Here is a 144179-nt window from a genome sequence, read left to right as displayed (position 1 = left end):
GGGATTGAACCACCGCCACATCAGTGAAAGTGCCACGTCCCAACAACTGGACTGCCAGGGAACAGAATTGGATGTCAGGGAAATTCTGTTCCCTGAGGAAGAGAAGTTTTAACTTTTTAACTTAATTTTTAATAGAATTAATTTTCCTTAATTTTAAGTAATTTACATTCTAATAGGCCTTTGGCTAGTGGCTACTGTAATTGACAGTGCAGCTCTAGGGCCTTGGGGATAACGGATTTAGCTAGAGAGCGATGGAGGGAAAGCAGGGATAGTTTCGGTCCTCATCAGGCCCTGTGGGATGGGGCTGGGTTGGATGTCCTCCAAAGTCCACAGAACACTTCTCTTGTCTCTTTATTCCTCATGCTTACCTGTCCCCTCTTTTTCTATGTTTCTCACCACACACTGATATCCCCACTCCTTGATGGTCTCCGGTGAGTTGTTGGATGTTGGAAGCCATCCTGGAGCCATTGCACCATGACAAAGTCATGAAGCAACGGAAGGCGAAACTGCAAGGCAGCGCCGTGCCAGGAAGGTGGACTACAGCTCTGTTGTTATGTTTTATGATAATAAATTTAAATATAGGGGCAATTTTGGGGGGATGTTGCTCCACGTGAAAGAAAAATTCCTCTAGGACTCCCCCTCCTGAAACTACCACAGAATGGGAAGTACCCACTAAAGACCCGGGGAAATGGGTAAAGAATTAAGAGCCTGGAACTAAAGGGATATTTTTATGAAAAACACCCTCTAGTATGGAGTTATGGCCATGGGCTGGAGTTCCTGATGACATAGGAAATTTATGGTTCTATTATAAAGGAAGATTAATTATAGAAAAGCAAATGCCTAGAGCAGAATTAGTTGCTAGGATAGGGAGAAAGCACTGTCTCAGTTGAAGGAAACAACGAGAAAGGGCATGCAGGGTACATTGTAAATATTTTCGTGGAACCATTGTAAAAGGTTGCCCATGCAAGAAGAGAAATAGGAACAAGTAGCTTCAACTTTTACAATTAAAATAATCATATAACTGCTTGGCTTGGTTACTAAGAAATAACCTGTGATTAATGGGAACTTGGGAAATATTTTAATAGGACATCTAGAAACTAGGGCATATTTAAAAAAAAAAATCTTTAGAGAACATTTTGAGGTTTGATTGTGCTAAGATTGTTTGGTCACATACCTGGTAATGTAATCAACTACAATATATAAACCTGTGATTGTAAACAATAAAGAAGAGAGAGAAACATGCAATGCTGATACTTTAAGAAGTGTAATAGATTTATTTCCTTCGCCGACACTATCTATCCCTCGGGTATCCCTTGACTCGCTGGAGCTGGACTCCGGCAGTTGGATGTCGCCCTATGAAGGCGCCTGGGAGACAGAGCATCGCACTTGTCCCTGTCTGCTGTCTCTGGCGGGCGTCAAAGACCACACGCCCTAGAGAGAGCTTCACACTTGTCCCTGTCTGCTGTCTCTGGCGGGTGTCAAAGACCACACGCCCTAGAGAGAGCTTCGCAGTTGTCCCTGTCTGCTGTCTCTGGCGGGCATCAAAGACCACACGCCCTAGAGAGAGCTTCGCACTTGTCCCTGTCTGCTGTCTCTGGCGGGAATCAAAGACCACATGCCCTAGCCGGGTGCCTGCTGGTTTTGGGAGGTGTAGACATCTGGCCATAGTTCTGGCAGGCTGGGGGAACGGTATCGGGTGGTACACCCAGGCTTGGCTGCCTGTTCGCTGCGAGGAGGTTAGCAGGTCATTGTAGGGCCCCTGAGCCTTGGCAGAGCAGGAGTTGTGACTGGCTGGGACAGAAGTCCATGGTATGTGCTGCCCTGCATCCTCCTTTCGAGGAACTGTCTCAGATATAAATGAATTTTGGGTCTGACGTGGGCCCCAAACTTGGACAGAGTCAGTTCCTAGAGGGTTCTTGTGGAGGCCTGAGTTGTTATGGAGGCCTCGTCTCTTGGATAAGCCAGAGTCTTGAGTAAGGGCTGGACTCTTATGGGGGCCAGGATCTGGATTAATTCCTGAGTCTTTGTGGAAGTTAGGGTCATGGGTATGTTCTGAGCTCCTGTAAATTCCAGCATCTTGGGTAAGGCCAGGATTCGTATGGAGGTCAGAATCTTGAGTAAGGCCTTGGCTCCTGCAGACTCCAGAATCTTGGGTCAGGCCTGGATTCTTGTAGTCTCCGGAGTCTCGGGTAAGGCTTGAGCCCTTATGGAGGCGAGCGATTTGCACAAGACCTGGGCTCTTATGGAGATCAGACTCCTGGCAAAGGACTGAGCTCTTGTTGACTGCAGAGTCTTGGGCATGGCATGGACTCTTCTGTGGCCAAGAATCTTGGGTAATGACTGGATTCTTCTGAAGGTCAGAGTCTTGGGAAAGGCTTGGATTCTTGCAGAGGTAAGGGTCTGCGGTAAGGCCTCGAAGTTCGTGGAGGCCTGGATCTTGAGCAAGGCCTGGGTTCTTGGGGAGGCCTGTGTCTCCGGTAAGGCCTGGGGTCCTTTGGAGGACAGAGCATTGGTTGAGACCTAGACTCTCATGAAGTTCTGGGGGTTGGGGCTGGTTTGGGGTTTGGGAAGTGGTGGATAACTGGGGAGGGATGGGGCCCTGGGGAGAGAGGACAGACTGAGGAGACTTGGAGGTTGGGGGAAAGGTGAGGGTTTGTATTAAGGTGGAGGGCTTCTGGTGGTTGCTGTGTTGATGAAGGACAAAGGATCTGGGAAAACAAGAGGCAGAGAAAGAGTGCATGGTGGAGGCATGGTGCATGGTGAGCTCTGGGCACTGGTCGGAGAATGGAAGCAAGGTTGAGAAGGTGCAGCATCCTTGGAGTACACCTGGAATTTGGGGTAGACTGGAGTCTGGGGATCCGTGTTTCTCTTCTCAGACTGGCAAGGATGGGAGCTACGGTGAGCGAAGGTCTTGGACTGTACAAATTTGTCTTTGGCATCATTTGGGATCTTCCATTCCATATTCCCCAACTCCACGTAACCCAGTATGGACCCTGTGGAGGGCTTGGCACTGTCCCCACTACATTGCTTCAGTGTTTGCTCAGCTGTACCAGAGCTCACCAGACCATGCCCCTCTTGGGGCCTGGAGAGGGTACCCAAGTCATTTCTGGAGTACCCAGAGTTCTGAGGGGGACACACATGGAATAAGTTCTGCTTCATGCTGCGGGCATAGTAGACCACATAGCCAGAGGAGAGGCCTTGGTCGAAGGTAGACAAGGTAGAGAGAATAGAATCTAGGATGGGGGTACGGGTGGTGGAAGGGACTGGAGTGGTCGTCAGGGCCATGACCAGTGCTGGGACAGAGGTTGTGGCAGAGATCGGGACAGGGGCTGGTGTAGGGGCTAGGGCAGGAGTAGTAGCAGGGGCAGAAGTTGGGGGAGGGACCAGAGTGTTGGCATGGGTATAGGTCAGATGAGCATGGGTCAGGGTGCAGAGAGAAGTGTGGCCCAGGAATTGGGCTGAGGCATGTGAGGGGGCCCGGGCTTGGGCCTGGGCTGGGGTATGGGCTGAGGTATGCTCCGGGCCATGGACCTGGGCAGGGCTGTGCTCAGGGTTGAGGGCTGGTGAGGGGGTCTGGGCCTGGGGGGTAGTGTGCTCAGGGAGGTGGAATGTGGAGCAAGTCTGGGCCTGAGGTGGGGCGTGCACAGAGGGGTGCTTGTAGGAGAAGGTCTGGGCCTTGGCAGGAGAATGTGCAGGGAGCTGAACTGGGGGGCAGGTCTGGGCCCGGGCTGGGGCCTGGGCTGAGTCATAGTCTGGGGTCTTAGTCTTGCTCTCTTGGGGCAGGCAGAGTGGAACCACGTCCACCTTGCTTCTCCTGCGGAGCTTGGAAGATGTCTCTCACCTGGAGTTAAAGGTGGCTTGGGACTTTAAGGCTGTGAACGGAGGGTGCTCCCCAGCTCGCACTACCCCTTCTTCCACAGTCCCTGTAGATCCTCCGTGGAAGCCCAAGCCCGTCCACACTGAGGCGACATCCAGCAGCTCTTAGAAGCCATCTCATCATCTGTTTCTGGTATCCAGGGTTCAAGTTGGTTTGGGTGCATGTGCAGGAAGCTTGGGCGATGCTGGAAGTGGGGAGAAACTCTTGAGCACATATTCTTGGGATCCACGGAGCAGCGCATGCACATGCGATGGCTGCCTACACAGCTGGCTTGCTTATCTGTGGGGAAAGGCGAGATGGGACAGGGCCTGGGTTCCTGTGGGGCTGAGAATCAAGACAGGGATTGAAGAAAGGGGACAGGCCCACATCCCCTGAGCCCACACTGGCGCCCACTTACCTTTGGGGAAAATACGGTTGAAACCTGCCCGCAAGAATCTCTTCAGATGCATCCGGAGCTGAGGGAAGCAAGGGAGGGGGGAATTCGGGATCAGGGTGAGCCCTGAAATCCAACCCTTGTCTGGCCACACCGCAGCAGCCCTCCCATGTCAGCCCCTTCAAGATCCCAGGTCTCCCCCAACCCCACTGCCAAGATCCTGCCCTCACCCGAGTCACCACTTTGATCCCCACGTTGAGCAAGATGAAGCTGACCAAGATCAGAAGAATTGAGTCTCTTAAGTCCTGCCATTTCCTGGGGGTGGTGCCAGAGCACGGCTGGGGTAGTTAATGGGTTCGCTCATCCATGGCCGGGGGTCCCAGGACTGCCTGAGTCCCTTGGCCTCCATATATATACTGGGAGCCAGAGTGAGTCATAATGGGGCAAGGGGTGGTGTCACAGTGAGGCAGGGGGATGAAAAGCAGGGACCAGCGTGGCATTCCCTGGTTACCAGGGTCAGGTAAGCTGAGCCTGGTCAGTCAAACAGGGCCCGGAGGCTGGCATTCCTCCCCTCGAGCGGTGAAACATTCGCTCACCACCCGCTGACTCACTTGTTCAAATGACACATTCCGACTCTTGGCCCCTTCTGAGACTATTAAGACCTTGGCCTCAGAGCCCTGCGGAAGGACTGGTTGGAGTCCAGATCCTCAGCCTTCTTCATGCCCTTCACTGGGCGTGGAGCTGCACAGGCCCAGATGTGGAACCTCCCAGTTTGGAAGCAGCTTCTTGTATGAACCTCTTTGTCAACAGGGACAACTGAGACAAAGAGGTGCCCAGAGACCAGTGGTTTGGAGTCTGCAGCTGCAGGTCTACTTAGTGCATGGTATCGGAAGAGGAGGGGCCTGCTGGCAGGACTGTGGCCACTAAACCAAGGGGACCCTCAGGCCCAGAAGGGGACACTGGCTTCTTATTGCAGGAAGCCAAGGGCAGGGAACAAGGCTGGCAGGAGTGGTGCTTCCAAGCCACAGACCACCAATGTTTCCTGGACTCTGGTGCTCTTTATCCCTCTCTCCATGGCCAGCCGCCCCCCGACCCCGCCCCCATTTGCTGCTGGCCAGTTCATTTTCCCAGTCTGGCTTCAATGCAGGGAGGGCCTCGAGGCCGAGGTGGAAGGTAGCAGCGAGTTGGCCCACGCTTGGCTTCCTGCACTTGCTGCTTCAGCTCCAGGCTGTCATACACCTGGTAGTTGGCATTTCCCCCCGGGTTCCCGTGGAGTGGCATGAAGGTGGGCTGGGGTGGAGGGTGCTCAGTAGCCTGGACGTCTGGCAGAGTCTGGAAGGGGCGGAGGAGCAGCGCTGAGCTGGGATCTGAGGCCCACTGGTAGAGGCCTCGGCCAGCACCGTGAGGGAGGCGGAGGCGGCCAGAGGGTGCCGCACAGGCAGCATCTCTGCCCATTCAGCTATCGGCGCCACACCTCGTGGGGATCCCGGGAGTAGTGCAAGTGTCCCGTGGAGGGGCGCAGGCTGTGGTTGGTCTGGCTGTGAGTACAGCTGTGGAGGCTCCGTCCTTGGGCTGGGGGGGGATTTGGGCTGCCAGGCTTCGGGCCGGCAGCTCCGAGGCACCAGAGCGGATGGAGGCTCAGAGGCATCCAGACCACGCTGCCGCTGATCCCAGGAGTCATACGGGAGATGGCCCCTTGAGGGGTAAGTGCTGTGCACCACAGGGACCCACGAGCGGTTAGGGCGCAGCCGTCGGGGAAGTGGTGGAGAAGAGGTCCACTCGTCAATGTCCATGTTGCCCCAGATGCGGGATGGTGAGCAGGGGGCCCCGAAGGACTGCAGACTTAGCTCGGACTTGGTCTCCACACGCTTGGGCATGCGGTGCAGCTCGGGCGACACGTAGACAGGGTGGTGGTAGGCTGGCCAGGATCCCACCTTGGTGACCCCAGAGGCCCATGTTGGAGGGCAGGCCCATCTGCTGGTAGAGCCCTCCCCAGCACCCCCAAGGGAACTTGGGTTGTGGGAAGGAAAGGTCGTCCTCCTCCTCCAGGTAAGAGTCCAGGTCCTCCCAATAAAAGGAGGGTATCAGCCGCAGCTGTGACATCCCGTGGCTGCGATGCAGCCTACAGAAGCCTGAGCGGCTGTAGGGGAACTGTCTGCGGATCTTCGGCCTCCGCTGGTGGCTACAGGGGCGGCGGCTGCAGCTGCAGCTACAGTTGCGGAGATGATGGTAGGAGGACGAAGAGTAGCAAGTGGGCCGGGCCATTCTCACTTCCACAGGGTCCAGGGTGCAGTGCATGTGGATGTCTTGGGCCTTGGCTGGAGGATGTTTGGGGGAACTTTCACAAGCCTGCGAGATTTCATCTGGGGCAGGTGAGAGTCCATGAGCACAGGGCAACTGTCAGAAGAGTTCAGGGTTGGGAACCTGGGGACCTGGGTTTCTAGGGCCCAGGGAATGGCAGGGTCGGGTTGCCCCCTACCTGTCTTCTGTACTTACTTTTCTGATTAATCCAATACATGGACTTTTCTAAGGCTTTCTGGAGCCCATGCCATATCTGGCGTGGGGTGGGGTGCGGTGGGTGAAAATGAAGGCCAGGCTCTCTACCTTCACCCCCATTCCAAGCCAAGAACATTGCTGCAGACGGTGGTGCAGGCTGCAGCTGGTTCCCACCCTCAGCCCTCTTCACCCCTACTGGTGATCCCCAACCATCATTGACCATAGTTGCCAAGCTGATCCCAATGCTGACAAGAATGACAAGGCCCAGCAGCAGGAGTAGGAAGTCCTCCTCATTCTGGGTACTTTCTTGGTATTCATGGCAGCACCCCAGGTTGTCATAACAGAGCCGGTTTTCCATGGTGAGTGGGGGGTCCTAGGGCCACCTTGACCACGGAACGCCCCCGGCCCACCGGCCCTGACCCACACTGCACTCATGCCAGGACCTGGGGACACCCACCAACAGGTGAGGGAGCATGGTCATAATGAGGCATGTTGCAGGGAGTCAAAATGCAGAGGGGTCCTATCTTTCATACACTTAGCTGGCCCTTTATGTGGCAGTCTCTGCCCTCGGCTCCCACTACATGGAGCCTTGTCCCCAGAGTTCTGTCTGTCCTTCTGTCTCCATGGGGCCTTGCTTAACTTGATTTGCAAGCAGGGTTGCTACAGATGAGAGACAGTCTTCATAGTGACTGGATCATGCATATAGGATTTCCTCCATTTCATTGTTCAAGACATTAGGACCGCTTACGTAGCCTGTTGGGCTTCTTAGAACTAGCCTGCAGTTCTTAAAAAGTTTCAAGAGAAGCCAGAAATCCAAATTGCTCTGTGAAATAGCCACATTTTAAAAGTAGCAAACCAATTCAAATTTTAAACTCTGCTGGCCAACAACATGGGCCACACAAAACACACCAGTTTGTAACCTCTGATGTATACTGTATAATGCTTTTGTTCTCATCTTCTCATATGATCCTCAGACTAGGCAGCAGATACTATTATTTGCTTCATTTTACAGATGGAGAAACTGAGGCACAGAATAGTTTAGTAGCTTGTCCAAAGTCTGAGCACCAAAGCTGGAACTTGAGGTTTTTACAGTGTGCTTTTTTACCCTCATTATAAATGCATCCGTTTACAAATAACCTTTTCTAATCCTAAAGATAATACATATTACGAAATACAATAACCTACAGAAAGGTCAAAACAAAGAAAAAATGACCACTAGTCCCAACATGCAGTCATAAGCACTATTACTTAGTGTATTTCCTTATAGAAAAAAAAATTTCCCTATTCATTCAATCAGAGGTAACGGCTGTATAGGTTAGGATCTGTGCTCGGTGCTGGGGATATTACAGTGGACAGCCATAGTTCCTGCCCTCAGAAGGCTTACAATCTAGTTCTTGTTCTTTGTTCCATTCATTGCCAACCTAGATGTGAATATCCAATGGGGCTTCTTCAAGAAGCCAAAGAGTAAATAAGCGGATAGTTCATTTCACGTGGGCCCAAGGCCCCCAGCTGCCCAGTCCCACTTGGGCTTCCTCCCTAGAAACGAAATGAGGAGAGGATTGGACTCCTAGTGAAGGAGTTAAGATGCAGAAAGGGATAGGACTTGAGAGTACTATCAAACTCTCAATTCAAGTGGCCGAGGACCTCGGTCTCGGCCCTCTCGTCCTCAAGGAAAGGGGTCCGGAGGGGGCAAGTGGTACGTGGCGTCCAGAAAGATAACGAGGGTCCACAGGAAGAGGCATTCCGCCACCATGGCCACAAACTGCCAGTCCTGCTTCAGCTGGGCGTAGGACGATTAAACTGTTCCTGAGCTCCAGACCCCCAGAGAAGGCGGCCTCAAGGCCCTGTACTGCACCCAGGTTCTCCTACCATGGCTTTGAACCAAGGGCAGGCCCACAGAATAGCAGAGTGTGAAACTGCGGGCGACGGATGTGAGTAAAGAACAGGTCGGCTGCTTCCCACTACCTATCTACCTTACGTTTGGTTGTATATATATGTCCATGCCTCTCTCTCACTTTGTCACAGCTTACCCTTCCACCTCTCCATATCCTCAAGTCCATTCTCAAGTAGGTCTGTGTCTTTATTCCTGTTTTACACGTGGGTTCTTCATAAGCTTTTTTTTTTAAATTCCATATATATGTGATAGCATACGGTATTTGTCTTTCTCTTTCTGACTTATTTCACTCTGTATGTAAGCTTTTTACATTCATCATCTCATTTACTCTTACAATATCCTCCATTAGGTGATAACCTGTATTAATAATGTTATTTGCAGATAAAGAAATTGCACCTTAGAGATATTAAATACCTTCAAATGTTTCTGGCTACAAAAACTTAAAATTGCAACAACAACAGCAAAAAAAAAAATCTAAGAGACTAAGTTAGGACTCAAACACAGGTGTCCAAGGCTTATAATCACTACAGTATTCTGTATGATAAGCAAGCAATTGGGGAAGAACTGGATCAAACACTTTCTGTATGAACTGAGGCAAGTCACTCTACATCTAAACACTGGGGACAATAGTATCTGCTGTCATTTTTCTCACAAATGCCACAAAGAACAAATTTAAGACTGCTGCTTTGAAAGCATCTGGTGAATGAAAGAATACGTAATGTTTTAGATAACCATTATTTTCATCCAATTAACTTTTCAAGTAACTTTATTTGCTCACTGAAATTGAAGTACTTCAAGGACAATCAAAAAGGTCTTACCTAAAACCACAATCAGCAGTTTCTGGAATGCATCTGTCATAGCCTTCTGAATAGCAAGCTTCTGGGTTACCTTCCTTTCCATAAGGAATGATAATGACCCTAAATCCAACCAAAACAGATGAATTTTAAGTGTCTGTCTGAATAACTGATTTCTAGGTTATGTGTTTAAAACTAAAAATGCATCTGTGATTCTTAGATCATTATCTTAGTGATTAAGGGCAGGCACAACACTGGGGTACGGGTGAATGTCTCTGTTGTAGGTATACCCTGGCATGGCACATTTTTACTGCTCAGATCTATTCTGGAAGTTCCTAAAATACTCGATCGGAAATGCAAACCAAGAACATGGCACAAATCTCATACTACTCACAGATTTCAAATGGACAAGCTGAGGCTGCACTGCTACAGACCCTGCTCTCCTGTGCGTAAAGGGCTTGATTCATACACTGAGATAGATTTGGTGATAGTGCAGATGATCTGGCCGCTCCTCAACCATCACCCACTCAGGTGGATGGTGGAGCCTCCTCCACTCCATTCGCTAACAGCCCTGCCTCTGAGTTAAAACCCTAAGCCCAAGTGCCATGGATTCTAGGAAGAAACTCACTACCAATCAGAATCCCCTTTCTAGGGATCTACATTTACTTTTTCTGCTCAGGCCCTTCTATAGGAGGCAAAGGACTGAATATATACACAAGAGTTTATTTCAATCTTTAGACAATGATTTTGTTGGGATAACTGAAGGCCAGAAGACATCTGTATTTAAAGGAATATTTTAGCACATAACAATTAACAACAAAAAAAAAAACTAACTAATTTTCCATCCTCCTAAGCTTCTTGGCAGGCAGTCAGTTCTAAAATTCTAAAGTTTAAGGTGCTGTCAGGTATTGCCTAAGATAAAAACCTATATTGTCAGGCAGAAAAAATCTGCCCAGGGCTTTAGTGGCTTAGAAAAGTTGATGATGTATCTGAAAAGGTGAGTTTCAGAAAGAAAGGAAAAAAGAGAAATCCCACTCCCTCACCTCCCCACACACAAACATACTGGAAAACAGACCTTCCTCCAACTTATGCAAAGGTTCCTCAGCCATGACAACTCCGGGACTCCTGCACTCATGGGAGGGCAACACCACCTCGAAAGCACAGAAGATCTTCAGGCTTTGCTTCTGAAGTGGTGTCACAATATCTTCATTTTCCCTTTCTTCAAGGTTAGAAAGATCCTGAAGCTGTTAGGATTATGAATTAAACGCTAGACTTCAAAATATCCTGTTGTTAGAAATAAAAACGAAACTTCAGCAATCCCAGGTAAAAGTTTAGGTATGCAATAGCTTCAAAATCAAGTGAGACTTGCAAATGAATGACTAGATATGGACAACTATTTTTTATTATATACCATACAAATACTGGAGAAAATTATGGACACCACCATCCAAGTCATTGAGATTATCACTAATTCTAGGTGGCAGGCCAATGCTCACATACTTCCATGTGGAAGGCTCTCACATCTCCTCCTCATAGCCCTGTTCTATTCTTCTCTCTAAAGTCTAGGAGTTCAATGTTGAAAGGAGTCTGGTGAGTCAAAGAAAATCTACAGTTTACCTTGATGATCCTTTTTGACCACCCATTGAAACCAAAGTAGTGATTTGCCAATTCTTGGCATCTGGAGCTGTTTAGGGCCAGCGTATTATGTTGAACCGCCTTATGTCTGGCGCCAAGACGAACCTAAAGACATAAAAGTCCTAAAAATATCACAATCCTACATAGAGACTTATTTTGGATATACCTGAGATTTACCAATAACAATTTCATAGAGTGGTTGTGAAGATTAAGTAGGACATTTTAAGCAATGAGCTCACAGTCAGCCCTAAATAAATGTTATTTTTTTTAAGTCAGTACTTTTCTGCATCATTTCCAGGGCCCCTGATTAACCGGAAGGTTCCCTGACCTCTGGTGGTGAAAGTGATGATGAAAACAACCAAGGAAGCCCAGCAGAAGCCTATTATGGGGCTGGGAGTAAGCAAAGGAAGTGAACTGTTTTACTCCTCTCATCCTGTAGCTCCTGCTTGAGAATATGACCTGAAGAGGAGGTAAGATGGACCTGCCACTGAATCAGGACCTTAATCTGTAGCACCCCCTCCCCAAGTTACTAACCCCTGTTAGAAGAGGGAATACCTATACCTCTATAAATGTAAATAAAGCAACCAAAAGAATTAGGGGTTCATCTGCATTAACAAGCTTCTTTGAGAGTGCAAATATTTCCAGTCTTAACTCTCTAAATAACTTACATATTACTGTGGATTTTTTACATCACTAGTTCTTTCTTAAATATCTATTTCCACTTTGAACAGGGTGTAGTATATAAATATAGTCATAAAAATTCAAATAATACAAATAAAGTCAAAGCATTGTTAATTCTTTATTGATTGGTTTGTGCATCTTCCTCTGTCACTAGTTTATGAGCTCCTTAAGTGCTTGAAGGAACCATATATTATTCTTTCCTTGTTACCAGAAGCAAGCATAGATCTTGGCATATAATAGAGGAGTGATGGTCTGTTGACTGAGTGAATGAATGAGTACATAAGAAAATGAAATTACTTTCTCCAACTGAAGCTGCCTGCTGGGAAGGAGAAATGAAGACTAATTTTTAAATGTTGAGTGTCGCATGAGAGGCTAGGCCCTGTACGGTGAGTCATAATGGAGCTGTCCTGGACAATTAGGAAGCTTCAGAAGGGCTCTGAGCCCCTGGTAGTAGAGACAGTTGACATCTGGGATAACCTTGCCACAGTTCTTGCTGGCAAACATCTCCCTTCGTGCTACTGAGAAAAACTCAGATACATTAGGCCTTTCCTTCATTTTATTTTAAGATGTTATTCACTTTTCTGTATTTATAAAAATACAGGGGAAAAAAGATAAGAATTATGTATACATGCCATGAATAAAGGAACACATAATTGGAACTTCCCTGCTGGTGCAGTGGTTAAGACACTGTGCTCCCAATGCAGGGAGCCCGGGTTCGATCCCTGGTGAGGGAACTAGGTCTCACATGCATGTATCAAGTAAGAGTTCACACGCCACACTTAAGGAACCTGCAAGCCGCAACTAAAGGAGCCTGCCTGCTGCAACTGGGGAGCCCTTGAGCCGCAACTAAGGAGCCAACCGGCTGCAACTAAGACCCGGTGCAACCAAATAAATAAATAATTAAAATTTAAAAAGAACACATAATTAAAGTAGATAACAATATTGGGGGTGTGGGTAGTAAACTAAGGCTCTGTATTAACAAAAGAAATCTAGGGCTTTCCTGGTGGCACGGTGTTTGAGATTCCGCCTGCCGATGCAGGGGACACGGGTTAGTGTCCCGGTTCAGGAAGATCACACATGCCGCAGAGTGGCTGGGCCCATGAGCCATGGCTGCTGTGTCTGCGCGTTCGGAGTGTGTGCTGCGCAACGGGAGAGGCCACAACAGTGAGAGGCCCACATACCTCAAAAAAAAAAAAAAAGAAAATCAGAAGGTGCAAAACTGTTTACTATCCCAGACTCCTATCTTCCGTCTTACAATACTGTAACTGACACTTCAGAGAATCAAAGTCCGCACCATGTAGAATTTTTCCGACCAGTACAAAACACTGGCTCAAGGGCAAGTTCGAACTGGCTATTAATTCAGTTCAGCAAACATTTCCTGAGGCCAGGCCCTGTGTTAGCAGCACTAAACTCAAAGAGGAAGCGTGCCATCGCTACTTTCAAGAAACTTAGATTCTAGCAAGACAGGCAAAGCACAAATGAAAAATAACAAGAAATACCTTTCATCTGCCGAAAGGCATGAGCTGCCCTCAAAAGAAGAACACAAGTTCACTGTGCAGAGATGATAGGGAGAGCACAGGGGAGTTTATCAGAGAGAATGCATAAGTCACCAAGAAAGGAAAAAGCACATGATACACTCCAGGTGTGTCAGAGAAGGAGGGAAAGGAGCTAAGAATGCCCTCCAATGCCACAAGAAGTGAGGGCTTTATTCCATAGCAATGGAGCATGATGGGAGGTGTTTAAATAAAGAAGGAACCTATCGGGCAGTGCAGTGGTTGGGAATCCGCGCTTCCTCCATGGCGGAAAGGGGTGGGGGGAGGGTTTGATCCCTGGTCGGGGAACTAAGATCCCACAGGCGGCATGGTGTGGTCAAAAAAAAAAAAAGAAGGAACCTATCATGTAGAAGTCCTGTGAACAACTGGTGATAAGCAGGCATTGCCATTAATAACACACCACTAAGCAGTCCAAGTAATAGAGATTGAGAATTCAAGCGCAGCCTCTCCTGAGCTATACCACTCATAATGCAGGGAGCAGCAATCCTGGGCAAAGAAGACCTAAGATCCTCTGACCTGACAGTCACAACATTGCTCCGGCGGACCATGCTTGCAGACCTCCCACCACCATGTCTGTTGGTTCCGAGACTGCTCTTCTTGCGTGTTCCCAACCTCGCTCACTCTCCCCACTTTCTACCTCACCAAACGGCCCCAAGGTACAGGTCTCCTCCATCCTTCCAAAGCTCAATTTATGCCACTTCGCTTTTAAGAAAGACCCACGTTAGCGCCTGTTTTCCCTACCAAAAGAAATCCAAAGAGGTATCTGTTTTCACAAAAAAAGGGGGGAAAATGAGAACAGTGCCCGGCACATGTTGTGCAGCAGCCCATACAGAGGCAATTCACACTGTGCGCTGCAAAAGCGGGTGCAAGGGGCACCACCCAGCTCCTTCCTGGGAACCACACTCAGCACCTCAGCATCAAGCCACCATAGCTTTGAACTGTCACTGAGCTTCTGTACTTTAGCTCAATTTATTTTGTGCATCCGTTAGCAAGATGTGTCCTATGGTCACTGCTTCTTCGCTTTATGCCACTTCGGCTTATGAAAGGTTTCATGGGAACGCTCTGCTTTCAGTCATTGGGGGAAACCCATACTTTTTGTCCTCCCGCCTCCCTCCAGCCTACACATCCACTCTTGGCCTGGCCTTTCCAGCTTTGAAAAGACAACCTGGCTCCGCCCTCTACCGCCTATATACTGCAGTGAAAGATGAGGGGAGAAGCTGACAGGCAGACAAAAGGCAGCATCAGTGAGTGAGGCCTGACGACAGACAACGGAAGAGTTCCAGGCCCCTTCAACTTTTGAGATGTTTGGTATAATAAAAAATGTAGAAACACCTAAGGGATGGGATGAGAAAGAGCTCAAAATGGACTTCAGTATTTGTTAGCATTTGTTAAATATGGGTGGTACATACACGGGGTACACTGTAATATTCTCCACTTTTCTCAGTATGAAATTTTTAATTAAAAATATACCAAAACACGGTTTTAAAAATTAGAGGATATTTAAAATGTTTATACATTTGACAAGTTAATACAACACAAAAAATGAAATCTAATTGTGTAATTCACAAGGAAATCCAACAAATATTTAGAGTATTGTATCCTCAGGCATTACATGGCCTCCCTTTAAACTTCCTCAGCTCTCCCTCAGTGGGCTATAATTCCCCGTTTACTTTAAGGGAACTTCAATATTTAAGTTATGATTGGTGTTTATGTCCCTTATACAAACATGCATTAATTTGGGGAAATCAATTATCAAACAAACATCAAAAGTAATCATTTCTACATTACTAATGTGACTTTGCCCATTAGAGATCAGAATGGCATTACAAGATCATCAGTCACTTATTCTATAGGCCAGAGTTGACGCTATTGACATTTTGGGCTGAACAATTCTTTGTTGCGGAAGGCTGTCCTGTGCCTCATAAATGTTTCAGCAGCATCCCGGCCTCTGACCACTAGGTGCCAGGAGCACGTCTCCTGACTTACAACAACTAAAGATGTCTGTCTCCAGACATCAGCAAATGTCCCCTGGGGGGCAAAATCTTTCCAGGTTGACACCTACTGATATAAACAAGCATATAGTGTTTGCTTGCCAAATAACAGCAACAGAAGATGGATAAATCCATGGATTCCAAAGGTCCTAGAATTAGCAAATCTTCTCTATAAAACTCATAGCCCACATCTAGAAAATATTACAAAAAGAAGCAAAATGAAAAGAAAAACTAACAACAGATGAGCTAAAATCTTTACTAGGCACAGAACACAGCACAGTGATCCAAAGCAAAGACGTGGAGCCAGAGGACTTACATTCAGAACTCACCAGCTGTCACTCACCAACTGTGTCGCTCACCAGCTGTGTGACCTGGAGCAAATGACTTAGCCTCAAGTATCTCAACTTGCTCACCTCTAAAATGGCAAGGAGACAACTAATACCTACCTCCTATGGTTATTTATTTTCACTTAAGAATTAAGCGAAATAATGCGTGTAAAGTGCTTAAAAGAATGCCTGGCATACAGTGAGTGCTCAGTAAGTGTTAGCTAGTGTTATTTCACTAAAATTCCATATTTTCAATTTATACAAAGTGGAAATCACTTTACAGATTTCAACATACAACACTGTATTTATAGAAAATAAAATATCATGCTATGTAACTACTTTATCTACTTGACAGAGGAATTATTTTCACCCATTTTCAACATCTCGGTAAACTAATAATGGTTATGATTATGCAATCATAATAATGATTATGCTCTCCAATAGCCACTGGAGAAACAAGTGTACCTGTACATCGCTGACAAAGACAAGCTAACCCCTAAAACTGGCTCTGAGGGGAGATCACAAAGCCTACCATCAACATTAATCACCAAACATATTAGCCAGGGATATCTCAATAAAAGTAACACAGAAGTAGAGATTAGGGACAGAATTACTAACTCCCGGAGCTATGGGGGGAAGTGACTTAATTTCAAGAGTTAATGTCTCTGATATGTAGGCTCAGGTGCCCACCTCAGCACTGGATATGAAGATGCCTACCACAATTAATCAGGTCCCAACAGTTCATTTCTAACTGCGGTCTCCCTGAACCTCACTGTGGCTACTTCTGTAGCGTAGCTCTCCATACAAGGCAGGTCTCTGGTAACTCTGTTCTCTGGTTCTTCAGGAAACAGCATGACCTGGCTACACATACTCCTGAAGAAGTTCAAGCGTCTTCTTGAAAAACATAAAATAGAAACTGCCAGCCGAAGTCAAAGTGAGACAATGTCTCAAGCCACGCTAAAATGAGCTAAAAAAACCACAGAGATCTAGAAACTACCTCTATACAACGCCAGCACCAGACACACCTCACCATGTAGCCAACACTCTTGGCCAGGATACACGGATACACCCGTGTCTACAGCATGCAACCCTGCCACGTAGCGGACAGACACTGACCAAGCTGGGTCTTTTACAGCCTCTGCCATGGGGACAGAAAGGCCCAGAGAAGGGCGCTGAGTCGCTTAAACCCACCAGTGTGGGAAGAAGCACCACGTCCACCCATTGAGAAGGCCACCCCTATTTGCCTTGACTCTTTCTCTTCCTGTTAAAAATTATCCAACTTTCACCAAAAGAATACACAATACTAACTTTCTGCAAACTCCTGCCCCTGTGGGGAACGGCATTCCTGGAGGATGTAACTTCACAGACAAAAAAGCTGGAATCAGTAACCAAGGTTCTAATTCAAATCCGGTCTAATTCAAATCCATTAACCCCTGTGATCCGTTGCTGATCTACAAAAAGAGCCTAACAGCACATTAGTCGTTTGACCAGCCAGCGTCCATCCCTTTTTCTGGTAATAAAAGCCCACAAATTCCCTCAGAGTAGGCACCTCTCCCCGTCTCTCAGTCAGCGTGGTTCTGGTGGGATCGAATCCACCAAAGAACCACGGGTGCCACGTGACCAGAACTGGCCAATCCCAGTCTCACAGCCTCAAACAGCGATTGGCTCCAGGTCAGACATGTGACCCCATAAGAGCCAATGAGACATCATGAGACTTTTGCTGAGGCTTCTGGGAAAGAGACAGGCGCTCTTTCCGGCTGAATCTAAATGCTGACAGGCTACAGGGGGTGAATATGCTACAGCCAATTTTCTAACATACAGTTCCTACAACTGAAGTCCATACAGGAAAAGGAAGAGTTGACTCGTGGGGAGAACCTGAGTCCTGATGACTTTACTTGAGCCCTGAATCCAGCTAGCTCTGCCTGACTTTGCAGTTAGGTGAGCCTAACTCAAATTTCTTTCCAGCTTAAGCCAATTTAGGTTGATATTTCAGGCAGCTGAAGCGAACTGATGTATATGTGTATATCTGATTAGTACCTCACAGGATGTGAAAAATGGAATGAACTGATAGCTGTCTTGTAAAACAGTGTGTATATACATGATTATTAAAAACACTGGTCACAGGTATTGATTAATAATAACAAGTGCAAAGAGAAAAAAGTGGGCATGGGAGAGAAATGACTTAGTGTGATATGTGCTTATTCTGCCTCTTGAAAATATTCCAAAACATTTGTTTAAACAATTTTATCATAAAGCTATTTCAGCAATAATAATAAGAATAATAACAAGAGCCATTTGCTGAATGCTTACTGTGGGCCAGAGGCCGTTGAAATGACTATATTATGTAATCTGCTTGAGTCCTCATAATGACCTTACAAGGTGGATGTTATTATTATCATTCCCACTAACAGATAAGGAAACTGAAGCACAGACAAGTTAAGTTACTCACCCACAGTTACACTGTAAATAAAAGGCAGGATTCAAATGCAGACATTCTGATGCAGCTCGTGCTTTTAGCCAAGACACTGAATCGGAACCTACACTCAGAGTTCTAATGCTGTTCCCGTGAAGCAGAAACTCAAACTCAGGCACTCCCAAAAGCATCAAATGGGAATGTAATATACGACTATTTTAACCCTGGAAGAGTCTTAAGGACTAATTCCTACATAGTTCTGCATTATGAAAGTATACATATTTAACCACATTAGTGATTATCATTTTTTGAAAAAGTGTGAAAACCCTCACAAACCTCAACCAATTGCATCCTTTGCTTAAAAAAAAGTCCTAGATGTTCCCAAGACTAAGAGGTATATTAATTAGTACTACCTTTCCAGAAAATAACATTTGCACCTTCCACAAAGTCAACTTTATGAGGACATTCCCATCACTAAGTTACTTTTCACCACTTTTATAGAACAGAAACTTATTTTAAAATCTACCCATCTTAGTATAATATAAAAAAGAAAAAAATTTATGAACTGGACTTTCTCAAAATTAAACCTTTTTCCTCTTTGAAAGACACTATTATGTTAGAAGGATACGAAGCCAAGCTAAAGACTGAGAAAAAAAACAACGGCCAATCACATACCTGAAAAAGGATTTGTATCCAAATATATAAAGAATTCTCAAAACTCAACAGTAAGAAAACAACCCAATTAAAAGCTAGGCAAAAGATTTCAACGGCACTCCACTAAGAGGATCTAATGATGGCAAATAAGCACATGAAAAGATGTCCAATGGCATTAGTCATCAGAGAAATGCAAATTAAAACCATGAAAAGATATTACCACATACCTATTAGAATGGCTAAATTAAAATCACTGATAGTGTCAGTGATGTGGAATAGGTGGAATTCTCGTACATTGCTAGTGGGAGAATATAAAATGGTACAGACACTCTGGGAAAAGGGTTGACAGTTTCTTATAAAGTTAAAAATATGGGCTTCCCTGGTGGCGCAGTGGTTGAGAGTCCGCCTGCCGATGCAGGGGACGCGGGTTCGTGCCCCGATCCGGGAAGATCCCACATGCTGCGGAGCGTCTGGGTCCGTGAGCCATGGCCGCTGAGCCAGCGCGTCCGGAGCCCGTGCTCCGCAACGGGAGAGGCCACAACAGTGAGGGGCCCGCGTAAAAGCAAAAAAAAAAAATAAATAAAAATAAAGTTAAAAATATACTCACTATATCACCCAGCAATCCCCTCTCCCCAGAGACAGCTACCCTAGAAATAGAGAAATGAAAACTATGTTTGCACAAAAGTCTGTACACAAATGTTTACAGCAGCTCCTAACATTCCTAAATGTTAAAAATTGGAAACAACACAAATGTCCTTTAATGAGTGACAATGGAAAACTACTCAGTAATAAAAAGGAATAAACTTTCAATACATGCAATAACTTAGATGAATCTCAAAGACAGAGTAAAAGAACCCAGTCTCAAAAGGTTACATGTATGTTTGCATTTATAGAACATTCTCAAAAAGACAAAACTATAGGGATGGAGAAAAGGTCAGTGGTTGCAGAGGTTATAGGATGGGGACAATTAATTATAAAAGGATAGAATCAGGGAATTCTGGGGGGTGATAATATTATTCTGTATTCTGATTGTACTGATGGTTGCACAAACTACACGTGTTAAATTAACAGAATAAAAGAAAAAAAGTTAGTTTTACTGTATGATAATTTTAAGAATAAAATTTTAAAATTATTTTTAAATATGAAACTCAATGTCACAATGGACACGATTTTTAAAAACTGGAAAGAAATGAAGAAGGATAAGTTTGTTAATAAAAAGAAAACCTGGGCTTCCCTTGTGGCGCAGTGGTTGAGAGACTGCCTGTCAGCGGGGGGGGACACGGGTTCGAGACCAGGTCTGGGAGGATCAAACGTGCCACAGGGCAACAGGGGCCGGGAGGACAACTACTGAGCCTGCGCATCTGGATCCTATGCTCCACAACAAGAGGGGCTGTGGCAGTGAGAGGCCCACGCACCACGATGAGGAGTGGCTACTGCTCGCCGCAGCTAGATAAGGCCCTCGCACGGAAACGAAGACCCAACTCAGCGAAAAATAAATAAAAAATAAATAAAAATAAATACAGTATTTTCCACAACTACTGAGGCCACACGTAGCAACTACTGAAGCCCGCACACTCTAGGGCCTGTGTGCCGCAACTACTGAGCCCAGGTGCTGCAATTACTGAAGCCCGCACACTTAGAGCCCGTGCTCCACAACAAGAGAAGCCACCACAATGAGAAGTCCGCAGACCACAACAAAGAGTAGCCCCCACTTGCCACAACCAGAGAAAGCCTGCGCGCAACAACAAAGACCCAACACAGCCAAATATAAACAATAATAAAAATAAATAAATAAAGGCATCATCACATAAAAACAAATGAGGAAATAATTTTTTTAAAAAGAGAATAAGTGGTGGGGCAGTGGTTAAGTATCCGCGTGACAGTGCAGGGGACACGGGATTGAGCCCTGGTCCGGGAAGATCCCAAATGCTGCAGAGCAACTAATCCCGTGAGCCACAACTACTGAGCCTGTGCTTCTGGAGCCTGTGCTCTGCAACAAGAGGGGCCACGGCAGTGAGAGGCCCACGCACCACGATGAGGAGTGGGCCCTGCTCGCCGCACCTAGAGAAGGCATTTGCACAGAAACGAAGATCCAACACAGACAAAAATAAATAAAAAATAAATACATTTCAAAGGAAAACCTACACATTTCCCTTTCTGCAAATGTAGGTTTTCGAGGCAAGAGTAGAGCCTCAGAAAGAATGTCTGCAAACAGAACAATCACTAGTTCACTAAGTACAAAATGTAGGACACTTTTGAAGAATCCCATCACAGCTAGATAATTGGTCCAGGACCAAAAGTAAACACTGGAAGAAAAATGAAATCAACAGTGTACCACAGAGGTGGTAGGCAGACAGGCCTGGACTAAGACATGTTCAGTAATAGATAATGAGGGTGGTGATTTGTAAACATCATTCTTGTCCCACTGTGGACTTCCTTCTGCCACAGTATAAGGATACCAGCAGATCATATTGAAATCAAGTCAAGAAATGTACTTTTATATTTTTAAAAATCAATTATTGTCCTTAAATTAACTTTTCTTATTAGTTTAGTGATGGTCCTCTATTACTTCTAAAACATTAAATCTTATTTGATTAGAGACAGACTTCAAAAAATAAAAATAAACTGTGATCAAACAGCAGGAACAAGCAGTAGTAACTAAAATTTCTTCAATCTAAACTGAAGATGATTTCTGTATCTCTGTCTTTTATATTTGTCTCCATTAGGGGAAAAAAATATGTACCTCATAATTAACTTGACTGGAGTGAATCACACTGCATTGGTAAAAGTTTCAGAAGACAAATCAGCTGTGCTAAACAGTACCACTATCCACCTGAGCAGAAATTACTCTCCATAAGTTTCTTCACATAAGTAACAAAACAAAAATTTAAACAAAAGAAGAACTACTAGAAAAAAATTAGAGATTCAATTTTTAAGTCAGTAATTTGCCTTTAGTCAGTAATTTGCCTCATACATTATTATTTTCCCTGTGGAAACCCAATTATTATCCTGAAAACAAGACCACTTTAGAAAGCAAATGCATTGTGACAAAAGAAAGAAAAGCCCGATTGATACATTATTAAAATAACTCACACGCCATACCCTGAGGAGTAAGGAAGCCATGGAAGAGCAGGCCCCCTTCTCCTCAATAGACAGCACAGCTGTGGGGAAGACACTGCAGCTAGCAGAAGCGTGTCACACTTCCTCAGGGAGGAAGCAAGTTACAGAACACTCTAGACAGGGCGCCCATAAACTGACGGCCACGCTCATTACCCAACAACATCCAGGGCACCCACAGGCTGACTGCAACCCAACTTTCCCACCATTCCCACACAGGCCCCAGGAACTGTCAGGCCTCTGAGGCTCTGCCAATGCCCTTCCCTCTACCTAAATATCCTTTCCCTCCTCTCTCCGGACCTCAATCCTGCCCAGCTCTAAATGAACACACCAAAGCCTATTTCCCTAAGAATGCCTCTCTCAAAACCAAAATTACTTCCTAGAGAATAATCCGCCTCTTACTCATACATTATCTTGGATTAAATACATCATGTAAGATGCCTTATGCGACCAACACAACTATTTTAGAAATAGGAGTCATGTTTTATATCATCTATGACATGACATGACAACCAATCAGCTCACTAAAACCATTCAATAAATACTCTAATTGAATTTCCGAAAGAGATGACCTAAAATAACCTAAATGCTAAGCATTTCAAGAACTGTCCTGAACCAAATTCACTTCTCATTTGAATGCCAATGTCATAGACAGGGATGTTGTATTGTCTTTAAATGTACTTGCCTTTACCCAAAACTAGAATCTCTGATGGATCTATGGGACACACATGTAAAATATTCTGCAAAGTAAAAAAGCTTTATTTATTGTACTGAGCTTAATATTCAGCCAGACCTGCATTTTTCTATAAAACTTATACAATTACTGAGTATGCACGAAGCATTAGAAGAGAGACTAAGTCTATTGAGAAGAAAACTGGAAGCGAAGGTCATCAATCATTTTCTACTTTCAATAATGTCTTTCATAAAGAGGTAAATTCTCCTAAATTCCAGAATGAATGGAATTCAATACAGCAAAGTAAAATGCTTTAAATACATAAAATAAATATCTTGATGGACCTTCCACCATCTGTTTTAGTCACTTAAATTATAAAAAAGAACCCTAAATTCAAGAAAAGTTATATCAACAGCTAAAATTGAGATTTTTTTTCCATCTATTACTTTGATTTTCCTGACCCATTTTTGAGAACTGTCAGCATTGTGGATCAATAATTCCAAAGTATTTCTTGAAGAGAGTGAGATTCCTCCCAAGTCATTTAACATGCTTACTAATCAATAAAGATATGAAAAAACAAAAAAAAACATATTTATGAAGCAAGCAAATTATATTAAAAGACTGACTTTGAGAAAAGGTTGCTGCTTGCCAAGAAAATTTTATTATTATAAAATATTTTCTGTCATTTGTATTTCTTCATTTTCCCTTTCAGATTATCTGTGTAGCCTTGTAAACACATCATAATCCAAAGCAGTGGAGCTTTATAAATAAAATGTAAATCAACGCAAGAGAGCCAACTGCATAATTAAAACAAAAGTGTACCGGGCTTCCCTGGTGGCGCAGTGGTTGAGAGTCCGCCTGGCAATGCAGGGGACACGGGTTCATGCCCCAGTCTGGGGAGATCCCACATGCCGTGGAGCGGCTGGGCCCATGAGCCATGGACCTTGAGCTTGCGCGTCCGGCGCCTGTGCTCCACAACAGGAGAGGCCACAACAGTGAGAGGCCCGCGTACCGCAAAAAAATACAATAAGAAATGGGCTTCCCTGGTGGCGCAGTGGTTTAGAGTCCGCCTGCCGATGCAGGGGACACGGGTTCGTGCCCCGGTCCGGGAAGATCCCACATGCCGTGGAGCGGCTAGGCCCATGAGCCATGGCGGCTGAGCCTGCGCTTTCGGAGCCTGTGCTCCACAACGGGAGAGGCCACAACAGTGAGAGGCCCGCATACAGGAAAAAAAAAAAAGCATACCACCACCACGACCACCATCATCCCAAGCAGATTACAAAATAGCAAGCAGATTATAAAATAATAGTCTACAAGCCTACTTTTTAAAATATATATCTATATGCACTGAATATCTTATATAAAAAGCCAAGAGAGATAGATGAAACAAAATATTAAAAGTAAATATCTCCTTCCCCAAAACCCTAGCTCCATTCCAGTCATGAGGAGAACATCACACAAACCTAAGTTGAAGGACAGTCTATGAAATACTTGAACCAGGACTCTTCAAAATTGTCATTAAAAAAAGGAATGTCTGGGACTTTCCTGGTGGTGCAGTGGTTAAGAATCCATCTGCCAATGCAGGGGACACGGGTTCCAGCCGTGGTCCGAGAAGATCCCACATGCCGCAGAGCAACTAAGCCCGTACGTCACAACTACTGAGCCTGTGCTCTAGAGCCCATGAGCCACAACTACTGAGGCCACAGGCCGCAACTACTGAAGCCCGGTACTCTAAGGCCTGTGTGCCGCAACTACTGAGCCCGGGTGCTGCAATTACTGAAGCCCGCGCACTTAGAGCCCGTGCTCCGCAACAAGAGAAGCCACTACAATGAGAATTCCGCGCACCACAATAAAGAGTAGCCCCCACTTGCCATAACTAGAGAAAGCCGACACGCAGCAACAAAGATCCAACACAGCCAAAAATAAACAATAATAAAAATAAATAAATAAAGGCATCATCACATAAAAACAAATGAGGAAATAATTTTTTTATAAAAGAATAACTGGTGGGGCAGTAGTTAAGAATCCTCCTGCCAGTGCAGGGGACACGGGTTTGAGCCCTGGTCCGGGAAGATCCAACATGCTGCAGAGCAACTAAGCCCGTGTGCCACAACTGCTGAAGCCCGCACGCCTAGAGCCCGTGCTCCACAACAAGGGAAGCCAACACAGTGAGAAGCGCGTGCACCACAATGAAGAGTAGCCCTTGCTTGCCGCAACTAGAGAAAGCCCACACATTACAACGAAGACCCAACGCAGCCAAAAATAAATAAATTAATTAAAAAAAAAGAAACTAAAGAGTCAAAAACAAACTAAAGAAATAAAATATATTTTGGGAAGAAATAGAAAAAATTATACATGGACTTGATATCTGATAGTATAACTATTAGTATTACTGAATTATCTTCTTAAGTGTGATAATGGTATTATGTTTATGAAGAACTATGTCCTCATTCTTAGGAGACACATGATGAAGTATGAATGAAATGCCATCTAAGATGTCTGCCACTTACTTTCAGCTGGCTCAGGAAAAAAAAATTCTATCTATTTGACAGAGAAAGAGAGACAAGGCAAATTATGACATAACGCTAACAATTGGGTATTGATTATACTATTCTTACAACTTTGCTGTAGGCATAAAGATTTTCATAATATAAATTTAACTAACAGTTTTCTTTAACTTAAAAAAGATTCAAAACCCAAACTAATCCAGAAGTTATAATCTTCTCATAAATATAAAATATATTTTATTTTATGCTGCTTAAATCATCTCCTCCAAATTTAAAAAAAAAATTGAAAAGGGATGACTTATTTTACATAGTAAGGAATTATAGCTAACATCCAGGAGTAATATTTAGGTTTCCTTCAAATTGATATTGAATACAGTCTTTTAATCATCTGAGCAGTTTATACAGATCTTGGGCTCATTAACTGCTAACTTACCTAGTTTTATTTAAATAAGAATGTTTATTTGAATACAATTAACTTATCCCTTAAAGAAGCTGGAAAGAAGATTAAATAACCCAGAAGACACAGTTGGAAACTGTAAAGAAGTATAAGAAAGAGAGTCACTGGCAGAAGAGCAGAGCAGATCTCTTGCAAAGCTGCATTCCATGTACCCTGCCTGGGTCAGACATAGTTCATCTTGAGCCGAAGATCCAGTGGAGACCCATCTGCCCAAAATGCCTTTCTCCAACTGAGAAAGAAGTGAAAATGCTAAGACATACGAGAACATTCGTTGCTGTCTACAGCCAATTGAATCGGAAATCTTTAATACCATTTCCAGTCCTGAAATTCTATTATTCTACATAAAACACCTTTAAAAACAAGTATATATTATCATTTCACACCCATTAGGATGGCTACTATAAAAAAAATAGAAAATAACTGTTTGAGAGGGTGTGGAGAAATTGGAACCCTTTTACATTTCTGGTGGACATAACATGGTGCTACTGCTATGGAATACAATATGGGGATTCCTCAAAAAATTAAACACAGAATTACAAAAGGATCTACCAATTCCACTTCTGGGTATTTCCCGAAAGAACTGAAAGTAGGGACCTGAACAGATATGTATACACCCAAGTTCACAGCAACATTATTCACAACAGCCAAAAGGTGGAAGCAACCTGAGTGTCTATCAAAAACTGGATGGATTTTTAGAAATGTGGTATTTACATACAATGGCATAGTATTTAGCCTTAAAAAGGAAGAAAATGCTGCCACAGGCTACAATATGGATGAACCTTGAAGACATGCTAAGTGAAATTAGCCAGTCACAAAAAGACAAATATTGTAGCAGTGCACTTATATGAGGTACCTATGGTATGAATGGACCCTATTCAAATTCTTAGAAACAGAAAGTAGAATGATGTTTGCCAGGTGCTTGAGGGAGAGGGGGATGGAGGGTTAGTGTTTAATGAGAACAGACTTCAATTAGGGAAGATGATGGAGTTCTGGAGATGGATGGTGGTGATGGTTGTACAACAATGTGAATGCACTTAATGACACTGAATTGTATGCTAAAATGATGAAAATGGTAAATTTTATGTTATGTATATTTTAACAATATTCAAAAAAAAAACCCACAGGTATGCAAGCCATAATACCCTCCTAACCCTCCTTAAAAGGAGTGAGGCCCTATCCTAATCCTGATGCAAACTTAAGGAATCCTCACTGCCCATTTCCCCATCTTCCCTGCCCAGGAAAGAGAACCACGAGCTGGCAGGGCAGAGCCAGAGCCAGAGGCGAGAAATTGGTCCTGACGTTAGTCCCACTGAAGAAACTCAGAAGAGCCACAACAGAGGGTAAGGCCCAAGAAGACGGACAGAGGCAGGCTAGGGAAGAGAAGGCAAAGGCAGAAGGAAGGAAATCCCTGAGAACATGGGCAGCTGATGTGACTGGGAAGGGACACCACAGCTGTGAGGAAAAGGAGGATCAGACAACAGGGGAAATCAGAGAAGGGAACTGCCCCAAGGTAAGGAAAGAGAGTAGTAGGAGAAAAAAGAAGAATTGTAAGCAAGAAGGAGATTCATTCAAGAAGAGACTCTTCCCAAGTACCAGCAGGAAAATGACTCCGTGCCACTGAGGTGGCCATTTGTATCTAAAGGAACCAAGAAAGTTGGTGAAGCCTATAAAAAGTTAGGAAGAAACATTCTTTTCTATGTAAGAATATTAATATACCCCCATCCACAGAGAACTATGTACTGCCATTTTTTTTCATTTGTTTTTGTCCTTTTTTTCTCCCACAAGAAGAGAACACTTACTTGTTTAGGAATAATTTCAATCAGGGCCTACCTTATTTATTTGTACCAAACACTAGTACACCATGAATGAGCTAAAGCGTTTTAATGGCACAGGGGTAAGAGTATAGGCTTGAAGCCAGCTCTACCTGAATCTGAATCCTGGCATTGTGACCTGAGGCAATCTGCTTAAAAATCTGCTTTGATTTCCAAATCTGCAAAATGGGAATCATAACAGTGCTACACTTCAAGGCATTACTGCAAGAATTAAATAGGGTAAAATATGAAAGCACTCAGAACAGTGCATGGCCCACACTAATCACTATTAAGGTATTAGCTTCCTATTATACTCCAGACCTAGAACATGGGTTCCAGGAGAGCTGAGATTTTGTCTGTTGTGTTCCCTGTTGAAGCCTCAGGTACCTCACATAATTCTTTGTTGAATAATAAAAATGTATTGAATGCCAGCAACACAGAAGCCCAAAGGAATAGCACTACCTTTCTGTTATTACCAACAACTAAAATCTGCATAACACTTCAGGCTCACAGTTCACACAGCATTTTCTACACCTTATCTCAGGTAATTCTGTGACACTGCCATTATTACCTCCGTCTCACAGACAAACGAAGGCTCAGAAGACATAAGTGATTTGCCCAGGAATTCTGGCAATTAATGCTACTTCTGTTCACTCTACACCCCCACCCAGAAAGCTCAGAACATACCCTACTGAAGTGTTCAATTCTCCTTAACTACAGATACCCAGAGTTCAAGTTCACCAAAACACTTTATCCAATTTGCTTCAATAGAATTGATGGAGAGGGAGGAAACAGATGAAACAACATTACTAACTATTAAACTTGAACAACGGGTACAGTGGGATTGATTATACCCTTTCCACTTCTATACATCTGAAATTTTCCATAATAAAAAAAATGTAATTAAAAAATAAACTCTTCACTCCCAACATAAGCTCTGCCACTTCCAACTTCCTATTGAGCACACCTGGGTGCGAGGAAAACACCACAGCAGAGAAGTTTCTCAGTCTGAGGCACTGAAGAGAGTGCTGGACTGGAATCACGAAGCTTCAGTCTTCACTCTGCTTTATCTAACTGTGAGACCTCACTGGTCCCTCAAGCTCCTCTGGGCCCCGAACTTCCGCATCTGTTCCTTCCAGGGTTAAGATTCTGATTTCACCTTTCTACTAGTTCCTTAAACTCAACACACAAAACCAAAATCGTCTCTTCTCTATTCTAAACCCCTAAGACCTGCTCTTCCTCCTGACTTCTGTATTCCTGCTGTCCCATTCTGCCAGCCATCCAACCACAAATACCTCAGCATCATCTCTGACTTAAGACACAGAACTGACTGTTCCTTCCCCTCCTACCTAATCAGTCAGCACATCTCTCTGTTGAACCTCCAAAGTATCTCTTGACTCCACCACCTCCTTTCATTCCCAAGCACACTAACTCAGGCACTCATCATCCCTCACCTGGAGGAGTACCATGAACTTGACTGAAAACCCTGTCTCTAGTTTCTCCTCACTGACCATCCATCATATGCATTCTCCAAAACCCAGTCATGACCTCTCAACAGCCTCACTGTCCACTATGTTTTTTCATGTAACCCAGGGTCCGGGTAATTTGGATACTCAGTTTTCGGACATCCACCTCATTTCCAACACCACCCCTCAGCCTTTGCTCAAGCTACCCTTCCCTCCAGAATGCCCTCTTCTTGCCCTGGCACCTCAATTTCACAGTGGCGCAATTTAAATGCCACCTCCTCAGTTGAAGTGTTCCCTTACATCCCCAAGGGCGCAGTATCACTCCCTCCACTGAACCCCTAAGCACCTTGTCTGAACCCCTCTTACAGCACCCTTCAAATTCCTATTATTCCTTTCTTGTTTTGGTGCCCCTACTCTCTCTACTAGATGATTCGCTCCTTGTCAGAGGAAATGATGCTTTATTCATCTTTGTATCCTTCAGAACAGAGCTTCTCAAAGACTGTGCCGTGGCGCTGTGGTATGCCCTGAATCAGCTAAAGAGGTTCTAGTCACTCATCCCCTCAGCCCTCCACAAAGAGACGTCAGCAGCCAAAGTCCCACAAGTCAAGCCTCAAGCAGCCTCAAGCAGCCTCCTCCTTCAGCCAAGTATACGCCATGATGACTTGAGAAGCACTAAGAGGACGCAACACGTGGTACACAACGGATGCGCACTAAACATGTGCTGAGCTGAACCTTGGAATAACTCACCCGTTCCCCTTCAACCACTATGTTCTCAAGAAAACTTACCATCCAGACTAGACTCTCTGAACATTCTCCCCGAACATGTTCTGATCATCTTTTTAATAATCACCTGTTTATTAGCTGGTTATACTTGTCTTACCATCCAAAGCCCACATCGATAGTTTACTGATTAAAATAGCAAAGGATATGAACAAACAATTCACCATGAAGAGACTCAAAGAGAAAAATTCAACATTATACAACAAAGAAGTACAAATGCCACTTTACACTATTAAGTAAGCAAAATCATTTAAGGAAAAAATGTATTTATATCCAGTTATGGTGAAACAGGTACATCTGTATATCTGTTCGTAGTACAAACTGGTATAACATTCTTGAAAAACAGTATGGCGATATATATCAAAAGCCATAAAAACATTCATACCATTTAACACAATAATGCATTCAAAAATTTATCCTAGAGATATAATTAGCCAGAAAAAAATACAATAATAACTACAATAACGTAGATTGAAGTATTAACTGAAAACCAGCCAGCAACATAAATATTTAACATCAAAAGATTTAAGTAAATTATTGATGGCATGACTTGATGAAATATTTTCCAGCCTCTCAAAGTGTAATCATGTCAATTAAAATTGTGACAACCATAACATGGAAATGTTTCATAATCAAATAAGTAGAAAAAATTCAAATTATATGCATTATAATTAAAAATGAGTACAATAATATATGTGTGTGTGTGTGTGTGTATATATATGTATATATTTAACAGAATGACAAAAAGAAAATCAACTGTTTTAGGGGTAGTAGCCCAAATATTTAACAATTTACTTAATAGCAATGCTTAAATTATTTTATAATTTAACAGAGAAAGTTCTACCATATTGAGGAAACTTAGGGGTCCCAGGATGCAAACTCGATATCGTCTCAGGAAGAGGTCCACACCTCTCTTTTACTGCTCACTTTGGCCTTAACTCAGAACGCTCATGTACTTCTTATCACAATGACCTATGACAACCCACATCCCAGCTTTCCAAGGACCAAGAAACCAGCTCAACTAGCCTTCTGATCATCCCCATGAACCTGTGGGGGATGAATCGTGCAAACTTCCCTAACTCAAGAAACAAAGAACCCCTACAACAATGTTTTACTTTAGCAATCAATAAGTAGCCAAGCCTAAGTTTAATTATAAACCCTAAAAGTATATAGCATTGTCTCATTATAGTCTCTGGGACTAGCATTAACAATATATGAAAAAAATAATTTTAGCACTGATGCCCCACAAGGACAATATGAAAACTGTCTTCTAATTGTTTTTTCTGTAGTATTACCATTTTCTTAGTTTAATACTGAATGGCCAAGATACTATAATGGACCAAGAAGATTAATTACTGTGAAATAATAAATACTCAAGACTAAAATAACACTCTTAGGGCATTTCAGCAGTAAACAAATAATCTAAAGGACTAATACAACCATTAGGAAAAACGTTTAACCTTCTGTTTCCATTGTAATGTTCCTGGTATCCAGATCCTCAAAAATGCGGATATATAGTCATTCATGACAATACACACATAGTACATAACAGGAAAACAAACAATTTAATACTTAACCCGTTCATCAGAGCACTGGGTGATCAACACTCAAGAATGTTGACACAAAAACTGAAGGACCTCTGAAGATCCAATCATATGCAGATAGGTTGAATCCCTGTGCAGTTACTCATTCAAAACAAAAGTGGAAGATTAACCTACCCTCACTTCTCTTCAAACAAACTGACAAAGCATCAGGCAGTCTATTTGGAGTAGGTTCACCATCATCCAGTCGGCTCCAGAAGTAACCAATTCAGCCAGGTCACCACTGCTGCACCAGGGCCCTACTTCCTCCACCTTGTCCCACCTCATCTTGCTGACCAGACACCCTCCTCTAGATTAAGTCCCTTTTGTCTTTTCCTCAGGCATTACCAAGTCCTTGCTGCTTTGTAAATAAGGCTCTCCCAGACCTTACTCACCTGCAGTTCACTGCACTGGGTATCACACAAAGAGCCCATCAGAGCTCTTTATAATTTCTGAAAGAGAGAGGAGGAACCTTTTAATACATACTAGAGAACACCACTGCTGATGTATCAGTTCTGAAGCATTTGTATCCAGTGGTCACAGCGTATGGTCCTTTGGTCCAAAGTACTGCAGTAAAATGTAGCATAACCAGCCAGGACCAAGAGTCCTGAGATAAGGGTCCAGAGATAAAAGTTTGCTTTAATGTTGCTACTAATCAGCTGTGTGACCTTGGGAAAGTCACTTGACTTCTCCAGGCCTCAATTTCCTCATCTGGAAAATAAGACAGACTAGATAGAAGCTATAGTAAGTATACTGTGCATCTCATCATAAAATTCCACAGATGATAATTACCAACATTACTCCCAGCCCTAAGGTTACGTGAATTCAAGTTCCAAATAGTTATTTCCTTACAAGATCAACAAATCAAAACTTTACCAACCTGACAATGCAATTAACTGTTTGAGTGTTTCACTAACAATTCAATTACAGTTATCTTAAACTAATGGAAGTTTAAGATTATCAATATTAATTAACATCACAGGAAATAAGGGTGGAATACCTGCCTAACATCTAAACGGGTTCAGTGGCCATGCCTTCCATGACTTCTCCCTCTGCTTTCACTACTGCCCGCGCACCTAGGCAAGAGAGGTCTTCCAAACACCAAGTAACACCAACTGCTTTCTACGGTCAGATTAGGGGGACATGGCTAACGATGGAGGAAGGAGAGCAGAGGCTTCTTATCTTTTTTCTTATATACACTTAGCACTGCTTGGATTTGTTTACCATAGCATGCATCAGTTTTACATAAAAATAAATAAGTTTTTAAACTATATTAGTTACACATATTGCCTACTGAAAGGAAGCTCGCCTCACAGGAATATTTTCACCACCAGGAGAATATCGACAGAAGAAAGCAAAAAGGCAAATTCAGATGTTCTGAGAACACCTAAAATATGGCACAGAAATAACAAACATCACAAACATTCACACGTCACAATGGTTTACTCAAAAAAATGTGCCTGCATTCTTTGAAGAACCTAATGATGAATCAGGGTTTCTGGGGGTCAAAACAAGTTGAACACACAAATTCTGGCTTTACCAGACAACTTCCTGCCCTTGGAGAAACTGACCCAGTACAATTTACACCAGTAAACAAGTTGGTATGACCTTTAGTAGTATGCTGAAAAACTTTCAATTTGCTTTAGACAATTGGTACCTTTTAAAATAAAGATATATACATATATAAATATATATGCACACATATATAGACATATAAATTAAAAATCTTCATGTTATATCTACTATTTCTTTTTGAAAGAGGAATATTAACCTTATTAAATTCAGGATAGCTCAAAAGTATAATCTCAGCCACCGGTGAAGTGACAGACCACTAAGTTTTATGCGGCTCCTAGCCAGTGCTACCAAAGTCATCCTGACTACACACAGCAGTTTAAATGAACTACAAGCTGCTGCGGCCACACTCTCCACACATATCATACTTCTCTCCTAGAAAACAATTCAAACTATTATTTAGAAATCAAATTATATTTGCATGTATACTTATCTAAGTTGATGGAAATAAACAGCCATAACAATTTGTTTATAATTTTTTAAGTAGCTCCTCCCCATCTCTTGTTTATCGACAAGTTGATAAATTGGCCCCAAATCTACTATGCATTTAAAACTGCTAAGCATTTAGAACAACAGGCCAAAGGACCTTACATCTTGTGCTGGGCCTGTATTTAGAATCTTAGGGCTTCCCTGGTGGCACAGTGGTTGAGAGTCCGCCTGCCGATGCAGGGGACACGGGTCCGTGCCTCAGTCCGGGAAGACTCCACATGCCGCGGAGCGGCTGGGCCCGTGAGCCATGGCCGCTGAGCCTGCGCGGTCGGAGCCTGTGCTCCGCAACGGGAGGGGCCACAACAGTGAGAGGCCCGCGTACCGCAAAGAAAAAAAAAAGAATCTTAAATATAGTCTGACAGATAATTATAGACTAATTTCATTTAATATCAATACCATGCCTACTTCTTAAACAGAGGACAAAAATGCATGTGTAAGATCTGGTCTACTTATTTGTAGGTCCCTCTGCAATATTCTTAGCCTTTCATGAATATGCTCTATATTTTTAAACTACACAAGGTCCTTTGCAAGTAGGAATGATTTCCCCTGTTATTTTGGCATCACTCCCTTCTCCAGTAAAACACTGGACTGTCCATAAATGTATACAGACTTTAAAACAATGTAGATTGAATACTTACGGTATTAGAAATGAAACTTCTTGCTAACAACTGCAAAAATCAAGCACATCAGCTGATAGAGAGGCACTGACTGACTCCCCAAAACTCCCGCCTTACCTAAAAATAGTGTCCCAGCTTCCCAGCCAAAAGGACAGACTAAAAAAGCTATGTCTTCATTCAACTCAAAGACACAGACCCTCGCTTCACCACAAACTTCAGTACTATGGCATTTCCCATTTTAGAATGCTTCGTGTGACAACCTGTTCGGTGGCCAACCACCAACTTCACTTTGAAGTCAATACTAACACTTCACATGGTCTACACGTGTGAAAATTGTGGAAAATGTCTTGACACAGCTCAGGCCAAACAACACTAGCCACACAAAATGACCTATTTCTAAATAATCCCTTTTGGATTATAAACAAACATCTCCATAGGCCCAAAAGTAGATCATTGGTTCTTTCCACAAAGTAATATGTATTTTAAAAAAAAGATAAAAGGTACAGATTGGGAGGTCTAAGGCATGAATATGCCTCCATCTGTAAGCTGAAAATAAATAAATTTTAAAATCCATATTTGCTCTGCTAAGAATAAAAATAAAAATATATGTAATACACACAAGCACTTCTGAGTTTCAAACACAAGCAAATGTGGTGTGTGCACTTACAAAAAGATCTTGGTTTATGTCCACCTTCCCCTCCCAAGTTTTTTTTTTAAGGCAAAAATGTCAATTGTATGCCTCAATCTGGAATAAAATAAAGCACAGCTTACTCTTCTTAAACAGATGTGTCATAGAGATGAAAACTTTGTGAGTGAATTTCAAAATTCAAAGGCTACTCAGATGTGTTAAAGGAAAAATAAACAAAACCCTGCAGTAACCAATCTACCGTAACAACTTACATTTTCTCAATAAACCATAGTAAAATATTTTACAGACACACACACTCACACACACTGTAGTATAGTACATCTACAATGACTAAAATAAAAAAAAATAAAAAGATATATTTTTAAAGTTGAGAAAATTGCTTGTGAAGAATGTAAAATTAGCAACACTGTCCTTCTCACCAGTACAGAATACTGACTGTTCATTGACCCTGTATTCATAACGTTCTATAAATCCAAAGCCTTATGAGTTAGATTAAATAAAGCAACACTCTGAATTCACACACTACATGTGACCAGAAGATAATGACAAGCCAGTCTTATCCCTAATAACCTAACCAAAATGCAACACTATCATTTTTATTTCCAAATAATTATGAGAGAGCCAAGCACTGTTCCATTTTTCAGAAAATAAAAGCACGATTTGCCTGAAATCATTCTTTCCAATGAAAAGGGTGTACTTTACATGAGTCCCACAAACTGTAGATGCACAAAATCCGCATACGCAATCACTAACACTCAATGCAGACTAAGTGATGGACACCAAAGCACAGATAAAATTAAGACATTCAATTAAAGTTACACAAGGGAATTTCAATAGGCAAACTATAATTACCCCTGGTGAAGATACTCATCAAGGATGGCTGCAAATAACATTTGGCTCTGGATAAGCTCCAGTAGCTGAAAAGTTTGGTATACTTGACACAGTTGTCCTTTCCAAATCTAGCCCTGCCTCTACTCCCACTTGACTGAGTGAGTGATTTGGAAATAAAGATGGCCCCATCAAGTTACTTAGTTTCAGTCTCACCCTCATGACTTGATTAAAATAAAGAAGGAAAAAAGGTAAATCATTTTTAACTGCAGTCTCACCTTACACATCTCACCAGCACTGTAGTTCTTTAGTCATCAATGACTTCATCCAATTCCTGAGATAAACAGAAAAGTAAAATGTGTCTAGACAACACCAGTAAGAGACATGTAGCAAACATTCTATCAGCCTCAAGTGAAAGGGCATATAAATTTCAAATGGAAAAGTTACCAAAATGGTACAGTATGCAGCTTTGTAAATGAGTCTGTTTGCTTTACTTTAAAACAAAAACATTTCCTCTCTGTGTGATAAAAGAATAATTAGAAAGTGTTCTTAAAATCCAAACATAAAAATGTCATATCTGACTGACCTTACTTTCAATAAATCAAATGAAAAAGAAGGAGAAAAAAGAAGAGATGACGGAGAAGAAATCCACTCATACGAGTTGAAGAGAGGGCAGAATGAAGAACAAACTGCCAGGACGACGCCTTCCTCCCCCCTCCCCCGCCCAACTCTAGGCATCCACTGTCTCTGCAGTTACACATCTATTAACGATTTGCCTGAAAAGTGTAAGTGGTGAGGGTGAAGGAACAACAATTTTGAGTTTCAAAAACAACCTGAGGGTCTCAATCCAAGAAGAATCCTAAGACCCTGATTTTCTAGCCTGGCTGGACGATCCTCAGCAAAGGGGAGGGTGCACAAGGCTCAAATAATTTGGGGGGAGAGCAATCAAAGTTCCTTAGATAAAGCTGCAGTCCCTTAGCTCAAGAAAATCCTCTGTTTTTATTTTTGTTGATGTGCTTGTGGCCCAATGAGAATTTCCGAGGAGGGGGCGGAGAAAGGGGGTAAAGAAAGTGAAGCTCAGGCAACAGCCCTCGGCGGGGGAGGGAGGGGTGCACCCCTGACCCACTTTTCCCCGCACTCACCCTCCAGCCCCCGCCCCACCCCGCGTGGAAGTCCGAGCCCAGAGGGGGCAATCGAGCGGGGCGTGGGAGGCCTACACGCTCCCCACCCTCAGCCGCGACCCGGAGGAGGGGAGCGTGCAAGGCGGCTCGACTCCCCCTCCCGGAGTGCCGTGGGCTGGACAAACCTCCCGCAGGCTCGCGGCCGGGGTCTGCGAGGCCCTCTCCATGGCCTGGGCCGAGGGCTCCGCGGCCCCCAGCGGAGGGGAAGGGGGCCAGGGAGGGAAAGAAGCTGTAAACAGACCCAGCGTCCGGGCCTCGCCTCGAAGAGCCCCGCTTCCCAGGCCCCGCCGCGAGCCGTCTGGGCCCCAGGCCTGCCCCGGGGCCGACCCTCCCGGGACTTGGAGGACCAGAGGGGAGTCCGGTCCTCTCTCCGGAGGGCTCCGGCAGGTCGCGGAGCGGTCCCAGCAGCAGAGAAGAGGGAATTCAGAACTTACCTCTCATTACTTTCTACGCCATCTTGGATCCACTATGGCAACGCCCCCACAAAGCATTATGGGTAAGAAAGAGCCTTTAAAGTGACCGCCCCTCCTCCCTCGGCCTCGGACTCCCGCTTCCCGCCGCCCGAGCCGCCGCCCGAGCCGCCCCTCGGGCCGCACCTCCCACCCGGAAAGTTGCCCCGGGTGGCTGGAAGGCCCAGAGGCCCGCAGCCCTGTCCCAACCTCCCCCGTACTGTTTTCCTTTAAAATCCCCCCACCATGTTTAAAAACGTGGCTTTGGGTCTTTCCTGTCGCTCCTGCCCCGGCCTCCCTTCCCCCCACCCTTCGCCTCCACGCCAGTTCCCGGTACCCCGCCGCCCTCCTGTCCTGGCAGACACCCCGCGTCTGCATTTAATCAGCCCGAGGTTTCCCTGCTGCTGGCAGCAAAGAGCCGCTCATTGATTTATTTATACGTCTGTTATTGCTCTAGATCTTCGGTGCCCGGAGGCGGGCTTCTGCTTCCCGCCCGTGGGCAGACGGGTGTCGCCCTCGGAGCCCCGGAGCCCCGCAGCCCTGCAGGCCAAGCGGCGCTCTGACTGCAGCATCCGCGTATGGAAAGATGCCTCTGTCCTGCCAAACCGTTCCGGGGCCTTCGGGCTCCGGAACCTGGGCGGACACTGTGTCCCCGAGCCTACCGGCATCGCAGCGCGTTAGGGAGGGGGAGGGTGAGTACTAAGCGAAAAGCAACTTTTCCCCTGTGGACTCTCCCTTCTGCTGTCTCCTCCCCTCGGCCGGTAATGCGATCTGCGACCCTCTAGATGGGGACCCCACCCCTCCCCTAGAAATGTGGTTTTGGGCTCTGCCGAATCCACCCTTTTACAGTCCGGGCTGCTTGCGAACTGGGACTTCCCGAGGCAGGTAACTCGGGGGCACAGATAGCAAGCTCTGGCCGGCGAGCAGAGGCGCGCCAGGGCTCGAGGGAGGGTCCAGGAGAGGGGCAGGGGCCGGAAGGAGGGTGCGCCTTCCGCAGTCTACCTGCCGCATCCCAGCCGGGCGGCGAGCGCCGGCGCCTGGGCGAGCAGAGGACTGCGGGCAGAACTCTGGCCCAAGGCTGGTTGGGGGCCGCTCAGGTCGCCTGGGTGCGACGAGGCGCGCTGGAAGTAGGGGCGCCTAGATGCCAGCCGGAGAACCAGGCGAGCGACCCCGCAGCCAACGCCCGCCGCCTGGGCCTCTGCTCCTGCGCGAGGGCTCGCTGCAGGGGAGCTGAGCGCTCTCGCGATTCTCGCCGCCCGCGTTCCGTTGCGCGGGCGAGCAGAGCTTCGGCCCGCGCCCTCGCGCGGTGGTCCCCTTGCCCCGGGGCCCGTTGGTCAGTCCGCCGCACTCTCACCTCCCATTGCCACTGGTCTCTGCTTTGCAGACTTTGGGGGCCTACTCTGGTTGCTTTTTTGTTTCCCCCAAGCAAATTTTGACCAAGAGGTGTCCAAGGGAAAATTCCTCCAGGACACCAAGACTTGCGAAATTGTATTCGGTATAAAATGCTGTTGAAAGGCTCTGAAATTAGAAGAATGCACAGGCATTAAAGCCCTCCTTCGGTGCACGGGGAGGGCCTGGGGCCTTCGGGTCCACCCAAGAGTTTTACGCTCCACCAGACCCTAGGAGAAGCCTCTCTCGAGGAACCTGGATGGTTGCTGACAGAAGCTCTGCCCCCGGGGAGCTAAAAACTCCACCAGGCAATTGTCCCGGCCAAGTGAGAAGAGTGGGGTGTAGACTCCTTAAGGGATTGGCCCAGGGTCAGCGGTGAGGGAGGGAGCGAGGTGGTGAGTCACTGCAGGCTGGCTGAGAACGCGGCGTGCCGGGAGGGCCCTCACCTGAGTCACCGCTTCTCTGAGCTCCGAGTGAGTTGGGAAACTGGAGCCCGGAGCCAAGTTCTTGGGCAATCCAGGCCCCGCCGCCACGCGGGTCCGTGGGCTGGGGTCGGCGAGGCAGCGCTGCTCGCGACCCTCTGCCGCTGCCCGCTGGAAAATGAGCCGCCCCGCCCGTCTGGAGAAGGCTCCAAAGTCTCCCCTTTGCGCGGTAGCCAGTTACTGTTTCCAGTCCCCCTTCTGCACCTAGTCAGCCCCTCCTATGCACTGACTTACTGGTTGCTTTGTGTTTACCCGGCACCTTAATATGTGTGGTCTGAGTTTCCTGTAATTCAGCATTCAGTAAGCTGAGGGCAAGGACTGTACCTCGCCCATGTTTCTTTAGGAGGTGCTCTTCTTGGCCTTGCATAGGCCTGGACCCAGAGAAGAGCTTGATATATGTATGACTGCCTGACCCACCCGTTCGTCCAAGACAACGTGCATCCTGGCCCATCCTAGTGCAAGATGCCACCTGTGGCCTCAGCTAGAAAACCCTCCTAACTCCTTTCGCTGCCTCCACTCTGCCCCCTACTGTCTGCTCTCCATCTGACCAACCCAGTGAGGTCTGTGAAATGTTGTCACGTGAGTCCTCTGCTTAAACCCATGGGAGGTGTCCTCGTCACACTTAGAATAAAACCAATTTTGTAACCATAGCCTACAAGGTCCCATGTGAGGGGGCTCCTCACCATGATCAGCACACTGGCCTTCAACATTCCCCTGCAGCACTGCAAGCCTCCCTCCAGCCAGATCCTTGACCCCTAGATCTGATGGCCATCATCCTTTTAGTGCTCAGGTCTCAGCTCGGATGTCCCCTCCTGGAAGAGAATTTTCATGATCCCCTTCACCAAAGCAGGGCATTCTCTATTCTTTTTCCCTGAATTAGGAATGTTCTTGTTTGTCTATTTGTTGATTGTTTATTATCTGCCCCAGCCCCCTTATGGAGTATAAGCTCCATAAGGGCACAGGCCTTGTCTAACTTGTTCACTCAGGGCCTGGCACATATATAGGCATTCAGTAAAGATTTGCTGAATGAATGACCAAACCTTTATGAGAGCGAGGGGTGGTGGTGAAAGAGTGCAGAAGCATGGAATGAGCAGCTGACGGCCCTGGCCATCATCAGACCACTGGGATTGTACACAGCTAGAGGCAGGCAGGTAGGAGTGGAGCTGGGGGGAAACAGACCCCTTGGTCACCATTAATGGTGCTCCATTCTGATTCTGATCTGATGAACCACAGCCCCAAATAATTCCCCACTCACGCCCGCTTCCTTCCCTCACTTTCTTTCTCCCCATCCCCAGCAATGGCCACATCTTATTCTGTCCACACCTAAGGCTCAGCCCTTGGGTCTCTCTTTTTCAACTACACTGCCTGCCCTTCTCTTTCGGTCTCAAGGCTTTAAATAGTGTCTTTACCCTGAGAAAGGACTCTAAACCTATAGCTCAAGCCCAGGGCTTTCTCCTGAGCTTCAGACCCTAGTCCAGCAGCTTCTTAGCGTCTCCACGGGAAACTCGCATGGACGTCGCAAGCTCAACATGTCTAGAGGTGAGTTCTTGACTTCCCCCCACAAACGTGCTCCACCATGGTCTTCCCTAGCTCCATCTCTTAATTGCTCAGGCCACAGTCACTCCTGTCTTTCTCTCAAACTCCATCTTCAATCCATCTACAAATCCTGCTTTGCCTTCAAAATGTATCTAGCAACCGACATCTCTCATCATCTCCATTGTTGCCACTCTGGTGCCATGCACTTTTATCTCCTTCCCTTTGCCCCCATCCAGTGTATTCCCAATGTAGCCACCACACTGGTCTCGATAAAGTGCAGATCGAATCCTAGCTCTCCTCTGCTCACACCCATCTGATTTCTTCTCATCTCATTCAGAGGATAAATCTAGAGTCCCACACGATTTGCCTCTGATTTGTTTGACCTCATCTCCTGCCTCTCTCCGCTGGCTCTGTTTCAGCCATAATGGGCTCCTTTTTGAGTGTTCCCTCTTCCAGTAACACCGTCTCCCCTATATTCACATGGCTCACGCCTCTGCTTCCTTCAAGCTTTGCTCAGCCCAGTGAGTCCCTCTCTCGCCAGTCTACTTAAATTTTCAATACTCCCCCCTCCCAGACACTCTATTTCTTTCCTGCATTTTTCCCATAGCATTTATCACCTCCTAAAGTAATAAATAATTTGTTATTCAGTTTCTTGTCTGTATCGTTCCATGTGAAGAATCAGTTTGCTGGTCACCAAAGACTTGTGTTTGTTACTGGGAACTACATTTCCCAGCCATGCCCTTGCCTTTGGGGCCATGTGACTAGTTCTTGCCAATAGACATGAAGCAGAAGTGTGACTCTGAATGAGCAGGGCAGATCCGCAGGACCAAAAATACATGCAAGGACTCTCAGCTGAGCAGACAACAGACCTTTATTATGTTAACCTGCTGAGAAGTTGTGATCTGTTTGTTACAACATTTAGCACCTCAATCACTGTACCTTGTGTACTGTGGCCCAGTAGAACAGAAGTTCAGTAAGGGCAAGGGCTTGTGTAGGTTTTGTTCATTTCTTTCTCCTCAGTGCACAGAACAGAGCTTGGCATATAGTGGGTACCTAATAAATATTTGTTGAGTGAATGAATTAGTTTCCTTTTTCCATGACCAGTCATGAAAATAAGTGAATGGTTGTCAAGGAAAGGACAATGTGAAAGGAATTTTTTGTTTGATTGATTCTTAAACATTAGTAACTCTGGATTTCTACAGAAGCACTGGCTACAGGTCTTGGTAAAACTAAATGGAGCTTCGTTTAATTCTGTTCTCCCTGCTTCATCTTTCTCTTTTCTTTTTCCCACTTTTCTGCTTTCTCCATCTCTATCCCTCTAGGTCCTCCGTCTCTCTCCCCTTCTTCTTCCACTCTTTTTTCATCCATGGATTTTCTTCTCTTTTTATTCCCACTTAATCTAAAAAAAAATATTCACTGCCTGTTAATGTGAGCTACTGCGAGTACTCAGCCAGTATATCTACTCCAGGTTACTTAAAATAGAGACGTGGGAAATAACGGGGTTTAAAAAATAAAGAAATATTAAATCCATGGACTCCTACTCTCCTTCTACATTTAAGACCCACTTCATTTCTTCTTGAAATACAGAAAAGAAGTGATGGTGGTCCAGATAATTCAGACTAACCCTCCCACTAAGGACTACTAAAACAAAAGAGACAATGTATTCCTCAAAACATCTGCTTGGAAACATCTGGTGGGTTAATGAGAGTGAAAACTATCAGGGGTAGACAGAACAGGGAGGTGATTCTATGGTTTGGGGTCCTTGTGCCCTAAGGTCCTTTGCTTTTGACAGCAACTTAAGTCCAGAGTAAGTATCACCTCGCACACATTAAGACAACTGTTATCAAAACAAAAACAAAAAACAGAAAATAACAAGTGTGGGCAAAGATGTAGTGAAATTAAAATACTTGTGCATTGCTGGTAGGAATGTAAAATGGTGCGACCACTATGGAAAACATTATGGCAGTTTCTCAAAAAATTAAACAATGACCATATGATCCAGCACTTCCACTTCTGGGTATATAACCAAAAGAATTGAAAGCAAGGACTCAAACAGCTATTAAACACTCATGTTCATAGCAGCATTATTCACAATCACAAAAAGGTGGGAGCAACCCAAGCGTCCATCAAGAGATGAAAAGATTTTTTTTTAATGTGGTATATACACACCATGGAATATTACTTAGCCTTTAAAAGAGAGGAAATGCTACACATGCTACAACATGGATGAACCTTGACAACATTGTGCTATGTGGAATAAACCAGCAGCAAGAAACAAATAACTGTCTGCTTGTATTTGTATGAGGGCATCTAGAGTAGACAAATTCTTCGAGAGTAGGAAGGGTGATTGCCAAGCAGGGGGTGGGGAGCAAGGATGGGGAATTGTTAACTGGATACACATATAGCGTCTTCAGTGTGGTAAGATGAAAAGACTTCTGGAGATTAATTGCAGAACAATGTAAATGTACTTTACTGTACACTTTAAAATGACTAAAATGGTAAACTTCATGTTAACAGAGATTTTACCGCAATTTTTAAAACTTTTAATGGTTAAGACAGTAAATTGTGCATTGCACCACAATTTTTGAAAGAAGAACAAAAATTTAAAAAGACAAACCATGCAAAAACTACCAAAAGAAAGTAGGCATTATGGCAAAAAAGCATGAGTGGAAGTAAAGAGGGATGCTTCATAATGATGGTATGCTTCATTCACCAAGAAGACATAAGAGTTCTGAATTTGTGTGTGCCTAATACACATAGCCTCAAAATACAGAAAGCAAAACCATGGACAGAATTGCAAGAAGGTAAGACAAATCTACAAATACAGTGGAAGATGCATATATCAGTAACTGTTAAAACAAGCAGATGGAGAGCTAGTAAGAAATAGATCTGAACAACTGGATAAGCAGACCTTACCTAATAGATACATAGAGAATACTGCAGCCACAACTGCAGATCACAAATTCTTCTCCAGTCTACATGGAATGTTTATGAAAATGCTGGGCCATATAACAAGTCTCAACAAATTCAAATGTTCTAAATCATACAGAGTACATTCTCAGACAGTGATGCAAATAAGATAGAAAACAAGAAAAAAAGTAAGAAAATATCTACATATTTGAAAATTCTTTTTTTTTTTTTTTGCGGTATGCGGGCCTCTCACTCTTGGGGCCTCTCCCGTTGTGGAGCACAGGCTCCAGACGCGCAGGCGCAGTGGCCATGACTCTCGGGCCCAGCCACTCCACGGCATGTGGGATCGTCCTGGAGCGGGGCACGAACCCATGTCCCCTGCATCGGCAGGCGGACGTTCAACCACTGCTCCATCAGGGAAGCCCAAGAGATGGTTATTATGTAGTCATTAAGAACAATGATATCGGGAATTCCCTGGCGGTCCAGTGGTTAGAACTCTGGCGCTTTCACTGCTGAGGCCCGGGTTCAGCCCCTGGTTGGTGAAATAAGATCCCGCAAGCTGCTCGTAGCGGGCCAAAAAAAAAAAAACAACAATGAGCCAATGAGGTCAATCCATAAGTACAGACATGGAAAGATGCCTACAGTACATTAGGAAAAAAAAGCAACATGCAGATCAATAAGAGTAATATCCCAATTAGGTAAAATATCAAAATAAAGCAAAACAGAAAACCTGAATGTGTTTATATATGTAGAGGAAAATCTGGAAGGCTGCAAACTGATTGTTAATAATGGAGTTATATTTCATAGTGTTGGATTATCACTTTTTTTTTCTCATGGTATGCGGGCCTCTCACTGTTGTGGCCTCTCCCGTTACGGAGCACAGGCTCCGGAGGCACAGGCTCAGCAGCCATGGCTCACGGGCCCAGCCACTCCGCGGCACGTGGGATCTTCCCGGGCTGGGGCACGAACCCATGTCCCCTGCATTGGCAGGCAGACTCTCAACCACTGCCCCACCAGGGAAGCCCAGATTATCACTTTTCAAATTACTTACTTCTTTGTATTTTTTTTTGTCAAAGACATGTATTACTTATATAATTTTTAAATTTTGTTTATTTATTTAATTTATTTTTCGCTGTGTTGTGTCTTTGCTGCTGGGCGCGAGCTTTCCCTAGTTGCAGCAAGCGGGAGCTTCTCTTCGTTGTGGTGCGTGAACTTCTCATTGCAGTGGCTTCTCTTGTTGCGGAGCACGGGCTCTAGGCACGTAGGCTTCAGTCGTTGTGGCACGTGGGCTCAGTAGTTGTGGCGCACGGGCTTAGTTGTTCCGCGGCATGCGGGATCTTCCCGGACTAGAGCTCAAACACGTTTCCCCTGCATTGGCAGGTGGATTCTTAACCATTGCACCACCAGGGAAGTCCGTATAATTTTTTTAAATAGGTAAAAACATGAATAACAAAAGCAGCACTGTAGCATTAGAATTGACTTGAGCAGTTAGAGGTGCTTAAATACAATTTTGTTACTTTCCTTTTATTTTTGTGACCTTAAGCTTAAAGTATGTTATTGAAATGCCAAGTAGATGAAGATTTATCAAATATATGAAAACGTAATCGGATTTCCATAGCCAGTGTTTCCATATTTTAATTTTTTCTTTTCATTTCCTTTTCTTTTTATTTATTTTTAAATTTTTTCCCCATATTTTAATTTTGTATGAAGTTATTTTTAAGTACAATTCCATTTTCTACAATAATCAAGGATATAACTCCATTGGTCCAAAAGTAAATAGGTGAAGATTAGTATTTTTCACTTATAGGCAGGATATCTAACTTATTTTACCGTGACCTCAATTTTTAAAAAAATACCAAAAGGAGGGAAGATTGATTAGAGTTCTTGCAATAAAAACTCCCAATTAGGGCTTCCCTGGTGGCGCAGTGGTTGAGAGTCCGCGTGCCGATGCAGGGGACACGGGTTCGTGCCCCGGTCCAGGAAGATCCCACCTGCCGAGGAGTGGCTGGGCCCGTGAGCCATGGCCACTGAGTCTGTGCGTCCAGAGCCTGTGGTCCGCAACGGGAGAGACCACAAAAGTGAGAGGCCCGCGTACCGCAAAACAGAACAAAATAAAAAAAACCCCTCCCAATTAGCATGAGATAGTGACTCAAATCCAAAATATATTTGCTTCATCTTTTACTCTATACAAATTATCACAATTTTATTGCTTACTCAGCGTCTTTGAATTTTGTTAGTTTTATAAAATATAAAGTGTCAAAAACCTTAAAATCTTATATTTGGAATCATGCCATAACAATAAATAAATTGCTATTACCTAGAGGCCTAAACAGTTGAGTTTTTTCCCCTAACCCTTTTTCTGTAGACCAACATATTTCAGTAATATCATAGATTTGGAAAGAAAAGTTATTTTAAATTAAAATAAAATTAGAGTTTCTGTTTGTTAACATTTAGGGTACCCTTTAAATACAGAATTGTAGAAAGACGGGAAGGATGTTTAACTGCCCTTTATTGCGTGATGTGATAATACATAGTGGTTTGGTGGCAAATGTCAGAATATCTCACTGGGACAGACATAAATTCTGGAATTCACTAAGCAACACTGAATTTCATTGTGATGTTAGGAATATGCCCTAATATCTTAATTCACTGGGTAAATTATTTAAGTTAGTGAATTCTAAGATTTTTCTCTTTGTTCTCTTGCTGAGTAACAAATAGTTGTATTTTTCTTCATGGATAGTTGAAAAAAGAATGTGACTAGCTCCTTAAAAGTTTTTATATTGATGACCTATTGAAATAATATTTTGGATATATTGCGATATTGGGATATCCAACATTGGGCTAAATAAAATATATTCAAATTAATTTTGCTTATTTTTACTTTTTAAAAATGTGGCTATTAGATAATTTAAAATTACATATGTGGCTTGCATTTATGGCTCATGGTATACATATATATTTTTTTGGCCACGCCATGCGGCATATGGGATCTTATTTCCGAGACCAGGGATTGAACCCATTCCCCCTACAGTGGAAGCATGGAGTCTTAACTACTGGACCTCCAGGGAAGTCCCGTGTTAGCGTATTTTTGTTCAGTGCTGATCTGGAAGAACAGCACTAGTGTAATTTTCTTCCCTTGTAAGTAATTTGATTTTTGTTTGTCTGGATACCTTTTTACCTTTAATACTTTTTAAAAAAATACTGAAAAAGTATTGTATTAGCACTGGTCATTCTGGGCCACACCTTATGGTTGTTTTTTTCTTGATATTTATTTTTATTGTGGTTAAAAATACATAACATTAAACTTACCATCTTAACCATTTTCAAGTGTACAGTTCATTAGTGTTAAAATCTCTAGAACTTTTTCTTCTTACAAAACAAACTCTGTACCCATTAAACACGAATTCCCCTTTTCCCCTCTCACTCATAAGTTATGTTTTAAATATAATATGGTTAAGAAATTATAGCCAACTAATAACGGAAAGCTTGCAGGTTATCTACTAGTCCTATGTTTTTTCCTGTTAGCAAACAGGCAAAGAAGTGTTTTAGTGCAGTTCTTTTTCCCCTGCCGTTTCTGATTTTAGAGTGCAGTTCACACTAAGAAGCAAAAATGTGTGCATATTGTCCAGAAGGCATTTTTTTCAAGGATTGTTAGTGTTTTTGGAGTTCCCATCTGCTGATGTGGCTGCTCTAGGTCACTGTGCCCTGATCCACACCTCTGGGCAGCCTGGGCACACAGGCAGGATGCTTTAGCTAGGCTGCAGATAGCAAGTTTGCTCTCCCTCTAGTCTAACTGGGGTTATTAGTGAGGTGCATTTCAAAGAGAGGAAAAAACAAAATTTCAGTTGTCTTAAGTTTAATTTTCCTTTTACCTGATGAGGCATTTCTATTTTAAGTGCACCAAGGAAAATCAGCTTTTCCCAGGAACGTGGCATTGACGCCTCTCCTGAAATGAAAACTCCCCTTTTCATTTGCAGATTATTGACCTTAAGTTTAGGTCTTTGTATATGTGTGCTCTTGATTTCTAATGCTACAGTTAGCTCTGCACTGCTTTCTGGATAATTCCTTTTAATGTCACAGCTCCCCCCAGAATGGCATTTCCAATAGAACACTGTCGTCTTTAACACTTTAACCCTGAGGCCATTAGTGCTCTTCTCTTGCTAGGATCAAATCTCCGTGGATTTCATTGTCCCCACATCCCCCACCTGACTGCTCCCAGGTACTGGAAACTCAGCGTGTCCCACATTGAGCTCAACCTGTACCACTCCAGACACCAAACCTGCTTCTCCTGGTTCTTTATTCATGATTTGGGCAAGCCATCCATCCATCAATGTGAACATCTTTCCCTTTTCTAATTTCACCTAATGTATAATAAATGTATAATGTCTAGTGTATAAAAAATATATTTTACTAAGGTTCAACAGTAAATGACAAATTCTTTGAGATGTCTGCATCTGCTTATGGCAACTAGGCACCTCCCCTCTCTATAAATTATGCACGTGGAAAATAGGGCTAGTAAGTGCTGGACATAAATAATTGATAATTAAGCTTTCCTAAATGATGAATCGCACTATTGTATCACTGCAGATGGCTGCCGTGTGTGTTTTCGTTTTGATGGGTAACTTTCAAGGGTTCCTTGTTGATTGCTTTGGTTTTGGCTGCTGTTACTCTCAAATAATGTTTTCCTGCTTGTTATTTAATTAAAGAGTTGCCTCACGTTGTGGCGAGTGATTTTATCCACGTTGTTTTTTTTAAATAAATGTTTGTAGACTAAAGCATCTCCATGTGTAGAAAATCCAAAAAATGAACATCTGGTTCGATTTTTCTCTTAGAACTTTCTTCTCTGTCTTCCTTGCTGTGGCTTCTTCACAGGCTGAAATTGCTGAATCTCATTTTTTTAAGAGTTTGCTGTATACCTTAAACATTGAAACATTTACCTGAGCCGTATAACACATAAAGAAGACTTTTGCCGATTCATAAGTTCTTTGTATTAATCTAAGAACTGGGGTATATGAGAGCATCGATAAAGTATGTTATGTTAGGAGTCATTCACTTTGAACAGCTTGCCTTTGTGGGAGAATTAGATTATAGAAATGTGGCTTAAGAAGCATTCTTTTTTTTCTGGAAGGGGTGTGGTGAAAAGGGAACCTTCCTGCACTGTTGGTAGGAATGTAAATTGGTACAGCCACTATGGAGAACAGTATGGAGGTTCCATATAAAACTAAAAATAGAACTACCATATGACCCATCAACCCCACTACTGGGCATATACTCAGAGAGGACCATAATTCAGAAAGAGACATGTACCACAATGTTCATTGCAGCACTATTTACAATAGCCAGGACATGGAACCAAACTAAATGTCCATCAACAGATGAATGGATAAAGAAGATGTGGCACATATATACAATGGAATATTACTCAGCCATAAAAAGAAATGAAATTGAGTTATTTGTAGTGAGGTGGATAGACCTAGAGTATGTCATACAGAGTGAAGTAAGTCAGAAAAAGAAAGAAATACTGTATGCTAACGCATATATATGAAATCTAATAAAAAATGGTACTGATGAACCTAGTTGCAGGGCAGGAATAAAGAGGTAGGCATAGAGAATGGACTTGTGGAGTTGGGGTGAGTGTAGCATTGAAGTATATACACTACTGAATGTAAAATAGTTGGCTGGTGGGAAGCAGCAGCATAGCACAGGGAGATCAGCTCGGTGCCTTGTGATGACCTAGAGGGGTGGGATAGGGAGGGTGGGAGGGAGGCTCAAGAGGGAGGGGATATGGGGACATGTATGCGTATGTCTGATTCGCATTGTTGTGCAACAGAAACTAACAGTATTGTGAAGCAATTATACTCCAATAAAGATCTATTTTTTTTAAAAAAGCATTTTTTTAATTGAAGTATAGTTGATTTACAAAGTGTTCATTTCTGCTGTACAGCAAAGTGACTCAGTTATACATATACATACATTCTTTTTTCTATTCTTTTCCACTATGGTTTATCACAGGATATTGAATATAGTCCCCTTTGCTATGCAGTAGGTCCTTGTTGTTTATCCATTCTATGAGAAGCATTCATTTAATCATCAGATTTGGAAAGTGTTCCCAGATGGTATGTGAAGTGTTACCCAAGCCTCCCTTGGTGACTTAGTGCCATCACGTCCTGGCACGGTTCTTCCTTCTATCTGGATAAGGCAGATGGGGATTCTGACCCTGACTGCTGATTGCATCTGGTTAGTGTAGAGTTGAAAATATCCCTGCCTCCTGGTTGGTCAAGGTGGGGCAAAGAGAGCCTGTGTGACTGATGTCCCTGTAACCTTGGCCATTAGCACTGCTAATGAATTTGAGACTAGGGTTTGTGTATGTGTCTATATCTTTCATAGCACTAATCCTGTCCAATTAAACTACATAATCTATGTGGTAGTTGGTAGCTAAAGCCTGGGGCAGTATTATTTAAATTTGTATTTTCCTATTAAACAATCATTTTGAAACAAATATGAAAAACAAAGAGCCTTCATTGTAGAGGGTATGGAGGTATACACATAGGTACGTAGGTGCTGAGACTTCTGTGTAAAGGTATGAGCTGGCTTATGAAAAATCTAGGCAAAGAAACGTATGTGTGTATGCATGCTGATACCTGCAGATAAGATTCCTGAATAGGTGGAGAACAAAGAATAACAGCTTCCAGTGTAAGGAAAAAAATCAGGAACAAAACACATATATATGTTCACTAACATCTCTCTCTCTCTCTCTCTCTCTCTCTCTATATATATATATATATATATATATATATATATATATATATATATAACATAGATATGTTCATACATTATATGTTCAGGTGCATTGTTGGGCCTTCTGGTCTTTTGCTCCATGGTATCATAGGCAGATCATGGTAAAGGTTCAATTAAGAATGTCACAAGGAATACGGTGATCTATTTTATATTTGGTATCTTGGGTTCTCACTGCTATGATTTTGCTTATTTTGTGCCATTATCCCCAATCAAGAGAAGAAAATTTTCCTAGGGTTAGAAATTGCTCTAATTGTTTGTTGAAGGGTTAACCAATTTTTTTCTGCATCAGCTTTTTCACTTGGCTTAGTTTGACTGGTTTCTGTTTGATTTTTCTGTCTCTTGCCCTCTAAGAAGCTATTTTGCCAGCCACTTCATTATGGGAGGAGAGAAGTTTGATTCAACTCATCCCGAAGGCTACCTGCGATCTGAACTTTCTGGGAAACAGACCAGTTGCAGTATGATTGTAATCCATTTACATCCACGCGGGGCTAAGTGGCCCAAGTCAAATGGTCTTGTCAAAATAAGTTTGTAATTGCTGGTTCAGCAGTGTTTGTAGCTTGGTCTGAGTTGAGAGGGGCCCTGGGAGCCAGACTGCAGCCTCTTTGATGGATCAGGGTCTCCTGGCACTAGAGGCCGCCCCGTGGAAAAGTACAGAGTCTGCCTGAGGGTGAGGACAGCTCACAAAACCCAGCTCTCCTAGGGATCTGAAGCTCTGCCTAAATGCCACCTCTGCAGACTGCCTTTGCCCGGCCCCTATCTTGCCCTCACCTCGCTTTTCGTTCCTCTTCATAGCATTTAATACCATATAAGCGTATATTTCTCTGTCTCCTCCTGTTTATTATCTGCCTTCCCCATCAGAAGGTACATTTCACAGGGCAAGGGCTGTCCTACTGCTGCATCCCAGCACCCAGGACAAAACCTGGGGCATTATGATAAGCCCTTAATAAAGATCTGTTGAATGAATGACTCAAAAAGTTCCCCTTGATATCTGATCTGCTATCAGACTGTCTCTCTCTCCATTCATTCATCTCATTCCATAAATATTTATGGAGCATTTTCTCTGCACCCAGCCTGAGGCTTTGTAATAATAGCTTCCATATGGCAATTGAGTGTCTGCTGTGTGCTAAGGAAGGCCCTAGAGACTTCTCAGACATTATTCCTAATCTTCACAAAGACCCACCTGACAGAGGATTTATTATCAATCCTATTTTGTAAGTGAGAGAAGTGAGGTTGCAAGAAAACTGTGTTTCCATCAGGTGAACAGCACTAATAGCCTTATACGAAGTGCATACTATGTTCTGGGCCCTGTTCAAAGTGCTTTACAGAAAGTTTTCCCAAAGTCACATAACTAGATCTGCCTAGCCAGAGATCCATAACCTTTCCACTGCTTCTCATGCTTCAAAATATCCTGCCTTTCTCCAGAAACTCCTAGTTTAGTGGGGCAGACAAAACATAGGAACAGGAAATGTTTCAGTAGCACACAAGGCCCGAAGGGATGGGATTCTGTAGGAATAGGGAGTGTGGGAGGGGAGTGGCAAGGGCAGATGCTTCGGTGCTGGTGTGGAGAACAAGGCCTTGGAGGATGGCTGGGTGTTCACGAGGCGGGTGGGAAAGGGGCTTCCCGGGAGTGAGGTGCAGAGCACAGGCCTGCAAGCATTCACGTTTCTGTTGAATCAGCGACCATTTACTAAGAAACTACCGTGGACCAGGTACTGTGATAGGCGCTGGGGATACAAAGCTGAAATGAGCATGGTTTGTTCCTCCCCTGGAACAAATGAGGAAGCCAGTCTGGCAGGAGTGGACCTATCCTGATGGTGAAACAAGATTGGAAAGGTAGGTGGGGACTCCATTACCTCGAGACGCTTTCCACTCTCTCCTGTAGGCTCTGGGGAATACTGCAAGTTTTTAGGCAGATATGTGCCCTGGAGAAATTATCTGTTTGTTTGTTTGTTTGTTTGTTTTTTAGGAAGGTTAATCTGGTGACTCTTCCATCTGGAGCTTTAATTAAAAAACGTTGTTGTTGTTGTTCTTGGTTTTCATTGTTTTCTTCCTTTGTATCTGGGTTGACAATCCTTTCCTTCAACACCTTCTAATTCTGAATCCAATAGTACTTTACAAAATACCAAGTCCTTTATGCTTCAGATTCACTTATGACAGCTCACACTCATCAAATGTCTGTTCTCTGATTTTGCTGCTACTACCTTAGCCATTAGAGTGGAAAGATTTTTTTTTTCTGATTGAGCCAGATAAGTACTCTTCCTCATTCACCGAGAGTCAGCTTATGCCTGGAAAATGCCCTTTCTTCTCACATGGACTTGCTGTTTGCGTCCATTTCTTCCTCCCTTTTTTATTTCCTCTGGTGTCACAATACTTTATGTACTTTAAAAAAGTGTAGTTGTTTTTTTTTTTACCTTTTCAGGCCATAAAGATTATTTTATTTATTTATTTTTGGCTGCTTTGTGTCTTTGTTGCTGTGCGTGGCTTTCTCTAGTCGCGGTGAGCGGGGGCTGCTCTTCGTTGTGGTGCGTGGGCTTCTCATTGCGGTGGCTTCTCTTGTTGCAGAGCACGGGCTCTAGGCACGTGGGCTTCAGTAGTTGTGGCTCGTGGGCTCTAGAGCTCAGGCTCAGTAGTTGTGGTGTACGGGCTTAGCTGCTCTGCAGCATGTGGGATCTTCCCAGACCAGGGCTCGAACCCGTGTCCCCTGCATTGGCAGGCAGATTCTTAACCACTGCACCACCAGAGACGTCTCAAAGATGATTTTAAAACAAGGGAACACTCATTTAGGTTCATTTTGAGGTTTATGCCAGCTAACAAACCTTCGCAAAGTTTAACCGCCTTGTTTACACTTCTCTGTGAGCCTGTGAATGACTGAGCTCTTCCAGTAGCACAGGAGAGCAGACTTGACCTTCACTTGCAGGCTGTCTCCCAAAGGAGCATCAACACTGGCCGTTTTGTTGTTGTTTTTATGAAGTAGTCATTAACTGCGCTTCATGTTGCACAGAGCAAATATTTTCAAAAGGCTTCATGATTTCATGTTAAGAAAGCAAATCAGGGTCACTTCAAAGAGGGAGGTAGAAGCAGAGAACACAGAAGAAATGTGGCACATTTCCCTTTGCTTTCCCCCTTTCTTAGTTAATAATAATAATCGCTAACATTTATTGAACACTTACTGTTTGCCAGGCCTGGTTGTTCTAAGCTCTCCATACATGTTCTCTCGCTGTGTTCTCACCCTAACGAGTAGGGTCCTGATTTGACAGATGAAGAACAAAGAGACACAAAGAATTGAAACAAAGATCGCAAAGCCTGGAAGTGACTAAATCGGGATTTGATCCCAGCAGTCCAGCTCCAGAGCCTGGGGTCCTCTGCCCTTTCCTGCTGGTCAGGTCAGGTGCACTCAGGACCCCTGTGCATGTCCTGTCTGTGAATCTGTCTAAGTAGATCATCAAGTGAGGTTTGTGAGATATGGAGACACAACCATCCGAAAGTAGCCAGCATGGCCATGACATGTTCTCCTGAGTGTCTCTTGACAGAGTCCATGTCTGCTGTGTAATTCCACCTGCCGACCTGACCTTGGGAGTCCGCCGTTACCACACGTCAGCTTGTTTAGGGGAAGGCCCATCGATTGAAGGTTGACTGGTCACTTGAGTTCTGCAGAGCTGACCTCTACTCTCTAGTAACGTATCTCAGTGTCGGTAAATGGGCGTCAGGTTGCAGAGGAAAGAGAACAGCCTTATAAAGCCATCCAGCAGCTCCAGGCAGGAACAGCACCTCTTTCCAGAGAGATGGGGACAAAATATGTTGAAATAAATTATTAGATTAAATTATAAATGCCATAGACTTCCTGGCTTCTGGGTCTTGTTTTTCCTGTCATTTCTGAATGATCAGACTAAGATGAGTACCATTCAGTTCTCGCTCAGCCTGTTGTTTTTACTGGAGCTGATCTCCCACTTAGGATAATCCATCAAAGTCAAATGTATTATCAAGTCTTCAGGTCAGATTTAAAGAACCAGATATATATAGAAGGATGTATATATAGAAGGATGGTTGAAGAGAGGTTGGAATCAAGATTGGAAGTTTTACGTACCTTAAACTCTTTTCAACCTTGGCAAGTCTATCACTCAGGCTCTCAAATTACCCACTTGTAAAGTGGAGGCAGTTCTGACTTTATAGGAATGTCATGCTTGAAAAATGCATTGCAACTGCTGGATGCAAAGAAGTATGGAGCAAGGTTAGCTGCACTCACTAGGCTTTCAGGTTGGTTATTTCTGCAGTTACTGATAGTTCTGGGTGGAGAGAATACCCACTGTTTTTTAAGCAACTGTCTTAAGTAGTGAACAGGGCTTCTGAAGGCCTTTCTGCCCCGGTCCCTATATAGAGGAGATAAGATGGTTGTGTTTGTACATCACAGTTGAGTAAAGGCCATTCCTCCCCTTCTTAGGTGGCAGAAGAGCTGGTGCTGATTTTTTTGGTCCTTTATTGCATTAGATCTTATTTTGTTGAGGTAAATTACTGCTAAAACTCTAAATTATTTGGAGGCTTAGTGACCTTAGGATTGTCAGATATCAAGTTTTCTCTTGACTCTCCGGGAGTTCAGATCTCTCCTGTCATCTGAAAGGAAGCAGCTGAGTTTTCGTTGGGCCCCTAATACTCCACATCCTCTTGTGTGTTTCGTCGCTTCTTCCTCACGCTCCCTACAGCCAGGCTGCACAGCTGGTGTTAAGAAACAAGGCGCACACAGGTGGGCTTTCCTTCTTCCTCTCATAGAGATGAACCCCCACGTTGTGCTTAAATCCAGTTGCCATAAACTGAACACTTTTATTCACATATGGGCAGGGAGAGCAAGTTAGTTAAAGGAACTTGACGATATATCCATTTATGAAGCAGGATTTTACACATACAGAGCTTTGTGTTAGCCATGGTGCCGTTTATTCATTCAGTAAATACCTGTGAGTCATATATTGTGTTCACAACTGGGAATGCAAAGGTGAGAAGGACTTGGCTTCTGCCCCGAGGAGCTCTGACAGAGTGGGGTGGGCAGATTGCCCCTGACTGTGATGGATCGTGTTAAGTTCTCCGAGAGAGACAGGGCCAGAGTAACCTGAAAGCGCAGTGGAGTGGGGATGGCTTCCGCCCAGGGAAGTGGCTCTGAGAGAGGAGTCCTGGAACCTGGAGGGATGAGCAGGACTTCCCGGGTGGAGACTGGGAAGGTCATTAAGGCAGAATTCACAAGCACTGCAAGAAAGCACAAAGATGCACAAGTGCACATCGGGCTTCCAGAATGGCAAGTAGTCTGTAAGGACTGGATCGTGAGGGATGTTGGTGGGAGATGAGGTTGGAAAGACAAACTGGGCCCATGTTTGAAGGGCTGTGAATATTGTACTGAGAAGCTTATACTCTTCTATGGCAGTAGAGAAGGTCATAGTCATGAGTGGCTTTGCCATTGACTAGCTTTGTGGTGTAGGTTAAGGTATTGGCCATCACTGAGCCTCTGTTTCCCCATCTATAAAAATACCCATCTTGGGACTTCCCGGGTGGTGCAGTGGTTGAGAGTCCGCCTGCCGATGCAGGGGACACGGGTTCATGCCCCGGTACAGGAAGATCCCACATGCCGTGGAGCAGCTAGGCCCGTGAGCCATGGCCGCTGAGCCTGGATGTCCAGAGCCTGTGCTCCAAAATGGGAGAGGCCACAACAGTGAGAGGCCTGCGTACAGAAAAAAAAAATACATCTTGGGAATTCCCCGGTGGTCCAGTGTTTAGGACTCCATGCTCTCACTGCTGCAGGCCTGGGTTCAATCCCTGGTCAGGGAACTAAGATCCCACAAGCCACACAGTGCAGCCAAAAATTTAAAAATTAAAAAAAAAAGTCAAAAAATATCCATCTTGCTGGAGTATTTTCAGAATTCAAATAATGACAACTATTGTGGTTTGATTTCCATTTTAAAAAGTTAGCTGTTTAAATCAACTCACAGTGTAGAGTGAATCAGAAAGGGAGGAGATTAAGGAGACCAGTTAAGAGGTCATAGTTTTAGTTAAGAATGAAAACTACCTGAACTAGGATAGCAGCATTAAAAAATAAGGATGGTGCAGATTCAAAAGTTGTGGGCAGTGTGAGTTGAGGAAAGGGGAGAAGTTAGGGCAGAGGACACGGAGGAGCAGCCCCTGGGGGCAGCTACCACTTAAATGGGATCCTCTGCATGGGTTTTGTCTGCAGGTTGGTTTGTGCCCAGGCCCCAGTGTAACCAGACCAGTTGGTCACAAGTACCCCAGTATCTACTGCCTTGGAGCCTGTATTCATCTGCCCAGGCTGCCGTAACAAAATACCACAGGCTGGGTGGCTTAAACAACACATACTCACTTCTCACAGTTCTGGAGGCTGAGAACTCCAAGATCAAGGTGCCAGCAGACTGGGTTGCTGGTGAAGGCCCTCTTCCTGGCTTGCAATGACTGCCTTCTTACTGTGTCCTCACATGGCAGAAAGACACTGGGAGTTCCCTGGTTGCCTAGTGGTTAGGATTCCCGGATTTCACTACTGTGGCCCGGGTTTAGTCCCTGGTTGGGGAACTGAGATCCTGCAAGCCTCATGGTGTGGCCAAAAAAAAAAAAAAAAAGAGAGAGACTGATATCTCTATTTCTGTTCTTATAAAGCCACTAACCCCATCTGAAGGGGCCCACCCTAAAGACCTTATCTAACCCTAATTATCTCTCAAAAGCCCCATCTCCAAATATAGTCACATTGGAAATTAGCCTCAACTTATGAATGGGGGAGTGGGACATGAGTCCATAGCACAATGTAAAGTCCATGTAAGGAATGGGCCTCTTTTCCAAGTGAGTGTGTGTGTGTGTGTGTGTGTGTGTGTGTGTGTGTGTGTATTAGATTGGATTTTTTGCCTTTTGTCTGCTATCTTCTTTCCTTCTTCCTTCCTTTATAATTGTACTACAACTGATTTTGTTTTGGGCATTCAGCTTGGCAATATTTAGTAAATTTTCAGCTGTGGCCCAGCTATTTCACTTCTCTGAGTGTCCATGTAAAGGAAAAACACACTCCTGTGTGTTTCCTCTGCTCTCAGTATTCTACTACAATGCTGATTCACTTTTTTAAAATTAATTAATTAATTAATTAATTTTTATTTATTTTATTTTTGGCTGCATTGGGTCTTCGTTAGCTATGCGCCGGCTTTCTCTAGTTGTGGCGAGCAGGGGCTACTCTTCATTGTGGTGCACAGACTTCTCCTTGCCGTGGCTTCTCTTGTTGTGGAGCATGGGCTCTAGGTGCACAGGCTTCAGTAATTGTGGCATGTGGGCTCAGTAGTTGTGGTGCACTGGCTTAGTTGCTCCATGGCATGTGGGATCTTCCCAGACCAGGTCTCAAACCCGTGTCCCCTACATTGGCAGGCAGTTTTTTATTTATTTAATTTATTTAATTTATTTATTTATTTATTTACTTTTTGTGGTACACAGGCCTCTCACTGTTGTGGCCTCTCCCGTCGCGGAGCACAGGCTCTGGACTTGCAGGCTCAGTGGCCATGTCTCACGGGCCCAGCCACTCCGCGGCATGTGGGATCTTCCTGGACTGGGGCGGGAACCCGTGTCCCCTGCATTGGCAGGTGGACTCCCAACCACTGCGCCACCAGGGAAGCCCTGGCAGGCGGTTTTTAACCACTGTGCCACCAGGGAAGTCCCCTGATTCAGTTTTTTTCCCCAATTTACTTTTAATTAATTAATTTATTTATTTTTGGCTGCATTGGGTCTTTGTTGTTGCATGCGGCTTTCTCCAGTTGTGGTGAGCAGAGGCTACTCTTTGTTGCAGTGCACAGGCTTCTCACTGCAGTGGCTTCTCTTGTTGCAGAGCACAGGCTCTAGGCCCACGGGCTTCAGTAGTTGTGGCTTACGGGCTCTAGATCACAGGCTCAGTAGTTGTGGCACACGGGCTTAGTTGCTCCACGGCATGTGGGATCTTCCCAGACCAGGTTTCAATCTCATGTCCCCTGCATTGGCACGCAGATTCTTAACCACTGGGCCACCAGGGAAGTCCCTCCTGATTCACTTTTGACACTAGATGTGTGTGGGTTTTCCACACATCAGGCAGGAATTGTTAAATAAACTATAGTGTATCTATACTATGAACTGGTATTCAGCCAAAAATAAATTAGAGCTGTATCCACTGAGGTGCAAATATATCTATGACCACATCGTTTACCACAAAAAAGCAAGTTCCTATATATAATGTACAGTCTGGTTTCATTTCTTTATTTTATTTTTTTAATATTTCTTTAGTTATTTGGTTGCACTGGGTCTTAGTTTCTGCCAACAGGCTCCTTAGTTATGGCTCACTGGCTCCTTAGTTGTGGCATGTGAACTCTTAGTTGTGGCATGCATGTGGGAGATAATTCCCTGACCAGGGATCGAACCCGGGCCCCTTGTATTGGGAGCTCGAAATCTTAACCACCGCGCCACCAGGGAAGTCCCTGGTTTCATTTCTGATAAAAATAACAGTGTATAAAAATACATGCGTATATTTATGTTGATATTTACAGGTGCATTAAAATATATGCGCACAATGCATTTTAACCTCTGATGGGTTAACTCTTGGGGGTGCATCAGTGAGGGGAGGTACTTCCTTCATATTCTTCTATGTTGTTTGAATTTTCCCCAGTGAACATGTTTTCACTTTTTAATTAAAAGCATTTAAATTTTTTCTAAAAATAGAGAAGGGATTACTGCTGAGCAAAGGAAGGAAATAAAATATATAGAGGAGAATATATAGAGGTAGGAAAATTAAGGAAATTCATCGAATAATGGTTTTAATTTTTTTTTAATGAACTGCAAGAAGGGTGTGGTCTGCTGAGTGGTTACAGGCTTGTGGACAATGAGAAAAACATCAGAATAATCATGGAGAGGGATGGAGTGTAAGCCTTTGGGTGTCAGGCTGCGATGGTTCAGCTTTAGAAACGTCAGATTAGGTGTGGATGTTGCCTGGTTTTAACAAGCTGAGAGTAAAAGAAAACCCAGATTATAAAAGAGCTAAACTAGGGAATAAATATTCATACTTTTTAAAATTTTTTATTTATTTAATTTATGTATTTTTGGCTGTGTTGGGTCTTCGTTGCTGTGTGCAGGCTTTCCCTAGTTGAGACGAGCGGGGACTATTCTTCATTGCGGTGCACGTGCTTCTCCTTGCGGTGGCTTCTCTTGTTGAGGAGCACGTGCTCTAGGCACACGGGCTTCAATAGTTGTGGCATGCAGGGTCCAGAGTACAGGCTCAGTAGTTGTGGTGCACGGGCTTAGTTGCTCTGCCACATGTGGGATCTCCCTGGACCAGGGCTCAAACCCGTGTCCCCTGCATTGGAAGGAAGATTCTTAACCACTGCACCACCAGGGAAGCCCAAATATTCATACTTTTTAAATGCTTTAAGGCTTTTCAGACAGCTTTACGTAAGGAGTTTTTTAAAACAGCATTTTTATAATACATGTCTTCCTACATCTGGGCTCTCCCCAGAGGTGACCACGCTGCTCAGTTCAATAAGTGATCTTCTCGATCTTTTACGTTCAGTTTTTTAAAAAAATTGTGACAAAATACACAGAACATAAATGGTATCATCTTATCCATTTTAAGTATATAGTTCAGTACATTGACATTGTTTTACACGCAGTCTCCAGAACTCTTTTCATCTTGCAAAACTGAAACTCTGTCCCCATTAAATACTAACTCCTCCTTTTCCTCTCCCCCTAGCCCCTGGCAACCACCATTCTACTTTCTGTCTCTAGGAATTTGACTACTCCAGTACCTCATCTAAGTGGGTTCTTACAGTATTTGTCTTTTGGTGACTGGTTTATTTCACTGAGCATAATGACTTCGGGGTTCATCCATGTTGTAGCCTGTGTCAGAATTTCCTTCCTTTTGAAGGCTGAATAATATTCCACTGTATGGATAGAGCACATTTTGTTTTTCCATTTATCTGTCAGTGGACACTTGGGTTGCTTCCACTTCTTGGCTGTTATGAATAATGCTGCTATGAACATGAGTATTGCATTCAGTTTTTAAGGCACACGTGCACACCAGTATTGGCCTAGGGAAGAAATGACCATTCAGCTTTAGGAACTTATTTTAATGAAGTTATTGTAGGTCTTCAATTTTGTAATTTAACTTGTTTTTATATCCTCCCCCCCAAAAAAAAATCCTTCTATTTATGTTACCATTTAGTTCTTAATAAAGATGAAGAAATCATTTCAAATACCTTCTTCTAGGGAAAGTTGCTTCCTGACACTTAGTGAATAAATATCAAATACATAAACAAAGACTATTTTGCAGTGTACAGATAACGTCCTAGTCATTTTCCCAAATACCGAGAGAATATAACCAAATTGTAGATTTTATTCAAGAGTTAGTTTCAACTGTCTCTTGACTCCAGAGATAACATGAGAAACATGAGAAAGCTGGTTACTTTTACATGCAGAGTAGGATAGATTATTTTTTAGGTAAATGAAAGCATAAAATATGAGACTTAACAGTATGTGTAACGTTAGTTCCACTTTTGGATAGTAAGTTATAACATAAAAAAGACAACTTTGGAAGCTAGTTGGTTGGGTCCAAGTGTTTGCTACTTGGCACTAAGAAAAGGATTTTTAGTGGCTTCTGTCTTAGTTTTCCACCATGAGAATTCTGTTTTCTGGAGATGGGTTTCTGTCTGAGAATTCTGTTTTATGGAGATGGGTTTCTGTAGTAGATGAATCATGGGATGGACAGGGGTCCCATTGGTATGACAGAGACCAGCGAGTCACACTATCGAGGGCAGCTACACTTCATGCTGAGGTCCCAGTGATGAGAGGGTGTGCCCCCAAAGAAATCAAATCAGCTGATAGGACTGCTCCTGCCATATGTTCCTTTTTTTTGGGGGGGGGATGGGTACACAGGCCTCTCACTGTCGTGGCCACTCCCATCGTGGAGCACAGGCTCTGGATGCGCAGGCTCACTGGCCATGGCTCACGGGCCCAGCCGCTCCGCATGTGGGATCCTCCCGGACCGGGGCACGAACCCGCGTCCCCTGCATCGGCAGGCGGACTCTCAACCACTGCGCCACTAGGGAAGCCCCCTTTTTAAAAAAATTATCTTTTCTGGAAACAAAACCCAACTGCTTTTAATTTACTTTCTATTGTTGTTTTTTTTTCTTTTCACTTTCGTCTCCTGGAAACAAAACCCAACTGCTTTTAATTTACTTTCTATTGCTGTTTTTTTTTTCTTTTCACTTTTGTCTTGTGAATTGTGAAATATTTATATGGAAGTATAGAAAGCACATATCTACAGGTAAAGAAACTTCAAACAAACACTTGGACTCGCTACCCAGATCAGGAAATGGAATATCGCCAGCACCTTAGAAGTCCACACTATGCCTGACCCTGGTCACGTCTGCATTACTTTGTTAAATAAAAGCTTTATTGAGATATAATTCACCATGGGTTTCTCCATGGTAGAGTTACCATCTTTCCTTTTGTAGTTGATAAGAACCTTTGGGAGGATAGTTTGAAACTGCTGCCTAGATTTCTTTTTTTTTTTAATGCTCACTGTATTCTTTTATTGTTTGTTTTAATATTTATTTACTTAATTTATTTATTTGGCTGTGCTGGGTCTTAGTTGTGACATGCGAACTCTTAGCTGTGGCATGCATGTGGGATCTAGTTCCTGGACCAGGGATCGAACCTGGGCCCCCTACATTGGGAGCATGGAGTCTTAACCACTGTGCCACCAGGGAAGTACCAGATTTCTTTTTTTAAATTGCTCCTTTCTTAACTAACAGGACGCTGCATATTAGATCTACTGCATTGCTTAGGGATATAAGACAGGGATCATGGTTCTGTCTGTCTGGTGTGTAGGCTTCAGGGTATAGTTTTATGGATTAGAGCTATAGAAGGGGGTTTTAATGTAGCCTGAAATTATGAGAGTAAGCAAAAAAAAATTCTCTGGAGAAGAAACTTTGCGGGAGATGATGAGGAATAAGAACAGTGTTTAGTAGCTGTTGACCTAGTGGGTTACCTTCCCGATATAAGAATTTCAAAATCAATTTGGATTATAAAATTATGCACTGGGAGAAGGAAGGAGAGAAGGAGAAGGAAACAGTTTCTTCTCCGTTCTTATCATAATTTGGTTACTGTCCTAGTTGAGAAGATAGTTTTCTTCAATAATCATGAGGCCATGCCCACGTTGATCTCCCTCCCATTACACAAATAGTTGATTGATTGACTCATTCAGTCCTTCCTTCTTAGGGGTTCATTTGACTGAACCCCTGTCATCCTGCAGGCTCATGTTCAACACTAGAGATACAAAGATAAAATGAAACCCCTGCCTGAAGGAACTTACTTTATAAGCAGGACATACGCACGAGTTGGAGGAGGGGCCGAAGAGCAAAGGCACAGAAGCATCTAACCAAGGTGACAGCTCTGCACTACAGATGATTCAATAAAATTAAAGTGTAGGGTCCAGAGGGTGCAGGGGAGACACAGCAAGAGATAAGGCTGTGGATCCCGGCCTAGACCAAGGGGCCTTGTGTGCCTTCCTGCAAACTTTGGACGTTTATCCTATAGGCATGGGGAACCATTCATGTGGTATACACTGGGAGTCATTTAATATACATTTTGAAAGATCACTCCGACGACAATGTAGAAAATCAATTAAGAGATGATTATTTTTACTGTGGGAACATAAAGCAGAGCCCGTTGTCCAGATGAGATCTGATGAGGTGTGATCTCAGGTTGCAGTCAGAATAAAGAAGAGGGCCCTGATCCGTGAGGCAGAATCAGTGTTGGTGACCAACTTAGGAGGCAGAGTCTAGTCTTTGGTACTCAGACTGTATCTCCCGGGCCCTCCCAAAGGATACAGCCAGCTCATGGGTTTCCCTGCTTTATGTGGCAGACCCATTCTAGTGTGCCGGCTCCTCTTAACCTTTTGGTCTTTGCTTCCAAAGACTTCTGTGCCAGTTCTGGAATCCCTTAGTGTGGGCCATTGCTCGTCCAAGCTCCTAAGAGGTCCCCTCCCCCAGCACCTGTGAGACCCAGGCCTTCGCCAGCGCGTTAATTTTGAGTCATGAGAGGATGTCCTCGTATCAGCAGCTCCTCCTCATTCTGCTTTATAGGCCACACCCATGACCAGCACCCTCAGGACCCACACATCCTTCCAGCTCCTGCCAACACGTGTGTCAGCCCGGTCCCCTGGGATGTTTGCAATAATACCCCCTCCTCTCTTAGCTGGCCCAGCTGGCCCCAAGTGAGTGATGCAGCCAGGAGGTTGACGGGGGCAGTCCATTGTAGGGCAAGCGGTGTCCTGTAAGAGGCTTTTCTTGTTCGAGACTGCTGCCGTGGTCTTCAAGCAAGGGGGATTCCTCTATTTTCCAAGGAGAGGGAGTTGGCCACTTTGCGGGCCCAGAGAATCTGCGGTTCACAGTTCTCAAGTAAATAGATACAGACATCCCATCTCAGGCCTTAGAGTTCACCCTTTCCATCAGGGCCCTGACTTTGACGTAGGAGACTTGCCTGGACTGAGTTCAGCCTTCTTAGAGCTGCCACCCCTAAACATCAGGTCCTGAGCCTGAGGGAGGTAAGTGTCTTTAGGCTGGCTGACTGTCATACCCGGCTTCAAGTTGCTGGTTGTTGTATCCAAGACTGTCTTTTTCTCTTTTCACTGGGCAGACGGCTCTTAACAACAGCCACCCAGTTCCACAGTCCTTCTCGTGACCATTTCTTCTGCACCTCCTGTACCAGAGACGTTAAACCAGTCAGCACATCCCCAGCCACAGGTCGCACTACTACAGCACTCCAGGGGCCGTCACCCCACTGATGGGTCCATGTTGCCATCTGGCTGGTAAGCGACCCACCCTCAGAATTCCACCTGCTGAGTCCACTTCCGTAGGCAACTTCTGATGCCACCTGGTCTAAGGCAGACTCTGGAAGCAAACCTGTGCTAGAGACTTTTGTGAAAACTCTTTACTGAAGAAGTGCTCTTTGGAGAAGGTGCATAACGGAAGCCAGATGGGGCAGGGGAGCAAATCTAGGCAGCCGTGTGGTCTTGGCACAGACTTGCTCCAGCCTGGCCCTTTGGGAAAGCTCTGGAGTACAGCTTGCACCACAGAATCCCCCCATCTCGAGGACAGGGGGCTGGCCTTTTGTACCCCTCACTGTGCTGTCGTGAATATTCCGTTGGGTTGGCCGAAAAGCTCATTCGGTTTTAAGTGAAACTGAGGCAGTTTTCATTTCACGAAGGACTTTGTTGATCAACGAACATACTCACTACCAGAACGAACGCAGTATTCTGTGTATTTTGTTCAGCATGTGTACGCATATTCGTAGGAGTACGCCCGCAGCTGGCATTGTTGGCCACACAGTATACTGGAGAAGATACTGCCAAATGGTTTTCCAAAGCAACTATACCAATTTTACTCCTATCAGGAGTGTTTGGAGTCCCCAGCACCTAGTATTTTCCATCTTTTTCATCATAGCCATTCTGGTGGGAGTGCAGAATTAACTTCCATTTTCCTGATGACCCATGAGGTTGAGCACCATGACATAAATTTACTGGCCGTTTGAATCCCTCCTTTGCGAAGTGTCACTTCAAATCTCTTCTCTTAGCTGAGCTGCTTTTGTTTTCTTAGTAAGGAAATAATAAGAAAAACATGAGCCCTTTCTCAGATAAATATATTGCAAATATCTTCTCCTAGTCTCTGCTTGCTTTTTGCTCTCTCTTTTTATTTTGTTTTTATTTTTGTATTCAGTATGTCAGTTTGCTTGTTTTTGCTTAAAACAAACTTTTGGTAAATCTTGGCCAGAGGTAAAAATGTGAGAAGTTCTATTTAACAACCGTAATTTATTAGTTTTCAAATGCTGCTCTAACAAATTGTTATAAACTTAGTAGCTTAAAAGAACATGAATTTATTTTCTTATAGTTCTAGAGGTCTAAAATTAAGGTGTTGGCAGGACCTTCTGGAGGCTTTAGAAGAGAATCCATTTTCTTTAATTTTCCTTTCCTAGCGGTTCCCTGCGTTCCTTGACACATGGTCCCTTCCTCTGTCTTCAAAGTACATCACTCTAGCCTCAGGTACCATCTTCACAACTCCTTTTAATGCTCTCTTTTTAAAAATAATTTATTTATGGAGTTCCCTGGCGGACCAGTCGTTAGGACTCAGTGCTTTCACTGCCATGGCCGGGTTCAATCCCTGGTTGGGGAGCTGAGATCCCACAAGCCGCACAGCGTAGCCAGAAATAAAAAATAAATAAGAATTAATTTATTTTTATTGAGATATAATTGACATAGAGCATTGTGTTAGTGTGAGGTGTACAATGTGTTGATTTGATAGATTTATATATTGCAATATGATTACCACCAATGTGTTAGCTAACACCAGCATCAGGGCCCGTAATTATTATTTCTTTTTGTGGTGAGAACATTTAAGATCTAGTCTCTTAGCAACTTTGAAGCTTATGCCTTTTCACTCTCTTCCCAGTATCTTTAGTTGAACAGAAGTTCTAAATGTTAATATAGTCCAATTTATCTGTTTTTTGCTTATATGGTAGCACTTTTTGTATCCTATTTAAGAAATCTTTCAAATACCCAAATCATGAAGATGCTCTGGTTTTCCTCTAATAGCTTTGTTTAACCTTTCACACTTAGGCTTGTCCTCCATCTGGAATTGATTTTGGGGTGTGCTGTGAAGTAGGGGCTAAAGTTCTTTTCCGCCTTTTCCTTTTGTTTAAATTGACCCAGCACCGACCGTGGAAAAGACCATCCATCCTTTCTCACGGCACTGCAGGATCACCTTTGTCATAAATCAAGTGACGGTAACTAGTTTCTCCAGTGAAGAATCCACTCATGTCCAGCCTGGGGCTGGGGGACAGAGGGGAAGGGGTTGAAAGTCTGACGGCCAGGTTCCAGGAGATGAGCGGGGAAGGGGCTGTGTGGTCTCAGGAAGCCTCCGTGTGGAGACCTTGACTTAGCCCTGTGTTTTCAGAGAGCTCCCTTGCCCTTGGCTGTGCCCCATGTCCCTGGGACTGTCAAATCCTCTGACTCGTAAACGTCTTCTCTTAGAGAGGGGACAGGTAGACTCCTGGCCACGTGGCATCTGGGAAAAGATCTCAGAGTCGAAATGCTCTTCATTCAGACCTTCCCAGTCTCCTCTTTCAAACCTCAGTGTAACCCGCTTTTAGGACGACCTGTTGCCTCCAATTCCTAAGTCTTTCTGGGACTCTGGGCATAAATATGTTTCTGCCATTTCGAATTTCAGCCTTTTCTGGTCTCCTAAATCAGTTTCCACTTGTCTGTGTGTGATATAGCTTCCAATTGTTTACTTCCTCTCCCATTCTCTCTGTTCTTGTGGTTTTACACTTTTTTTCTTCTTTTTCAATCCCTTTGCTGTCATTTCAGTGGGAATTCAGAAGGGAACAGAAGTCAGTACAAGTATTGAATCTGTTGTGGGCACTGGGAGGCCTATCCTAAACTTTTGCCTTCATTTCTTCAAATTTTCAAATCTGTGCTGATGGGAGCTGGGAAGCACAATTTGACTTTAAATTCCGTATCATTTCTTCAAACTACATCTCAAAATTTTTTATACATTTATTTATTTTTCATTTTTGTTTTTGGCTGCATTCGGTCTTTATTGCTGCGCATGGGCTTTCTCTAGTTACAGAGAGTGGGAGCTACTCTTTGTTGCAGTGCGTGGGCTTCTCATTGTGATGGCTTCTCTTGTTGCAGAGCAAGGGCTCTAGGCGCATGGGCTTCAGTTGTTGTGGCATGTGGGCTCAGTAGTTGTGGCGCTCGAGCTCTAGAGCACAGGCTCAGTAGTTGTGGTGCATGGGCTTAGTTGCTCCACGGCATGTGGGATCTTCCCGGTCCAGGGCTCGAGCCCGCGTCTCCTGCATTGGCAGGCGATTCTTAACCACTGCGCCATCAGGGAAGTCCCATACATCTCAACATTTGATAGCTAACCCCTTATATATCTAATATGAAACATAAGATATAATATAAAATAATTTATTACATAGAGTAGAAAGGGAATGAGTAAGCAATATAATTGGGGCTTTGAAATTACAGGGCAAGGATTTTCTATGTAAAAATTTTAAATTAAAAAAAAAGCTGTAATGTGACCTTGTATTGTGCTAGAAGGTAATTTGCAATTTCCCTCAGTCTCGATGTGCCAGGGAGCTCGTCATTGTCCCTTGTTTTGCATTTATATGTTCGTTGTACTCTGCTTCATGTTAGCCTGAAGTTGTGTAGGAGGCTCTTGAGTGATTCTCAAAGAATTCAGTAAAAGTTCAGTATTTTGCTAGGCACAAAATAACTCACTGTGTGGTCAAGGCAAATCTGATAGGCTGGAAGAACATTCTACTGGAACTCAAGCTTTTTAGCTTAACAGAATTTTCTTATTAATGTATATTCTATTTCAGCTACAGTAATTTATGTTTTCTTTTAATACCAAAAGCTCAACCAAACCAGAAGGAAATCTGGTTGTGTCTTGTACCATATGACCATGGAAGAAGGAACCCGGATATTTCATAGAGAGGCACTTTAAAATAAGAGGTCTTTGTCTTTGGATGGAGAAGAGCTGCTTCCCAGCTCACGAGGACGCGTCCTGCTCCCTGTAGAGCTTGTGACGTCATCCACGCCGCAGTGAATGGTGCTGCCCTTCGCACCCACCAGCCCCTGTGTTCTCCCCTGCAGTTGTACACGAGAGGCTCCTAGGGCAGCTGAACATATGGTGATCTGTGCAGAGTTCACTGAGGCCTTTGGCTATTTAATTTAAGCATGGAAAGAATGTGTCTTGTCATTCTGGAAAGGACAAAACTGTGGGGATGGGAAACAGATGAATGGTTGCTAGGCACTGGGGGTGCAGGGCGGGGTTGGCTGCAGAAGGGAATGAAGGAACATTGTGGGGGGATGGGAGTGTGCTGTACCTTGATTACAATGGTGGTTACAGAGCTGTATGCATTTGTCAAAATTCATAGAACTGTACACTAAAATTGGTGAATTTTACTGAATGTAAAATACACCTCGATAAACCTGACTTTAAAAAAAAAGGAATGCCTTGGAAAGAAGGAGTGGTTCACAGACATGCCAGTGCTATCTGTGGCCTGGTGTCCATGTGGCCCAGGGAGCCCCTGCTTATGGTCATGTACCAACAAGAGGCAATGAACGTGTGCCCCAGACGCCATGTGTGCACGCGGCAGTGGGGTGGGGGCAGGCGGAGGGTCAGCATTGCTTCTGCATCAGCAGCCCTCAGCCAGAGGGGTTGATCCTAGTACCCCAGCAGCAGGGAAAAACTATAATGGAAAAGAATATTAAAAAACGATTGTCTATTTGCATAAAACGGAGTCACTTTGCTGTACAGAGATTGGCACAGCATTGTAAATCAACTACACTTCAATAAAAAGGTAATAAAATAAAAAACAAAAAAACACATGGCGATCTGTTTTTTAGTTATTTTGTATTAATTGTGCCAACCTGCCATTTAGGGCAAATATCCACAATCCAGATGGTCACCATGGGCACATGCTGTGCTCTTCTGAAGACCTTATTCATATATTCATTCTACACATACCTATTTTTATCTTTTATGTGTGCTGGTCTAATCACTCTGGGTGATACAAAGATATCTCTAACCTAGACATTGCCCTCAAGTTTATAATCTCGCAGGAAGCTCAGACACTATATACACACAAAGAGGAAAGTGATAAATGAAGTGTAGAGAGAGCTTCCAGAAGCTCTGAGAAAGGAACTTTGCTTTGTGACATAAGTTTTGCTGACTTGGAAAGTGCCACTAAACGCTTGAACATTTGGTTTGTTGTTTAAGGCTGTGTTTCTTAACAAACCAGGGCACAAGGATTGCTGCAGTTTTCAACAGTGAAACTAAAGCATCTGTGTTGTAGGAAGTCCCTCGACATTTCTTTGAAACCCACTGAAACTAAGTGTGCACACTCTCACCTCTGTTTCCTGTTGTCAGGGTCCGCCCCAGCTTATGGGAAACTATATGTATTGGAGTTGCATTTCAAAGAAAAATTTGGTTAAATTTTTTCAGCTTTTAAAGAGATGCATAATGACCTTAAATTGTAATGAAAGTGTTTTTACAAAAGTCTTTAAAAGTCAAAGACTTCTGGGTCAAATAGCCTGGTTACATGTAAATAGCATCCCTGAGCAACACACATATTTCACTCAACTAAAATAGTAGCCCTGACTATTACAGAAATGAGTCAGACATATGCTTTACCTTTAGAAAACAGCTCTGACAAAGCGAGCTTTGCGGTAAAGGTTGCTCTAATTATAGAATAGAATGTAGTCCCATATTTTCCATTTATTAAAAATTTAAATGCTTTTAACACCAAAGGTGCATATCCTCTGTTAATCCATACTGTTAAATATTTTTAAAAGAAAGAAGGGGAGAGGACTTCCCTTGGGGTCCAGTGGTTAAGACTCCGTGCTTCCACTGCAGGGGGCATGGGTTCGACCCCCTGGTCGGGGAACTAAGATCCCCGCAAGGTGCGTCGGGTGGCAAAAAAAAATGAGGGAGAGTTATCTGAGGCACTTAGTAGAAGTAATGAAAATAATAAGTACTAGTGGGTAACATTTACAGTCTACAAAGTTGTTTCACAGTTAACAGTTCAGCTGTTGTCTCCCAGCCCCAAACACCCTCTAACCTGGGCTGGGTAATTCTGGGGCAGGGACTCTTCGACCAGGTTTCTCCACTTCCAGGCTCTGCCAATGGAGGGCGCCAGAGGGTCTGCAGGGCTGGAGGAAGAGAAAGAGTGGTACCCAGAGACCAGAGTCCCACCCCCAGGGTGCCTCTAGGCTGATAGCCCCCACCTCTCCCCTTGATTCCCTCAGCCCCAGGGGTTGTAGCCACTTCCTGAGGTGACGCTGTGTCAGCTCAGTGTCTCCTTTTTGTGTTTTGGTTCTCTGGTGCCTGTTTAACCAGTTCGATTAAATTCTCTGTTAAAATACCTGGAGTGGTTTGTTTTCCTGACTGGACTAATACAACCTTTATTTTTATTTATTTATTGTCTGCATTGGGTCTTCGTTGCAGTGCGGGCTTTCTCTAGTTGTGGCGAGCAGGGGCTACTCTTCATTGCGGTGTGCGGGCTTCTCACTGCGGTGGCTTCTCTTTGGTATGGGGCATGGGCTCTAGGCCTACGGGCTTCAGTAGTTGTGCCGGGAGGGTTCAGAGGTTGTTGCTTGTGGACTTAGTTGCTCCATGGCATGTGGGATCTTCCCGGACCAGGGCTTGAACCCGTGTCCCCGTGCAGGCAGATTCTTAACCACTGTGCCACCAGGGAAGTCCCTAATACAACCTTTAATCTCACAAATTATAAGGTAGATATTATCAAGCACATTTTACTGGTGAGGAAATAGAGACTTAGTAGGGTACAGCAATTTGTGTAAAATTGCACAACCACTAATACAAGGGCCAAGACCTACACCTTCCACTTTGGGATCCTTTGCTCTTCATTTCCTCTCAGCACTTCTCTTGCTGAACTTTTTTTTTTTAACACTTAACAGAAGAATTGCAAAGGTAGTAGGGAATTCCCATATTCCCTCCACCCAGCTATCTCTGATGTTAACGTCTTACACAACCATGGAGCATTTATCCAAACTAAAAGTTAGCATAGGTACATTACTATTTTTCAAAGCTACAGATTTTATTAGGACTACACTGGTGTTTCCACTAATGTCTTTTTTTCATCCCGGTTACCTTTGGTTGTCATGTCTCCTTCATTTCTTCCAATCTTTAACAGTTTCAGTTTTTCCTTATTTTTCATGACCGTGACAGTTTTGAGATGTACTAGTTAGATATTTTGTAGAACTCCCGTCAATTTGGGTTTTCTGATGTTTTCTTGTGATTAGACTAGGGTTATGGATTTGCGGAAAGAATACCACAGAGGTTAAGTGCCCTTATTACATCATATCAGAGGCACATAACAGTTCATGACATACTCCCAGTGATGGCAACCTTGATCACTTAGTGAAGGTGGTGTCTGTCAGGTTTACCCACTACGAATCTTTCCTTTTCCATAATTTATTTGTTTAGAAGCCAGTCACTAAATCCTCTTGCTGAACTTTTCACTTCCCACTTAATCCTGGGGCTGTGCTTTCTTGGTGGATTATTAAGTAGTGCTTAAAGAATCTTTGAATTGGCCAGACTGAGCATTATAAACCCAGGAGCAAGACTGTGTTAGGAGATATGACCATGTATTGCTCCTTGGGAAATTATTATCTGTTGTGCCGTCTTTGTTTTGCACTACGTTTAAACTTGGAACTTGGCTCTTTTTAGTCTCAGAAAGCTTATGGTTAAGGCTAGGACACCTGTTTTTTTCTTGATGAACTGGAATCACTTCTGACAAGCCTGGAAAGATGATCAGAAGCCCAGGGTCTTAATAGCATGCAGGAAATCAGTAAAAAGAGGAAGAGCCATAGAGAAGTGTTTGCTGAGAATAGGAAAATTGGAGGTGTTGAAGGATGTGGTTAAAGGAGTGAAGATTTACGAGGATGGACTGAGAGGTGATAGGTGACTGGTGGAGGGACACAGAGATGTCAGGTAGGAGGTCAAGAAAGGGATGAGGATGGAACACAGGATGAGAGAGAAGCCAGTGACGTGAATCAACCTTGGGATTGGACTCTGTGCATGATATATTGTAAATATTTGTATTTTGTTTCTGAGATTCACCATCTAGAACATCAGAGTTATACTTCTAGCTCTAGATTTCATAACAGACAGACTTTAAGTGAGCTTAGACTTTAATATATTTAATATATATTTAATATGTGAGCCTAAGAAATTAGTTCAGTTGGTTTATATAACCTTGGCTACTCACTGCTATTTTTTAAATTTATTTTTGGCTGCGTTGGGTCTTTGTTGCCACACATGGGCTTCCTCTAGTTGTGGCGAGCGGGGCCCACTCTTCATTGTGGTGCACGGGCTTCTCATTCCAGTGGCCTCTCTTGTTGCAGAGCACAGGCTCTAGGCACGCAGGCTTCAACAGTTGTGGTGTGCGGGCTCAGTAGTTGTGGCTCGCGGGTTCAAGAGTGCAGGCTCAGTAGTTGTGACGCACAGGCTTAGCTGCTCCCTGACATGTGGGATCTTCCCAGACCAGGGCTCCAACCTGTGTCCCCCGTACAGGCAGGCGAATTCTTGACCAGTCCTACGCACTGCTATTAAGGAGTGAGTGAAGAATAATCAGAGCTCTCAAGACTTTTGGAAGCTTAGCAGGGCAAAGTGAAACAGATTGGTACCTTGTTAAATTAGCTGCAAATTACAGATTGTTTTAAAAATTAAATATTTATTTATTTATTTTTGGCTGCGTTGGGTCTTAGTTGCGGCATGCGGACTCTTTCATTGAGGCATGTGGGCTTCGCTCTAGTTGTGGCACATTGGGTCTGGAGTTGTGGTGTGCTGGCTTAGTTGCCCCACAGCATGTGGAATCCTAGTTCCCTGACCAGGGATCGAACCCCCGTCCCTTGAATTGGAAGGCAGGCTCTTAACCACTGGACCACCAGGGAAGTCCCTTCAGAGCTTAATATTAACAATTTAGAAACTAAAACTATCATACATATGCTATAGGGTTTTTTTTTTTGGTTTATAAACAGCAGTAATTTTTTTATTTTTATTTTCTTTTTATATATTTATTTTTTGACTGTGTTGGGTCTTTTTTTTACATCTTTATTGGAGTATAATTGCTTAACAATGGTGTGTTAGGGCTTCCCTGGTGGCACAGTGGTTGAGAGTCCGCCTGCTGATGCAGGGGACACGGGTTCGTGCCCCGGTCCAGGAAGATCACACATGCGGCGGAGCAGCTGGACCCGTGAGCCATGGCCACTGAGCCGGCGAATCCGAAGCCTGTGCTCCACAAAGGGAGAGGCCACAACAGTGAGAGGCCTGCATACCGCAAAAAAAAAAAATACAATGGTGTGTTAGTTTCTGCTGTATAACATATAGGTTTTTATTTTACGCTATTTTGTTCCAATTATATGGGGTTTCCATATCTCATGATGAGCTAAGCAAAATAAAATCTCATTAGGGTATTTGAATTACTAATGGCCTTCTTCCTGGGCCTAGGGCTGTATCGGAAAATAGGTAGCTTAGCCAAAGAAACTGACCTTACCTGGGCTTAGAATTCTGTATTTGATTGGCTTATAAACTTAACTGTTTCTGTATTTCATACTATTCTTTTTCTGAAGCTGAGGTTCCTAACATAGCAGACTTCAGAGCATATTTTTTTAAGATTTATTTATTATTTATTTATTTTATTTATTTTTGGCTGCTTTGGGTCTCAGCTGCTGTACACGGGATCTTCGTTGAGGCATGCGGGCTCTTCATTCTGGCACGTGGGCTTCTCTCTAGTTGTGACATGTGGGTTTTTCCCTTCATTAGTTGTGGTGCATGGGTTCCAGAGCACGTGGGCTCTGTAGTTTGCGGCACGTGGGCTCTAGTTGAGGCGCGTGAGCTCAGTAGTTGTGATGCATGGGCTTAGTTGCTCCATGGCATATGGGATCTTAGTTCCCTGACCAGGGATCGAACCCCCGTCCCCTGCATTGTAATGTGGATTCTTTACCACTGGACCACCAGGGAAGTCCCTCAGAGCATATTTCCTTCCAGAAATATGAGAGATGGAGACTTGAAAATCTTGTAATTGATCTTGGCTCTTACAGAGATCGTTTTAGGGTCAGTATATTTCAGGAGGGGCACAGGTGGGCAGCTTGGAGTTTTTCAACTTGAAGACCAGCTTACAGTTTTTAGTTTTTAAAATATAGACTGGGGAAGGCTTCGGTCCACTTGCTCTTCTTAATAACTGGCCTACTAAAAACACCTCTGTTAAATAAAATAACTGGAAAACTAATACTTGGTGGCGTTAGAACATTCATATGCTTCTTTGGAAAAAATGTATATGTTGTGTATTTTATTTTTTCAATTTTTTTAAGTTTTTAACATGTTTATTGGAGTATAATTGCTTTACAATGGTGTGTTAGTTTCTGCTTTATTGTTGTGTATTTTAAAATACCTGTTTTGGCTGATACTGGTGCTTTGGGCATATTCTTTACCTACAGTATTAAGCATCTCAAAATCTCTTACTTAAAACTGGATTCTTATTTGTGAGCTGGGTTACCAGTCTCCTGACCAGATGAATTCTGGAAGTCAGGCATCTAGAATGGGGTGCTGGTCTGAAAGGAGTCGTTTCTCTGACCCTTAGTAATTATTTACGAACTTGCTGGAGGGAAAAGATGACAGTGTCTGCTTTACTAAACGCACTTTTTTCCCTTTTAACTCTCCTTAAAATTAGCTGGTGTTAGGCAGAACCCTCTGTATCTAAAAGAATCTTCAGAAAGATACTTTTATTGTAGAAGCACAGGATGATTGGGTAGTGTTTTATCCCAATGGGAGGGGCTTTCAATCAGGGGAACCGGAAGTTGAGTAGGTTTCACTTGTCATCAAAGCAGCGCACACAGCCCTGGAGGTGCATTTGATGTCCGAGTGTACGCAACCTGTTGCCCGGTCCGAGTACTCCTGAACAATATGAGTCAAGACCCAAACCATAAGTAGAGGGAGAAAATGGGTCTGTGATGGTTGTCAACAGAGACCAGGGCGATTTTGTGATGGGTGCTTTTCTCTGCAGTGGATCTTTCATGCTCTTGTTATCAAAGAGAACTGGTTAAGTGGGCACACTCATAGTAGGGTCTAAATATATTGGAAAGATCAACCTTAGAGGTGATGTCATATAGCCAGGACATTGGTCCCATGTACACCCTGCCAGGGGACCCAGCGGAGGAGTTTACAGACTATAAATAGACTGCCATCTTGGATGGATTCCTTTGGTTACCAAACCTGGACACAGAGCATCTTTGAGTTAAGGTCATCATGTGACGCCCTCATGGTATCTCCCTCACATCTTTGATTTGAGTGAAAAAAAATGTCTTTTCACATCTTGTCAGCTTTGTGGTCACCAGTCTTTCTACATGGGTGATTGACTCCCATGAGGATTGGATGGAAAATTAGTGAAAAGGGGTTTTACTGCTGTAAATATAGCTCATTGATATTTTGGTGGACAGCAGGCACAATACAGTCTGCCCCAGGGCTACAGCTGGTTAAATAGGCAAATTTGTATTCATTTCACATCATTCAACCAGGGTAAACTGTTCTCCCTGATGTGGATCTAAGAAACGGTTATAAAGTATTACAAGTCTAAATATATCCACTGGTAAGTCTTGGACGCACTACATAGCTGAGAAGAGGGGAAGTAGAGAAAGCTGAGAAAATAACCAGGCATCAAATCCAAAAGGAACTGAATTTTAAATATAAAACCCATAAAAGCTATAAAAGCAAGAGCTTATGTAAATGAGTGCTGTAAATGAGCTATTCATATGATCCCAGATGTTGATTTCCATATTAACTATTATTTATTTCTCTGACACAAATATTACATGTCTATGTGTAAAATGAGTACTTTTCTCTTTTAGTCATAAATTGCCTAAAAATAATTTCCTTTCTCTTCAGAGGCAGATTTTTGGCATTTGGGGCTTCTTTCTTCTTAAGTAAAGACTGCATTAGGTCATATTCATTTGTTTTTCTTTTACATCACCCCCCCTCCTTTTTCCTATTAAATTTCCTTTCAGGGAATGTTTATTGCATCATTGTTTGTAATATTGAAAACTGGAAGCAGAACAAGTGTTCATTGGTAAAAGATTAGTGTATACATGATGGTCTGAGGTAGACGTCTCTAAAAAGGAACCAGGGATCCTTGGAGACATGATCAGTTCCAGGGAGGGGACAGAAAAACACAGCATGAACTTGGAATATCTTGTGGTGCCAGAAAGTAAGGAGGAAGTGCTCAGAAAAGTGATGGGGCCAGTCAAAAGGACACAGGAGCCAACTGAGGGAGTTCCCAGTGGCCAAATCCAGGATGCAATGTGTGTATATGATCAGGCCTGAATTTAATAGCAAATGTTAGCAAATTATGTACCTTAAAAAAACTTTTTGTTGAAATTAATTATTTATTTTTATGAATGGATTATAGTCCCTTTTACAGACTACTGGGAATTACCCAATAATTTACAATTGAAGTAAGGTCCTTTAATCTCGTATGCACTGGGACCATATTTTCTACAGCAAAAATGTGAGTGCAGACATGGGGGTAGTTTAACAAAATACTTGAAATTAGAATGGTTAGAAAATCTAGGATACATAGTTGATATACACATACATATATGTGTCTATATGAATATATACGTATGTGTACCCCTCCACACAAACACACACACACACACACACACACCCATACCGATATCCGGTCTATCTAAACCGGCAGTTCCACATTTGGCCGCCAAGTGGCGCATTGCTGGTGTAAGGAAAACGAACAAGGAACCTGATGAGCACCAGGATAAATGGTCAAAGAGGCGCTTGCTCTGTATTCATATGAGCCTTGATCGCCAACCCCCTGGGGCCGATTGAGAGAGTTCCTCTGGCCGAGTGGGTACTATACTCCCATCCTAGGCTTGAGGTGTTTGGGATTTAAATTATTCTGAGATTTAGGCTTATTTTGGCGTGGACACAAGCAGGCCGGTCCTGGGCGGGGGCGGGGCGGCGGTGGTTGGGGGGGAGTGCGCTGCTGGTACCTGAGTGCAGGGCGCCAGATGCACGCTCTGTTGTGGGCCCCTTACAGGTGGAACTAAGAGAGGCGTGCCTGGTCCATCCCCGAATCCAGGCTAGCATAGTGCTCAGGGCATAGTGAACGTGTTGAATGAATTGGTAGATGTCTTTTTTCTTTGAAAATAATTTAGAGGAGAAACCACCGTGCTTTAGGAATATCTATCAGTAACACATATTGGAGCATCTTGGGCAGAAGGTAAACAGCGATGAACATCTCCCCTTCTTCTGCTGGCAGTGTTGTCTGACGTCACACCCTGAATATACCTTTGTGTCTTCTACAGGTGCTGTTAGCTCTTACAGACAAAAGGAATTTGTCATGCAGTGCTCCAAGAAAACTTTCCTGTGAGAAGACCTTAGATACTCCTGTTAAAATTTAAAAGGAGTGTGGCATTAGGTATGCTTTTGTATGTACTGCTGCCTAAGCATAAGGGTGTAATCCAGAGAGTTTTGACCAGCCTCTAGAACCTGAACAGAATTCGGTACCTTTTGCAGTGATCATTAACGTTCAGACTCTCTGCACACTCAACTCAGGTACCTGGAACACTCCTGGGATCAGAACATGTAGCCTTGCCCTGCTGTAGCCAAGGCAGCTGCAGGACAAACGGTGTGGCTTTTGGATTCAAATCCTGGTTCTCCTACTCATTAGCCCTGAGACCTTGAATAATTACATGAATCTTTTGAGTCTCAGTTTCTTTATCTGCAAAATGGGGGTGTTAAAACTGATATTCTTCATTTATCCAGTCAACCAACATATTTCTCTTCAGACTCTCCTCCAAGAGCTTACAGTCTGGTGGGCATGGCCCACATATCTATTAGTGTTTAGAATATTAAGTAAGAATGTATCTAAACCAGAACTCCATGGGAGTGATGACAGCACAGGACATGTGAATGCATTTGCTGCCACTGGACTGTGTGCTTAAAAATGGTTAAGGTGATACATTTCATGTTATGTATATTTTATAAATTAAATAAAGTAAAATGAAAAAAAAAATCTAAAGAACCCAGCATGATGCCCGGCCTATAGTAAGTACTCAGTAAACGTTTCCCTATGTTCTCTTTTTTCATGGATGGGCGTTGGCAAGCTGTCGTTACAACAGTTACCCAAATTTTACCCCATTAAGAGGGCTTTCTTCTGGCAGCATTTCTGCTTAGATGAATAGAGTAGAGGGACCTGAGCCTTAATTCTCTGTCAACACATTACTGACCCGGCAGGTTTGGGCCACAAGTCCCTGAGCAGGCCCGATTTCATTCTTTGCACACTAGTCTTTATAAGCCTGTCTTCATTATGAAAAGTGAAAGAGAATCCTGGAAGCTGTTTTTAAGGTCCTTCATAAGGTGCTGAGAGTTTATTTACTCCAGGATGTTGTCTGAGAGACAGGAAGACGTCTCCTAAGCCCATACTGAGCTTGAGGCAAGAAGTGAGGATACGACTTGCAGAAGGCCTGTGGGTCCTCCTCCATCTGTGCGCCTGGTGGCATGTTGTGTGCAAGACAGAAAAGGCCACTTCTTCCCGTTTACTGACCTAGTTGTGCCAGGGCGCTTGCATCTGAGAAAAATAAATTCTGTCTGATCTTTCTTTTCATCACTCACTCCCTAATGAGGTACAACTGGGGCTGAGAAAATTACGGTTCCAAGGTCATAAGAAAGCAAGTGGAAACTGTGGATGTGAACTGAGAAACGGTTATTGATGCTGTTCTGAGCACAGTGAATGACCGGTGAGTGGCTCCTTCAGGGCAATGCTTGGACCGGTGTCCATCCTGACCTTCATCTCCTTCGGTCCCAAGAAGATGTTACTTTGCTTTCATGTCACACATATCTGTTAGCATAGGAGTGAAATCTCTGGCCATGAATTGAACTAAGATACTTTTTTTGCCTAAATATAATACAGTAATGGTACGTGTGTTAAAGAGGTACTGTAGGCAAACAAAAAAGTTCATCAGCGCCTTTCTAAGAAAAAAGAATGAACAAAGACATAGGTTAGTGTTTTCAGATAGCTTTTAATAGCGGGTACTTCAATCCCTTCGTCATCTCTAGGTTAAGCAGCTGTATCCAGGAGCATCTTAGAGAAAGATGGAGGTAGAATGTGTTCAAACCTCAACTCTTCTCCTTAAAACTTGTGGAACTTTGGAAGGTGTTACTGAACCTGTTGCTATGTCAATGTCCTTATCGGCAAAAAGGGAACAACCATCTCTCCCTCACAGGATTGTTCCAAGGATAACTAAGATAATGTATGTAAAGAGCTTAGCATAGTGCCTGGCACCTAGTAAGTGCTCAATAAATGATCGTTTTAAAAGCGAAGATCACAAAGAAGCTTAGTGTCACGGTGGGCTAACCTGGCCTTCAGAGGTAGGGGAGGTGACTCTAAGAGCAGAATATTTTCCTTAGTTTGCCTCTGTTCCTGCTGTTTCGTCTGTCTTCCCTGTCATCTCTGAATTTACAAATTACCTTTATCCTTCAAGATCCCAGATCAAATACCACCTCCTCCATGAAGCCTTCCAGATTACCTCAGCCAGAAGCGATCACTTCCTGTATCGTTGCCCTTTCTGTGGCATTTCTGTTTAGTGTCACAGTTATTTGTGTAACTGTATCATCTTCCTTATAAGGCTGCTTCCTGAAAGAGCAGGACCTTATCTTTTCCACTTTAAGTCTCTCTTTACACCCAGCACTGAGTGTTGCCGGTAGACTCTGGTTGGGTACATGAACGGCCACTAAGGCTGAAGCTTTGGTAGGTAAGAGCCTACAAACAGGATTAGTTTCTCCTAAACAGATTTTAAATGGTTTTCTTTTGGCGAGGCAGAGGGTAAAGAGCTAAAAATGTAAGTGTGGATTTATTATACTATAAGAATAGTTTATATATGTAAACAATTGATCCCACGATGCCTTTTCCTGAGCAGTGAATAATTTGTGTTCCATTCCAGTTATCATCAAATGTAATATTCTAAATGCAAGGGGAAGAACATTAACTCCCCCCACCTTCCTTTTATTTTTCTTTATCTTTTTGCGGGGGTGGGGAGGATATAGAGGGGAAAGGGCAAAGAGTGAAGGGAAAGCTTCTATTTTTTTTTGCACTCAGGTAGGAGTTAAGCAAATGAATATGATTAAATTCGCTACTCCAGAAAAAAATTTTAATCCCAAAGTCATTTATTTTGGCTTTAGAATAGACAAGCATTTGTGTTGGGTTTTCCTGCCTAATTACTTTTTGCTTAAGCTTATTTAAAAATTGTTTAAAATTCCTTTAGTGTGACAGCCCAGCAAAGGGGCTGGGGTGTGTGTGGAGAAATAGGCCACAGATGGGATCTGAACTAGGATTTCAGCTTTCCTGTATAAAAGCCTCCTGATACGCTGCAAGCAGGAGAGCAAAGTTGGAATCAGCTTTCCGGAGAACAATTTGGCAAAATAGTTTTAAAAGTCTTAAAAATATGCTTACTCTTTGATCCAGTAATTCCACTTCTAGGAATGTCTTAAGGAAATAATCAAAGGGGCATGCAGAAATGTAGGGACAAAGCATTCACCACGACATTTATATCAGGAAAAAAAAGTAAAACGAACTGAAAACATTGAATAATGTAGAATTGATTAAAGTAGGCCCCAGTCTCTAATGTGTGTAGTTATATTGTCAAATTATAGGCTTTAAAACATTTGCCACATCTTTCTAAGTGAAAGAGAGACAATAAAATAGAAGGTACAGTTTGAAACAGTGCAGAGAAATAAAGGGGGGGGAGGGAGGGAGGAGGTGGGTGGGTGGATGGATGCGTATTCAAAAAGACACATTCTGCAAAAGTTAACTTTGGTATTACTGAGTGGTGAAATTATGGCTGATTTTGTACTTTTTTGTGTTTTTCAAGTTTTCTGCTTGAACGTGTATTGCTTTGTAATCAGAAAAACCACCTATCATATATTTTAAAAGAATATATGTTTAAGGTGAGAATTCCCTGGCAGTCCAGTGGTTAGGACTCCACACTTGCACTGCAGAGGGCCCGGGTTCAATCCCTCGTCGGGGAACTAAGATAATGCAAGATGCTCCACATGGCCAAAAAAAAAAAAAGAGAATATATGTCTAAGGTGTCAATGAAAAAACAAAATGTTGCTAGACAATACCCACAAAGCAATCATCTGAATGCACAGCTGACAGTTTGGATTAAATGTATTTTCTTAAGGGTCACATTCATACACATGAAGTATCAGGGATCACACTGAATACACAAAATCAAACATACCATAGGTTCAATTATGCTTCCCAAGTAAAACAGCAAAAATCTGTGAAGACACAGAGTTTCATGTGGATGTCCTGTTTTCTGAGACCAGCATGAGGGGGTAGACTCTTCAGAGCTAGGAGGACCACGGTTTTACAAAGCTCCAAATACTAGTGGGTCTTCTGGGAATCACATGTAAAAAATGTTTACTGCCCAAATGACATTAGAAGAATAGCAGGAACATTTTAAATCACTCTTAATCTTCTCAAAGCAGTTCCCAATGAAATGTTTTACTGTGTCCCCTTTGTTATCTCCTCATTGTCATCAACTCACTACTCCAAACCCACATGTTTAAACAGGGAAAGAGAGTGAAAGCATAAGGTAAATGATGGACAACCACAAACCTTTGACGACCCCAAAAGAGCTCTTCGGCTCATTTTTTTTTTTTTTTAACTCTGCTTTATATGATCAACTGCAGAGGAAATTTGTTCTTCACTGTTTGCAGGCCTCCACTCTGTACACATGATGGGGTTCTCTTGTGTTTGCAGTTCCTAAATTCTTCAGACACCATGTGGCTTCACTGAAGGAAAATCCTTGCAGGTCCGGCTCCCCATTGTGTAAGGTCAGGTGGAAAAGCCTTTTGTGATTAACTCGGCCACTGTGTGTCCCTTGGTATTTGGAACTTCAGTGGGAGTTTTTATTAGGTGTCCACATTTTAAATGCTGACTCACATAAGCTTCATCTACTGGGAAAAGCAGATAAATGTAGCACTTTGGACACCAAGTCGGATCCCAGCTCTCCCACTAGCTGTGACCTCGAGCAGGTCCACTTACTATGGTTATCCGTCTTTCTAAACACAGTCTTCTCCCACTTTGTTTCCGACACAGTTTCCTTACGCTGCCCCTCCTCCCCAAGAACCAGTGAAGACTCTGAGAAGCCTGATCAACATCCGAAAGGATACACTAAGACTCGTCAAGTAAGTTCAAGTTCCCAGCCGGCGGGGGCCAGGTTCCAGGGGCCCTTCTTCGTGAAGGGGCAGCCAACTCCCCAGGGGACCCACAGAACATTTTCTGCCAGACCCGGAGCCCAGCCTCTAGGCCTCCGGGCCGTGGGCTGCTTGCATGAGGGGTCTCCGCACCTATATTGTTCAGAACTTTCTCTGATAGTCAGTGTTTGGGAAGAACTTTCACTCTCCTGGAAGCTGTCATGATTACCGCGGTATGGTGAACCTTCCAGAAAAAGAACAGTTGGAGGAGAAAGTGAATTCTGCAGATACCTCGACAAGCCTGTGTGAAGATGGGATGTTTGAACTTGGTGCAGGAAATCCTTATTTTATTGCCTATATTTCCTTTTTAATTTATTCTTAATCTCATGTTCCCTTCCTCTGGTGCACTGGGTTTGTTGTTTAATCACCACTGTCAGCACTAATTATCATCAACATTTGCCTTCTTTGTGCTGTCCCTGAGATAGAACGATTTTTTTTTCTTTTTTTTTTTTTTTTGACTGCATGGCGAGGCTTGTGAGATCTTAGTTCCCTGACTGGGGATTGAACCCGGGCCCCCTGCAGTGGAAGCACAGAGTTCTAACCCTGGACCACCAGGGAAGTCCCAGAGATAATGCGATTTTTAAACAGATGCTGCTCTCTAGATAGCAAGTCTGTCTACTAAGACTCACTGGTTCCCTGGGGAGACAGATTTGGTTAGGGCAAACCAGAGGTCCCACATTTTTCTCAATTGACAAAGGAAGATGACTCAGAGACCATGTTATGCTTGTATAGATCAGGGAGTTTATTTCTCTCTGATCATCTTTTTAAAATATAACCACTTCGGGATTTCCCTGGCGGTCCAGTGGTTAAGACTTCACCTTCCAATGCAGGGGGTGTGGGTTCGATCTCTGCTCGGGGAGCTAAGATCCCACATTCCTCGAGGTCAAAAAACCAAAACATAAAACAGAAGCAATATGGTAACAAATTCAATAAAGACTTTAAAAATGGTCCACATCAAAAAAAATCTTAAAAAATAAATTTTTAGGAAAAAAATATAACCACTTCATTGAGATATAGTTCATATACCATACAGTTCATTCATTTAAAGTGTACAATTCAGTGATTTTTTTAAGTATTTATTTTTTTATTTGGTTGCACCAGGTCTTAGTTGCAGCAGGCAGGCTCCTTAGTTGTGGCATGCAAACTCTTAATTGCGGCATGTGAAGTCTTAGTTGCGGCATGCATGTGGAATCTACTTCTCTGAGTGGGGATCAAACCCGGGTCCCCTGAATTGGGATCAGGGACTCTTATACGCTGTGCCACCAGGGAGGTCCCCCGATTCAGTGATTTTTAGTTATTCACAGAGTTGTGCAACCATCACTACTATCTAATTTTAGAACATTTTCATCACCTCCAAAAGAAACCTGATACTTATTATTACCCGATACTCATTATTAATCATCCCCCATTTCCCCCCGAAACTCCTCTTCCCAGCCTAAGCAGCCACTAATCTGTTTTGTCTCAGTTTTTTAATATTTTATTTGTCCCTGAGGTTTTCAACTGCCTCCCCAGCCACTCGCACCCCCGGGGTCAACACTGGGGATGGCACAGCCAAGGGGAAACTCTTTTGCTGCAGAAGAGTCTGCAGCCATGCGTCCCCCCTCCACTGGGGAGTTCCTGCCACAGCAGGATAGATGGAGGCTACTGAGGCCTTGGGATCCTGCCAGCTGTCAGCTGCTCCAGCCACTTGTTTCTCTCATCACATATGGTCTGCTCGCATATTTGATGGAGATGGATTCAAGGGTCTGAGCCCCCTTGAGGTCCTGGCCTCGGACGTGGCAGCCTGGCTGCAGCTCTAGAATAAAATGAGGCAACTGCTCTGAGCTTCTGGTTCTCACCAGTAAAATAGTGAACCAAACTTACCTTTCATGGCTGTTGTCAAAATTGAAGGGGATAATGAAAGGGAAAGCACCTGGTGATAAATAAATGTTAAGGGCTGCCCTGGTGGTGCAGTGGTTGTGAGTCCGCCTGCCAGTGTAGGGGACACGGGTTCGTGCCCCGGTCTGGGAAGGTCCCACATGCTGCGGAGTGCCTGGGACCGTGAGCCATGGCCTCTGAGCCTGTGCGTCTGGAGCCTGTGCTCTGTAACGGGAGAGGCCGCAACAGTGAGGGGCCCGCGTACAGCAAAAAGAAAAAACAAACAAACAAACAAAAAACAATAAATGTTAAGATGAAGGGTGAGTTTTGATTTTGCTTTTTCTGAGATGGGACTAAAGTAAATTCTGATTCTCAGATTTCCAGGTAAAGATGCAGGATTGAACATGTACCTTTGCTTTCTCTCCAAACCCCACTAAACAATAATGAGTATTTTTAAACAGCACAAATCCACAAAAATTGGGAGAGTGGGAAAGGAGCAACGGCAACAAATTTTAGAGGCTGGGGGTTTCCTGGTGGTGCAGTGGTTAAGAATCCGCCTGCCAATGCAGGAGACACGGATTCGAGCCCTGATCCTGGAGGATCCCACATGCCACGGAACATCTAAGCCCGTGCCTTACAACTACTGAGCCGGCGCTCTACAGCCTTCGAGCCACAGCTACTGAAGTCCATGCGCCTAGAGCCCATGCTCCGCCACAAGAGAAGCCACCGCAATGAGAAGCCCATGCACCGCGATGAAGAGTAGCCCCCGCTCACCGCAACTAGAGAGCCTACACGCAGCAACGAAGACCCAATGCAGTGAAAAATAAATAAATTAATTAATTAAAAAAATTTAGAGGCTGGAAAAAGGTGGTGAATGTTAAATAACTTACTCAACCTGAGAAATCAGGATCCTGAGCAAACAGAAGGAAAAGCTGAGAATCACTAGTTTGTACTGTGGTTTCCCCCAGAAGGCTCAGGAATTGGCAGTTCCAGGTACTTCTGGACATCTTGGGAGTGGGGGGGCTTAAAGTAGTGGAGGTAGTGGAAAGTCTGCTTGAGAGGTATTCAGATCCCCCCTCCTTTAGACTACACAGCCAGAACTGCCCTCCCACACCTTGGCAAAAGGCTAGCAGACGATGCTCACTGGAAAAGTTCAAACAAAGAATCTCTGCACTTGGGGGACCGAGGCACAGCTAAGGGCTGGACTCAGTACTGAAATCAGGGGGTTAGGTGAATTCAGAAACGTTGGATGCTGAGCCCTCCAGCCTGCCCCCCAACCCCAACTCTAAACCCAGAATGCCAGCAGCCAGGCCATTGTTAGAAGAGAGGAAAACTGTTCTTTGGACAATCAGACTCCCCCAGGTGGGAAGACCAAAGAGACTGGTTTTGGAGGTCCCTCGCCAGACCCAGGTGAGTCCCCAGGGAAGCCTAGCATCCCCAAGCCCCACCATGCACTCAGTTCCAATCAGGATTTTATTTTTTTTGGCCGTGTGCCATGAGGGATCTTAGTTCCTTGACCAGGGATTGAATCCATATACCCTGTAGTGGAATCGTGGAGTTGTACTGGCTGGACCCCCAGGGAAGTCCCCATGGACCACAACTAGGGGGTTTAAATGTCTTAGTGTGAGCAGACAACCAAAGGTTCTCAGATGTATAAGGAACGCCTATCATATGAAAGACAATTGTAAAACAAGCCAACGGGAAAAAAGTGGAAATAAAAACTATGCAGGAAGAGGAAACCTTGATTTGTAGCCTCAGAGACATAGAGAAGATACTGCCTTCATCTTTTTTTTTTTTTTTTTTGCGGTACACGGGACTCTCACTGCTGTGGCCTCTCCCATTGCGGCGCACAGGCTCCGGACGCGCAAGCTCAGCGGCCATGGCTCACGGGCCCAGCCGCTCCGCAGCACGCGGGATCCTCCCGGACGGGGCACGAACCCGCGTCCCCTGCATTGGCAGGCGGACTCTCAACCACTGCGCCACCAGGGAAGCCCGATACTGCCTTCTTATTTCACGGACACAGTGACACAAATCTTTTAGCAAACAAGGCTCTCAGAGCTTAAAAACGTAGAAATGAAAAAATCAATAGAATATCGGAAGAAAAGTTGAAATGTTCTAGGAAGTGGAGCATAAAGGCAAAGATATGGAAAACAGAAGAGGAAAGATACGAAGAATATAAGGTCCGTTTAGAAGGTCCAACAGCCAACTAATGGTTCTATAAAGAGAGAATGGAGAATATAGAAGGAAGGAATCACCGATGACGTACATAATTTAAGAGTTTCTACAAAGGTCCACCGAGTGCCCAGCCCAATCGATGATGAAAGCGACCCTGGGAGCTAAAAGATAATGCAGAAATGCTCTGAAATGACTTTTTTTAAGTATTTATAGGGCTTCCCTAGTGGTGCAGTGGTTGAGAGACTGCCTGCTGATGCAGGGGATGTGGGTTCGTGCCCCGGTCCAGGAAGATCCCACATGCTGCGGTGCATCTGGGCCTGTGAGCCATGGCCACTGAGCCTGCGCATCCAGAGCCTGTGCTCCACAGCGGGAGAGGCCACAACAGTGAGAGGCCCGTGTACCGCAAAAAAAAAAAAAATTATTTATCATCCAGAATTCTTTACTCAGCCAGACATTTTTTTTTGGCCTCATGGCTTGCAGGATCTTAGTTCCCCAACCAAGGATGGAACCCGCATCCTCAGCAGTGAAAGCACGGAGACCTAACCAGTGGACCACCAGGGAATTCCCTCAGCCAGACTTTCAATGAAGTGTGATTGTATAATAAAATCTCTCAAAAAGTTTATCCCTCCAACACACCCCTTTTCAGGAAGCTACTGGAAGTTGTGCTGCAGCAAAATGAAAGCGTAACTCAAGAAGGAGGAAGCCAGGAGGTGCAGGATGCATGCGATTCTCCGGGAGAGAGGCAAAAGGGACACACAGGGAGGTGGGGCAGGGAGATTCCAGGGTGACAGCCATGTGCAGGTACAGAGGGATCAGGGACCGGATGGAGCAGGTCAGAAGGCTGCATAAGTGTCCTGCTCAAAAAGGCAAGGTGCACAGAATACCTGTTACATCTGAACGTCGAGATGTAGACAGCCAAAGAGTTTGAATTTGAATTAGTGACTAGTGCATAAAAGACTAAGCAACTGAAAAAAAAGCAAAATGAGCACAGACTCTAAGGAAAACTTATGCAGGAAAGGAAAAATAATTAGAGATTACTCTGTGGCGGAGCTGTGAATAATGTTAATGGACTCACAGTCATATAGACGATGATTACTGAGCTAACAAAATCATGATGTATCACATGGTGGAAGGGGTGTCCCTATATGGAGCAGAGTGAGGAAAGAGAAAGTCTCATTTCCATAGTAGGAAGTCAATAGATAATGCCTAAAACTGAAAAATTAACATGCAGATAAATGCCAAAATGGTCAGCTACAGAGGTAAAGGCAGTTTCCTCTAAAGAAGAGGAAAAGGGAAAGAAAGAGACCTGCTGTTTTTTTTGTCACAAGACTTGTGGAAACTATTTAAACTATGTGATTAGTAACTTTGATTAAAATTAAAAACTTTTTTTAAAACCTGGCAAATGCACAAGGATGTTAACTGTGGCACCGTGAAATATCAGAAATCGCCTAAATGTCCCCTGATAGTGGTAACAACGTGTTCTGCCATCGTTCAAAATGAGGATGGAAAGTGCATGATCACAGAGGGAAGCCCACAATATATTCAATTAAAAGAAGAAAACAAGGGACTTCCCTGATGGCGCAGTGGATAAGACTCCTCGCTCCCAATGCAGGGGGCGTGGGTTGAATCCCTGGTCAGGGAACTAGATCCCACATGCTTGCCAAAACTAAGGAGCCCTCGAGTTGCAACTAAGACCTGGTGTAACCAAATAAATAAATATTTTAAAAAAAGAAAAGAAAAGAGGGAATTCCCTGGCAGTCCAGTGGTTAGGACGCTACACTTCCACTGCAGGGGACATGGTTCCATCCCTGGTCAGGGAACTAAGATCCCACAAAAAAAAACTACTTTTTAAATATTAATTTGCTACCCACAAATGCTGAGTCTTTATGGTTTTCTAGATGTGCCGAGGAAGTGAAGACCCCGGGGGAAGAGGCCGGCAGAGCGAAAGTCCACTACAGCGTGGAGTTCACCTTTGACACGGATGCTCGGATGGCCATCACCATCTATTATCAGGCCACCGAAGAGTTCCAGAATGGGATTGCCAGGTAAGAACAAAGGACCAGGGGAGCCACGTCCTTCCTAGACAGGTTAGGGTCTGTGCCTGACGTGCTCACCTGTGGAGGAAAACATTCTTTTTCTGCACCCAGGTGAGAGCTGGTTCCTGAATTTGGATTTTCTTCTACACAGCCTTACTTTTTCACCTTCCCCCTTCAAACTATGTCATCTTGGTACAGTGAGAGATAGCAGCATAGTCCTTCAGGTCATCTGGATGCTGTTAAAAATCTATTAAGCTGGGCTTCCCTGGTGGCGCAGTGATTGAGAGTCCGCCCACCGATGCAGGAGGCACGGGATCGTGCCCCGGTCCAGGAGGATCCCACATGCCACGGAGCGGCTGGGCCCATGAGCCATGGCCACTGAGCCCACGCGTCCGGAGCCTGTGCTCCGCAATGGGAGAGGCCACAACAGTGAGAGACCCACGTACCGCAAAAAAAAAGAAAAAAATAAAGTTATCTATTCAGCCCACATATCCACAGAAAGGTAGATTAATAGATTATTTTTTTAGCATTACGCGGGCCTCTCACTGTTGCGGCCTCTCCCGTTGCGGAGCACAGGCTCCGGACGCACAGGCTCAGCAGCCATGGCTCACGGGCCCAACCGCTCCATGGCATGTGGGATCCTCCCAGACCAGGGCAAGAACCCGTGTCCCCTGCATCGGCGGGCGGACTCTCAACCACTGCGCCACCAGGGAAGCCCTGAATAGATAACTTTAATAGCATTACCAAGCAAGGGCAAAGGATAGAGATTATAAAGAAGATCTTTTCTTCTCTTTTCTCTTCCAGTCTATACTGAGAACCTGTTGAGAACAGGCATGAGACAGAGGAAACTGTCAGATAGTAACTTTTGCTTTGCTTCCCACTTTGGCCAACAGCTACATCCCCAAAGACAACAGCCTGCAGTCAGAGACGGTGCACTACAAGCGTGGGGTGTGCCAGCAGTTCTTCCTGCCCTCCCACACCGTGGACCCCTCTGAGTGGGCTGAAGAGGAGGTGAGCTGCCGGCTGGCAGAGGGGACCGGCCGCTGGGAGGAAGTGCAGGGCAGGTTCTGCCCACAGACCCCCAGGGCGTGGGAGCTACTCAGGACCCTGGCCAGCAGCAAAGGATAGGCACGGGTACTCGAAGGCCATGCTCCCCTTCAGCCCTGTAACGTCTTCATGCCCTGGGAAGGATACCTCTAATTTTTCTGTCCCAAAGTAGCCCATTAACCAGGATATTTTGAGAAAGCCATGCCCAAAGGCAAGACCTGCAGGTTAGAAGCCTTTACATCTATGAGATTTTTTTACAAAGAGACTGGTGGCCTTCAATTCCACGGACTTAGGTAGTTAACCAGGTTGATGGATGAAGAGCAGAGATGAGGTTCAGGCTTCCTGATGAGACCTCCCTTTCTGACAGATTACTGTGCCCTTTAAATGTGTTAAGTCCCTTTTTTTCCCCCTTTTCTTACAGCTTGGCTTTGACCTGGACAGAGAGGTTTACCCGTTAGTGGTCCATGCTGTGGTGGATGAAGGAGATGGTATGGGTGCTTCCTGTCTTCTTTGGCTGCACACGTGCCCATATGTAGCGTGCAGGCCTGGCAGCACCTGCGGCCTCAGAACAACATGCCTCCCCCGTGGGTATCAGGCAGTTCCCACATCCCCACGCACTCTTGCTCCCACGCTCCTCAGGGGAGAGTGCTATTGGGTGACGTAACATGCCCCTTCCCGTGACAGCCAGAGGGTTCGTTTTGCCAGACTGTGGGACCTAGGGAAGGAGAGTGGAATCGAGGTGTGTTGTTGGCTTTCTTCTTCTTCATCCTTGTGCCTTTATTTGTTTCAGAGTATTTTGGCCATTGCCACGTCCTGCTGGGCACTTTTGAAAAGGTCAGTGGGTAATGTTATAGGGCCTCACTTTGGTACATGTTGCTCTGTCTTTACTGTGAGGACACGTGGAGCCCTGTTCGCTGGCTGCCTGGGCTGGCAGAGTGGGTCCGGCTCGGAGGCTGCGCAGGGAGCTGTGGGAAGCACCACACCGGGGCCTACGCCACCAACTTGCTGCATGACCTTCAACTCCTTAGGCCCAGTTTCCTCTTCTTCTTTTTTTAAAATATTTATTTATTTATTTATTGGCTGTGTCACGTCTTATTTATGGCACTCAGGATCTTCTTTGTGCTGCCGGGGCTTCTCTCTAGTTGTAGTGCATGGACTCAGTAGTTGCAGTGCTCAGGCTTAGTTGTCCCACAGCATGTGGGATCTTAGTTCCCTGACTGATTCTTAACCACTGGACCACCAGGGAAGTCCAGCATTTCGTCTTCTTAAAGCAGAAGTGCTAGATTATGTGCTTGAAGACCCTTCCTGTATTAGGAGTCTGTCATTCCACACTGGCAGGGTGTGGGGGGCTTGGGTGGGGGCCTCCAGGAGGTGTGTAATTGAGAGAAGTAACAAAAGAACAGCTGATCCTCATTGCCCTCCTTCATAACTGTGTATTTTCACTCCAGCACACAGATGGGACTTTCTGTGTCAAGCCCGTCAAGCAGAAACAAGTATTAAGTATTGGAGGGCCAGGGACTGGTGGTGTACCCCCTTCTCTCTCTCCACTCCTTTGCTAAAGCCCTCTTCTTTCCCTTCCACCACCACCCCCCTTTTTTTAAATCAAAGAAGAAAAGCAAACAGGGAATCCTTTTCTGTGTTGGAAACTACTTGGGTGGCCTGAAAGGAATACTGATTTTTGGTATCTCTGTTGTTCCAGAATTGTTGGTGGTGAGGCAGCCATTATCTGAGCAGAGGACTGTAGAAAATGAAAGGGCAAGATTTATCTCCTGACTTTAGGTTTAGGGAAATGTTGTTATTTAAAATGCCAGGGTGAGAAACATTTCCAGCTAAAGGATCAAAGTATTGGGGTCCAGTTCAAGGCCAATTGGAGCTCTTGGCTTACTTTATCCCAACATTCCTTTTCTCACATTCCAAGTTTGCTGGCTATCTGCTCCCTTCCAGAATGATCAGGCAAGTTATGCATATGTGTGCTGGAAGTCCTAAGCCCCACTGTGTGCCAACACTTTCCTTCCACTCATGCAGAGGCAGGAGCAGGGTCATGGAAGACAAGGAGGGGGGAGGTGTCAGTGGCATTGCCAGGGGAAAGTGTGTCATCACACGGAGGGTGTGGAGCAGTCGGGTGGGGGGCAGGGTAGGCCTCGGGTTGAGATGCAAAGAAAGGCACCCCCCGCAGATGAGTGACAGATATCTTAAATTATACATCATTCATCCTTTCAGGTATCAAGTGATGTCCACCCTTAATGAGGTCAATTGTAGTCAGTAATACTTTAGTATAAATTGGTTGATAATGTCCTTTCCAACATAATCACTGTGTTAAAGCAAGTTTTAAGAGAGGCAGAGGGGATAACAGATCCTGAGCCCAGGGTACAGCCTGGAAAGGCCTGGCCTCAGTGAGTTGCCTCTTGGGAAGGCCTGGTTCCCCAGGACTCCTGGATGGGATGGAAAGGCTAGGGTAGCTCAAGGGAAATGGTTTATCTCTCCTTCTGTTGCTAGATTGGCATCAGCAACAGCCATTGTCAGACTGGAGAGTGGGATGCGAAATCGGTGACAGGGTGGGCCTTAGGGACGGGGATCACTGGGACAGGGTGGGGGGGAGGGGAGAGGAGTGGGCAGGCATAAAGAAACAAGGGAGGGGCCAGATTTGGCACCAACATGGCCCAAGCTAGTGGGAGTCAAACTGGGCATTGAAGTTGAGGTTCTAATGTTTTTTGGGTTTTTTGGTGGTGTGGGGGGGTTGTCTCTGCCTTGGGGCTTGCGGGATCTTAGTTCCCTGACCAGGTATTGAACCCAGGCCCCCTGGTGGTGAGAACGCTGAGTCCTAACCACTGGACCGCCAGGCAGTTCCCAAGTTGGGGTTTTAAGGAGCAGGGCTAAGAGAGGTCACATTTTGCCACGTGTTGGAGACGGGGTGGCTCCGTGGCCAGGGAGGGGGCGCAATCGGCCCCTCCTTCAAGGTCCTGCTCTCTCTTTGCTTCTGCATTTTCCCTTCCCCTCTTTTTCTTGTCCATTTCTTATCTTTCTTTCCCATTCCCATTGCTTCCCGTTTATAATGTCTAAACTTAGCTTTTATTACATAGCCAATGCTTCTGACACATGGTCTTCCATCCTTTTCCTAGTTTCTGCCTTCCTTGACTGTTGTTATAGCGACCTGCAGTACGAGTGTTACTGTTGTATTTGCGCACGTTCCCTGTTGGGGATAAGGGCGGGTGAATTAAGCATTTGATTTTCGTTCCCCTCCCAAAGAGAACACATAAGTCAATAAGAGCCTCCTTTACTCTCCTAGGCCTTTGGTTTTTTTCATTGTGAATCAGTAGTCCTTGGTTACCGAAGGAGGTTGGGGGGTGAGGGGTTAGTTCCCACTCATCTCTCGGGAGAACCAGCCTGCCCTTGAACTTTTCCATTTGCTCTTCAGGTGGATGGGGTCAGCTACCTCCTTCAGGAGATCTATGGAATTGAAAACAAGTACAACACGCAAGAGTCTAAGGCAAGTTCCATCCACAGTTCTGAATGCACTCTTCCCAGGAGGCAGAGTGAGAACTTCTCTGATCCAGCCAGGATCTAGGAACTTAGCATGCCAGACTCTGGAATCCATTTGGTCCTAGAAGGGTATTTCTTCTTCCTCGTTTCAGATGATTATACTTATATAACTTTGGAAATGAGAACATAGGCTGGTTTGGATCAGTTCTTTGGCAGGGCTCTGCTCACTCAGTTCATTGCTCCCCACTTCCCTGGGTGGCCTCCTGGGTCCCTTCAGCTCTGACTTTCAGACAGGACCGGATCTCAACCTCAGAGGATGAGCTTGAGACTAACAGTTGCCAGAAGAAGTGAAACTCAGTGTGTCAATGCACTTGGTAAACTACCAAGTTCAATGTAGTTTACCAAGTGCATTGTCTCAGCTCTGCAGGCAGGCCGCCTTCTAAAGAAAGTATGTGACGTGAGGGTCTTTGTGACGCTGGTTAAATTTCTGTCCCCTGGCCAGGTGGCTGAGGATGAAGTGAGTGATAACAGTGCCGAGTGTGTGGTGTGTCTCTCAGACGTGCGGGACACCTTGATTCTGCCATGTCATCACCTCTGCCTGTGTAACACCTGCACCGACACCCTGCGCTACCAGGCCAACAACTGCCCCATCTGCCAACTGCATAAGCCCTGGAGGCCCTGCTCGGTCCCCGAGGTCAGCCCTCGGGGGAGAAGGGGTCGTGGCTTCTGTGTGGGCCCTTGTCCATCTTGACTCCTGCATCACCGTATCCTGATGGCCTGTTTCCTTCTTCACAGCTTTCCGGGCACGGCTTCAGATCAGAGCCATGAGGAAGAAACTGGGCCTTCTGTCCCCAACCAGCTTTAACCCCATCCTCTCATCCCAGACATCTGACTCAGAAGAGCATTCAGTAAGTTGGGCTTTTTTCACCTTTTGTCCTTCTTCACGTGACTTTGTGGCAAGTAATTAAACCTTGGCATTCTGAAGTACGGAGTAAGCTGGCCGAGATCATGTTGTGTTAAACACCAGCCAATAGTACAGTGGAAAATGAGGTTCTGATCATTAAAACCTCCCCTTTCCACCTTGGGGGCTCAGTGTCCAGTTAACATTTACCACCCCTAGAGCTGTCAGCTTGCTGTTTCACTCCAGTGTCCGGGCAGATGGGGGTGGGGATGGGGTCCTGCTCTGGAACGTCCCCAAGCAGAAACAAGGGGATGATTGTTTGGGATTTAGATACAATTTACCATTTTTTATCTGAATCCTCCGAGAAGGTAACTGTTTTTCTTTGTCTTATTTTGTGGCTTCAGGGACTGGGAGCCATGTAGATGATATAATTCACCTCTGTCTCGTGGTGTAAGTGATGGTGTCAAGACTCCATGCTTTGTAGTTATAGACCAGAAGGTCTTTTCTTTAGGTTAACATGCTAGTGGAAAAGATTAATTATCAATTATTCAGTAAATGGTATTGGAACGATGAGGTAGTGCTTTAGGGAGGAACAATCAGTTTAGCACTTCACTCCTTACCAGATAACAAATTCCAGGTGGAGTAACTAGTTAACTGCACTAAAAACAGAGCAAGCCAAACATTAAAAACCTAGAATAAATTAGAGATGATTCTTTAGTTGACTATGGATGGGAGAGGGCTCTCTAAGCTTGAAAACAATGGAATGCTACCAAAAAAAGGGCCTGTAGATTTTTTATTTTTGGCCACGCCACATGGCATGTGGGATCTTAGTTCCCCGACCAGAAATCAAACCCTCACCCGCTGCAGTGGAAGTGCGGAGTCTTAACCACTGGACTGCCAGGGACGTCCCGAACATGTAGATTTTTATTTAATTTTTTTTTTTTTTTTTTTTTTTTTTTTTTGTGGTACGCCGGCCTCTCACTGTTGTGGCCTCTTCCATTGCAGAACACAGGCTCTGGATGCACAGGCTCAGTGGCCATGGCTCATGGGCCCAGCCACTCCGTGGCATGTGGGATCCTCCCAGGCCTGGGCACGAACCCGTGTCCCCCGCATCAGCAGGCGGACTCTCAACCACTGCGCCACCAGGGAAGCACCCCGAACATGTAGATTTTATCGCATAAAAATGTTTAAACTTTAGATGTGAAAAAGATGACCAAAGTTAAAAACAAACAGCAAATCATCTAAAGAAAAGAAAATGTACTCACAATGTTTGCATCAGAGGAAAGGCTAGTATATTTATCATAACCCACTTGAATGAAATAGTAGATAAATGGGGCAAAGGATATAAAAAATTTCTCAGAAGAGGAAACATAGCTGGTCAACTGTCATTTTTTAAAAAGTCAACCACGTGAAAAATCAACAACATGCAAATTAAGATGAGAGACCATTTTTCACCTTTCACATTTAAAAACTTCCTTTTTTAAGATACCCCATGCTGGCCAAGAAGCAATTAAAACAGGTAGTCTGTACTGCTTGTAAGGGTGTAACTAGAAAGATCACTGAAAATAAAGAAAACAAAACAGCTGTATATATTAAGAGCCTTAAAAACATTTGTACTTGGTAATCTAAGGTCTTAGAATTTAATACCCAGAAAATGATCTGAAAAAAAGAGATTTATGCCCAATAGATGAACAGATGTTCATCAAAGTGTTGTTTACAGTAGGAAATGGACACAACTAAATAGCCAGCACCAATGGAAGAGTAAGGAAATGTATGGTATCTATGAAAAGGGATGCATGTGAAGGAAAATACTTATGTTCTGTGAGGTAAGCGGGGTATAAAGTTATCATTAACACATTGATCACAACTGTGTAAACAGTACAGAGGAAAAAACATTGGAAGAAAATAACACTAGAATGCTAACAAAAGTTATCACTTTCGGTGATTTGATGGTTGATGACTTTTTTCCTTCTTTCCACTTTTATGTATTTTCCAAATTTCCTGTAATGAGCATATATTTCTACTATAATCAGAAAAAATCAACAGTATTAAGAAGAAGTTCATCGGTAAGCATAGTCAAGGAACATGTGGTTCTCTGTTATTTTATCTTTCTTCCGCTTCTGATACAGCTTTCCTTTGCCAGAGCACCAGACTAGATGTAAAAGAAAGTGTTTTTCCAACGCAGAGGAAGAAACACGCTCGTACCCTAAAATGAAGAGCATTTAATTAATTTCCCAACTTGTCTCTGATTCCCCTAGTCCTCGGAGAACATTCCACCGGGTTATGAAGTGGTGTCTCTTCTGGAGGCCCTCAATGGGCCCCTTACCCCATCCCCAGCAGTCCCCCCACTCCACGTGCTTGGAGACAGACACCAGTCGGGAATGCTGCCTTCCTACAGCAGTGACGGCCACCTGCCTCCTGTCCGGATGCTCTCCCCCCTCGACCGCCTGTCCGACTGCAGCAGCCCAGGACTCAAGCTCAGAAATAGTCTCTCCAAGTGAGTAGCCAGCATGCAATAGCGTTGGCCCTGGGGTCCTTGATGAGATGCTCTCAATCCATCTTTCACCTCCTCGGTGCTGGCTCGAGTCCCAAGTCCCAGGGCAGTGTAGACCCTCTGGGCTGTTCCCAGAGCTGCTCATTGCACTGAAGACCTGGGCTAGCACCCATCCCTTGGGAGAGGAAAATAAGATGGTACATGGGTACTTAGGAGGATCCAGATGGATGAACCTCTCACGTATTCTGTTGTGGGTGGAGAGTATGGGGTATAGGGATGATGACATCATTAGGGTCATTCAGGCCCCTGGGAGCATCACTTAGTCTGAGGACCGAAGGAACCTTGTGATCTGTGTTTCTTAGGCGTTTACATCCAACTAGGGGCAAGTCATAATAAGTTTCCACGGCAGAGGAGAGGAGGGTAATTTTACAGATGAAAATATTGAAACCCTCAAAATGTCAGTGGATTTCCCCCAGTTCAGACACAATTGTTTGAAAGAGCTAAAGGTAAAACTCTGATTTTCCGATGCCCAGAAGAGGTCTCAGACACTCTGGTGCCCTTTCTCACGTCCCCACTCCTTCCTCAGATTTAGGTTCCCTCTGGTTCCCCTCAGGGCCCTCTTCTCCCTGTGACGTCTGGTTAACGGGAATGCAGGCGAGTTCTGTTCTTTAAGGGGCATTGGCTGCAGCTGCTTCTCCCTCCGGGCTTATGCAGGTCCATCTCCCAGAATTCTTCTGTGCTGCACGAAGAGGAAGATGAGCGTTCATGCAGAGAATCTGAGACGCCCCTGTCTCAGAGACCGTCAGCCCAACATCTCTGAGAGGTAATGTGCATTGTCCTTCCTTGTTTGGTTTTGGACTCCAGGTGCTCTCCTTCCTGCCTGCTGGCCTCTCCCAGCCCGTCTGGTCTCATTCATTCATCAAATGCCTTTTGAGCACTCTCTGAGACAGCAGCAAGGGTGTCACCAGACTCGGTCTTTTATCAGTGTACGGGGCCTGTGTTACTGACCAGGCATGATCCTTTATGCTGAGGACAGCAGCAGTGGTGAGACACAAAAGTCCTGCCCTCTTGGCGCTTACAGTCTTCGTGGTTGGGGTGGGGGTGTACACAAAAGACAGTCAGTACAAAACAATTGTGTCAGGTGTTACCGGGGATCCGTGTGTCACGTAAGGGTGGGGAGGCTCACTTTAAAAAGTGGTCCATGGACAAGGGGACTCCCCTGGCTGTCCAGTGGTTAGGACTCCGTGCTTCCACTGCAAGGGCTGTGGGTTTGATCCCTGGTTGGGGAACTAAGATCCCACATGCCACGCAGTTGCAGGAAAAAAAAAAAAAGTTGTCCATGGACAGAAGAGGTGAGATGAACTGGGGAGATGTCTGAGGAGGGCAAGTTCTGGATGCAGGCTCAGCTGGTGGAAATGCCGGGCGGCTGAGTGGAAGATGGGATCCTCTACCCTGTGCACCCTCACAGGCTTTATGTAACAGAGGTCAGCGGGCTGTCGAGCCCACCCCTGGCAAGGTGGTGGGTAGGGTGCAGCGGAGCATAGGAAGGTGTAAAGCGGTTCCTGTCCTGAGGAGCTCATGGTCCAGTAGGAGACAGGACATGTACATGAATAACAACACCACATCTGGCACATAGGTGTTAGTAAGTGTTTGTTGAATGAGTGAATGAGTTTTAACCAGAGAAAGGAAGGGCTCCCAAAACAGAGACACTGACGTGCTGTGGAGGATCACGTCAAGTGAGGGAACCAGAAGCAGTGATGGCGAGAAGCGTTTGAGCTGAATATCAAAATTTCTTAGACACGAAGAGACAGGTGAGAGAAACATTCCTGGTGGCAGGGACAGTACACGTGAAGCACGGAGCAGAAGTGGGGGCCCTGAGCAGGCCAGTGGTACAGTGGGAATGTGGCTTCACGAAGGCCCACCTGGCGGAGGTGTGCAGACTGGATTAGGCAGGAGACAGACCAAACCAGGTAGGAGGGTTGCCTGAACCAAGGTTTTTTTTAAATTTATTTATTTTATTTATTTATTTTTTTGGCTGCGCTGGGTCTCCGTTGCTGCGTGCAGGCTTTCTCTAGTTGTGGCGAGCGGGGGTTACTCTTCATCGTGGAGCATGGGCTTCTCAGTGCGGCGGCTTCCCTTGTTGCAGAGCACGGGTTCTGGGCACGAGGGCTTCAGTAGTTGTGGCACGCGGGCTCAGTAGTTGTGGCACACAGGCTCAGTAGTTGTGGCTCACGGGCCTAGTTGCTCTGTGGCATGTGGGATTTTCCCAGACCAGATTTCGAACCCGTATCCCCTGCATTGGTAGGCGGATTCTTAACGACTGCTCCACCAGGGAAGTCCATGAACCAAGGTTATAAGAAAAGAAGACCTGGAAGAGAGAACACAGGCTGTAGAAAGAGAATCAGTAGGCCTTTGCATCTGCCCTGGGGTGCACCGAGGTTGCGAGCCCAGGTGACTGATGGGGGTGCCGGGCGTGGGCTGGGGGACAGGTGGTGTTTGTATTAGATCCATCAAGTTGGAACTAACCCTCCATCCCAGAGGAGAAGCCTAGCAGGTACCGGGGTCTCTGCTGGTTTTGTGTTCTCTCCTTTCAGAAGAAGACCTGTTTGTCCACGTCCCACAAAAAACAAAAAAAGAAGAGATGTGTGTAATCCTGGGGAAACCTTGGGTGTTTCCATGTCACAGCTGCTGGGTGACCTGTGTTACCTGAGCTGTGGTCTTTGTGGGGCTCCAACAGCTGCTGGGCCTCGGGCAGGATGTGCTTGCACCTCCCCCCGGGAGACAGCCACTCCGGGTCAGGGGTGCACAGAAGTGATGAGAGGAGAGACCAGCCCTCCCTCTGCATGTCGCCTCCTGCCGCCCTTCCCAGATCCCCTTTCCTCCTCCTCTCCCGGGGCCCCTGCCCGGACCCCTCCCCTCTAACATGTTTGACTGGCGCTTACTTCTTTCCCACCCAGGAATGTGGCATCACCCCAGAAAGTGAGAACCTGAGCTTGTCATCGTCAGCAGCTTTTGACCAGTCGTCCTGCACGGGGACGCCTCTCTCCTCCACAATTTCCTCCCCAGAAGGTACATGATGGTGGGTGGGAACAACTGCAGGTCCTTCCCCGTCAGCCGAGTCCATAGTGCTTCTAATATTTCCTCCCAGATGGACTAGGGAGCAGCAAATTAATACCTAAGCGGCAGACAAAATAGGCCCCGGCTTGAGAGGAAGTGAGACTCGAACCCTTGCAATGAGAGGGTGGTCTAGCGGCTGAGCTGGGGGAGAAGCAGGTATCTCACCCCCAGTCCTGCTGTCATAAGGTTTTCTTTAATATTATGACAGGGAAAAGCAAATCCCTCATCCTTGAGGTTGAGTTTGGAGCTCTAAAACATAAAGGAGCCAAACCTTGGAAAACCTTCCATCTAAACCCTATTTGGTGAGGGCAAGGCCAGGCCGCTGGTGTCCTCACTGCCCGGGTGCAGTGAGAGAGCTCTGCTCCCAGTCCACTCACAGCAGCTGGGCCTGACCTCCGTGTCCTTCCTCCAACTCCTGTCTCCAAAGACCCTGCCAGCAGCAGTCTGGCCCAGTCGGTCATGTCCATGGTGTCCTCCCCAATCAGCACCGACACCGTCTCCTCCATGTCCGGCTCCTACAGCGCCCCTGGCATGGAAGAGGACGAGGAGGCTCTCCCCTGCCCCCGGGCCGCCAGCAGGACCCCATCAGAAGAAGCAGAGGTAAGAGAGGAGCATGGGATCGCCCTCGCCGCTCTGCTCTGCTCTGTACTCGAGTCCCAAGGAGCTCAGTCCAGGGCCTGCCAGGGAGATCGGCAAAGCCCCCCAGTGCTCGGGAGGGGAGCCCTGAAAAATGGTACCGTGTCGCTGAATCCAAGACTCCCTCAGATGTGATCTTCCGTGTGGCACCACTTCTGTCCTGAGGACTTGGTTTGCGTTTGCTGCCAGGCGAGCTGGGTAGGAGAGCCGGTGACATCTGCACCTTGACTTTTGTTGCTCCTTTGCAGGTGACGCCAGTGGCGTCTCCCGACTGCAACTTTGCGGGCCTCGCCGCCACCGCCAAAGAGCAGGATGCAGAGGTAAGAGCAAGGTGGACGCTGGTGCCCCTCCCCGGTCAGAGGGACTGCCGGCGCTGGCAGAGGATGCAAATAGGATGGGGGCTGTTCTGGAAGAAGCCTTCCAAGCTGCTGCACTTGGACCTGTTAGAGGCAGGGTGCAAGCAGAGGGACTGTCCGATTAGCAGAGGGCGCTGGTCTCAGCGTAATAGGCGTGGGGTGAGTTCCAGAGGGAAGTCTTCCAGGGCAGACCCTTGAGAGGGTGTTTGTCCTCCAATTCACTTAGTATTTACCTGGCACAGGCATCTCACATCTTCCTGGCACTGGGGGACACAAAGACCGAGTGACATGGCTTTTGCCTGCCCACGCCCCCAATCCACCCATCCCACCCATCCCGGAGCTCCGTCTGATGGAGGAATCAGAGTTATAACTCAGCGTGAGAAGTGCTCTGACGGAAGTGTGGCCGAAGTATATGGAATGCCCAGCTCCCAGTGGCGACTCTACAACTTTCTCTTGAGCCAGATGTTCTCAAAGGAGTATCTGGATGGCGTTGGGGATCGTAAAGTGTTTCTGAAAGTTTTATGATCTCACGGTTTGCTTTTTCATTTGACAACTTTTATTTCCACCTGAGAGAAACAGTGTGAGCTAAACTATTACCAAGGCTATTCCTGACAGTCCCACGGTCCCTCTGTAAGGTGCCTCAGACCGGGTCCCTACGGGCTGATCCTGCCTCACCAAGCAAAATCTGCCTCTGCTGGGCCTCCCAGCCATCTCACACGGACTGGAAACGTATGGTTACCATGAGGGTGATTAGTTCTGTCTTCTGACAATCAGTAGACTCATTTCACTGCTTTATGGACTCACAGTGCCTTCCTTCTGTCCTAGGGAAATGATGTTCTAGAAGAAGAGGACGGGTCACCCACACAAGAAGATGGTAAAAGACATGGTCTTTTGCTCCCTTTTATTATATTTCTTTCCCGGGTATTCTCTTAAGGGTAGAGAAAGGGGCACTGGTGTGACATGGTGTCACTGCTCAAGAGTGTGGCTTTGGGGAAAGGTTGTCTTCTTGATGGAATATCAAATCAAGCAGGGTATCTGAGGACCTCAGCAGCCTTCCTGGCTCTTTCTGGGCCTCTGAGCCAAGGATGCAGAAGATACATGTAGTTCTCCATCTACGTTGAGTAGGTCCTGAAGCTTCTTGGGCAACTGCCATCACCTTCCTTCCTGCTTCAGCTTCTCAGCTGAGTCTCACAGAACTGCTCTAGCAGCCCCAAAGTTCATCTGCAGCAGGAGAACAGCTTCCTCCCCTTGGGGGAACCGACTGTTAGGCAGTAGGTTTTCCTGCTTTAGTGAAGAAAACGGCTGATGTTACAGTAGCAGAAGGATCACAGCCCTGGCGGCACAGCAAAGGTGAGGTGAAGAGACGTTAGCAGCTCAGCGTAGACTAGTGTTTGTAGGCTATTGGAACGATTCTCTTTACCATCCTTCAGGCCTCAAGTAGATATTTTTTTTAAATTGGAAGAGTTGGTTTACAATGTTGTGTTAGTTTCTGCTGTACAGCAACGTGAATCAATTATACATATACATATATCCACTCTTTTTTTAGATTCTTTTCCCATATAGGCCATTACAGGGTATTGAGTAGAGTCCCCTGTGCTCTACAGCCGGTCCTTATTAGTTATCTATTTTATACATAGTAATGTGTATATGTCAATCCCAATCTCCAAATTTATCCCTCCCCTCCCTTGCCCCCCGCCATAACCATAAGTTTGTGTTCTACATCTGTGACTCTATTTCTGTTTTGTAAATAAGGTCAATTATATCTTCAGTCGGAAGAGTTTTGTTTCTAGTAAGCCGAGAAGCGAAGGAACGACCTACATATAGAGCAAGTAAGTGTGGGTGTGAGGTGACCTGGGAATCCCACCTGGGAGTGTAGGACCAGGCATCCCAGGAACCGGAGTCTTTTCCCTCTGCTCCTCTGAGGTGCCTCCACAGAAGGGCAACCTTCAGAGCAAACCTGGATCAGAGCCTGGATGCAGATGTCATGCTAGTCACTTCTGCTTTGGCCATGGCAGTTGCTTGGGGGATAGTGTGGTGTACAGGGGGTGCTCATGTGCACTTGACCACTCTCTCCTGGCCAAGTAGTGCCGAAGAAGAAGTGGTCGCCCAGGCTGTGCCTCTGCCGCAGGCGCACACCAACCAAGCCGGGGTTGGGCGCTACCTCCCCTCGGTTGATGTCTTCAGGGCACAAGGCTCCGAGTCCTCCATTGTGATTGTCGTCCCCAGTAGAATATTTGCTTCTAAAAGGCACAGGGCAGTACATGGTTTCCGCCTGACATTCCATATGTGGTTTCCACCTGACATGCCTTTCACAGTAGATGTATGTTTCTTCCTCTCCCTTTCACCAAGGAAAAAGAACTGGGTGGGGGGCTTGAAAAGGTAACATCTAAAACTGTCCCCTTCCCATCTTACACGACTGTAGGTTTCTGGTCAGCCCCTTACACATCCTCAGAATAGCAAATTAAGTCTCAAAGAAAATAAATCATAATTTTGCGAACAATGCGATTCTTTGATTTGAGGTGCAAAATTATGGGACCAAAGAGCTTTAATTGCCATTTTATGTATTATTCATTTCGCAGAGCCTTGTGGTCATAAACACACCCCACGTGCACCGACAGACACAGGCCGGAGCCCGGGGTCACTTCCCCCGTGGCTCTCCTAGCTCTTCCAGCCTGGCTTAGCTCTGCTCTGGGCCCGGGTCTGCGTGTCCGAATCCCACAGACCTCCCCAGGGTCTGATTTCCCAGGAATGAAGGCTGGAAAGGGGCCAGTTAAGGAAACGGAGCAGAACAGAGCGAGAACACAAACGTACCCACACAGTTTCCTTTATTGTCCACTCTACCCACTTAATTATTGTCTTTTTTTTAACATATGATTTGATGGGTTTTGTCTCCATCCTTAAGATTTTTATTTTAAGGACAGCAAAGCAGAGAAAGACACAGCGAGGTCCTCTCTAACTGCCTTAACTCCGTTACAGGCCAGAGGACATTCGCATTTCTAGGTATGGAGTGTGACAATAACAATGACTTTGACATCGCCAGCATGAAAGCACTGGACAATAAGCTGTGCTCTGTGGTCTGCTTACCCGGTGAGTGGCAGTCTGCTGAACATGAACTTGGTGGGAGACGCTCCCCTGCTCGCACCCCTGCTCTCACCCTGGGATACCCATCTCCTGCCCTGCAGTTCCTGCAAGAAAGCATGAGCTTTGCTAAGGTGCTGGGAGCCAGTTGCTGAAAGGAAGTGAGGCGGCCTCGGGAGAGTCCTTGGGCAAAGAGCGACTCTGCTCTAAGCGAAACTATTTGGGCATGGAGAAAGGCGCAAAAATACCTCCAAAGCCTTCCGATTTGACCTGACCGTGTCCCCTCCATCATGATCTTGCAGATCCCAAGGCAGGGGGCCTGGTCTTGTTTCCATCAACAGGCAGTTTAAGGCAGACACGGCCTCTGTGATAAGGTCTTGGAAAGAGAGCCTGAGCCCTTGAAAAGGGAACCTGTAGCCCCTCAGAGGACAGTGTTTAGTTAGGATCAGAGAGGAATTTCAAAGCCAGCATTTTATAGACTAGCTCTGTGACCCAGTGAGCCCTGGGCTACCACCAGTTGCCTTGTGCTCCCTAGATTTGGATCCCAAAGGAACGATCAGGGGTCGAGGGTGACGCTTCTCCCTGGAGCCCTAAATCTATAAACTTAATCAGGGCCATCAACGTGCCCCTTATTCCTTCTCATGACACTAAACTGAATCCAGGATGAGTTCTCAGGAGGAGCCCCCCTGTCAGTCACACTCTGGGCACTGATGTCCCTCTGCTCCGTGCTCACCAAGGGCTTCACCAACCATGGCTCTAAAGCCACGTCTTGCCCGGTGGACTAGGTCGAAATTGCCCCTCCTGAGTTCACGGCAGAGACTGCCTTCATGTTGCGTGGTTTGTAATCTCTTAAACATGCCCTGGACATGTTTAAGCTTGAGGACAGCCAGGTCCCGTCGTAGTTCCAGTGCTTTACTCTCTTGGTGATGTGGCTACAGGTGCCTGAGGGACACAAACTCCTGTGGTTGCCACTCTCCATCAGCTTGCAAAAGACCCAGGTCCTCACCCCTCTGGCCCCATGCAGGCTTGTGGTGGAAGAAGCCGTAATCCCCAGAGACTCTTACCACGGCCTTCCCAGGGGCTCGCCAGCCTTTCCACTTAGCGTTGACCCAGCCAGGCCTGGGCCAGAGCGGCTGAGCTCCAGGGTACACTTCACTTCCTGCCTTCCCACTCTTTACCTGGCTTCTGTCTGTCCATTTGTTTCTCATGTCTTTTTGCCTAATGTACGTCTGTCTGTCCAGTTTGTTTATTTTGAAACTCATTTAGGTTATACAGACTTCGTGTGAAAGTTCATGTTCACCCACACCCAACCCCAAGCTTGCTGGGCACTCACACATCCGAGGGGCCCTCGCTGAGGCTTCCATTCCTAACTGGCAAGAGCCTGTATTTAATATTCTGAAATTTTCCAGGAAAAAAAAAATTTGTGAGACTAGATTAATCCCTGTTCCACAAAAGCGGGGATGCTTCTGTGGCAAAGTTTACGGGCAGGATTTGTTTTGGTCACTAGTTGGGGAAGATGCCGTCTCTGCCCTCTCTCCTCACTGACTCTGTGGCAGCTGTGCCGGCCAGCCGCTCACTGGGCTTCAAGAGAGGAATCTAGGCTCCTGCCTCCCCTCAGTGGCTCCCCACCAACCCCCCGTGTTTGGCAGAGAGAGCTCCTGGGAATTGTTCAGCCACCCATGCTGGTGGAAACTGACCCCAGGCCTTGTGCTTCCTCCTCTCCCTAACTCATTCTGGCCAACCTGCTGGTGGATGTTTATTCCACTCTGGGATTGCGGCAGGGGAGCGAGACCTGGAAGGAAAACAATGCCTGGGCTTCTTTACGGTGATCTCGGGAGCCAGCCATTCTCAGATTAAACTGGCTTCACCGTTCAGGCCAGACATGAAACCGAATGACAGTGGCGGCTGCCGGGAGAGGGAGTTGAGGGTCGCATCTTAGCCTCACCCCGAGGTCTCAAGGGCTCTTATGGGAGAAGGAAAGTGCATCTGCTCTCTTGGTAAAATGTTTCTCGGGTTCTGCTGTTAGCGTCACACTGGTGGTAAAGAGCTGGGGAACTCTCTGGAAACATCTGTCGGGTTAATGTCGGGTTAATGACAGGAGCATCCACTGTGGTAGGTCCCGTGGAATCAACAGACCTCAGCACGCTCAGCTGTAAGTTCAAAGTTCCATCCTATGACTGAGGTGCCTCAGGCTGGCTTGGCCGTCAGGACAGCTTCTCAGGCACTTGGTCTCCCTCTCCACGCTGTTTCCCTCCCCACATGGATGCCACTCCCCTCGCGGAGCGCCCACAAGGAGGGAGCCCGGGGAGCATCCCATGGTCCACTCTCCCCAGGCCCACAGTTGCTCTGCCAGGAGCCCCAGCAGGTGGCAAGGATGGCTCAGGTCCCCATCCTCGCTGCTCTCATCACCCTTGTGGGACTGATGTTGAGAAAGCTCCTGTGTCATTCCAGCACCTCTTCCCTTAAGAAGCCTCTGGGTCTTCTTTGGCCCCAAGACCAAGGGGTGTGTGCAGTGGTATGTTCTGAGATTGTTCTGCAAGGTTCTCAAAGGGAGGAAATCTGAGTTGACCACTGTAGGTGGTGAGCCGATTAGAATCGCGAGGCCGTGCTAGGTAGACGGGGCTCCAAGGAATCTGATGGAGTATCACACAGGTGGCAGGATAGTGGCCAGGGGACCAGTGACATTTCTGTGAAAAGGCTGTGGGGAGTGTCATGGGAAAAAACAAAGATAATTTGAGTTTATTAGTGGAAATACAAATGTTTTTGTTTTGTTTTGTTTTTTTGTGGTACGTGGTCCTCTCACTGTTGTGGCCTCTCCCGTTGCAGAGCACAGGCTCTGGACGCGCCAGCTCAGCGGCCATGGCTCACGGGCCCAGCCGCTCCGCGGCATGTGGGATCTTCCCAGACTGGGGCATGAACCCGTGTCCCCTGCATTGGCAGGCAGACTCTCAATCACTGCACCACCAGGGAAGCCCGATACAGATGTTTTTAAATGACGGCATTCGACAGGAGTGGGCATACCGATGAAATCTAAAAGTACTTATGGAGGGAATTCCCTGGCAGTCCGGTGGTTAGGACTCAGCACTTTCACCGCAGTGGCCTGGTTCAATCCCTGGTCGGAGAACTAAGATCCTCTAAGCCACTGCACAGCCAAAAACAAAACAAAGAAAAGTACTCATGGAGACCTGAAATAACCCAAGACTAAGACGCCACTAGGAAGGCTTATGCTTCGCAGAAACTAAGGAAAAATCGGAATTAACTTTCTCTTTTCCTGGAGAGAAACTCTACAAGATGGTGGAACTGTTACAGACCTTAAATTTAATTAGTGTCTGGGTAGAGGCAGGAAAGAGGTGTGTGGAATCCCCGTAGATGTGCTCCCCAAATCTGCCTCTAGAGGTCTCTTCACTCCCCCGTTTCTGAGCCTGAGGATGGAATTAAGTGGGAACCACCTTTCTCTACCTCCCATGAAGGATTTTGAATCTCCAGGCTCCCTTTTCTGGCTGAGGGCTGGACAGAATGGTAGCACTCGCTCAGGAAGTCCTCCTGCGCCTTCCAGGCTTACCTTCTGCATCCAGGATGCACGGAGCAGCAGGGTTTCGCCGAGGATCTGGCAGAAGCCTTTTTAGAGGAAAGAGCACCACCGACTGTACCAAGAAGCTGGGGAGATCAGAGACTTCAGGTCTGAGTCTTGAGGCTGTTTCAGAAGGAGCCCGTTTTCAGCCCTGGCTCAGAATCTGGACCGGTGGTGTTTGTAGCAAGGACTCATGAATTCAGAGCCAGGCAGCCTGGCAGCCAGTGGTGGTGGCAGCGAGGCTGCGGCAGTGTTTTGATTTGACTCTGTGTGTGTGTGTGTGTGTGTGTGTGCGTATGTGTGTGTGTGTATGTGTGTCTCTTCTCTCCTGTTTACCGTTTGCTTTTGGTCTTTCCTACCAAACAGCCGCAGTTCCGGAGTCCTGCCCATTAAACACAGAGGAATAAGTATGAGATCTACCAAATTATATAAAATGAAGGAACAACTTATTTCATCTGGGGGTTCCTAACTTAAAAGGGCAATCTTGCCTGCTCTTCATCCTGTCACCCTTAGAGGGGAAAAGCACTGTGGACCCATGTGCCGGACCCCGGTACCCCCAGGGAGTAGAGATCCCCCATTCCGTCTGGCCGTGAGAGATACCTAAACATTTCCTGTCCCACTCACTCCCCTTCCCCTGGGGTCTACCTCCACAAGACTATTATTAGAGCCTTACGGCGGATTAGCACACCAGGACATTTATGGGTATACACAGTTTATACCTGCTTAATCCTAGTGTTTCTGCCATTAAAGCGTTTCGTGTCTTGGGCTGGCCTAACCTGAAGCTGACCCCAGACATTTGTGAGTGGCCTCCCTCAAACGTGACGCAGTGAGCCTCACGCCCACCCTCCAGGGTCAGCCGGCTCCGTCCAAGAACTGAGCCCTCTGAAGGGCATGGCTCTCGGCTCTGCCCTGGCGGAGATCACCGTGTGCTGGAGAATCCAGCAGTTTCCACACAGCATGAGAAATGGGGTGGTGGTACGGGCCAGTGGAGGAGCACTTCGGAGCATGCTGGACCCCATCTGGCTTCGGGGGGGGGGGTATTCTGGGGGCAGGTGCTGGAAGAGGCAGCTCAGCAGTCCTTGGCAAGATGACGGAAGGCTTTCCAAAACCTTACGGGGTTAGGGCTTCATCCTCTCCCTTCAGAAGGGGCATCTCGCTTCACTGGGGGGAATGAATCAGATGGAGCCAGTCTGTGGGCTGGGAGGACGACTTCGGGGAGACGAGAGTAGACTGAACAAGGCCTGGTGGGCGGTTGGTTGTCGAGCACATACTGTGAGTCAGGCACCCTGCTCACCACTCTCCCATGTCGCCTCGCTTAGACTCACAGCATCCCTGGGGGGTAAGTACTCGTCTCCCATCTGATGGATGGGAAAACCAGGGCTCCAAGTACAGTGACCTGCCCAAGGTCACACCGGCAGTACGTTACAAGCTGGGGCTGTACCCCAGTTTTCTGACTACAGATTTAGACCTTACTAGAGGTTGAACAAGCAGCAGGTCATGATGGATTGGATACAGAGCACGAAGGAGAGAGAAGCACCAGGAGTGGGTTTCCAGCATGGGCAGCGGGTGCTTCTCGTGCAGGAACTGCAGTACAAGGGGGGAAGATGATGAGTTTCATGGATGGTACCCGGGGACCCCAAAGCTCTGGAGCTAATGTCTCCTGGGGTTGGTGGCACCAGCTGATAGCAAATCTCGGTGGGCTGTTCGGGTGCAGAAGGAGAGGAACAGCCGTCACTCTGTTCTGTGCCATGCCATTTGGTCCCTGGCACCCTGCTGGGCAGCCAGTCCCTTCCTGCCCCACCCTGGCCCCCACAGCAAACACTAACTCTGAGCCCAAATTAACACACTCTTCTCCCTCCCCTTCACCTCCTCCTGCTCTCGTGAAAGTCTCAGCCAGACCCAGTTTCTTTTCCTGGTCCGCTGTAACACTTAGGCAAACTTCAAGACCAAATAAAGATACAAAAGTGGATCCTAGGGAAAGCTCACAAAACAAGGACCATCCTGCATGTCCCTCCATCAGTGGGCCACAGTGGCCATGACTGTCCCTAGCCCAGTAGGGCGCCACTGCTCCGAAGTTTCACGTGCTGTGGTTTGCACGCTGTGGGAGTACCAGGCAATGCGCATCTTGCCAGTTTTCGTGCCAAACTCCCAGACTGTCCTGCCAGAGACACCATCTGGTCCAAACCAAAGGTCCGGTAAACTTCCTTTCTTCTTCTCAGGTGCCTGGCAGGCTGACGACAACGTGGTCAGTCATCGGAACACGCAGCGCTGACGCTTACCTTCTGGCAGCCTGGAGGACCCCGAGAACAGGCTCTGCGTTTGGGGTCCTTTGGCCCTCTGAGAGCCTCAGCCCCTGTACCAGGGCTCTACTCCTGTTCTCACATCCCATCCTGCTCGCATGGGACCACAGACCTCCTGGGCATCCTCAGCAAGACACATGGAGACTTTTTAGACCCACGTGAAAGCTGGATGCTGAGGGCACCTGACCCTTCTCCCAGACTCATCTTCTTCCACAACCATGATCCTTCCCCTCTCAGAAGGGACTGGAAACCTCTTTTCTCCTTGTGGGCTAAAGCCACTCGAACTGCAGCTCATGAGACCCTTTGCAGAGAATCTCTGGAATGTTTCCACTGTATCTTGATCTTCAGGTGGAGCTGTGGTCTACAGACTGGTTATTTCTTGTGCATCTTTTCTTTTCTCCTTAGGAGGTAGACCAAGAAGACTCAAGAGTTTGGGTGACTTCATTACAAACACCCATCTGGCATTTTCTAGTCTCTGGGACATCATAACCAATCTGAAACCTGCAGTTTGTGGTGGTGTTGAGGGATGACTCCTGTGAGAAGGGAAAGCCATATTGCACTGTAAGTAGGGTTTCCTTCAAAATGCATTAGGAGCTCCTTTCTCAAGGACAAGAAGCAGTGGCAACCACCAGAAGGTTGGTTGGGAAAACAGTTCTTGCTTCTGGTAGCAGAGGCTATACCTCGTGTGTCTGCTTAGGAAGGAGTCCTTGAATCTGAGAACCCCTCAGTTAAATGATGACCTACCAGGGAGTTCTTTATGATCAGGTGCACTCAGGAAGGCCTGGGGCTCCATCCTAAGGTGACACTGCAAAGGCATGTTTGACCCCCTCTATGTACCAGGCACTTGTTAGGGACTGTCGTATATTATCACGTTTCATCTCTACCGCCCTGTCAGGTGGCATTCTTATCCCTGCTGCCCCCGTCTCCACCCCGCTTTTCTGAAAGAGTTGAAGAAATAGGCTGAGAGAGGGGTGGACCGGTGGTTCTCATTTGGTGCCCAGGAACCCCAAAGGAGGTTGGGGGAAGGGCTGAGCTGGGGTCAGTGGTGGTCTGGGAGGCTCCCCACCCCACCGGTTTTCCTCCCCTGTCCTTCAGATCAGCTGAGCCTGATAGGGGGAGGGGGAGGTACTGCCTTCCATAGGCTCATCAGAGGTTTAGAGATATTGTTCAAATCACATGTCCACCCCACCTCAGTCCAGTGTAGGGCATATAAATAAGAGCCTGAAACAGCAAGACCATAAGCTGTTGGCTGTTCGTCTCTCAACACTAGTGTCATCAATGGATTCCTCATAGCTCTCTGATAGATGCATTGTCTGCTGGGTTTTGGAAGAGGTGGTTGTTTAGTGGAGCATGAGATTGAGAAGCAAAGTGGGATCCAACAGTTTGTGAGGCTGAGATGTGACAGAGCCCTAGGCTATGCCCACCATGATGGCCTGAATTAGTAGTTGGAATTGTTGCCCTAGAAGAGCTTTTCAGGGTCCTTCCCAAGGCCTCAAAGAGAGCCCAGTGCCGGGGGATCTTTTGCACCTCCTGTGTGGCTTCTTTGCGCCGCCAGGTGCGTGGTGACCCTCACTGCCTGGTGGTTGTGATTCACATCCTGCCCTGGGGGTGGGCAGGGGGAGGCCTGTGGTCCTGACAGACACTACATGAGCCAAGCCTGAATCTCAGCTTCTCCCTTGAGTTCCCGTGTCCACCCGCACTGAAATCCTGCAGTGGGCTCTGCTGTTTCATGCCCCATTTAATGTCCTTTCTTTCCCCGAAACATTCTTACAGCCCCTTTCATATTGAAGATTCGAGCAATAACCACACTTCCGGATTTCCTTGAAGTCTGAGCCCCAGAATCACTAGGGAAGGGGGCGCTCCCTTAGCCTGCGGTGGTGGCATACAGATCCACCTCCTCTCTCGGCAGGTAGTATTCACAGTGTGGTGTTACCTGAGATGAAGAAGATGCAGGTAAACAGTCACCACAGTGGCCAGGAACCCTAAGAGGAAGCCATTGTCTTCACCCTTTCTGGAGGGTGTGTCTTCTCCCAGGAAGAGGCTCAGAGAGATTCCTCAAGTCCTTGGTTCCATAACCAAGACATACCCGGGTGAGAAGTGGCCCTTCACTCCTGTTTCTCAGACAGTTCCTGCTCTCTCCCCCATCCCCTCACCTCTCTGCCCTCATTTAGCTCTTTGGCGAGCAGAAATATCCCATCCAAAAGGGCTGGGATCAGGGAACAGGGCACAGAGCCTGGTCTGGGAACAGGGCAGCCGCCCCAGTCATCATCTGGAGATGATCATGTTGTTAACAGTTGACGCAGAGAGAATATGACGGGGCCTGGTTTCTCACACAAGGACACAGACTAACCGGAGGCCTGGGGCTCCTTCCTGCCACACTCAGGTCGGAGCTCACCTATGAGCTCACTTCCGGGTGGTGTGGCGATCCCAGCCTTCTCACAGAGCCCTTTTTCCTTCTCCTCCCCTGTCCCATCCCACCAGAGGCCATGCCCACGCTGGGGCATCTCCTGGGCACGGATCCACACACGTTAAGCCATCTCACCTGGGGAGAGTTTGTGTCCTGTTCACCTGACCTTGGCATGCTGGTTGCTCACTTTAGGATCTGCACACCTAGTGCGTGTAAGTATGTGTGTACTGTTGTGCCATCTGTGTACCCCTCACTCCCTGGAGTACTCTCATGGGCACACTACAGTGGGGGCGTCAAGGATGCAATATTTATGGATTGCTGCATGATTCTTAAAAATGAATAAAACTGTTCACAAGGGAAGGAGAGCTGTTAACTGCACAGTTGGCTTATTTGTGAAAGTTTCTGTCCGACTTTCTCCAGCACGCTTTTAATACTTTGACTCAAGACAAGCTGGACATGGAGGAGTGAGAGAGGGCAAGGGGTAGAGGGAAAGACATGTTTCTGGGTGGGAGCTGGTGTACCATCCCCCGGGCACAGCTCCTGTGCAGAGGCCTGATAAGGAGCCATCACCTCCACCCCCCCACCACCACCCCCTTCAACCGGAGAACTTCCAACTGCAGCTCCTCAATAATTGAAGAGCAGGAAAGCTGGTGACTGGAGGGAGGCTGGGGGAAGGAAGGAGGAAGGACCACAGTCCACCGTTAGTGTGTCACTTAAAGGTTGGTGAAATTAATGACCCCAGTAGAAGAATTTGGCAAGTCCACTGCTTTCCTGGGTTTCACCCACCGGCTCTGTTTCCTCGGCTATCTGGAAAGGAGGGAGAGCACTTCCGAAGAAGCCTCTGGAATGTCAGCTTCTGGGAGTCTTGCTGAGGACGGGGCGGGGAGGGAGCGCTTACCGGGAAACACTGGATTACCCTAGCCGCCTTGGGGTGTCTGCGACCGGGGCTGCGGTTTCTGCGGACCTGAGCGGCAGGTGGCATCGGAGAGTCAGACCTGCTTGCGCCACCAAGACGACACTCTGTTGGGAGACAGGGACAGGCCGCAGAAACGTGAGCAAGTGCCACTCGCAGCCCAGAGGAGAGGAAAGGAAAGCCCCAAGCATGCACCCAGCCCTGTCCCCCGCGCCACGGGCTGCGTCCCAGGAGCCGTCAACACCTTTGAGCAGCCCAGATGGGAAGGGGGTGGGGCGGAGTACGGTTCCCGCGGCGAACTGCTCGCCGAGGGCCCCGGGGCCTCTGCGGGAGCGCCGAGCCGCGCGCCTCTCCGAGCCCTGCGCGGGGCCCTCGGGCGGGAATGCGCGGAGCCGGGATGCGGTGGCGGGTAGAGGGCTGGGTCGCACGGGAGAGGGCGGCAGGAGGGAGTTTGAAGAGAGTTACCGCGTGAGAGAGCGGTTAAGATCCCGCGGTCACATTGGAGACGCCCTGCCAATGGCAGAAGCGGAAGCTGTTTATATGGGCGGGGCGTCGCCATGGCAGCAGGAGGCGCCTTGCGAGTGGCTACTGAGTGCTGGTCCCCGGGCCGCTGGCTTTCAGAGAGGCGCCGTCGGCCGTGAGTGGTGACGAGGATTGCTGGCTGGGCCCTCGAGCTGGGAGCAGAGAGCCGCGGTGAGGGTGGGCGGTGGGAGGAATTTCTTTGAGAACCTTCCTTTGGCCCGGGCTGTGCTCTGAGCCAGGTAAGGGACGGGGAGGGCTGCAGGCCTGGGAAGGGAGGGCTTCGGTACCAGCCCGCTCTCCCATCCGTCCCCGATGGAAGTGGTGGGCCCGGGGACTGACATCACAGGCGTTTGGAGGACACTCACTTCTAGCCCCCTTATAACTCTCTCTTTTGTTTCCTTCCTTCCCCTTGATCCCCATCCTATATCCCTTTTCAAAGATCGGACGACCTCCCCCGCCCCCCGACCCGTCGTACTGCCCTCCTGGACTCTCTCGCCCCATTTCCATTGGTTGTGGACGGAGAGAGGGGGGTTAATTCCCCGCTTTGAGGGAGAAAGGGGTGGCCTCGCATGCCCCTACACTATTCCCTCGTTTGGCTAATTAAGTCTCCTCTAAAAGATCAAAGAGGAAAAGAGCAAGGCGAACCCCATGTGCGTCGGACCCCCGGGCACAGCTTCTGTTTCCCATACCTTGGCAGTAAGAGATCCTCCCCAGCTGCAGGAAGGATTTTAGTAAGAGCCTCCCTCCTCGCACACTCCTCCCGGGGGTGGAGAATGGGGGCTCAGTTCCCGCTATGGTCCCTGCAGGCACCACATTCAGTTCAGAGGAGGCTACCCCCGGATCCCGGGATGGAAGCACGCTTCTGGGAAACTGCGTAACTGAAGCCGCGGGAGTCAGCGCACCGGAGAGCTCGGCGGCCACCCTCGGCTCAGCTCGTGGATGTTGACCGCCCACTCGGAGAGTCCCCGCAGATATGGCGGAGAGCTGGCTACGCGTCTCGGGAGCAGGGGCAGCAGAGGAGGCCTGACCGGAAGGCGGCCTGGAGGAGTCCAACTCCCTGAATGACAGCCTGACCAGCCTGCAGTGGCTGCAGGAATTCTCTATTCTCAACGCCAAGGCCCCCGCCCTGCCTTCGGGGGACAACGAACCCCACGGCTACCACGAGCTGTCAGGCTCGGCCGAGCCGGGGTCTCCCCAGGCGGCGGACCCCGCCTGCCTGGGGCAGCCGCATACGCCCGGCAAGCCCACGTCCTCATGCACGTGGCGGAGTGCCCCCTCGGGACTGCAGGCACCGCCGCCCAACGACGTGGACTATGCCACCAACCCACACGTGAAGCCGCCCTACTCGTATGCCACGCTCATCTGCATGGCCATGCAGGCCAGCAAGGCCACCAAGATCACCCTGTCAGCCATCTCCAAGTGGATCACGGACAACTTCTGCTACTTCCACCACGCTGATCCCACCTGCCAGGTAGGGGAGGCCCTCCCTCCCTCCCCATGCCCGCGCGGACTGGAATCACATCCCAGATCCGCAGGCCAAGTAGGTGCGGTATGGCCAGGACCCCGAGAGAGGAAGGCCATCGAGGAAGAACCTCAAGGGAGCCCAGTGCTTGGACTGCTGCCCCTTTGACTTCAGAGAGGGAGGACGGAGGATGTTCAGAGGGCTGTAGGGTATGCTGACATAGAGGTTCAAGTGGAAAGAACTTGTCACTCATCCGGCAGGCTCAGCCCAAAGACCAGGGCTGAACTATGCGTGGACACAGCCCCCCAGGGTAGGTTGATGGACTGAGGGACACATTTTTCCCAAGTCCTAGAATTCCTAGACACTATCCTCCTCAAGGTCAGTTTGTCAGGGCCTGACTGGAAGCAGAGCATCGTTCCTGCCAGGCTCTGTATCCTGCCTGCTTTCAGTTGGCTGGAGGGGGTCTGGGAGGGGAGAGGGGCGTGCTGCGGGGTGTGAAGGCCATCTGTGTCCCAGTGCAAGGGCTACGGGGCCTTCCGAAAGCTGCTGTGCCAGCCCCCACCCCAAGCCTTCCCTAGTTTCCTGCCTACACTCGTCCCCCTCTTCTCATCAACCTCCCTGGGGGAATAATTACCTCAGCCAGGTGCTTTACACAGGGCCTCTTTCCTCCCACACTGGCTTCATGATCCAAGTCTCCGGAACCTGGCACAGAGCAGCCAAGGGGCCCAGGCCACCATGTAAACATCCCAGTCTTGCCAGGGGGCACTACTCACCTGCCTGACCCACCCACCAGGTCCCAGACCCCTGTGCCCCAGCATGGTTTGGACTGTGCACCCTGGTATGAACAAGGCAGGATGGTGATTCAGGCTGGGCACACACTGCCCTGAGCATCTTCGACCATAAAAATCAGGGGCTACTAGGGGACAGAGACCCTGAGGATGCACAGATCCTTCCCTGTGGCACAGGTCACAAGATCACAGTTCTTGTGATCCCAGGTATTCCACGTTTGCTTGGGCCCTGACCCTGGGGCAGGTACCATTTGTAACCTTGGTGAGAAAGCAGAGACCCTCCACCACCCCCAAACCTACCCCAAGCCTGAGAGGCCCCAGGAATGAACGCTATGCTCTTGGCTGGGTAATAATCAACTGAGGCCTCAGAGCCTGGGTTGGGAGGAGGGGGACATGGTGGGTGAGGGCCCAGGCCGGCAGCCGGCTCTAGAAACAAGGAAAGTCACCAGATCCTCCCACACTTCATCCCCCCACCCCCACACATACACCCTCACACCCACTCACTCATTTCACAAACAGAGAAGGTCAGCCAGGCCAAGGCAGAGGGAGATGGCCGTCCAGGCCCTGGGGGAGCCAAGGCTTTGGGACAGAGGCCGCAAGCGGCGGGGTAAGGGAGGGAGGGCAGGACAGGGTGGCACTGAGAGCCACCCTGCGGCTCAGGGCTCGGATGACTGAGCAGGCAGATATCCTGGTAAAAGGGAACAAAAACCCCCGAGAGCACTCGCAGGTCCTGGTGCCCCATGGCTGGTGTCCCAGAGCCTCCCGGTCGGAGCAGCGCCTCTTTCTCCCCTGCCCCCATCAGACAGAGGTGGTGGTGGGACTGGCAGTGGTGCTAGGAACCCCCCATCACTGACCCCACCCACTCACGCAGCTGTCTTCCTTCTCTTCTATCTCCCTGTGTCCAGAACTCCATCCGCCACAACCTGTCCCTGAAGAAGGGCTTCATCAAGGTGCCTCGGGAGAAGGACGAGCCAGGCAAGGGGGGCTTCTGGCGCATCGACCCCCAGTATGCCGAGCGGCTGCTGAGTGGGGCCTTGAAGAAGCGGCGGCTGCCCCCAGTCCACATCCACCCGGCCTTTGCCCGCCAGGCTGCGCCGGAGCCCAGCGCCGCCCCATGGGCCGGGCCACTGACCGTGAACACCGAGGCCCTGCAGCTGCTGCGGGAGTTCAAGGAGGCCACTTGGGAGACGGTCTAGGGTGCAGGCGAGGGCAGGCTGGGTCGTAAGCATAAAAAGCTGCTTCCCAAGCAGGTGGCCAAGGTCCCGTGGACCTCCAGCCCCCTGCTGCTGACCCTGGAGGAGCAGGGTGAGCTGTAAACCCTCAAGGGCAACTTTGACTGGGAGGCCATCTTGGACGCTGGCACGCTGGTCGGGGAGCTGGGCACGCTGGAGACCTCGGAGCTGATCCCGCCGCTGAGCCCTGCCTCACACGGGGACGTGGACCTCACCATCCACGGCCACCACATCGAGTGCCCTGTTACCTGGGGGCCTCCAGTGGAGCAGGCTACCGACATCCTGGACTTTGATGACACCTTCCTGGCCACATCCTTCCTTCACCACCCCTGGGACGAGAGCACCCGTAGCTCCTTGCCCACCGAGGGCCTCTTTGAGGCTGGGGATGCCACACTGGCCTCTGACCTGCATGACTGGGCCAGCCTGGGTGCCTTCTTGTAAGAAGCGAGGCCCTGCCCCACCTCCAGACAGCACCGAAGTCTGGGCCCGGACTGCCCCCCTCCCCGCCAGTGCAGGCCCATGGACACCCTACTGCCCAGGCAGGGGCTGGGCCAGTTCACCCCATGAGGCCACACGGCCCCCAGCCCAGGCCATCCTCAGATTCTAGTCCAGCAGGCTGAAAATTGGGGCCCAGGACCAGAATTTCTGCCTCCGCTCCCCAGCCCCCCATACACACAGTGTTTCGTTGATCCACTTCTTCCCTGCCCCAGAGACACGCTAAGGGCCCTGCACTATGAGAGCTGTGGCTTGGAGGGGCCCTGGCCAAGCTGGAAACATCAGTACAGGGCCCGCCCCAGAACACCTTAGCTTCGAAGCTTCTCTCTCTTCCGCTCTTCTCCCCAGGTCTCTATCCAGAGCAAGTTCCCAGGTACAAGAAATGCTGATTAGGTGACTGCAAATTAACACCCAAGAGGCCTCTCCCGGCAGTTTGTGAGGCGGAGCTAGGAGGAGGGGGGAAGAGAGAGGAGACAGAAAGGAGTCCGGGGTGCTGGGTGGAGCCAGGAGATTTTTAAGGCCTCTGGGATCTTCTGGCTTCATCCCTAGAGGTGGGGCAGAGGGTATGTGTCCCTAATCTTTGAGTCCAACTTGCGGCTGAGAGCAGCGGGGAGTTGGGGATCTGGAGGTTAGGGGCTGGGGCAGCCAAGCTGCAGAGGGAAACGGGACAGACAGACTAATGTAGTGAGTGTAGCTATAGCTGAGGCTTAACTGGGAGGGACGCAGTCCTTGCTAGAACCACTGGGACCAGGAAGGGGGGATGGCCCCGTGCCTTTGCTTGCACTCCTGCGGGGGAGTGTCTTGCTCTACCATAAACCCCCTGGACTGCATCCCACATCCAGTCTCCTAACCCATCGGGCAATTTAACCTTTTTCATGGAAAGTTATTTACAATAAAAACATTTTTAAAAATAAAGTTTTAAAAAATCTCAAAATGGACCTGCGTGCAATTTCTCTGGGGAAAAGCATGGGCCAGTTTTGGGGAGGCCACGGCCCAAGGGGGAATGGCTGGGAGGAAGATGGGGGGCACCAAAGGCCTGCAGAGTGTCCCCTGATGCACTCCTCATGATCCCTGGGTCCCCAGAGAGAAAGGGGCTGAGAGGCAGCTCTCGGCGGTCCCCTGCAGCCAGGGCCTTGGCACCTCTATATGTGCAATGGGGAGACTGTACCCACAGCCCCCAGGAGCAGGCAGCAAAGGAGGCACAGCCCCCTCCCTGGCCCTGGGGACTCACAAAGGCCGAGCTTGCCGAAGGCTCAGATCATGATCCCCACCTCGCCCACCTTGAGCGCCTGCCAAGACTCACCTGCGGTCCTCCACTGGGCCTGTCTCCAAGTCCTCCCTCCCTTGGTTCCTTCCTGAACGGACAGGGTGTTAGGTCAGAGGGCCCCAGCCCCTGGGGCCCCACTTGCCACCCTGGGGTTCATTCACCCCGCCCAGGGCCTTCCCTCCAATGCAGGTTGGGGCTGAGGGAGGCCATCAGGGCAGACGGAAGCCGGGGTGCCTAGACCCTACAGCTCCAGCCTGTGAGGAATCAATGTACCAGAGTTCTGATGGGGAAACTGAGGTACAGCAAATATGTGACACTCAGCAGGCACCTTTCAAACCCCTCACCCCAGCTTTGCCTGGAACCCATCTCTCTACCGAGACCGCACCTGGACCCCCAGCACGCTATGTGGTGCACAGCGCCTTCCCACAGCACTCGCGTGCGCGCATGCACACACACACAAACACACACACACAAACGTGCACTGTCCTACACAATCCTGTCCAGCCTCCATGGGCCCCTTTATCCTGAAGCCCCTTTCTTTCCTTGCACTGAAGACTGGCTCCAGGCTTACCTGGCATTCCTCCGCCAACTTGCTGCTTTCCCTTGCTAATTATTCCAAATATTTCAGAAGGGTGCGCACACTGCAGGGCCAGCCGGGTTGGGGCCTTACAGAGCTCAGGAGGCAGCCCATCCGCTTCCCACCGCTTGCTGAGGAGGCTGCCCCAGCCTCCCTCTGAGACTCCCTTCACCCCCTAAGCAACGTCTCCCTCCCTCTCCCCACCACCCTCGGGCCTTCCTTCCCACGCTCCCCAGCACTGGGGGAACATGGGGGCTCCAGCCTCTCCACTGGTCCCCAGGCTCAGCCTCCAGCCCCCGCCAAAAGGGGTACACCCTGGATTGACAGGTGGGGCCGGTCACTGTCCCCACTCCTCACCCTCTGCCTGGGCCCATGCTGGGGAAAGAGGGCAAGGTCAGGGGCTGGCAGAACTGCCTGCCAGGTGAGGAAAGGCTGAAGAAGCTTCTGGCTCCCAGGAAGAATCACCAGGAGCTCCTGAAAATCCCTATGCTTGGGACTAGCGTCTCTGGGGCTGAGACCCAAACACTGGCACTTTTAAGGGTACGTGGATGCTGCCAACGAGCAGCCAAAGCTATGAGGGCTCTGAAGCGGCCGGAACACAGGGCTTCACACACCCTTTCAGCAGGCAGCGTTTGGGGACTGGCGGTGGAGGGGGCGGGAAGCGTGAGTGCATCCTGTCCCTCCTATTCGTTCCTGCCCCGGCCCTTGGCTGGGTGGCTTTTTCGAAAAGACGTTCAGTGACTCCGTATTTATTTAGAGATTCAATGTAATCCCAGTCAATATATATTTTGCGCCCTTAACAGTAAGTTGCAGACAGGCTGCCCCATTAGTACTAGTTACTTTAGTGTGTGTTTCCTTAGAACAAGGACACGCCTCCATAATCGCAGTACCACCATCACAATCAGGAAATGAACACTGACCTGGTAATCCCATGTAACCGCAGACCCCCTTCACGTCTTGCAGATCACCCCAGTAATGCTCCTCTCCATTCCAGCATCCCAATCCAGGACCCTATGTTGAACTGAGTTGTCCCTTCTCTATTGCACTGTGTGGTTTCAGGTCATGACTCAAGCTCTCTGGGCAGGTTTCGCATTTCCTTTGATCTCCACTTTTGTGGTGAGAAGCCCTTCAGCCACTTCACCCTCAGGTGTGGTACAGTCCCTTCCCAAAGCAAGAAGCCAGCTTTCTGTCTCCTCACTTTCCACCTCTTCCCTATCCTCCCTCCCCCATGTATGCCCAACCAGGAAAGGGATGAGGGGCAAAGTTCATGAACTCAGTCTTTGGGGAACCTCCCCGTCTGCCCACGGGACAGGCCACCCCCAGCTCCAGTGACAGGAAGGCCCCCGGGATGGGATTCCATGCTGGCATGAAGCAAATGCGCCAGGCCTCCTGAAGAGCTGAGCTGAGGGCAGGAAACACTCTTCTCCCCGCCTCTGCCCCACTCAACATACTGGGGACCCAGACTTGCAGAAGGAATCAGGTGAGCTAGAGGGCAGGAAAGAAGGACTGTGAGGGCGGGTGGGAGGAGATGGTCAGGAGTCAGGCGAGCTTCCATCCCCGGGCTGAGGCCCAAAGGTAAACAGGTGTATTTGGACTCCTGGCAGGCGGGAGTGGGCTGGCCCTGCGGGGCAGGCATGGGCCTGTCAGGGGTGGGGCTGTGGAGAGGGGCTGCATTAACAATGGGGTGGGAGAGGAGCCCCAGGTCCTGCTGACATTCTTGTTGATGAAGAGGAAAACACAGGTGACAAGGGAGGGGAGGCACTTGGACAGGGGAGGGCGCTTTGTGAGGCCACCCAGGCTGGGCCTGCGCTGGCCAGTGTGAGCCAAGGAGGTGCATGGAAGCCCTGGGGGTCACCTTCCTCCTGGGGCACGTGTGTCCAGCCCACTCTGAGGCTCCCAGGTGGGACAGGTCAGAGCCACCATGACTGGCAGGCTGGGCCTGAGCTTTCCCTGGGAGTGCAGGAGCCTGGAGGGAGCAGCAGAAGGGTAGGGTCCCCCAGAAGCCAGCCAGGCTGAGCGGCAGGGGAGGGGAGGCTGGGTACACATTAACCAAGGTGGGAGACAGGGCCGCAGGTCTCGCTGCTGCCCCCCGACTCCAGCTCCCAGCAGAGCCCTGTCGCCCAGATGCTGATATGAGGGCGGGAGAGCAGCCTTCGTCCGAGCCCCAGACCCCTTCCTCCTTGAAGGAAGCAGCTCGCTGAGCTCCCAGGAAAGCAAGAGCTCCAGGAACTGGGGAGTGCGGGCTGCTTGCACACATCCCACCCTACCCACGGCCCCCAAGACCCTTTGAAGTCACAGTGGATTGCCGGCAGCCTTCCCAGGGCTGCTATTCACCCAGGGAATTAAGCTGAGGCTGAGAGGCTGCCAACTGGTCTCTGCCCTTCTCCCAGCCACCCCCCTTCTGTCAGTGGCTCTGCCCCCTTGCCCAGACCACCCTGCACCCCGCTCCTGCCTCACTCTGCGTACCAAGCCCTATCCCCAACCCTAGCGGCATCCCAGTTCCCTCCAACTTGCTTAAAGTGAACTGTGGGCGGGGTAGGTGGGAGGGGCAGGGTAGCCTGCAGACCCCGCCTCTGAGAGTTTCAGCCTCAGAAGCCCATGAATCTGCAGAACCCTGTGGGCAGATAACCTGCCGCATTCCTACATTTGCTACATCCAGCACAGGGCCCGGCGTTTTAAGTATTGAATGAATGAATGAGCTGCTGAGCAGATCGTCAAAAGGTGGAAAAGCAGCCACGTCGCATTGGAAAAATGTGACCTCAGACAGTAAACACTAAGGAGTTCTCGGTCACTGGGCCCCGGGTGCTTCCTGATGCCCCCAGGGGTGCAGAGCATTCAGCCAGGGGGGCCTCTGAGGAAACCCCACACTGCCCTGTCCTGGAAACAATTAAGAGGCCACGCTTGCTGACTCTGTGGGCTTGTGTGAGGTAATAAAGGAGGGAGTAGGGCCCTGAGTGCCAGCTGAAGCTTGAGTGGGGCGTGTGGCTGGTGTGAGCCAGCGGAGGGCGAAGGGAGTGGGATCCGGGACAAGAGGGAAGGGGTGGAGGGCAGCGGGCGAGGCCTGGCCTTTCTCATTCTCAGCTGCTCCTTTTTGGTCCCCAGCTCCCCTGGAGCCTAGGCCCTGGGGATAAGGATCACAGAGGACCGAGATGCAAGGTTGGTGCAGTGAAACCAGCATTCAACCCCTTCACACGCATATCTTTTATTACCCCACCCAAGTCCACAGGGTCAGCAAATGGTCTTTGACATGTTTGCAACCGACAACAAGGTCACCAGGTCAGAGCTGTGCCCAGCTCAGCTGTCCCTGTTGGGCTCACCCCACTGTACACCAGGACAGGCCCTCAGGCCACCGAGCTCAACAGCTGTGGAGCCCAGAAACTCAGGGTCCAAACTGGGGCTGGGAGCTCTGTGAGGGGCCCGAGAGCCCCTGGTGCATGCTCTTTGGCTAAAGATGAAGCCTGGCCTGATGGAGACGGCCCGGGAGGCTGGGCCCAGAGCTGGCCCTGTGCCACAGGGCCGGGTGGGCTTGGGCCCACAGTTCAAGGCCAGTTTTGAAGAGAACGATGGGGTGTCCAGGTGTGGTGGGCGGACCTCACAGGGGGCTGGGGCTCAACCCCCAGCCACATTCCCTGGCTCTATTTCATGTGTGGGTTCTATTACGAGGGGGATTAATGGTCTCCCAGGCAAAGAGGAAGAGAAACAGCAACTAGGCCCAACGACCTCCATGCAGGGAGAAGTGGGTCACAAAGAGAAGGCAAACCCCACCCTGGCCCCCCACCCAAATGCTCAGTTCAAAGGCCCTGCCACCCTTGGGTCCAGGAAGCTTTTATCTGTAGGACAAGTCACCTCCCAGACTCCTCTACGAAGATGAGCCGTGGTGACCTCCAAAGGGACTTGGGAAGAGACAGGTATATGTGACAACCAAAGATGTGGCTACAAAATGAAAATGAATCGCACCTGGAGAAATGGAGGACCGTATGAAGGAGTGGAGAGTGGCAGACATGTGTTGAATTCACAGGGAATGAATAACCATATGAAATAGTAAATGAAGTGGAGCGATCTGGGGGAGGGGGAGATGACAATGGCGTTAGTCCTGTCCTGCAGAGGTCACCCCAGGTTATGCAGTGGAGATGGTGGAATCTGTTGGCGAACACACATGATGCTCAAAACCGGAAGGAGATAGAGCCAGGACAAAGACACAGTCCCAGGGGACCTGGTGAATGTAAAGGCTGCAGCCCAGGTGCACAGACTCTTCCAGAAGGGAGACCAGAGAGGAGAGCAGAGAGTAAGGAGCCTGGAGAAGGGCCACCATTAGGGCAGGAGGGAGCCCCCTCCCCCACCCCTCCCCCCCCCCGCCCCCTACACACACCTACACGGACGCACCTCTTCCTGGCTGGCCCCGCCCCACGGAGCCTGCAGTGAGAGTCAACAGGCCAGAGTGGGCTCTGGAAGGAAGGAAGCCAGCATTCGCCCAGGGAAGGCCTGTGGCCTCCCACAGGGCATTTCATTAGCACGACAGGGGTAGAACCCAGAGTCTGAGAGCAGGCAGCAAACTCCGAGCTAGATCAGGGTGAAAGGGAGGAGAGGGCAGGCAGTGATGAAGACAGGACCAAGGGAAGCTTTTTTTTTGTGGGCCTCTCATTGCTGTGGCCTCTCCTGTTGTGGAGCACAGGCTCCGGATGTGCAGGCTCAGCAGCCATGGCCCATGGGCCCAGCTGCTCCGTGGCATGTGGGAGCTTCCCGGACCGTGGCACGAACCCGTGTCCCCTGCATTGGCAGGCAGACTCTCAACCACTGCACCACCAGGGAAGCCCTAAGGGAACCTTTTTTAAGATGGGGTGACCTGCGTGTGCTTGAAGGAAGGAAGGGGCTAGCCCAGGGAGAGGGTGAATTGCAGATGCTGGGGAGACGGGATGCTGGGAGAGCAAGGACGGACCCTTCTGGTGGGAGCAGGAGGCAAAGGGTCTCAGAGGAGGCAGGAAGGGTGAGCTCTGCCCCAGCCCAGGGCAGCAATCACTCTGCTGTGCCTCTTGCTTGCAGAGGGAAGAAGAAGGTGGCAGGGCGGGGGTGGGTGAGGAGTAGCGGGGGCGGGGTCTGTGCCGGATGCACAAGAGGATTGTGGGGACCTCTGGTTCCAGCTCCAGCTAGAGGGCAGCGCAATGGGAGTAAGGAGGGAGGAGAGATCTGGAGGGACGTGGGAGTGCACGCAGGAGCCGGGGACACGAAAAGGAGGAACGGGAACAAGGGGAGGCCAGCCTTGGCCCTTGAAACTCAGCAATGGGCCAGCCCCGCTGGCATGTCTGCCTCCAGCTGGCAGGACTCAGGGGGATTCCCAGCTGTGGAGAGGAAGGCCAGGGTCCCAGGTGCTGGAAACCCTGGTCAGTCATCACCTGGTTGCTTGGTCAATGTTTCCTTTCGTCTGTGGACCTGAGTCTGCGTGGACACAAAGATGGGTGAGACCTGTTCTTAGAGAGATTTCCCAACCCACTGAGCTGGGTGGCGGCGTGGTCTTGCCAGGATAACTCTACAATTTCACTCCCACAATCAGGCAGAGGGGATTTCTCAGAGCTTGGAGGCCACAACAAGAGATGACTGGGAACTGGTGGCCAACAGTGCCATCGTCCCCTGAGTGGGGAATGCAGCATGAAAGAGAAGGGAAGGGGGGGAGTTCGGCTGGGGGTACAGAGAGTTTGAGGCACATGTGGCACAGCTGAGGGGTGGCTGAGAGTCTTCTGGGTAATGAAGGATGGCACTAGGAGACTCAGCTTGGAAAAGGAACCACACTGTGTGAGCAGAGCCCAGTCAGCCCCTCCTGGCCCCTCCACTCCCCAAGCAACAATTCGATTGCCATAGGTCAGATTTTCCTATGCTACAATTTCATATAAATGGCATCATACACTTTTACTCTGTGTTTGGCTTCTTTCACTGAACATATTATTTTTGAAATTTAACTACGTTGTCACATGCATCAGTAGTTTGTTCCTTTTCATGGCTGAGTAGTATTCCATCAGATGACTATAGCAATTTGTTTATGCATTCTCCACTAGATGGATACCTAGGCTGCTTCCAGTTTGGGGCTATTGTAAATGAAGCTGCTATGAACATTCTTGTAGAAGGTTTTTTGTGGGTTTTTTTCTGTTTTGTTTTGTTTTGTTTGCTGTACCACATGGCAAGCGGGATTTTAGTTCCCCGACCAGTGATTGACCTTGGGCCCCCTGCAGTGGAAGGGCGGAGTCTTAACCATTGGACTGCCAGAGAAGTCTCAGGGTTTTTTTGTAGTAGGGCTTTTTTAAAAAATTCTTTTCATTTGGAAGGCGCTTGGGAATAGAAGACATAAACACGTGTGGCCCAGCTGCAATGCTTCACTGGACTATGCTGAGTTGATTCTTAAAAGGGTCAGCAGGGGGTATCCAGCAAGACGCAGAGAGGACAGGAGTTACAGGCAGAAGGAGAGGAGGTGGGAAAGGGCATGCAGGTGGACACCCAGCTGGCTGGCTCAGTGCAGGGGAGGGTTAGTGAGACTCTTCTCAAGTACACTTCTGGCCATGTCACTCATCTGTGGAGAACCCTACAATGACTTCCCTCGCCTACAGAAGACTCTAAACACCAACAAGATCCGCCCCTGCTCGCCACTCATCTTCCCACCTACCCCTCCCTCCGTGATCAGTCACACTGATGTATCACCCAGAATCACTGTTTCCTCCCTCTGTCTCCTACCCCTGCCCTCTTCCCTGCGCAAACACCCTCCCACTTCACCTGCGTAACTTTTCAGGACCTAGTTTCAGGGTCCCATCATGAGTCCCCAGCTGTGGTCCCCCAGCTGGAAGGACCCTAACATCCTGCTAGAACTCACACCAACCCTTTTTGCACTTCTGCTTGAGAAGGCGGTTGGTTACACATATTGGGGTCCCCAGACTGGTACCCAAACTGAGGACAGCACCAGCGGGGCCACATCCTCAAGGAAGGGTGGGGCAGGCTGGAGCAGTGTCCCCAGCCAATGGCTCTGCCTACAGCTGGCCAGAGTTCTGGAAAGCCCACCCACCACGGTCCGCTCTTGACCCTGAACCCTTTTATTTGGTGGATCTAGAACTCAGTTTGGGGCATGACCTCCATCACAACCCCTTTTCCTTCTTCACCCCAGCAGTCTGTTGCATGACTCAAGGTCAGAGGACAAGTTCTGGGGGTTCTGTCCTCCTCCTGCCCGGTGCTCATGCCCTTCCCCTGCTGCCAGCACAGACTGCCCAACTCAGGGCTCCTGGCTGCTGTCTGGAATTCAGGTTTGTTGGGGAAGGTCTTGGGCTGAGCCCTGAGCTCCAGGAGCCCACCACATCAGCTGGCTGGGCCTCTGGCAGACCCCAGGATCTTCAAGCCCAGACTCCGGGGGATGAAGGGGCAACGTTGGTCTGTTTGCTCCCTCTGTGGGAGCGTGGGGTCAGCTGGAATGCTCCTCAGTCATAGAGGCCTAGACCTTAATCTGCAGGAAGGATTAGGAGCCTTCTGGTATCACCTGCAGAAGAGGAAACTAAGGCACAGAGAGAGGACCCAGCTCTGAGGATGTCAGCACAGATGAGTTTGGCTTCTCCTGGGCACTACTGGCGGGGGACCCATCTGGACATCTGCCACCTCTCCACGCACTGCCATCCTCCAGTGCCCTTTATTTCACCATGTTGGCAGCATGGGCCTCTCCTACTGGACTGGGACCTCCAGGAAGGCAGAGGCAGTGCCTGGTTCTCCATGGCACCTGCCAGGAGTTGGGAGTGGCACATCGTGTGTGCTCAACAGAGCATGGCGGAACGGATGGAGGGGGTGGGAGTGCACGCCCCAATTCCCACAGTGACTTAGATCCAGAAGCCAGCACTCTGAGCTGGGCAGACAGTGGAGAGCCAGAGGAAAGGCAGCTCGGCCTGTCTTCCCTGCCCCCAGGGACACCAGGCCTTGCCTCCCAGCTCACCCCTCTTCCTTGTCCTTATTAAAAAGCCCTTGCTGAAGATGTGATTGTGTGTGATGCCCTGCCGGTGGTGTACACTGTGAACCGCATGTGCCCGTCACTGGTCTCTGTGCTCATTCACTCATTCAATAAATCTCAGACACATGGGAAGACACTTCCACTGGGTGAGGAGGGCATACACACAACAGAAGACAAAATGCATAGAGCAAGTGTGTCCCAAGAGTGCACCAAGGGACTTCCCTGGCGGTCCAGTGGTTTGGACTCTGCACTTCCACTGCTAGGGGCCCAGGTTTGATCCCTGGTCTGGGAACTAAGATCCCCCAAGCCATGCACAGCCAAAAAAAAAAAAAAAAAAAGATTGCACAGGGGAGGTCCCTCTTCCCAGGCAGTGTCATCTCACTCAATCCCCTGCCTCAGGGCAGCTATCAAGTCAGGGAAGGAGGCCTCCTGGTTTCCCATGGTAAAGGCAGGATCCATCTGTCCTCAGCACCTTTGGGGGAAGAACTGGCACTCAGCCTGCTCCTGGCAGGACTTCTCTGTGGCCCCTCCCTCCCAGCCAGCAGATCTAGAGTCCGCCCATCCTGGGCTCCACTACCTGAGCAACGCCATTTTCTCTCACTGCCATCTCCCTGTGTCCACTCTAGTTATCATACAGGTCATGACCATAGCCTGCTCACTTAGGTCCCAGCTCCAGGCCACCCTGCTGAGGCACCTCACGAAATACAGTCTAACCCTAGCCGATGCTTGGTCCCACAGGCCACTCAGCCAGTCTCCTCTCTGGACACCCTGCCTACTTCCCAGCTGCCATAAGGCTGGGCCCTCTTCCTGGGGTCCCTCTTCCCATCCTTCACAATCCAATCCACACAGTTGTGCCCCCCAAAGTCTCCCTGATCTGCCCAGGGGTCTGGGAACACTGTTTCCCCCAGGCCAGGCCTGGAGACCTTTGTCCCTCCTGTGGCCTGAATTCCACAGGCCAGCAGTGCACCCCAAATTTCCAGATATTTCCTAGAGAACTATCTTACCCGCAAACTTCGCCAGTAAGAAGGACAGATACTGTATGATCTCACTTAGATGTGGAATTTAGAAAAACTACCAAACTCAAAGAAAAAGAGATCATATTTGTGGTTACATCAAGCAGGGGTGGGGGCAGGGGGAATCGGAGGAAGGTGATTAAAAGGGTACAAACTTCCAGTTATCAGATTAATAAGAACTAGGGATGGGGACTTCCCTGGTGGTCCAGTGGCTAAGACTCCACACTCCCAATGCAGGGGGCCCGGGTTTGATCCCTGGTCAGGGAACTAGATGCTATGTGCTACAACTAAGAGTTCACATGCTGCAACTCAGGATCCCACAACTAAGACCCAGCACAGCCAAATAAGTTTAAAAAAATTAGGGATGTAATGTACAACATGATGACTCTAGTTAACACTGCTATGTGATAGATAGGAAAGTTGTCAACAGAGTAGATCCTGAGTTCTCATTGCAAGGAGAATTTTTTTTCTTTTCTTTTGATTCTATTTGAGATGATGGATGACAACTAAACCCACTGTGGTAATCATTTCACAATACAGTTGACCCTTGAGCAGCAGGGGTTAGAGGAACTGACCTTAGGGCAGTGGAAAATTCACACAGAACTTTAGAGTTGGCCTTCCCTATCCATAGTACTATTGTGTACTACCGTAGTATGTACTCATTGAAAAAAATCCAGGTATAAGTGGACCCCCAGAGTTCAAACCCATGTTGTTCAAGGATCAATTGTATGTGTAAATCAAACCATCTTGCTGTACTCCCTTTGATTTTTTGGGGTTTTTTGGCTGCACCGGAGGGCATGTGGGTTCTTAGCTCCACCAGCAGGGATCGAACCACACCCCCTGAATTGGAAGTGCCTAGTCTTAACCACTGGACAACCAGGGAAGTCCCAACAGCCTGTTTTTTAGTTTGGTAACTTCCTAATTCCGGACTTTGTGCTCTTTCTGAGGAATTAGCTATATAATTCCTCCAAATTAATGTTTCCTGTCCCTGCAGCAATATTGAAAATGAATACGGTATGACATAACAGCCACAAAAGCAGATCACAGGTGTATATGTTCCCTGGGATGACAGCCATTTAAAATATGATAGCTGCATTGCAAAAAAAAGTCAGGGAAACAGCACAAAACACTGAAATGGTAAGTAGAGGAGGTGGATGATTCTTTTTCTCTAGTTTCTAAAGATGATGAGTTTAAATTACCTTTCTATAAAAACACATCTAAGAAAACAAATCTAGGGAATTCCCTGGCAGTCCAGTGGTTAGGACCCTGTCCTTTCACTGCCAAGGGCTCAGGTTCAGTCCCTGGTCAGGGAACTAAGATCCCACATGGCCAAAAAAGAAAAAAAAAAACAAAGGAAGAAAACAAATCTTCATTTTTTCTGTAGTGATTAAAATTAGTCTCTTTTCCTCATTTAGAAACCACCAGCCAGCCATCAACAGTGCCATCTGACACAGTGGTCAGGAGGGTTTTCTTTCTTTCTTTTTTTTCTCTTGAAATCCTCTTATATATAAAATGAGAGAAAGGACCTGGGTTCCCAAAGCCCAGGGATGGGCAGCCTTTCTCATGCTCGCATATAAGGCAGAGACAGCAAAGGAAATCCTTAGCGTCCTTCAAGCCACCTGTGGGCTCAAATCTGCAATTTGGGTTTAAAACTGCTCTTCAAATTAAATGTAATACTTATTCAAGGTTAAAAATTCAAACTATAAAGACGGTATAAAGTGAAGAACAGAAAGTGCCCACCTCCTCCTTGGCCCCAAGCACCTCTGTTCAAGATATAACCGCAGTTATGACTTTCCAGATATATCCATACAAATCCAAGCATATTATAAACAGAATAAGCTATCCTTAAGAAAAAAAAAAACCACAAATGCTATCTCATTAAACATACTATTCTGGTAACCTGCATGTTCACTTAACAGTATACCTTGACCAACTTTCAATAACAGTGTATTCTTTGCATAGTCTTTGCATAGTATTTCACTGAATAGATATTATATATTGAAGCAGTCTCTATTATTGGACATTTAGGTTGTTCCCTGGTATTTTACTCTTGCAAGCTCTGCCGCCTGTACGTCCATACACTCTGCCCTCAGCCTTCTGAGAGTGGAATTGCTAAATCAAAATGTATACCCCTTTTAAATTTGTACAGATATATACAAATTGCCATCCAAAATGGTTGAACTAGTCTATATTTCCAATAGCAATGTACAAATGTGCCTTATACTCCCTTATACCACCTTAACCCACACTAAATATTATCAAGCTTTAACATTCTGGCCAATCTGATAGATGAAAAATGGCATACCATGTTTAAGTTTTTAAAATATTTATTTATTTGGCTGCTCTGGTTCCTAGTTGCAGCACAGTGCCATGAGCGGTATCTTCTTTGTGGCATGTGGGATCTTTAGTTGTGGCAATGTGGGCTCTTACTTGCGGCATGAGGGCTCTAGTTCCCTGACCAGGGATCGAACCCGGGCCCCCTGCATTGGGAGTGTGGAGTCTTAACGACTGAACCAGCAGGGAAGTCCCTCATGTTTAATTTTTGAACTAAATGGAAAGGAAAATAAAACAAAAATGTGTGGGATGCAGTGAAAATAGTGCTTAGAGGGAGATTTATAACACTGAATAGATACATTCGAAAAGAAAGATCTAAAATCAGTAATCTAAGCTTCCACCTTAGGAAACAAGCATAATAAAAGCAAATTAAATCTGAAATAGGCAAAAGAAAAGAAATCGAAGACAGGAAATTAGTAGAGAAAGTCAAGAAAATCAAAAGTTGGTTCTTTTAGGTAATTCCCTGGTCCAGTGGTTAGGACTCTGTGCTTTCACTGCTGCATGGAGCGGCCAAAAAAAAGAGAAAAAAAGTTGGTTCTTTGAAAAAATGAATAAAATTGATAACCTCTAGTCAGGCTAAACAAGGCACAAAGAAGACACAAACTACTAATATCAGAAATAAAATATGGGTCATCATTACTGATCCCATGGGCTGTAAAACGACAATAAAGGAATACAGTGAACAATTCTATGTCCCTAAATTTGATAACTTAGGTGAAATTGGACCAATTTCTTGAAAGGCACAATCTCCCAAAACTCACACAAGGAGAAATAAATAGGTGTATATCTATTAAAGAAATTGAATCAGTCATTAATAAGCTTCCAAAATAGAAAACACCAGTCCCAGATGGTTTTACTGGTGAATTCTACCAAACATTTAAAGAAGAAATGATACCGACTCTCTACAATCTCTTCCAGAAAATAGAAGCAGAGGGAATACTTCTAAACTTATTCTGTGAAGTCAGAATTACCCTAGTACTAATGCCTTTAACTAAAAGTGAAAGACATTACAAGAAAGAAAAACTATAGACTAATATCGCTCATGAATACAGATGCAAAAATACTCAAAATGTTAGCATATAGAATCCAACAATGTATAAAAATAAATTATACAGCATGACTAAGCGGGATTAATTTCAGGTATGCAAGACTGGTTCAATATTTGAAACTCAATTAAGGTAATCCATCACATGAACAAGCTAAAGAAGAAAAATCATATGATCATATCAGCAAATGCAAAAAACAAAAGAGCATTTGACAAAATCCAATATCCATTTGCAATAAAAATTCTCAGCAAACTAGGAATAGTGAATAACTTCCGCAATTCGATAAATACATCTACAACAAACCTACAGTTAATATCATATTTAATAGTGAGAAACTAGATGCTTTCACTGTAAGACAGGGAGAAAGGCAAGGATGTCCTCTTCTCACCACTCTTATTCAACATCATACTAGAAATCCTAGCTAATGCAATAAGAAAAGAAGGGGCATATGGGAACTCTGTACTTTCTGCACAATTTTTTTCTGTAAACATAAAACTTCACTAAAAAATAAAGTCTATTAATAAAAAATCGTCCAATGGCATCTCATGTTCAATTTTTCTCTTCAATTAAAAGTAAGTTGAGGGACTTCCCTGGTGGCACAGTGGTTAAGGATCCGTCTGCCAATGCAGGGGACATGGGTTCAAGCCCTGCTCCAGGAAGATCCCACATGCCTCGGAGCAACTAAGCCCATGCACCTCAGTTACTGAGCCTGAGCTCTAGAGCTCGAGTGCCACAACTACTGAAGCCTGTGCGCCTAGAGCCTGTGCTCTGCAACAAGAGAAGCCACTGCAAGGAGAAGCCCGTGCACCACAACAAACAGCAGCCCCTGCTCGCTGCAACTAGAGAAAGCCTGCGTACAGCAGTGAAGACCCAACGCAGCCAAAAATAAATAAATAAATAAAATCCTTTTTAAAAAAAGTAAGTTGAGGGACTTCCCTGGTGGTCCAATGGTATAGAATTCACCTTACAATGCAGGAGACAGGGGTTCTTCCCTGTTCAGGGAACTAAGATCCCACATGCTGTGGGGCAACTAAGCCCGTGTGCCACAACTACTGAGCTCACGTGCCTCAACAAGAGAGCCTGCGTGCTGCAAACTACAGAGCCCTTGTGCTCTGGAGCCCGTGTGCCACAACTAGAGAGAAGCCCGCATACCGCAACTAGAGAGAAACCCGCACGCTGCAATGAAGACACAACACAGCCAAAAATAAATATATAAATAAATAAATATTTTTTGAAAAAGTTGAGTATCTTTCTTGTTTAATGGCCATATTAGTTTTTTCAGAATTCTTTAAATATTAAAGAAATTAGCCTTTAACATTTATGTGGAACAATTTGTTTCCTTTTGTTGTTATTATGTGGCTTAGTATTTTGTTTTTGCTGATTTTTTTCTACTAGAGTTTTAATTTTTTAATTTATTCATATTGATCAGACTCTTTATTTTATAGCTTTTTGGTTTTGTGCCTTGCTTGTAAAGGCTTACCCTGGTCTAAGCTTTTTTCTTTTTTAATAAATGTATTTATTTTATTTATTTATTTTTGGCTGCATTGAGTCTTCGTTGCTGCATGCTGGGTTTTCTCTAGTTGCAGCGAGTGGGGGCTACTCTTCATTGCGATGCACGGGCTTCTCATGGTGGTGGCTTCTCTTGTTGCAGAGCACAGGCTCTAGGCATGCGGGCTTCAGTAGTTGTGGCATGCAGGCTCAGTACTTGTGGCTCATGGGCTCTAGGGCGCAGGCTCAGTAGTTGTGGCACATGGGCTTAGTTGCTCCGCGATATGTGGGATCTTCCTGGACCAGGGCTCGAACCCGTGTCTCCTGCATTGGCAGGCGGATTCTTAACCACTGCGCCACCAGGGAACCCCCAGCCTCTAAAATTTGTTGGCGTTGCTCCTTTCCCACTCTCCCAAATTTTGTGGATTTGTGCTGTTTAAAAATACTCATTATTGTTTAGTGGGGTTTGGAGAGAAAGCAAAGGTACATGTTCAATCCTCCATCTTTACCTGGAAATCTGAGAATCAGAATTTACTTTAGTCCCATCTCAGAAAAAGCAAAATCAAAACTCACCCTTCATCTTAACATTTATTGAGATTTTTTGTGTTTATTTTTTGCGGTACGCAGGCCTCTCACTGTTGCGGCCTCTCCCGTTACAGAGCACAGGCTCCAGACGTGCAGGCTCAGAGGCCATGGCTCACAGGCCCAGCGGCTCCGCAGCATGTGGGACCTTCCCAGACTGGGGCATGAACCCGTGTCCCCTGCACTGGCAGGCGGACTCTCAACCACTGCACCACCAGAGAAGCCCTTAACATTTATTGATCACCAGGTGCTTTCCCTTTCATTATCCCCTTTAATTTTGACAACAGCCATGAAAGGTAAGGTTGGTTCACTATTTTACAGGTGAGAACCAGAAGCTCAGAGCAGTTGCCTCATTTTATTCTAGAGCTGCAGCCAGGCTGCCACGTCCAAGGCCAGGACCTCAAGGGGCTCAGACCCTTGAATCCATCTCCATCATGTACGCGAGTAGACCATATGTGATGAGAGAAGCAAGTGGCCGGAGCAGCTGACAGCTGGCAGGCTCCCAAGGCCTCAGTAGCCTCCATCTATCCCCCTGCGGCAGGAACTCGTCAGTGGAGGGGGGACACACGGCTGCAGACTCTTCTGCAGCAAAAGAGTTTCCCCTTGGCTGTGCCATCCCCAGTGTTGACCCCAGGGGTGTGAGTGGCTGGGGAGGCAGTTGAAAACCTAAGGGACAAATAAAATTTTAAAAAACTGAGACAAAACAGATTAGTGGCTGCTTAGGCCGGGAAGAGGGGTTTCGGGGGGAAATGGGGGATGATTAATAATGAGTATCGGGTAATAATAAGTATCGGGTTTCTTTTCGAGGTGATGAAAATGTTCTAAAATTAGATAGTAGTGATGGTTGAACAACTCTGTGAATAACTAAAAATCACTGAATCGGGGAACCTCCCTGGTGGCACAGCGTATAAGAGTCCGCAATCCCAATGCAGGGGACCCGGGTTTGATCCCCGCTCAGGGACGTAGATTCCACATGCATGCCGCAACTAAGACTTCACATGCCGCAATTAAGAGTTTGCATGCCACAACTAAGGAGCCTGCCTGCCGCAACTAAGACCCGGTGCAACCAAATAAAAAAATAAATACTTAAAAAAAATCACTGAATTGTACACTTTAAATGAATGAACTGTATGGCATATGAACTATATCTCAAAGAAGTGGTTATATTTTATTCCTAAAAATTTATTTTTTAAGATTTTTTTTGATGTGGACCATTTTTAAAGTCTTTATTGAATTTGTTACCATATTGTTTCTGTTTTATGTTTTGGTTTTTTGGCCTCGAGGCATGTGGGATCTTAGCTCCCCGAGCAGAGATCGAACCCACACCCCCTGCATTGGAAGGTGAAGTCTTAACCACTGGACCGCCAGGGAAGTCCCCGAAGTGGTTATATTTTAAAAAGATGATCAGAGAGAAATAAACTCCCTGATCTATACAAGCATAACATGGTCTCTGAGTCAGCTTCCTTTGTCAATTGAGAAAAATATGGGACCTCTGGTTTGCCCTAACCAAATCTGTCTCCCCAGGGAACCAGTGAGTCTTAGTAGACAGACTTGCTATCTGGAGAGCAGCATCTGTTTAAAAATCACATTATCTCTGGGACTTCCCTGGTGGTCCAGGGTTAGAACTCTGTGCTTCCACTGCAGGGGGCCCGGGTTCAATCCCCAGTCAAGGAACTAAGATCTCACAAGCCTCGCCATGCAGTCAAAAAAAAAAAAGAAAAAAAATATCGTTCTATTTCAGGGACAGCACAAAGAAGGCAAATGTTGATGATAATTAGTACTGACAGTGGTGATTAAACAACAAACCCAGTGCACCAGAGGAAGGGAACATGAGATTAAGAATAAATTAAAAAGGAAATATAGGCAATAAAATAAGGATTTCCTGCACCAAGTTCAAACATCCCATCTTCACACAGGCTTGTCGAGGTATCTGCAGAATTCACTTTCTCCTCCAACTGTTCTTTTTCTGGAAGGTTCACCATACCGGGGTAATCATGACAGCTTCCAGGAGAGTGAAAGTTCTTCCCAAACACTGACTATCAGAGAAAGCTCTGAACAATATAGGTGCGGAGACCCCTCATGCAAGCAGCCCACGGCCCGGAGGCCTAGAGGCTGGGCTCTGGGTCTGGCAGAAACTGTTCTGTGTGTCCCCTGGGGAGTTGGCTGCTCCTTCACGAAGAAGGGCCCCTGGAACCTGGCCCCCGCCGGCTGGGAACTTGAACTTACTTGACGAGTCTTAGTGTATCCTTTCAGATGTTGATCAGGCTTCTCAGAGTCTTCACTGGTTCTTGGGGAGGTAGGGCAGCGTAAGGAAACTGTGTCGGAAACAAAGTGGGAGAAGACTGTGTTTAGAAAGACGGATAACCATAGTAAGTGGACCTGCTCGAGGTCACAGCTAGTGGGAGAGCTGGGATCCGACTTGGTGTCCAAAGCGCTACATTTATCTGCTTTTCCCAGTAGATGAAGCTTATGTGAGTCAGCATTTAAAATGCGGACACCTAATAAAAACTCCCACTGAAGTTCCAAATACCAAGGGACACACAGTGGCCGAGTTAATCACAAAAGACTTTTCCACCTGACCTTACACAACGGGGAGCCGGACCTGCAAGGATTTTCCTTCAGTGAAGCCACATGGTGTCTGAAGAATTTAGGAACTGCAAACACAAGAGAACCCCATCATGTGTACAGAGTGGAGGCCTGCAAACAGTGAAGAACAAATTTCCTCTGCAGTTGATCATATAAAGCAGAGTTAAAAAAAAAAACAAAACGTGAGCCAAAGAGCTCTTTTGGGGTCGTCAAAGGTTTGTGGTTGTCCATCATTTACCTTATGCTTTCACTCTCTTTCCCTGTTTAAACATGTGGGTTTGGAGTAGTGAATTGATGACAATGAGGAGTTAAGAAAGGGAACACAATAAAACATTTCATTGGGAACTGCTTTGAGAAGATTAAGAGTGATTTAAAATGTTCCCGCTATTCTTCTAATGTCATTTGGGCAGTAAACACTTTTTACATGTGATTCCCAGAAGACCCACTAGTATTTGGAGCTTTGCAAAACCGTGGTTCTCCTACCTCTGAAGAGTCTAAACCCTCATGCTGGTCTCAGAAAACAGGACGTCCACGTGAAAATCTGTGTCTTCACAGATATTTGCTGTTTTACTTGGGAAACATAATTGAACCTATGGTATGTTTGATTTTGTGTATTCAGTGTGATCCCTGATACTTCATGTGTATGAATGTGACCCTTAAGAAAATACATTTAATCCAAACTATCAGCTGTGCATTCAGATGATTGCTTTGTGGATATTGTCTAGCAACATTTTATTTTTTCATTGATACCTTAAACATATATTCTTTTTTTTTTTTTTTTTTTGACCCTGTGGAGCATCTTGCAGGATCTTAGTTCCCCGACGAGGGATCGAACCCGGGCCCTCTGCAGTGGAAGTGTGGAGTCCTAACCACTGGACTGCCAGGGAATTCTCACCTTAAACATATATTCATTTGAAGTATATGATAGGTGTTTTCTCTGATCACAAAGCAATACACGTTCAAGCAGAAAACTTGAAAAACACAAAAAAGTACAAAATCAGCCATAATTTCACCACTCAGTGATACCAAAGTTAACATTTGCAGAATGTGTCTTTTTGGATAGGCATCCATCCACCCACCCACCTCCTCCCTCCCACCCACCCCCCCCCCTTTATTTCTCTGCACTGTTTCAAACTGTACCTTCTATTTTATTGTCTCTCTTTCACTTAGAAAGATGTGGCAAATGTTTTAAAGCCTATAATTTGACAATATAACCACACACATTAGAGACTGGGGCCTACTTTAATCAATTCCACATTATTCAGTGTTTTCAGTTGGTTTTACTTTTTTTTTCCTGATATAAATGTCGTGGTGAATGCTTTGTCCCTACATTTCTGCGTGCCTCTTTGATTATTTCCTTAAGGCATTCCTAGAAGTGGAATTACTGGATCAAAGAGTAAGCATATTTTTTAAGACTTTTAAAACTATTTTGCCAAATTGTTCTCCGGAAAGCTGATTCCAACTTTGCTCTCCTGCTCGCAGCATATCAGGCGGCTTTTATACAGTAAAGCTGAAATCCTAGTTCAGATCCCATCTGTGGCCTATTTCTCCACACCCCCACACCCCCTTTGCTGGGCTGTCACACTAAAGGAATTTTAAACAATTTTTAAATAAGCTTAAGCAAAAAGTAATTAGGCAGGAAAACCCAACACAAATGCTTGTCTATTCTAAAGCCAAAATAAATGACTTTGGGATTAAAATTTTTTTCTGGAGTAGCGAATTTAATCATATTCATTTTCACGGGTACTTGGGAGTTATCCTTAACTCCTACCTGAGTGCAAAAAAAAATAGAAGCTTTCCCTTCACTCTTTGCCCTTTCCCCTCTATATCCTCCCCACCCCCGCAAAAAGAAAAAGAAAAACAAAAGGAAGGTGGGGGGAGTTAGTGTTCTTCACCTTCCATTTAGAGTATTACATTTGATGATAACTGGAATGGAACACAAGTTATTCACTGCTCAGGGAAAGGCATCATGGGATCAATTGTTTACATATATAAACTATCCTTATAGTATAATAAATCCACACTTACATTTTTAGCTCTTTACCCTCTGCCTCGCCAAAAGAAAACCATAGAAAATCTGTTTAGGAGAAACTAATCCTGTCTGTAGGCTCTTACCTACCAAAGCTTCAGCCTTAGTGGCCGTTCATGTACCCAACCAGAGTCTACCGGCAACACTCAGTGCTGGGTGTAAAGAGAGACTTAAAGTGGAAAAGATAAGGTCCTGCTCTTTCAGGAAGCAGCATTATAAGGAAGATGATACAGTTACACAAATAACTGTGACACTAAACAGAAATGCCACAGAAAGGGCAACGATACAGGAAGTGATCGCTTCTGGCTGAGGTAATCTGGAAGGCTTCATGGAGGAGGTGGTATTTGATCTGGGATCTTGAAGGATAAAGGTAATTTGTAAATTCAGAGATGACAGGGAAGACAGACGAAACAGCAGGAACAGAGGCAAACTAAGGAAAATATTCTGCTCTTAGAGTCGCCTCCCCTACCTCTGAAGGCCAGGTTAGCCCACCGTGACTCTAACCTTCTTTGTGATCTTCGCTTTTAAAACGATCATTTACTGAGCACTTACTATGTGCCAGGCATGATGCTAAGCTCTTTACATACATTATCTTAGTTATCCTTGGAACAATCCTGTGAGGGAGAGATGGTTGTTCCCTTTTTGCCGATAAGGACATTGACATAACAACAGGTTCAGTAACACCTTCCAAATTTCCACAAGTTTTAAGGAGAAGAGTTGAGGTTTGAACACATTCTACCTCCATCTTTCTCTAAGATGCTCCTGGATACAGCTGCTTAACCTAGAGATGACGAAGGGATTGAAGTACCCGCTATTAAAAGCTATCTGAAAACACTAACCTATGTCTTTGTTCATTCTTTTTTCTTAGAAAGGCACTGATGAACTTTTTTGTTTGCCTACAGTACCTCTTTAACACATGCACCATTACTGTATTATATTTAGAGCAAAAAAAAGTATCTTAGTTCAATTCAAGGCCAGAGATTGCACTCCTATGCTAACAGATATGTGTGACATGAAAGCAAAGTAACATCTTCTTGGGACCGAAGGAGATGAAGGTCAGGATGGACTCCGGTCCAAGCACTGCCCTGAAGGAGCCGCTCACCAGTCATTCACTGTTCTCAGAACAGCATCAATAACCGTTTCTCAGTTCACATCCACAGTTTCCACTTGCTTTCTTATGACCTTGGAACCATAATTTTCTCAGCCCCAGTTGTACCTCATTAGGGAGTGAGTGATGAAAAGAAAGATCAGACAGAATTTATTTTTCTCAGATGCAAGCGCCCTGGCACAACTAGGTCAGTAAACGGGAAGAAGTGGCCTTTTCTGTCTTGCACACAACATGCCACCAGGCGCACAGATGGAGGAGGACCCACAGGCCTTCTGCAAGCCGTATCCTCACTTCTTGCCTCAAGCTCAGTATGGGCTTAGGAGACGTCTTCCTGTTTCTCAGACAACATCCTGGAGTAAATAAACTCTCAGCACCTTATGAAGGACCTTAAAAACAGCTTCCAGGATTCTCTTTCACTTTTCATAATGAAGACAGGCTTATAAAGACTAGTGTGCCAAGAATGAAATCGGGTCTGATCAGGGACTTGTGGCCCAAACCTGCCGGGTCAGTAATGTGTTGACAGAGAATTAAGGCTCAGGTCCCTCTACTCTATTCATCTAAGCAGAAATGCTGCCAGAAGAAAGCCCTCTTAATGGGGTAAAATTTGGGTAACTGTTGCAACGACAGCTTGCCAACGCCCATCCATGAAAAGAGAGAACATAGGGAAACGTTTACTGAGTACTTACTATGGGCTGGGCATCATGCTGGGTTCTTTAGATTTTTTTTTTCATTTTACTTTATTTAATTTATAAAATATACATAACATGAAATGTATCACCTTAACCATTTTTAAGCACACAGTCCAGTGGCAGCAAATGCATTCACATGTCCTGTGCTGTCATCACTCCCATGGAGTTCTGGTTTAGATACATTCTTACTTAATATTCTAAACACTAATAGACATGTGGGCCATGCCCACCAGACTGTAAGCTCTTGGAGGAGAGTCTGAAGAGAAATATGTTGGTTGACTGGATAAATGAAGAATATCAGTTTTAACACCCCCATTTTGCAGATAAAGAAACTGAGACTCAAAAGATTCATGTAATTATTCAAGGTCTCAGGGCTAATGAGTAGCAGAACCAGGATTTGAATCCAAAAGCCACACCGTTTGTCCTGCAGCTGCCTTGGCTACAGCAGGGCAAGGCTACATGTTCTGATCCCAGGAGTGTTCCAGGTACCTGAGTTGAGTGTGGAGAGAGTCTGAACGTTAAATGATCACTGCAAAAGGTACCGAATCCTGTTCAGGTTCTAGAGGCTGGTTGAAACTCTCTGGATTACACCCTTATGCTTAGGCAGCAGTACATACAAAAGCATACCTAATGCCACACTCCTTTTAAATTTTAACAGGAGTATCTAAGGTCTTCTCAGAGGAAAGCTTTCTTGGAGCACTGCATGACAAATTCCTTTTGTCTGTAAGAGCTAACAGCACCTGTAGAAGACACAAAGGTATATTCAGGGTGTGACGTCAGAGAACACTGTCAGCAGAAGCAGGGGAGATGTTCATCGCTGTTTACCTTCTGCCCAAGATGCTCCAATATGTGTTACTGATAGATATTCCTAAAGCACGGTGGTTTCTCCTCTAAATTATTTTCAAAGAACAAAGACATCTACCAATTCATTCAACACGTTCACTATGCCCTGAGCGCTATGCTGGCCTGGATTCGGGGATGGACCAGGCACGCCTCTCTTAGTTCCACCTGTAAGGGGCCCACAACAGAGCGTGCATCTGGCGCCCTGCACTCAGGTACCAGCAGCGCACTCCCCCCACCCCCACCGCCGCCCCGCCCCCGCCCAGGACCAGCCTGCTTGTGTCCACGCCAAAATAAGCCTAAATCTCAGAATAATTTAAATCCCAAACACCTCAAGCCCAGGATGGGATTATAGTACCCACTCGGCCAGAGGAACTCTCTCAATCGGCCCCAGGGGGTTGGCGATCAAGGTTCATATGAATACAGAGCAAGCGCCTCTTTGACCATTTATCCTGGTGATCATCAGGTTCCTTGTTCGTTTTCCTTACACCAGCAAAGCGCCACTTGGCGGCCAAATGTGGAACTGCCGGTTTAGATAGACCGGATATGGGTTTGGGTGTGTGTGTGTGTGTGTGTGTGTGTGTGTGGAGGGGTACACATACGTATATATTCATATAGACACATATATGTATGTGTATATCAACTATGTATCCTAGATCTTCTAACCATTCTAATTTCAAGTATTTTGTTAAACTACCCCCATGTCTGCACTCATATTTTTGCTGTAGAAAATATGGTCCCAGTGCATACGAGATTAAAGGATCTTACTTCAATTGTAAATTATTGGGTAATTCCCAGTAGTCTGTAAAAGGGACTATAATCCATTCATAAAAATAAATAATTATTTCAACAAAAAGTTTTTTTAAGGTACATAATTTGCTAACATTTGCTATTAAATTCAGGCCTGATCATGTACACACATCGCATCCTGGATTTGGCCACTGGGAACTCCCTCAGTTGGCTCCTGTGTCCTTTTGACTGGCCCCATCACTTTTCTGAGCACTTCCTCCTTACTTTCTGGCACCACAAGATATTCCAAGTTCATGCTGTGTTTTTCTGTCCCCTCCCTGGAACTGATCATGTCTCCAAGGATCCCTGGTTCCTTTTTAGAGACGTCTACCTCAGACCATCATGTATTCACTAATCTTTTACCAATGAACACTTGTTCTGCTTCCAGTTTTCAATATTACAAACAATGATGCAATAAACATTCCCTGAAAGGAAATTTAATAGGAAAAAGGAGGGGGGGTGATGTAAAAGAAAAACAAATGAATATGACCTAATGCAGTCTTTACTTAAGAAGAAAAAAGCCCCAAATGCCAAAAATCTGCCTCTGAAGAGAAAGGAAATTATTTTTAGGCAATTTATGACTAAAAGAGAAAAGTACTCATTTTACACATAGACATGTAATATTTGTGTCAGAGAAATAAATAATAGTTAATATGGAAATCAACATCTGGGATCATATGAATAGCTCATTTACAGCACTCATTTACATAAGCTCTTGCTTTTATAGATTTTATGGGTTTTATATTTAAAATTCAGTTCCTTTTTGATTTGATGCCTGGTTATTTTCTCAGCTTTCTCTACTTCCCCTCTTCTCAGCTATGTAGTGCGTCCAAGACTTACCAGTGGATATATTTAGACTTGTAATACTTTATAACCTTTTCTTAGATCCACATCAGGGAGAACAGTTTACCCTGGTTGAATGATGTGAAATGAATACAAATTTGCCTATTTAACCAGCTGTAGCCCTGGGGCAGACTGTATTGTGCCTGGTGTCCACCAAAACATCAATGAGCTATATTTACAGCAGTAAAACCCCTTTTCACTAATTTTCCATCCAATCCTCGTGGGAGTCAATCACCCATGTAGAAAGACTGGTGACCACAAAGCTGACAAGATGTGAAAAGACATTATTTTTCACTCAAATCAAAGACGTGAGGGAGATACCACGAGGGCGTCACATGATGACCTTAACTCAAAGATGCTCTGTGTCCAGGTTTGGTAACCAAAGGAATCCATCCAAGATGGCAGTCTATTTATAGTCTGTAAACTCCTCCGCTGGGTCCCCTGGCAGGGTGCACATGGGACCAATGTCCTGGCTATATGACATCACCTCTAAGGTTGATCTTTCCAAAATATTTAAACCCTACTACGAGTGTGCCCACTTAACCAGTTCTCTTTGATAACAAGAGCATGAAAGATCCACTGCAGAGAAAAGCACCCATCACAAAATCGCCCTGGTCTCTGTTGACAACCATCACAGACCCATTTTCTCCCTCTACTTATGGTTTGGGTCTTGACTCATATTGTTCAGGAGTACTCGGACCGGGCAACAGGTTGTGTACACTTGGACATCAAATGCACCTCTAGGGCTGTGTGCGCTGCTTTGATGACAAGTGAAACCTACTCAACTTCTGGTTCCCCTCATTGAAAGCCCCTCCCATTGGGATAAAACACTACCCAATCATCCTGTGCTTCTACAATAAAAGTATCCTTCTGAAGATGAGCTGCTTTTAGATACAGAGGGTTCTGCCTAACACCAGCTAATTTTAAGGAGAGTTAAAAGGGAAAAAAGTGCTTTTAGTAAAGCAGACACTGTTATCTTTTCCCTCCAGCAAGTTGGTAAATAATGACTAAGGGTCAGAGAAACGACTCCTTTCAGACCAGCACCCCATTCTAGATGCCTGACTTCCAGAATTCATCTGGTCAGGAGACTGGTAACCCAGCTCACAAATAAGAATCCAGTTTTAAGTAAGAGATTTTGAGATGTTTAATACTGTAGGTAAAGAATATGCCCAAAGCACCGGTATCAGCCAAAACAGGTATTTTAACATACACAACAATAAAGCAGAAACTAACACACCATTGTAAAGCAATTATACTCCAATAAACATGTTAAAAAATTAAAAAAATAATTAAAAAAATAAAATACACAACATATACATTTTTTCCAAAGAAGCATATGAATGTTCTAATGCCACCAAGTATTAGTTTTCCAGTCATTTAATTTAACAGAGGTGTTTTTAGTAGGCCAGTTATTAAGAAGAGCAAGTGGACCGAAGTCTTCCCCAGTCTATATTTTAAAAACCAAAAACTGTAAGCTGGTCTTCAAGTTGAAAATCTCCAAGCTGCCCACCTGTGCCCCTCCTGAAATATACTGACCCTAAAACGATCTCTGTAAGAGCCAAGATCAATTACAAGAGTTTCAAGTCTCCATCTCTCATATTTCTGGAAGGAAATATGCTCTGAGGGACTTCCCTGGTGGTCCAGTGGTAAAGAATCCACATTACAATGCAGGGGACGGGGGTTCGATCCCTGGTCAGGGAACTAAGATCCCACATGCCACGGGGCAACTAAGCCCGTGCGTCACAACTACTGAGCTCACGTGCCTCAACTAGAGCCCACGTGCCGCAAACTACAGAGCCCACGTGCTCTGGAACCCATGCACCACAACTAATGAAGGGAAAAACCCACACGCCACAACTAGAGAGAAGCCCACGCGCCAGAATGAAGAGCCTGCACGCCTCAGCGAAGATCCCGTGTGCCGCAGCTGAGACCCAATGCAGCCAAAATTAAATTAAATAAATAAATAATAAATAAATCTTAAAAAAATATGCTCTGAAGTCTGCTATGTTAGGAACCTCAGCTTCAGAAAAATAATAGTATGAAATACAGAAACAGTTAAGTTTATAAGCCAATCAAATACAGAATTCTAAGCCCAGGTAAGGTCAGTTTCTTTGGCTAAGCTACCTATTTTCCGATACAGCCCTAGGCCCAGGAAGAAGGCCATTAGTAATTGAAACACCCTAATGAGATTTTATTTTGCTTAGCTCATCATGAGATATGGAAACCCCATATAATTGGAACAAAATAGCATAAAATAAAAACCTATATGTTATACA

At 46.4% G+C, this 144179-nt stretch overlaps 1 protein-coding gene across 1 annotated transcript; it reads left to right on the top strand.

Annotated features, from left to right (window-relative positions):
• Positions 1 to 36260: 36260 nt before the first annotated feature.
• On the top strand, positions 36261 to 108968 carry LOC307067907 (E3 ubiquitin ligase RNF157-like; the record flags this gene model as incomplete). Its single annotated transcript, XM_079725534.1, is given in 26 exon segments — positions 36261 to 36294; positions 36383 to 36775; positions 36916 to 37080; positions 37321 to 37439; positions 37880 to 38169; positions 50330 to 50398; positions 50400 to 50433; positions 81722 to 81810; positions 87810 to 87956; positions 88841 to 88958; positions 89416 to 89482; positions 89785 to 89828; positions 90443 to 90520; positions 92410 to 92481; positions 92977 to 93136; positions 93270 to 93382; positions 95634 to 95872; positions 96584 to 96684; positions 96687 to 96697; positions 98827 to 98938; positions 99414 to 99586; positions 99871 to 99942; positions 100804 to 100852; positions 102955 to 103065; positions 108847 to 108896; positions 108900 to 108968. Coding segments are annotated over 26 exon segments (2979 nt in total).
• Positions 108969 to 144179: the final 35211 nt, after the last annotated feature.

This window comes from Hyperoodon ampullatus (assembly GCF_949752795.1).
Source record: "Hyperoodon ampullatus genome assembly, chromosome: 19".
Classification (NCBI taxonomy): Eukaryota; Metazoa; Chordata; class Mammalia; order Artiodactyla; family Ziphiidae; genus Hyperoodon; species Hyperoodon ampullatus.
This window is presented reverse-complemented; position numbering and strand designations above follow the sequence as displayed.